Below are 144,179 nucleotides of genomic sequence, written 5' to 3' on the forward strand. Positions count from 1 at the left end.
CAAGACAGTTTAACAATGGGGCACAGGAGTATCATCCCTTTCAGGAAGTAGGACTGTACAAAACATGGCTTCAAGTGTAGGGGCAAAGCAGAATTTCTTCAGTATGGGAAAGGAGGAAGAACAGCCTCCTTGGTCTCACGCTCCATTCTATGGAAATGGAAAGACATATTTTTGGAGGTAGATACGTGAAGGGCAAACTGAAGTTAGAAATAGGCCCTGACATGCAGCACATGAGATCATACAAAGTTCCATTAGTCTGTTTTGGAATTGCAGAAAGAGGAGCTCGTAAACCCTTGTGGAGAAGAAGTATCCTTACAGCTATTGAAACTAGCCCAGAGTAGTTCCACAACCAAGTAATGCTGAAGTACCTTTAGGTAATGTGAGGATCTGCACAGACCCAAAGTCACTGAACAGAGCTTTGGAAGGTACTGCTGGCCATTACTGGCAATGGAGGTCATGTCTACTTAGTGTTACAGGGCAAGAGTATTTACTGATGTCAAGACTGGGTTCTGATATGTTGAGCTATAGATGAGCTATCTAGCCACCCAACAGCCTTTGTCACTCATAAAAGTCAATCAAGCCCCACAATGTTCCACCATAAACTGATGTCAGCACAGAGAAACTTCCAGTCTAGAAGACTTTTGCTTCTGACATCTTCCATGTCGGAGGATGACATGCCAAGGAGTAGGCAGTGTTGGATTATGAAACCACACAGCCACAGCTGCTGGGCTGCATTGAATACAATCAAGTTGAAGCTAAGACCCAAGGTCCCTTGCAATGGACACCCGTACACTTTTGACAGACTCAAGAAACTAGCAGGCACTAAGGAAATGTTCAGATCAAAAGATGTGAAGGAAATCCAGCATATTATAGGGCCAGCCAACTGTCTTCAGATTCTGGTTACTCCTAGCAGAAACCTGTACACCCTCAGGAAAGAACTCTGAGCCAGAAACAGAGGTATGATTTGCAAGGTCTGGCACATACTCTTCAGTTTGCACAGGACATTGCAGTAGCATTCAAACAAATCAGTGGCAAGAGGGAATTTTCAATAAGATTCTTTCCCTGGGTACCCAAAAAAGGAATGGGAGGGCAGAATTAGTGTAGAGACTGGAGGCAAAGGCAAAGTGAACAAGAAAGACCCCTTCCTATTACGGTTGGACCACTGCAATAACCCATCCCAGAGACTAGATAGCAGCGTGAGGACTGATGGTATCAGGGTCTAAGTCTGCTCCCCAGGACAGCTAGTCTGCTACAACCCGGCAGAGGAATGACACACAGGACACAAAGCAGTTAATAAACCAGAAGCCAGGCAGAAAGCAACTACAGTGAAGGAGTTAAGGACCTGAGGTGACTCTGCACAGGTGAGCAGATCAGGGCCGTCACTGGGAGGAAGTCCCAGTGGATTGGTATATCAGCCCTGCAGATTGGTACATCTGTGGATTGGTACATCAGCCTTTAGGGGATTAAATTTCAAGCCAGGAAGAGCCATAACATTTTCCTATGCCAATTGGATTGGATATTTTTTTCCAGTTGATGAGTTTTGCATTTGCTTTTCTGACTGGCTGCCTTGATGTCACTTTGCTAGCTGTCCTTTATTTATCCCTTCAACGCATCTGTTTGCCATGTTGCGTTTGTGAGTTTTTTGGCTTTTCTCACATAAGGTATAACCAAAAGGTTAATGTGTACTTGGGATCTGGGAGCAATGCTTCTTCAAGTAAAGAGGGTTTCGTTTCAGAAATATGCTGAAATATGGTCCAGATTCTGTCCAATTTACATAACTCCCCCGCTGCACATCTGGACAGCATCTGAGCTTTATAAAAAATGGGCCCACAGACAGAAAGATTTTTGACCTTCTTTCACTGGAAAAAATAAAAATACAAAGTGAAATGTCAAGGAGTATGAGAATCTGCAACTGCGAGATAGAAAGTGCAAAGCATTTGTGAATTCACTCAAACAGAGATGCAACAGTCTGCCTCTGTTACCTGGACTGGAAGTTACAGAAGGACAGTAAGACAGTGGAACAAGGATAAATACAAGATACAAAATGCACACAAAAATTACAGCTGGTCAATATTTTTTGACCAAAACATTTCCCCATCACTATAGGCTAAGTGGATGGGCCAGAGGTCTTAGGAAATCCATAGTAGCAAAGATGAAAATTGCAGGGCCTTAGTTTGTCAAACTGAGACTGGTTCTCTTGCTGAAAGAGATTTATTTGTTCAAACATAAGTTATTGGCTTGATATAGTAACAAGCTGGTGGTGTTCTTAGGCCTTTGTTATATAGGAGAGCAGTCAGTAGAATCAGTTCTGTCTGTAAAAGTTTATGAAGAAAGTAAGTAAGAAGAAAGTCTCAAAGAAAGTAATGCCAGAGTTACAGGGAACACGTGGGAGTTACCAGATGAGAGAGTGCTTCCTCCCAGGTACTGGCTTCACACTGTGGACATGAATCCTCCCCTGCCAATCTTGCCCCCATGGATCAGTCTCAGGCTGAGCGTTTAAGTAACTGGGCTATTGCAGGCATTGCTCTGCATGAGGAAGGTTGGCCGAGGTAGAAGTCAGTAAAAATGAGGGACCAGAGGTGTTTATAATGAGGGGTTTCATGCTTTAAATGGCTTGAGTACCAGACTCTGACTAGTAATAACTGTCTTTTGAGTGCCTTGGACTAACACCTCCTGGCAATCCCACTGCATCTGTATGACCTTGTTGGAAGCCAGGAAGTGGGGAGGCAGGGTCCTTGTGCTGATACCATGGCTGTGGAACCTGCAATAGGGTAGAAACTGCTGCTCTTCCATTCATGGGGAAGAGATCAAGATGGCTCCAAGGGGGACAGATTCTGCTGAGGCCTTGGTAATGCACCAAACAGGTCTTCACAGGGATGCAAACTCTGTGAAAGGATGTAGGTAAAGCCCCAACCCCCAGTCCTGGTTTGCAGCTGAAGATGACTCATCAACAGGTCAGAGTCTGTGAATGTGAGATCATGGCCTGTGGTTCATTCTGAAGAAGGAAAGGAGGGAACATTTGGTTTTAATAAGGGATAGTGGACGGTGAGTCTAAGTTGCCTGGCCCCTTATGACATGGGCCTGAGGGGGTGTCAGAATCCTGGGATCGTATTTTACAAGACTCCTTCCCATTAGTAGGAAATAAACTTCAGTTGTCTGGACTGCAGAAAATATAATGGGACAGGAAAGTACGTGGTTTTAAAGAGCTGCTCCTTGCAACCTGGCCTAGCTGCTGTCCTGGGACTTTATCTCAGTCTACAGGTTGTGAACTTTTACTGCAGTTCATTCTGTTGCCTGGCCCCTGGTTGTTACCTGTGCAAATCTCATCTGTATGGCAGCTTATCTAATACGTGAACTATCCATATCCACTGAACTGTAAAAACTCCATGGCTCCGGCCTCCCCTCAGGAGCCTCCTTGGTGACCATCTCCAGGAGGATGTTACTTGAACTGTTGCTTTGCTTCACCTTGTGCAGCAAGGATTGGAGATGGTGCTCTTTGAAGAAGCTGGAGAGGAAAGCTCCCTAGTACAGGCACCTTCATGGTCTCTCCATATGGCTTGACACTGATGCTTTATCAGAGGATGGAGGACCAAGCCTGTGATCACATGGGAGTAGGAGCAGCTGCCCAGTAACATACTTTGAGAACATCCTTTATCAGAGCAGGACCTCCACTGTGTCCAAGAATGGTTGCAAACAGTAGGGCCATTGTCCCCTTCCATGCTTTCTCTCAGCATCAAATAGCCTGCTGGAGTGAACTGGCCAGCAGTGCTGGGATAAATGAAACTAGCAATGACTGTTGTCCCATCTACCACCAAACTGTTGTGGGAGATGGCATCAAAAGCCTTATTAAAAGGCTATTCACCACTATCCACAAGGCCATCATTTGCCATGGAAGAGAATCACCCTTGTTCTTAAGGCAGGAAGAGATGAAACAGGTCTTGTGTGTCCTGGCATTCACTGTTGCCCAGCAAGTAGTTGAGTATCCCAGTGGGCAGTGCATCATCTTTCCCCTTTGTCTAACAGATATTTCCTACAGATAATTACTACCTATACCTGAAAATGCTGCCAGAGTTGCTCTTTGAACTCTAGTGACAGTAGTTCATCTTGTAACTATTAAGGCCAAATTCTGATAAAGACTCAAGAAGGCAATGTTCCACTTCAGTGTGATGAACTACTGTGCTAACTTTGTGCTAAATGGAAATGCCTTATGAACACCTACATTAATAGCATTATTGCAGTCATTGATGGTGCATCCATTGGAGAAATTCTTTAGCCAAAGTTTTCCTCTGAGTGTTATGTTATATTTTAAAGCATTTGTGGGTGCATAGCTTGAGAGCCACTTGTCTTGGGGGGAAAAAGACATAAAACAGTTAGACAAGAGAAACTCTTTTTTGGTAGAGAAAATATCAGACAAACTCAGGCCACATTTTTCAAACATGAAGTTTGAGCATGAGTTTAGATGTCCAGCCTAACATCTAGGTCTCTATATCAAAATGCTCCGATTGCCAGAGGTGCTGAGAACTCTCATTTCCCATTACAGCCAAACCTAGCATTGGGTATTGCTACAACAAAGAGGCTCAAACATGAGAGCTGCAGTAGTGCTGGTAGCAGCAACATTACCTACATCAAGATGATAGACCCAGCATCAATTTGTGTGTCCTTTTCCTATGATTTGCTTTGAAGGTGGAGAAGTGGGAAAAGGAAGATCTAATAAGGGAATATTTTACAGCGGTCTTAGCATCCAAGATGCATCAATGGGGGGAGGGATTTATTTTGCCTGCTTGCTTGTTTGAAGATAATAGGGAATAGGTTAGAGGTTTTAAAATTGGACAAAGAAATGTAGTTCTAGCCTTTCTACTCCCCCCTTCTCTGTTCAGGTTTCCTGACTGTTGATATCAGGTTCTAACTGGACACGTGGCCTTTATGTCTCTGCATTCCCATTTGTAAAAAAGGTCTAATGCCCTTCCCTAATATTTGAGGGGCATCTTGTAAAGATAAAGTCAACTGTGTTTGTGAACCACTCAGTATTCTATAGTAATACGCACTGAAGAAAAGCCTGTGGGGAAATGAATGTGTATCTTTAAAGCAGGGTTTGAAGTGTAGGAAATGAGCAAGGTCAGACTGGACATAGTAGTCAGGGACAGCCATTATGCATAAACCGGTTTAAGTAATCAGAAACTGGTTTAAACCTGTAACAGAACAGATGTTCAGTGCACATAAACCAGTTTGAAAATGGCTGAAACCAGTTTGTGATAAACCTGGTTGAAGGTAGTATCAGACTTAACTAATTTGGGTTAAGCTGGTTTATGCAATGTCTGTCCCAGACCCCTTGCTGGTTTAAGATAAAGCAGACTCCTCCAGCATCCCAGCATCCTCTCTGGGCTGGGAGTGGCTCGCTGCTCCGCAGCAGGGCTGGTCCGTCCCCTCTGCTCTCTGGCTGCAGCTCCAGCAGAGACATGCAGGCTGCTAAGCAGGAATTCCTCCCTCCCTTCTGCCTTGCTGAAAGGTGTCTGTGTATTAGCTAGCAGGCCACATACTGGCTCTGGTCCCTGCTATGACAAAGGCAGGGACCAGAGGTACCTTCAACAGGTAGCTGGTAATTTCCTTCTGTTGTTTTCTTAATGGGGTGCTAACCACTGAGTTATGGTTGATAAACACTGTTATCAATTCCCTGCTGGGCTAATCAGTGTCCTGCCTACACATGCCCTCCCCAGCTCAGACCTGTTAAAGGGAAGGGAAGGCTGGTCTAGTATCCCCTAGCCTAGCCTGAGCCTAGACTGCAGGCATGTGCCTATTGATGCATGTGCTTGCATTTCTGGAATGAAAAGGGAATGTCCATTCACCTCCAAATTGGTTCAAGTTTTGCAGGTTAGACTAACCAAAGATTGAATCAATTCAGGCTTCTTTAATATCTGTCTCTAGCCAGTGAGGAGGGAGGAGAAAGTATTGAATGTCTGCTAATTTAGTCAGTACCATCTATCTGTGCACTGAATGAAACAGGGTCCTGTAGAAAAAAACAGTGGGGGAATCATATCATTAAAGACCATCTGGCCACTGAATTTGCTTTTACTAGGCCCCCGTCTCTGCCCTTCCTGGGTGCTGAGCCCCCTGGTCCCCAGCTTTGTCTTGCTCTGGGCTTTGAGCCCCCTGGCCCCACAAGCTCTGCTTTGAGCTTGACCCCTGTTGGGGCTCAAGGCAGTAACATGTCCCTCAGGCACTAATGGGATCACCAAACCATCCTTCAGTCCCTTCAACAAACCACCAGGTAACACAAACCAAAACAGCCCACAAGCTATAACTTAATACTCTAGTGCACTGGCTATCCAAAATCCCCCATCCATACTCCCTGCCAGTTTCATTCCCTGCCAGCCATCAGCTCATCACTGGCCTCTATCCAGAATAGCAGGATCTTTATTAGGCTTTCTTCAGCAAGCAACTTACTGCAGGGCTCCTTCTCCTTCAGCCTCTGGGGCCAGCCAACCCCTCTTGGCCCAGGGCCTGTTTTTATGTATCTCCCTGCGCCTGCCCCGTGCCTCTCTGAACTGCTGCAAGCATTTCCTGATTCAGCTTGCTGGCTCAGCCTCAGGATGACTTACTGCTGCTGGACTCTGTAGTGGTCCTGTGCAAGATTCTAGTCCCTGATGTTGCTGCCACCACTACCTCCGTGGTGAGTGCTTATTTAGGTCCCTTCCATCATCAACTCTGTTCACAGGGCTTGCTCCCCCATCTCAGTAATGGGGCACGGGCCCCATCACAAGGAGGCCAAAGTAAAGTTGTACAAGTCACCTGAATTCTGGCAGATCCTAACCTGAGTGCTAGATGTTGAATATGTCATAATCTTTTAACATCAGTGTGTGTGTACAATAATAAATCTGTGGATCAATATATTTCTCAAATACACAATTTGTTGAATTTCTAAATCTAAGAAATTAATCAGTGTCCATTTCATGAACAATAAGCAATGGTTCCTTTCTCTGTTATTCATATAGAAAGTTCATGTTGAAAGTTCCTGTGCATATCTACAGATAATCCTAGGTCTCACAAGATCCTAAAGGATGTCTTGTGAGTTAGCCACATTTTCCACTGAGCAACTCTTAGCACAAGTTCTGAAACTGCTGGGCTTGCCCATCTCCTGGGCTAAGTACAGACAGTCAAAAAGCCAAGGCTGAATCAATTCAGTCTTTGTAGGTTAGTCTAAACTGCACAGATTAAATTGAAAGAGAAGTGAACAGACATTTACCTTTGATTCAGGAAATGCAGCCACATGCCTGCAATGGCTCAGGCCAGAAACTGTGGGGGCAGGAGGGTGCTAGAGCATGGCTCTCTGGCTGTGTGTTCACTTCCTCTTCCTGCTGCCCCTGAGGTCTCTGGGATTTGCAGTCCAGAATTACAGCTACAGGACTCTTCAGGGCTGCTCATCACTTACTCCTCCTACTTCCAGGTAACTCCAGAACTCACAGTTCACAGTTGCAGCCAGCAATAAATTAGAGCAGGTGAAGGGGTATTTACCCCCCTCCCTGGCCCAGACCCAAGCCGGGGTTTTTTTGGGGGGGAGGGCAGTTCCCCCCCGAGTCTAAACTGCATCTGCAGCTGGGCTTGCCCCCCAGCCAGTCCTCACTGCCCAAGCAGAGGGGCAGGTCCATCCCTGCTCTCTGGAGCAGACAGCCCAGCCTAGGCCTGCAAAGCATGCTGGGGGACTGTGATTTAACTTGAACCATGAAGGGGTCTGGGATAGAAGTTTCTTAAACCAGTTTGACCCAAAATTGGTTAAGTCTGATACTATATTCAACCAGGTTTATCTTAAACCAATTTCAGCCATTTTTAAACTGGCTTATGTGCACTGTTCTGTTACAAGTTTAAACCAGTTTCTGATCACTTAAACCAGTTTATGTGGAAGTTCTGTCCCTAGCCCTGGTGTTAAACTTAGACACAGACAATTTTCCAGCAGGGCTGTGGAAAACAATTTATTTGGACAAACTTTTGAAGTGAACACATTTCAGTAAAACACAGGCATAAAATAAAACTAGCTGGTAAAATGGATCTCGATTACAAAGGACAATGAATAGCAACACTGATGTCATGTAATCAATGCCATTTCTTTTAGAAGCACATAATTTCATAGCAAGAGCACCATTGGAAACACTGAATGAAACCTCACCATATCTTCAGCATGGTCTTAGAAATAACTGTGTAAACATAAAGGGCAGACATCACCCTGGTAGGGATAGCACCTTTGCTTGCCAGTATATCTTAGAGCCTGATCCAAAGCCCCCTGCAAATAAAGTGGATCTCTCCATAGACTTCAGTGGTCCCTGGATTAGGCTCTAAATCAGTATATACTGTAATGAGTGGGACTTTTTAAAAAAGTCTAGGCTCTTAGGTGCCTACAGAGTTCAATGGAAGCCAGCTCTTATAGAGTTAAGCATCTCTCTGCTCCTTCTCTAGGGTTAAGAGGTAAGTGCTTAAGCACTTCTGAAAGTCCTGTTAAATGGGCCTTGGCAGATTTTCTGAAGAATAATTTTCACCGGATCATTTGTGGCGTCACTTTTTTTGTTGTGTAAATGAGAAGTCAGAAGAAGTGTCTTTAAGATGTTTCTTCACTATTGTCCCCTATTGTTATTCTCCAGTTTTTGTTCAAATGTGGTTGGCCAATTTAATTGGATTTCTATCCACCCAGTTCCAAAGGGGTGGATGGAAGCCCAGCCAGTGCCAAAATGCACTCCATTACCTCCATTCCTGCCCTGGGAAATATGCATGGGCCATGTTGTACTGAATCCCATGGCACTGGAAGCCATTTACTCTTTGCATCTGACTCTGGCACCCAGCTGCTGAGGGCATTTTTGAAGGTCCTTCTTCCCTGCACCAGTTGGAGATGTGAAGCAAACCTCCTAGTTGTGACAAAAATCCCCTTCCTCTTCCCTCCTGCACAATGCTTACCAAAGACATGGTGGCTTGCTTTGGAAAGTTTCACTCTCAACATGATGTTGGGTTAAAAACATTGTGTCCTGATCAGCTTTAATTTGGAGAAGAAAAAATTTAATAATATACAGAAAAAGGTTGATCAACCTTGTGAAGTCAGGTAAATTCATAGTGGTATTAGTCTTATCAGTCTAATTTGCACCTAAAAACAGAGAAATGCAAAAACAGTATATGTTCTGAGGCTCGTAGCTGGGATGAACCCTATGCGTGTCTGCTGTGGGTGGTGGAGGGAGGAAGTTGCAAGGTGCGTGGGAACTTCCATATCCAGGGGGATGAACATACAAGGGATAAAATTAAAGCTCCAAAGCAAGGGAAAAGGGGTAGTGCACAGACAGACCCTGGTATTATGGCTTTTCCTGGAAACACAAGTCCATCAGGTTGATCAAGAGTATTGCTAACTTTTTCATTCTTAAGAGAAACAAAGCATATGTAGCCTGACACTTTCAGACCGGTGGAGGGCCATTCTGCAATTCAGTCAACAGCTATCTTCCTGGAGACTGTTTGGTAGAAGACACCACGCAGCAGGGAATGGTAGTCAGGCAGTCTGAAGAGATGGCGCTCCCCATAGCTCACGTCATAAACTCTGCTCTTCCCAGTGACAAGGGCGCGGATGTTTGGCTCATTGACTTGGTTGCCCACCGCTAGCACATAGATCTCAAGGCCTTGATTCAGAGCATCTTGCACTGCCTTCTCTATGTCTGTTTCTTTGATCCCTTGGGAGTTACCATCTGAGAAGATCAGGACACTCTTCTTGACACCAGACGGGGAAGTCTGCCGATACACATTGGTGACATACCTGATGGCTGCATTGACATCTGTGGCGTCATTCATGTACTGCATTTTATCAACTGCATCGGCAATCACTGTGTAGTTCTGTGAGAACTCCACCTCATTTTTCTGCTGTCCTTTACCACTGTACTGAACAACTGAGACGCGCACTGAGTCACCCAAACCCTTTTTTGCCGACAGGAACCTCTCTGCCAGCCGCTTCACAAACGACTTGGAGACCTCAAAGTTCCTACTCCCGACACTGGTGGAGCCATCCACCAGGAGTGTGATATCAGCTGACCCTGCAAAAGTGACTGTGCAGAGAAAGGTCCATTGTTATTTACTCTCCTCAGATGATCCTTCTCCCCACCACAGCCCAGTGCATGCAGCGGTTACCTCTCAGGCTTCCTGTTTCTGAATGTCCTAAGAAATTTATTCTCTGATTATTTTACAGTTCTCTGTAAGCCTCCTTTCATAGTTGATCTTGTCCTTTTACCTCTCCATGCTCCCTGGAAGACTGGACTCCTGGACATTTTTTTGGCTTGAAAAATCTATTAGCCCTTATAATTTAACACACCTGGTTGATTTCCTCGACTATGGGCTGTCTTTTGAGCTAAAGATGTGTATGCTTTCTAAGACTGTGTTTTATTTGTTTCAATTATACTTCATAGTTGGCTTAAGAATGCTATCTGCCTAATTTTTGACTTCCAGGTGATTTTGACAAAATTCCACAGGTTTTTTTTTAATGTCCATTTCTAAAGTTTACTGTTGGTGTGCTAAATTTATGTGCCTTTCCCTCTTCAAAGAATTATGAAGTTAATGTTGCTTTGTTCACTGTGATTTAGCGTTGAAATATAATTACTTGTTTGAACCAACTTGTCTGCATCACTAGAAAGTGACCAGCCAATGGTCTGTAGCTATGCTGTAGGCAACCTGTTCTGGCTTGCCTTATTCTGGCCCTCTTATGTTCATTGGCTACTATGTATGCATCATATTGAAGTTCTCCCATTGCTGCTGTCATTCTAAACTTGGTTGCTTCTGTCCAATACCACAACACTGTTCAGTACTATTCAATATTAGAGCCCAGCAAACCTATTAATTAGTCTGAGACTCAGGATTTGTACCCATGCAGGTCCTATTGGGTGGTCTTTTCTCTTCAGAAACACGCTCTCAGATTCCCTGGATTCCAGAAGAGGTAACATTACTCCCCCACCTCTGCAATCCAACCTGCCCACCTGCCTCTGATGCATTTCATTCACAGTAAATACTCACTTGGGCAGGTGTAGTCTGGACATTTCTTTTCTGTAAAAGAAATGGAGCAAAACACATCATATTAAATGCTATCACTCACTCAGAAAATGTCTTATCTTGGTCTGGCTTGCTGGATATGACATAGGTGGCTTGTTGGTGGTACCCCAAGAGCAAAAGGCAGGGAGCCAGATCATAAAAAACAATTCAAAATGGTGCTACTGGGCATTTATCACTAAAACAGATATGTGATACTTCCTGCTGCCCTTTGGTGACCTATAAACACAGTAGTGCTGTCATTGTGGAATGCCAGCACCTTTAACCAGGTCTTATTGCACAATCCCATGTTGCTGTACCATTGAATGACTCAAGGTATATCTCTGAATACCAGTGTTACATGCCTCAGTTCATCTGCTCAAATGTCACCCTTTTAAAAAACGGAGATATCTGAAAAAAGGTGTGTGTGTGGTGGGGAAGGGTGCCAGTCAGTAGAAAAAGTAGGCTTCTACTGACTGGCACCCTTTCCTCCCCCCCAACATACACACACACACACACACACACACACACACCTTTTTTCAGATGTCTCCTGGCTTTACTGCTTCTGACGTTATTTCTAGGTGGCAATAAGTCAGCTTCACAGGCAGCAAAGCCAGGATGGCCTTGGCATGGCCTAGGAAGAGTACCATGCTGCAATGTATATCTCCTTTTGTTCCAAAAGGAATGGGACTGCATTCCAGGCATTGTCCATGCCATCCAATGATGAGGTCTGGACACACACCTGTAGGGCTATGATGTACTAACAGACATTGTCAGTAGACTTCGTTCCTGAAACTTAGACTGGGGCAGCCAACCTAGCTCGTCCTGCCCTGTGTGTGGGAAACCAACTCTCTCCTTTCTCCTCCACAAGGTGGGCTCCATAACACAGGGTAGGCTTGGCCCTTACAGCAATGGCAAGGGAAATGGTAGAATCCCTTCATTCATTCAAATCAGGGCTGAACTTTTATCCTGACTTTAGAGCGCACCACATCTGACATTATGGTACTAACTGAGAACATAAGCATCTGGGATGCCATCAGGGCCACTCCCATGCCAAATCATCAGACAAGCTAGGTCAGCCACTCTCCTGGCTCATGTTTCTTGTTGCCCCTGCTGCGCCCCCAGTTCTGAGGCACCAGCCCAGAGCCAAAGCTTAGCTGACTTCAACTATCCCAGAAAGACACAAGAGGTAACCTACCTTTACAGACATGTGCGGTAATGTTTTGCAGAAAACTGTCTTCTAACAGTTCAGCATAGTTGTCTCTTTGAACAGATAGTCCTGGTTTTTGGGATGTGCCTTGACAAGAAATTACCCCTAACTGCTCAGAGTTAGGGGCCGTGCGGAAAATATCGCCAATCCCAAGAGAAACCACCTGCAAGATGAGCATAACTAATTGTGGTATTCCAACCTGTTGGTTATGCCTGGTTATTTATTCAGATCCTAGTAGTGCCTAAAGAGTGCAGATGAGAACTGGGCTCATATGGTGCTAGGTTCTTTATGAAAACAGATGCAGCCCCTGACTTGAAAATGTTTTGGTCTAAGATGATATGTCTGGAGGGAAAAGAAGAAGGGGAGAATCAGAAGATGGAGATCGTGTGTAGGCCTGAAGCCACAGTCTCTCATTAATGAACAATTGCTCCCCAGTAATACTGACACCAGCTCCTCATGCTCTTTGGTTGTACGTGTACATGAATGTGGGGGAAAGCTCACCCTGCCTCGGGCCAGACTGTTGCTACTGCTCAGAACCAGCCTGCCCCCTTGCACTGTGGAATCTCTCACACTTCACGTTTCCTCACTGATAAGGCAAAAAGGGATGCCTAGGTCCAGGCCCAGACAGTCCTCTTTCTCATTACCTGGGTGACATCACAGAGTGAGGAGAGTGAGGCGGGGTCGCGCAGGGTGTCTGACCGGCCATCTGTGATGACGATGGCAACCCTCTTGTCTGTGGTAAACCGTGACAACAGGTTATCCTTGGTGAACTGCAGGGCTTCTCCGGTGTAGGTCCCACCAGCTATCCACCTCAGGTTCTTCACAGCTCTGCAAACACAACAACAAATAAGGCTCAGACTGGATGGCCCCGGTTCCCAGATGGGCCTCAGCTGCAAATGTCATAGAAGTCAAATGTCTTCATGGCTTGAGCGAGTGCTGTGGCTGAAACATTTGTAGTGTGGGACAGGAAGAGTTACTTCCTGGCCATATCATCAGCAAAGAAAGAATCGTCTTCACAGAGAACAAGGATTGTTCTGGCTTAGTTTGCCAGAAAATCTGAGAGTCACTCTCAGTTAATTTTGTGGGTGAAAGCCACCTCAGGGACTTGGGCATTACATGCATGCACATGCCAGGGACCCATACAGCTTGAATCCTGCTTCCACAACTGGTTCAAATTCAGGTACCCGATTAGTTAAGTTGCAAGAGCTTCTACTGGCATGAGTTGCAGGCTTAGCTTCTACTGGCATAACAAATAACATGTACAATGGTAGAGTAGCTGTGGCAAATGCATGCTGGTGTACTCAATGATACTGTGTCACATATGGTACTTAGTATCACACAACAGTTGAGTATCTATGGGCATGGCTGACACTTGAGACTCAGACAAGCTGTCAAAGAGAACCCTCTTTCTGACTGGATGCAGGGGTAGCAGTGGACGTAGTCTTTCTGGACTTCCAGAAGGCTTTTGACACTGTCTTTCACCCTGTTCTCATTAAGAAACTGGGGGGCTGTGGTGTAGACACCCACACAGTCAAATGGGTCGCCAACTGGCTGGAGGGCCGCACCCAGAGGGTGGTAGCGGATGGGTCCTTCTCAGCCTGGAAGGACGTGGGCAGTGGGGTTCCACAGGGCTCGGTCCTCGGGCCCGCACTGTTCAACATCTTCATCAGTGATTTGGACAAGGGGGTAAAAAGCACCCTGTTCAAATTTGCTGATGACACTAAGATGTGGGGGGATGTGGGCACACTAGAAGGAAGCAACAGCTAAAATCAGACCTAGACAGGTTACAAGGGTGGGTGGATGAGAATAGGATGGGATACAACACAGACAAGTGCAAGGTGATGCACCTCGGGAGGAACAACTGGCACCATACCTACAGGTTTGGGAACTCCCCTCTTGTCAGCACGAAGGCGGAAAAGGATCTTGGAGTCATAATTGACTCCAAGATGAACATGGGCCAGCAGTGTGGGGAGGCAGTCAGGAAGGCCAACCGCACCTTGTCATGCATCCACAGATGCATCTCAAGCAGGTCCAAAGAGGTGATCCTCCCCCTCTATGCAGCACTGGTCAGGCCACAGCTGGAGTACTGCGTCCAGTTCTGGGCGCCGCACTTCAAGAGAGATGTGGACAGCATGGAGAGGGTCCAGAGGAGGGCCACTCGCATGATCAGGGGACAGCAGGGCAGGCCCTATGCGGAGAGGCTATGGGACCTGAACCTGTTCAGCCTCCACAAGAGAAGGCTGAGGGGGGATCTAGTGGCCTGTTATAAACTAGTCAGGGGGGATCAGCAGGCATTGGAGGAGTCACTGTTCCCCCGAGCACTGCCAGGAGTGACCAGGAATAACGGTCACAAGCTGGCAGAGGGTAGGTTTAGGTTAGATATCAGGAGGTGCTACTTCACGGTCAGGGCGGCTAGGGTCTGGAACCAACTTCCAAGAGAAGTGGTGCAGGCTCCTACCCTGGGGGTTTTTAAGAGGAAATTAGATGAACACCTTGCTGGGGTCGTTTGACCCCAGTACTCTTTCCTGCCATGGCAGGGGGTCGGACTAGATGATCTGCTCAGGTCCCTTCCGACCCTAGAAACTATGAAACTTTCCATGATTTCAGCTAGTTTGGTGAAAGCCACCAAACCGGTATCATATGAGCGATTGCACTGCGACTGGCAATCAAGGATGTTTCAAAGGAAGAAGACATGGTAAGATCCCCTCTGATGCCCAGACTACATGGCTGATTGTTAGTCCCATCCCTCACACCTCACCAGCATCTTGAATTGGTTTTGGTGTGGTGCTGGGACTGAGACCGACAATCCGCTGATTTTCAGTCCCACCCCCAGCATGCACAAGAGCTGGTTCAAACCTCTGGTGCAGCGCAGAGGCTGGAACTGGCAATCGGCAAGTTTTTGGTTCCAACCCAGGGTTTACACCAGAGTCTCCAACCTTCTAAGTGTCCTGTGTGATGTGGCCCTTCATAACTGGAACATGACTAGGCCTCCATGAGAGTGAAAATGAAAGGAAACAATGCCAGATTGCTTCCCAAATCAAGATAAAGACACTTGTTTTACCACACGAGGCCTAGCAAAGATATGAGCTGATGAGTATGGGAACCCACGATGCTTCTTTTCATAAGGTGACGCAGGGGTCAACCTGAATCATGCCCCACTGGCCTGTAAGATTACATGTTAATCTCTGGAATCTTCTGTGGGGACTGTGCCTCCCTTATGTACCAATCTTGGGCAATGGCTGCAATGTGCAAACAATAAGATGCAATTTGTAAGTCATTGATATAAGGGCCATGCAAAACGGTGCTGTTCCGTTTTGTCTTCAGTTTTGATCGTTCGAGGGAACAGCGTTCCATTTCGAATTTCATTTTGACTCGAGACAGCTGTTCCTTTCTGTTCCATCGAAACAGAAAGGCTGTTTCGACGCTGTTTTGACATTTTGCTGGGGATGGGAAGGCAGCCCAGCTGGACTGACTTCCCATCTCCAGGGCTATGGTCAAAACGTTTCGACTTTCAAAATGTTTTGACTAGCCTTGTTTTGTTTCGAGGCTATTTCGACGACCTTTGTTTTGTTTTGATTTTGTGGTTTCAACCTCGAAATGTGTGGAAGCAGTATCAAAACAAAACGTCCAGTGAAATTTCGCACAGCCCTAATCAATATGCACTTTTAGAGTGCTCAGCAGTCTCTACATTGTCAGGACTCATCAATCCAGAGGCACAAGCAGCATTATATGCCGATACATAACCACTCAAATAGGGCACATAGCTGACCTCTGATGGACATGCAGCTACTCAGTCTATAGACTTACTGCTTCAAGGCTCCGATGTTGCCAATGTTGTCATCACCCATTTTCACCAGCTCCTGGGTGTTGTCATGGCTGTACTGCACAACGCCCACCTGTGATTCCCCAGCCTCAAACTGTTGAACAATGGTTGGAAACAAAATGGAAGTTCTTGAGCCAAATGTTAGTAAGAAGGCAACATATCCCCTGGGGCTGGCATGGGACCCTGAGAAATCCAGAAAAAATCCATCCTGTAACTCATTTTGTGCCTGTGATGCCTAGATCTGCTTACAAAGTCCTAGAGTTTGTCACTGAATGAGCATGAATGGAGGAAGGGCCTCACAAGCAGGCTCATACCCTTCTGGGAGAACAGAGGGCTTGTTTCTGTAGTTCCAGGTCTATACTTCTGTAAGTATTCAGGGGTAATCCCTTCCAATCCTTCTCCATCTTGGCCAAGTGGGGCTCAGTGCAAGTAAGAGATGAAGGGAGGGAAAAGTATCTTTAAACTACCTCTGTGCTTTCCCTAATTTTAGTCTGCCCTTGTCATACCTTAGAGCAACTTTGGATAGGATTTGGATTACATTGCCAGGGGCGCTGCAGCAGCTAAGACATTTTCAGAGAAACTTATTTTCTGTCAAAGATTAAGTGCTTCTGGGAAACATACCAGTTCTTATAATATATTCTTAGGCCTATAATGGCATTTCCAGAATAGCTAACATCTCAGTGGCTTGGGCATTCACCTATTATGCTAGACACAGGCCTTGTACTGGGGTCCCCTGACTTAGAGCAGAGATATGAACCTGCATTTTCCAGACAAGTCCCCTAATCCATAAGCAATAGAGCGATCATCTGTCTCTGGTTATATTTAGTTACAAGCCTGAATATTTAATTACTGGCACATAGTTGAATAGCTCCAAAAAATGAGAGAAGTGCAGAATGATTCTATTGCCTAGTGGTTCGCATGATCATCTAGGACTCGGTTCCAGCCTATGTTTCAAACCAGGCAGAATGAGAGCTCATACTTGGGTCTCTCACATCCTAGGTGGGGTCTGTATACAGTCTAATATTGGAATCCCTCTGGCATGGATCTCTCTCTCTCTCTGCCTCTTCTCTCCCCCTTTCCCCCATTATTTCAAAGGCCTTGTCTCTGAACCAGCAGAGAATGAAAACAATGGTCATGACCCCCAACATTTTCTAAAAAGTTGAATGATTGTCACCTGGGCAGCCCTACCTGTACAGCCAAGGACTTCCCCATTCTGGACACAGTACACATTGGTGGCATGCAAAAAGCTCACCTTTACACGTTCATCTTTACTCAGCCTGTCAATGACTTTAATGATGAAATCCTTGGCAATCTGGAAGTTTTGCAGGCCGATACTCTCTGAACTGTCCAATACGAAAAGAAGATCGATAGGGCCGCATGTGCACTCTGCAGCAAGGAACAAGGTGAGAGGGGTTAGTTTTATATGCCTTAGCCATTTTAATATAGCATAATACTTTTCAGTATAGATTACACAAGCAAGCAGAGGACTCTGCTGCATCCAGAAGGATATGTTTGCCTTGCTGCTACAGAAGATGCAACACAAAAGAAAGCACTGAAATCACTGAACATATATTTGGAGATTTATTTAGGTGTTTTTCCTATTGATTACTCAAAAGCCTGTTCTGACCCTTCTGTGCTTTACACATTATGTAAAATGGACATAGCATTTTAAAAAAGGACAAGGGTCTACAAAAGTCCTCTAATCAGGTTTAAAAAGAATCTCATCTAAAGGCTCCTCATTTCTTTCCAAAAGAGACAAAAGTAAGGTTGGTATGCTGCAAGCGTAAGTTAATAAGCCAACTCAGCTAGAAAATGGTTGTGCCATCTGGATTTGATGAAGCAGCTCAGTTTTCCCTGGGCAGTACCCCAATGCCTTTGGATTCTTACCCAGTCCATCAAGACTTTATGGGAAGTTAAATTGCAACTCTCCCCTCCCTGCAAGGTTTGGGAGTTGGAGGTAACTCTGGATTTAAAACATGTACAGTACTTGATTCACTTGCAAGTACAGAAAGGGTGGGGAATGATTTCCTAAAGCATTGTTGGCATGGGTCAGTTGGATGCTTATTTTCCTCCAGCCAGCAAATATATGTGCAAGGCCTTGCAGCCTTCCAAATACTGTCCTCGTCCCACCCAGGCTTTTCCCAATTCAGTTCATCCTTGGTTCTTTTTTTTCTGTGTTCTCACAGCTCATTCCATACTACAAGATTTCATTGCCTAGCTAGTGATTGTGGGTAGAGGAAGGAAGGTGGGTTGAAAACAAGAAAAAGAACTAGCAAAACCTTCTTAATACATTTGTAAAATGACACTTACCACAGCAAGCTGGAGGAGAAAGGAAAGAAAGAGAGAGGATGTTTAAACATAGCATACTGCATGTTTTCTCCCACAATAATTCAGACTGTCTGTAGTACAGTATCACAGCATGAGGGATTTGCACAGTTGAAGCATTTCTCCTTCAAGGAGAAATATCTCACATTTGATATATTTAAAAAGGGCTCCAAGGTTCAGACCCTGGATGTTCAGTATCTATCCTCAGTGCAGTCTCATGAAGGAGCCAGACAAAATGAGTTATAACGTATAGGTTGAGAGACTCTGTCATGTATGTATGGAGCATATATTACATGACATAGTAGCACAGCAAAATATCTCTCAGGGAGTATCCAAACATGTGTCTGCAGCTCAGTGGACAATCATTTTCTAAAGGAAAGACATTTTGGAAGAGATGGTGTACCTTTTTGGGCTGAACACAAGTTGGGAAATGCTAGTTCTAACAAAACAATAATATATTGTCAGAACGCACTGAAACCTTTTCTAAATATGATCTCTTTATCACATTCTGCAGTTTAATGTGCATGAGATAGTAGGAGGTTTTAACAATATATGTAGCCACATTCTATTCTTAGACATGTTGATTTATTACTTTTTAAATATAAATATAGGATAAACCCAGAAAGGTTAAGTAAATTACATGGCAAAGACCAGTTTCAGCTCCCCAAATACTGTGAATCCCCTGGCAATTCATTAATGTCTGCTGACCACGGTTTTTTAGCACCATATGCATGGAAAGCAGCATTACCTTTCCTCAATCACAAGTATACAAAATTACACTGGTTGTTAACATAGAGATCATAGAAAATTAGGGTTGGAAGGGACCTTAGGAGGTCATCTAATCCTTTTGTTCAAAGGAGGACTGTCCCCAACTATGTCATCATCCAAGGCTTTGTCTACCTGGGTCTTAAAAACCTCCAAGGACTAAGATTCCACCACCTCTCTGGACAACTTGTTCCAGATGTTAAAATCCTTTTTGCAGTGAAATATATTTAGGGCTTGATTTTCAAAAGTCAGCTGAAAAATTGTACAATTAAAAACTGCATGACCAGCTGTGCATGTAATTGACTGTACAATTACCATGAGTTAACAAATCCGGTATGCATATGCAATTCTGGAATTTATGTACGTCTAACTGGGAGGTGCAAATTAAATTCATGATTTGTGCGTGCAACTGCAGCAATTAAGCATGTTCATTCCCCAGCCTTTGCATGTGTGATATTAAAATTAAGTTCTGAAAGCTGGGGTCCAGAGCTTGGCTTACAGCTGCTTTGCCAGCTGCAGTTTTAGATCTGCAAAGCTGAGCTGCAATGCCTCAATCAGATGGCGTACTGGATGGGAACCACACCTAGTTCTATGCCTCTGAACCATTGGCAGTGACTAGCAGTTCTACATTTCATTGTGGGTTGAAAATAGGCTACAGCAGGGACTTCCAGTTACTTTAGATGACTCATTTAATGAGGAAATGATTTACCACTAGCAAGTAATATTTCCTTCCACCCCAAGAGAAGGAAGTGCATGAAAATTAGGATGCCTTACAGCCTCAAGTGCTATTTCAATATAGTTGATCTGACGCTAGCACAGAGCTGTTCTCTGCAGCATGCTGGCATGAGCCTAAGGGCATCATGACTGTCACAATGCAATAGGACTCTTCTCGCACTCAGGCTTAGAGCACTGAACAACTTTTCCCAAGCCAGAGAGTTTGGACCACCTACACAGAGCCAAGCAAAGCAGCCAGCTTCTGCTCTAGGGGTGCGTCCAGATGAGTATGGTCACGTGGTATGTGGTGCTACAAACACATTTCCAGTGCCACATACCACACAGTTCAGAGTTCTCTGCACTGTAAGGGCATGCAACCTGAGCATGCTCTGATCTGCTTTTTTTCCCCAAAAAAAAGTTCAGAAAAAAACCCTGAAGCAGTGCACGCTTGGGCAGCATGTGCTGCTAAAAAGCAGAGCTGGGACACTCAGAGCCGCATTGCAGCTGGTAGCCAGGCTGTGCCCGGCAGGATCACCATGGTTGCAGGTCCAGGAGGCCCCCAGGACTGCAGGTAAGGCTGCTGGGGCCAGCACAGTGCTGGCCCCAGCTGTCCCTATGCCACCCCGGGCAACTTACCAAGTGCCAAAGTGCATGTGACACAGGTGTTCCCCGGGGACAAGAAGTGGTGGTGCAAGGTATCTTATCCCCACTACTTATCCACAGGGAACCAAATGTCCATGTACATCTGGACATGCCCTAGGAGTCATATTGTAGAAGAATGGCAGGACTTTGTCTGTGAACAATTTAATACCAAAATAGTAAAAAAAAAATTCTCTCATTTCCTTTTCCAGACCTAGCAAAGCCAGGCTCTTTCTGTAGTGCCACCAGTTTTCAAAAGGGCTTTTATTGCATAACCCAAAGGATATTTCTAGCTCAGTCTTTTGGGTGGCTAGGCTGTATGTGCTAACTAGTTTAACAAACTGCCTCTGTTTGACTGGCATAAAACAAAGGAACGCATACTCACAGCACATTTTCATTATGATGTCTAAAATTTCACATTCCTAAAAACAAAGAAAAAAAAGCTGAATGGCCAAGAAAAGACTGCCTCATTCCCTAGGACTAACAAGAGGGGGATTGCTATCCAGTAAGCATCGGTGTCTCCAGAGTTGGGCATTGTTTTCTCAAAGTTCAACCCTAGGAAAGCTGGAAATGGGGATTAGATTTGAATACAAATGTCACAAAGAATAGTACTGAGCCCACAGCAGGTGAGAGCCAGTACTTTGCTGAAAACTGATAAAACCTGTTGCTACGGCCATCCATGGCAGCTTCCATCCTGCTTTGCATGCAGGAGCACTAGGCACGGGTGGTCATTTGTTCTCGTATCCAGTAATTACTAGACTGGAAATTGTGCCTTGATCACAGCACACACTGCAAGCTTATCAGTGTATGAAGTCATCAATAATCTCCGAAAAATCAGTGCGGGCAGATTCCATGACATTCACGGTAAATGCAAAATTTTGAATTTGCTCTGCCTTTATCAGGAGATGAAACACAAGCCCATAATCCTATCTGAACAAATGGTTTCCAGTTCCACCAGTTCAAAGTGGATTTGTTTCCTTCATTTTGTCAGGGAACTTGGATTGGGACAGTGATCCAGAAGACATCACTAGGCTTTGCCTCCTGAAGGTGTCTAGAGTTTATGTAAACCCTCCTGGGAACTTCTTTTTGTTTGCTGCTATCTGACAGCTTCCTAGAGGAATACATTTTCTGAAGTGCTTTAGCCAAGGGCAGTTGAAAACAGATGGGGGAAATTAAAAAGAAAGTATACAAAATCTCTTTCACTCACATCTGGGCCTGGAGGCCCCCCGGGTCCAGGAGGTCCCTGTCAAAGGAAAACAGTAAAAGGAAGATTAAGAGAGGAACCGGTGCCATTTGCAGTTATCTTTGGACTATCTGTTAAGTAACAGAAAGCAGAGTCTGGAAAAGTAGTTTTCCCTCTAGGCTAGGGTTTCAGCTCATGATGCTCTACTTCAAACAGGTACATCTGTCTTCTGTGCACATCATGGAGCTGTGTGTGGGAAAGGGCTGGGTACAGCCATAAGGTACATTATAGGAAGCAGTCTCATAATACACTCCACCTGGGCAGGGTTGGGGAGGCACCATTCAAGCTATTTGCCAGGGAAGCCACAACTTCTGGGTACTAGTTCAATTGACAAAAGTTTAATCTGAGAGGATGCCAGGAAAGTGTGATTAAGACCAGTAGATTTACACTGGATAAGAAGGCAAATATCTTCTTCACTATTGGCTGATCCAAGAGTGTTCTTCCTCTCTCACATGCTGCTTTCCTGCTATTGCAGCTGGCTTCTGGCTAGATAGGACTCCTGGCCTTTCTTCAGAGTCTGTCACTTCCACTCCTTAAATAGCCCCAAAGATAGGCCACTGAGCAGGACATCTTCACTGACAAAATGTATGCTATTACCACAAGAAAACTAACAAGCGTTAACTATTTTGGTGAACCAAGAGAGCAGCAAGAAGGCTCTGTAGTTTTACTGAGATGCCCAAGGAGGAAAATAAGAACATCTGGTCCCCAAATGGCCATGTGCTAAAGTTGGAGTACTGTCTCCTGGTGAACTGACGTGACATGAAACTTATGGTCCTGAGAGGGCTGGCAAGCTTTGTTTTGATAAAAAATTTTGAAATAAAAATTTTCTACCTTTTCAAATAAAACAGAATATTGTGTCAAACAAAATATAAAACCTGCTGTGTCAGCTTTTTCTCTTGATTTGTGATGGAAGCAGATGTCAAAATAGCAGAACTGTCCATAGGATGGGAAATTCTGAGTTTTTCTTGGCTCCAGTTCAGCATGTCTACACTACATCGCATGGTACTAGAGAACGTTACTGCCCACTCACTTCTGTTCCATACCCATCGTATGCCAAAAAATGTCATGTGGTCACTGTTAGAGGTGTGCTGGCATCCCCTGTGGGGGTACCGGAAAGCAGTTACATGTCAACTTTTTTGGCATATGCCATGTGTTGAGTAGGAGCAAATGGGTGTGGCATGTTTTGCAGTGGTGCTCTCTTGTGCCATCTGGCATACTACGGACATGCCTAGAGTGTCTACTTTGGATTTCATAGAGCTGCATAACTGGGCAAAGCTTTAGCAGTTGATGCCCATGACAACAACCTCTTTCAACCAGGCTTGCGTGCTACAGTCAGCGCGTGTAAAGAATCTAATCAGAAAATTCTCAGTAGTCAGAACTCCTAGAAGCTCCGTCCATTTCAATAAGAAGTGCTTTCCAGTGCAAACTCTTCCACAAAATGTTGATACTTACTGGGGGTCCTTCAGGACCTCTGTGACCTTTTGCTCCTTTGGGACCTCTGTCACCAGGCACTAAGTTCTACAAGAGAAGAACAAGCCATTATTGCATGAGTGGATTGAAACAGCCATGTCAATTCTGCTGAATTATAGAAACATTTCCACTGGATTTTTGGAGAAGGAGTGACTTGGGTCCCCATTCATTAAATGGCCAAAGTTTTGTCAATACATCCCCTCCATCTAAAAGGCCGACTTATTATCTAAAGGGTGCATCCTTTAATCTCACTGACAAGCACTTATGGCAATAGATTGATAGCATATGTATGACAAAGTTTGGGCCCTTCTCAGTTATTAGTATGCTTTTATAATATGTGGAAAAGACAAAGCAAAGAACAAATAGATTAGGAGCCAGTGCCTGTATCTAGGAGCTCTACAAGTTCCTATCCCCAATGAATTCAAGGCAATTACTAGCATGTTTAATGGTAGCTGGGTGGGTCTTTAGTTTTTTCCAACACAGCCACTGATAAAAGTAGTTTGATCTAGCTCTGCCAGTGAAGTTTGCCAAAGAATATTGCTCAAACAGGTCCAAAGTTGATCAAACAGATACCTGGCTATACCAATCCACATTTTTGCACTATACTCTTCTATTATTGGGAACATAAAGTGAACACTCCTGCCATCGTGGCTGCTGATACAAGAGGAACACTTCCACAACTAGTATTACCAGTCATAAAGTTCCTCCTGGGTGAGATAGTACGGTTTCAGCATCTTGCCAGAAGGGCCCTTTCAAAAAAATACTTACTTCACAGGCAACATATATAAACTGTATTCCCTTAAGCTATTGGTAGAGTACATGATGTGCCACAGGTTTAAAAACAATTCTGAGAGCAGTTATGGCACTGCAAACTACACTGCTCAGCTTGAAATGATCCCTTCTAGCATACGTTCCAGGAAGGCCTTTACCTCTCTCTGGCAAGGATACATATAACAGGAAGTTCTAAATGTAACATCCCAATGTAATGCCTTAAGAGAATGTAGCAGAACATAGCTAGCAGTGGCTGCCCTACCTATCTGGTAAGGATACTTAAACAAGGAATTTTTTATTCTTCGCTTACAAAGACAAATGCCTCTTCAGAGTTTAAGCCAGCCATGTGTGCTAGTGCTGGGGAAAGGGGGATAAATTGCTCAGGCTTCTTTACTTCCTTATGCTCTTGAAATGAAAATGAGAAAGAATATTCTTGCTCTCTTCCATATGGTTCCTCCACATGAGAAGCTCGGCAATGGCCACAACCCTATTAGGAGGTACTGGTACTGCTCCATGGTTCTTCACTTACAAGTACTTGAACATGTTCCGTCTTCATTCATTTCTTTTAAGACTTAGACCACGTGACTGATGTTCTTAGCCATTGCTATGTTGAGACAGCTAGTTTCACACTTTGTCAACTATCTGCTTCTCCTGTGATACAGTATACTCAGCTGTTAGCTTGCCAAGCTTCCTGTCTATTCAAACCTACATTCAGGTACATCACCAGTGACATCTGTTTCTGGCACACTTTTAGGGTCCTTGGCTTCAGGATGACGCTATCTGAAGGACAATATTGGCACCAGGTTTCCAGTCTGTCAGTTATGATTTTTTTTTCTTACAGAAAAAAACAGATCTAGATACAGAACCCACCCCAACCCCCAAACTATTTGGCAGCATATAATGTCTGAACAAAATGATGCTACATATTTTTAGAGCATGTCAGGGGCATGGGTGGAAGTTATAGAATAGGAGCAAAACTTCTGGACCATGTTCTTTTCAGGAAATGATTCAGCTTAACATAGGATGTGATATTGATCTCACTCTTTACTCACATCAGTCCCAGGTTCTCCAGCGTCTCCCTCATCACCTCTAGGACCTGGATATCCCTTTGTGCCCTGAAAATTGACAATAACACTTTTCAATAAAAATTCAGATGTTTGAGTAACATGTCCACTCCTTAGCCTATTGTGGGAGAACAGATACTCCTTGGGGAGTCAGAGATTTGTTTTAGTCTCATAATGCCCAGTTACAAAAACAATATCTTGTTGAGATGGGTAGTTTCTATATTATACAGTCAATGCAGAGGTAATGCTAATCAGTACAAAGCACTCTGATTAGCTGCTGCAAAACTAATGGGGCAATATTACTGCTCATCTAGGCATCAGTCTTCCTTTTTCATGGCTACCTCTCCAACTGGCACCAAACAGGACTTCTCACTACCAGTGCAGGCCAGAAAAGTGCATCTGAGAAATGCATACCACAGATCTAGTCTGATGTCTACTAACATTATGACAAGTTACACCAGAAAAAGAATCCTATATAATGGACACACATACATGTCCTGACATAGCATAAGCACAGAGGTGAAAGGAGATATTTCAAACTTTTAGAAAAATGGGATTTCAAATGAGCAAGGCAGGCAGGTCAGACCACTTTGGGAGGCTCATTTCACAGAATGGGAAGCCAACAGGCTCTGCAAGCCAATGGCTAGCTGTGAAAAATCCTACCAGGCATAGCCAGAATGCACATGCAAAGCTCGCTGCTTAGATATAAGAGCCGGAAGCATACTTACATTAATGCCAGGATTTCCTTTGTCCCCTGGATAACCCTGGGAAGGATAGGAAGACAGTGTGTTAAACTAGAGGAACAGCAGAACTGTAAGTGATTGACCAATATTTTCTGGATAGCAAAAGAAACTCACTGGTAAGCCAGGAAAACCAATTGTGCCATTTCCTGGAATGCCATCTTCTCCCTAATAGTAAAGAGAAAAATAAGTGAGATGTCAACACCAAAACAATTCACTTGATTACCAGTAGTATCATACCTTTTCAGCAAGCTGCTGTCTACCAATAGCCTTCCACAGAGTACCCGTTTCAATTTCAGTGGGATATCACACTTTCCACTGGTTTGGATCATGGAAACACAGGCCCTTACTAATTTCCCTATGTGTCTGCTCCATTTAGAGTCTTACCGTCTGGATGGAAAAGATGAAAGTTCTCAATGGCAAGCCAACCGTCATTTAACCATAATTTCTCCTGTGTAACAATTTTCATCAGGGATATGAATCACATATCTTAAGAGCCTCATTTAAGAGGGGGCTCTCAAAGCTTTTCTATACAGCAGGAAACAAATTACAAGCTTCATATTGACAGCAACTTGTTTTTTGTAAAAGGATCTGACATGAAAAGCATAATTTGAACTTGTTCTTCAAAGGCTGATAGAATACAGGCATTGTATGCCCTAAGAGTATCTAAAGATAACATTTTACTCATTTGCATCAATACACATTCTCTTTATTTCTTTGAGATTCCCTTCCAGAATACTAATGCATGATAACGGTCAGAAAAGCAACTCCAACACAGTGACATCTCCTTGATAGGATCTACTCCTTGGTGCACATCCTGTCATACCTACTCACTTCTCTATCTACAATCATTTTGCTGCCATTTGCAATACAGAGGAAATCCTATTCCAAGAGGTCTCGCTAGGTTCTTCTGCAGTTCACATTTCCTAGAAGTGCTAGCTAAGTTCTGATCTCTGTTCTTGCTGGGGGTCTCAGATGGAGTGAACACAGCCTGACTTTTAGATTTCCAGCCTGATTCCCCAGTGTTGGGATTAGAAAAAAATATATTCTTACTTGCAAGCCAAAGGGTTTTGATCTGGAATCACCCAAAGAACAAGCATTGGACCCACCAGTGCTATTTTAACACAATCATTTTAAGAGTGCCATTGTGCTTCATAATTAATTAAAAATAAAACCTACATATATCAGACCTTTGAGTTGTTTATTGGAATGTATATTCAGAGGCAAGACTTGTCTTACTTAGATATGCTGAAGAACACTGAATGATGCAGTTTTTAAAGGCAGTGACACTACAGCTACTATACAATTAATGTTTCTTCCATTGGAAAATACGGGAGTCAGAAGGTTCACTTCTTCATCTGGGTTAGGACAGAACCTTATTATCTAAATGAATAATGTGAAGATGTGCATACTGGAATTCTTCAAAGGCTCCAGACAAAGACTGCAAGCTATCAGATTTCTAATTCTTACATAGTAATTAACAGAAATGCTGGCTGCAGTTATATGTAAACAAAACTCAGAAACAGGATGGGAAAAGTTTAAAAGAAAAGAAAAGAAAAATAAAAGGAGAGAGGGAATGTTGTGGTTGAGCTATAGAAGGGGGTGAGGGAAAAACCCTCTCTGTCTCCTGAAGCAGAGATTGCGTTTCTAATGACTCATTTTCTGTGGAAACTACAGCCGCAGACAAAAACCCCAAGCTAAGTGCTGGCTTATGGACTTTTACTACAAAATATTCAAAGCTTGGAAATTAAGTGGACAGATGGTTGGTAAAGTAACTGATTCTAGTGCACCCTTTCTAGGACATGCATGTGATTTTAAAGAAAAAGCAAACCCAAAGTTGTGTACTGTGTTGGGTGCCGAGTCTCTCTTCTGTCTCTCTCCTACTTTAAATTGGCTCTGTTTAGACTCTTCTCTCCCAAATCCCTACATCCCACAAAGCAAAACTGGTGTCTAGCTTCTAGAGCTGTCTTCACAGGAATAACTAGGCAGCTTCATGCCCGGGCAGCCATTCAATGCCTGGGACAACACCAGCTGCTGTAGTCCCCATTGCAGCAATGCAATCAGCTGCTGCTGTGGTCACAACTCTTGCCCCTCCCTGGTTGCCCCCCCCCACCCTTAGTTATGCTACTGTCTGACTTAAATCCATTAGCTGAGTCTCCCATGGGCCTGATATTTTGCTTGCATATATCATCCATAGATCCACTGGAGTCAATGGACCAGGTCCCCTATCTGGCATGAATTGGTGTCACTCCACTAAGTCAAAGGCTGATATCTTTCAGCTGGTGTAAATCAGCACAGATGCTCCAGAGTCAACAGGCCCAATCCCAGATGATGTAAAAAGAGCATCACTTTACGAATATGATGGGATACACTGCGCCTGTTCAAAGTCAGTGTCACTCCACTGGAGTCAGTGGGCCACCTCAGCTGGTGTAAAGCAGTGTCACTTCACTGGAGTCAATGGGCCAGCTGGCATAAGTCAGTAGACTTCCAGGCGAGTGAACAGAATGATGCTGAAGCACACCAGCTGGGAGGCATGGTCAGTGCGCACCCATCTTACACATTCCCAACATGGAGTCTCCAGCAGGGGTTCCTGCACAGACACCAGCAGTTCTGTTAGGAAGACCAACTGACCATCACAGCCAGCTACAAACTCCTTTTGGCATCTCTGAGTTGGCTAAGAAATACAACTCACCCTTTCACCTATCAAACCAGGTTCTCCACGCAATCCAGGTGCTCCAGGACCTCCTTTAGGGCCCTGAAAGGACAAGGAAGAAATAGTCCTGCTTACAGTAAAGTACATTAATGCATAGAAAGGATTTCTTCAGAAGCCAACAGCTGCCATTCATTTTGTTGCTGTGTTCTGATCCCCCACTTCCTACCTTAGAACAACACGGGTAGTCTGAAGAATATAGATGGGAACAGTGAACTTTTCCAGATGGCGATGGGACTTTATTTAGTCATGGACAGTCAAAAGAATGGACCGCAAGCCTTTTTTGCACTTCTCTTTTCCTCTCAGAGAAATGGCACAAGCCCCATCGCAGAAGTCGTTTCAAGCACCCTAGAGCAGACCAGAACCCAGAGGGTGCCCTACCAGGAGTATGCCTGTGTTGGCTTCTCAGATGAGACTAGATGCTCCAGTAGGGCTCCTCCTTCAGAGACTGGGAATGATTTCACTGTCCCAAAAACTTGTAAAGACCTTGAAGTCATTTACTGTGTACCTAACTGCTATCAGTACCCAAAAAACAGACCAAAGAGATCCAAACACCCTTACAATGAAGAGCCTGGCTGCTTGTCTTGAAAAAAACAGCTTTGGTGTCCTTTCTCATACAGCATCAAGCATTTATTTCAAAATCCACAGGATTGCATAGCCGGTCTCCTGGGAGGCAAGAGACTGAATTCTAAAGGATGGCCTTTTCCAACCATCACTCAGAAGCTTATTTGCCACACAGCCATTTCCTCCTTAAAAACAGACTGATTAACATGCACAGACTAACCTCAGGTCCAACAGTTCCTTCCTCTCCTCGGTACCCCTTGGGTCCAAGTGGCCCAGCCTCACCCTGTGAAAATATAAGAAGAGTAAAAATATGTAATTTCTTCTTTTTGGCACTGATTCTTGTCTTCTGAAGGCATTGAGCAGTGATGTATCTACCCTGCTCCCATTCATCATGCTGCTTGCAGGTGCAGCAATAGGATGATACCAACTAAAGGATAGATTTGACCTTGGATTACCAGCATGCAGCAAGCTAGCATTGCTCTACAATGCATTGTCACTGCTGCCATGGCCCAGACTCTGACGAGATGACAAGAGCTAGGTGACTCAGCCTCAAACCTCAAGGTGGGCCACATACTTAGTTCACATCCAAATTTAGCTCACCAAAGCAGGAAAATATTCCCTCATTTCATAACACACACAGGGTGGGGTGGGAGGCTATGCCTATGGAGTGCAGTAGATAGTAATGAGTCAGACATCCAGTTTGGTCACAGGTTATATTAAGGTAATGCTTACAAATGGAAATAAAAGATGAATAGATATGTCAATAAAAGAATAAAGCAATTTTGTGTGTGTCCAGCAAGGCAACATCATCACTGTTTATAACCGGGATGGTTAAAATACAGTGTGTGGCCTGGATCTGGCCCACCAAGTGATTCCATCCAGTCTTCAGAGGGCAGTGCAGAACATGGCACATGCAGCTGGTCCCCCCTCCCCACAGGTGCAGAGGTACTGCCTGGCAGGGAGTGCAGCCCACCCTATTCCCACACATGGTGCATCTACACAGGAAGCAGCGTACACGGGGCGGCACGGCAGCAGCGTGGGCAGCATGATGGCCAGACTTGGCTACCTGGCTGCCCTGTGGCTACCACTGCCAGTGTCTCTGCCACCACTGCTGGACCCAGTATTGCTGCCTGGGCATCCTGGCTTGTCTACCCAGTACCCGCTGCCAGGGGCAGAGAGGGCAGGATCTCCATTGAAACCAGCTGGGACTCCTGTGGGTAGTGTGTGCATGGGCTGGCAAGTGAGATAGGACTACAGGCAGGAGGGGAGCATGTCCAGGAGTGGGATGAACGGGTAGGACTGGGATCACAGGGTGGTGACAGTGTGGGGCCACAGCCTGGGGCAGAGCTGCGATCTGCTCCTCACACACCTCTGCAATGGGCACCAGTTCCTTGGGCAGGAGCCAACTGCTGCCCATGGAACTGCCCTCATCACAGGGATGTGCAGGGAGCAGATCGCAGCTCTAACCCACGTTCCAGACCTACGAGTCACCACCCCACAATCCTAGTCCTGGACCCGACCTCCTGTCCTGCTCCTGGATGCAGCTCCCACCTGGCTGCAGCCCCATCCCATTCACTTAGCCAAGTATGCCCTGTCCTCAGGCATCCCAGACTGCTTTCTATGGAGACCCCAACCACCCACCTACCCCATCCAGCACCCCAGCAGTGGGCGCAGGGCAAATGGGTCTGAGGCCAGATAGGATCACCTGGCATCTCCCGCTCCCTTACCCTCCACTGCACCAGGCAGCGTAAACATCTGTAACATGGGGGCTGAGGCCAGGTCAGCACCCTCACTCCCCACCCCAGTCCTGAACAGCTCACCAAAACTTCTCAAGTGGCCCTCCAGCCCAAATAATTGCTCAACTCTGGTTTATAACCATTTGTAATATGTACTACCTCTCTCTGTAACAATACTCAGGGTCTTATTTCTGTGGCTGGGCCTTATGCATAAGACCATGAGGATGCTGTTGCCCATCACTCAGCCATTAGAGTGCCTCACTGTAGTCTACCCACTGTCCCAGTAGCAAAGCACAAGGGAACAATCCTTAGGTAAATACAAGGAAGGGAGATTGAGCTTTCATCTCTTGGCCTTTAGATGAAGTCTTATTTCCATCTTGCAGTTTACTGTGCTCTAAGGTTGTGGTTTCCTTTCAAAAGTCTACATTGCCCACTTAAACCACAGGTATTTCCTATTCTCTCTAGAGTGGAAAAATGTGGCATCCTATTGAGCACTGTACAGTAATTCTCAGGAAGTGCTGACTGGCTGATGGTGCCCACTACATCGAAAAGGAGTTGATGGTTTCAGTCCAGTTCATATGGGCAGGGGTCCCCTTGGCAAAACTACTGCAGCAATTGGCACCATGGGTTCAGGAAAGATGCCATATACACTGACCCAGTCTACATGATATGACAAACTACCAAGGAAGTACCAACTGCTGGCACAAATGTGCTGTGGATAAACAGAGAATTTCTGTTTGAAGAGGTTCCATCCTGGTGGTTATTGTAATTCTTACATTCACATTAATAAATAATTTATGTGGTAAAGAAGTTTAATGGCTGTGCCCAGCATGCCTCATGTCTGCCTCAGCTGTAAGCAACATGGTCAACTCTTGAGTAAGCTGTAGGTCATCTCCTCAGCCATTTACATGAGCATAATGGACGTAGCAGTCTGCACACTAGATTTCTCTGCTGCTTTCTGTGAGCCTTACTCTACTTTTTCTTTGGAACGAGCCTTCCATTACCCATAAGAATCCAAACTCCACCCCCCTCCAAACACAGACCAAGCTGCTTTCCAGCTCAGTGTGTCAAAATGCAGGCATAGATCGAACAGAACAAGCTTTCAGCTCTGAGAATTAGCATACTTGCCAGTGTAAAAGCATGCTGTTATAAATAGCCTCTATTAGCTTTGAGACCAACATCCAAGACTAAATTATACTTGGCAGCTATGACGTCTGACCAAGTTCTCCGATTCTCTGGAGGATAATGCCATGGATATAGCCTGTATCTCTGGTTTTCCAGGTTAAAGAGGAATGCCATGCTATGTCACCTGTGTAGAGATTTAATCCCAAGTCCTTTTCAATCTAAAAGGCAACGGACAGAAATGACACATACATTTCTGTGATTGGAAACTGGTTCATATCTGTAACACAACAGAGCTAGGGACAGATATTCAAAAATTCTGAGCCTGAATTGATTCAGTCTTTGAAGGGTAGTCTAACCTGCCTAGATAGAATCAGTTTGCAACTGGGGGTGTGTGTGCAGTGGATGCATCTGTTAATGATACTGAGCTTTTCAGTCTCCCTCTCCCTGCTTCTTTATACAGTCTGCAAAACTGACAGGCAAGGGAGCCAGCAGGGAACTGATAACACAGCACTTATCAGCCCATTAACAAAACAAAAGCCTCTCTCATTAGTTCAAGCTCTTCTTAAATGGCTTTTTCCAAGGAAGGAATGGAAGGACATTACCAGCTGACTTGTTGATTAGCTCCAAAAAGCCCGAAGTGGACACTGTTCTGTCTGCCTATCCCAGTGAAAACTGGAAACACACACACAGAGACACTTTTCAGCATTAGCTAGCATACCACATGCCTATGGTCCATGTGGCTGGGGCCTGTGGGAGATGGGAGGGACAAAGGTGGGGGCAGGGAAGCCACGCAGACCCTGTTATGCCTACAGTCTCCACCAGAGCTCTGGCTAGGTAACAGAGGTATGGGGCCATCCCTGTTCTCTGGAGCAGAGAGCCCAGCCCAGGGCTGCAAAGCATCTGGGATTCGAGAAGACTCTGGTTTAACTTAAACCAGGAAGAGGTCTGGGACAGACATTTCATAGTTTCATTGTTGGTAGGGTCGGAAGGGACCTGAGCAGATCATCGAGTCCGCACCCCTGCCATGGCAGGAAAGAGTACTGGGGTCAAACATCCCCAGCAAGGTGTACATCTAGCATCCTCTTTAAAACCTCCAGGGTAGGGGCCAGCACTACTTCTCTTGGAAGTTGGTTCCAGATCCTAGCTGCCCTGACAGTGAAGTAATGCCTCCTGATGTCTAGTCTGAATCTACCCTCTGCCAGCTTGTGACCATTATTTCTAGTCACTCCTGGTAGTGCTTGGGGGAACAGAGACTCACCCAATGCCTGCTGGTCCCCCCTGACTAGTTTTTAACAGGCCACTAGATCCCCCTCAGTCTTCTCTTGTGGAGGCTGAACAGGTTCAGGTCCCTTAGCCTCTACTTGTAGGGCCTGCCCTGCTGCCCCCTGATCATGTGAGTGGCCTCCTCTGGACCCTCTCCATGTTGTCCACATCCCTCTTGAAGTGCAGTGCCCAGAACTGGACACAGTACTCCAACTGCAGCCTGACCAGTGTTGCATAGAGAGGGAGGATCACCTCCTTGGACCTGCTCGAGATGCATCTGTGGATGCATGACAAGGTACGGCTGGCCTTCCTGATTGCATCCCCACACTGCTGGTCCATGTTCATCTTGGCATCAATGATGACTCCAAGATCCTTTTCTGCCTCTGCACTGATGAGAAGGGAGTTCCCCAGCCTGTAGGTATGCTGCTGGTTCTTTCTCCCCGGGTGCATCGCCTTGCACTTGTCAGTGTTGAAACCCATCCTGTTCTTATCCACCCACCCCTGTAACCTGTCTAGGTCTGATTGCAGCCTATTCCTCCCATCTAGCATGCCCACATCCCCCCACATCTTAGTATCATCAGCAAATTTGAACAGGGTGCTTTTTACCCCCGCATCCAAGTCACTGATGAAGAAGTTGAACAGTGCGGGCCCAAGGACTGAGCCCTGCGAAACTCCACTGCCCACCTCCCTCCAGGTCGAAAATGACCCATCCGCCACCACTCTCTGTGTGCAGCTCTCCAGCCAGTTAGCAACCCATTTGACTGTGTAAGTATCGACACCACAGTCTCCTAGTTTTTTAATGAAAATGGGGTGAGTGACAGTGTCGAAGGCGTTCCTAAAGTCCAGAAAGACTATGTCCACTGCTACCCCTGCATCTAAGGATTTGGTGATCTGGTCATAGAAGGCCACCAGGTTGGTCTGACAGGACCTGCCACTAATGAACCCGTGTTGGTTGCCCCTAAGCATAATCTCCCCCAGTGGCCCCTCGTGGATATGTGTCAAGATAATTCTCTCAAAAAGCTTACCCAGGATCGAGGTAAGACTAACTGGCCTATAGTTTCCTGGGTCCTCCTTCCTCCTTTTTTTGAAGATGGGAACAACATTGGCCCTCTTCCAGTCCTCTGGCACCACACCAGAGCACCATGAGTGCTCGTAAAGCCGTGCCAGGGTCCCGCAATGACCTCAGCTAATTCCCTCAGCACTCTGGGGTGCAGATCGTCTGGACCAGCTGATTTAAATACATCCAGTCCCTCCAGAAATTCCCTGACCAGATCCTCACTGACCCTTGGCCTGGGTGCGCCTCCCCTGGGGCCTGACGGGGTCCCAGTGGAGGGGGCTGATCAGGTCCCAGCTCAGCAAAATGGAGGCAAAGAAGTTGTTAAATAGGTTAGCTTTGTCGTCTAGTGTGATGACCAGATTTCCTAGGGTGTCTTGCAGGGGCCCCACGTTACCTGGTACCTTCTTTTTGCCCCCTATGTATTTAAAAAAGGACTTCTTGTTGTCCTTGATCCGGGTAGCTAGTCCCAGTTCCATTTCTGCCTTGGCCTTCCTGACTGCCCCCTGCAGCCCTGAGCAACCGTAGTATAGTCCTCCCTGGTAATGGCCCCTCCCTTCCATTGGGTGTATGCCTAGGAGACATTCCCAGATGCTTTTGGTGAGCCATGGGGGCTTTTGCATCCTCCTGTCCCCTTTGACACATGTTGGGATTACCTTCCTTTGGGCTTGGAGGATCGTCTCTTTAAGGAGCAACCACTCTTCTTGGACACCTGACTCCCCTCCCCTCCAGGACCTCAGTGCTTCCCTGACTATTGTCCTTAGCTCATTGAAGTCCACCCTCTTGAAATCTAGGGCTGCTGCCTTGCTGCAGGCCTTTGCCACCTTGCGCTGGATGGTGAATTCCAGCAGGCGATGATCGCTGTCGCCCAGGTGGTCAAGCACCCACAGCCCCCTCACCAGGTCGTCGCCCATGGCCAGCACCAGGCATCTCCCCTGGTGGGGCTGTGCACCTCCTGGGTTAGATGGAGGTCCTACATTTTGGCCTGGCTGACTGCTCTTCCCAGCAGATGTCTGGAAAGTTCAGGTCACCCATGATGACCACGTCCTTTGACCTAACTACCTCCGTGAGCTGACTTAAGAATTCCCGGTCTAGCTCTTCCCCTTGGTTGGGTGGTCTGTAGTAGACCCCCACTGTTAAGTTCCTTTCCCCTTGACTGCCTTGTATTCTAACCCAGAGCACTTCAGCGTGCCCCTTCTCTGACCCTGTGCTATTTGATGAGGATGTGTATTCCTCCTTAATGTAGAGTGCCACACCCCTACCTTTCCTCCCTGTCCTGTCCCTCCTGTACAGCCTATAGCCCTTGATATTATATCATAAACCAGTTTGAGTCAAATCAGTTAAGTCTGATACTACATTCAACCAGATTTATCTCAAACTGGTTTCAGAGAAAATCCATGAGGACAATCCATGAGTTTGACAGTGGAGAAGGAAAAGGAGAAGGGTAAGGGTTAAACTTTACTGACTGGAATACAGAACAATGAAACACTGCATAGGCACCCTGACAAGCTTATTAGCTCCAGCTGAGGTTTAAGAAGGCTACCTGCTAACTGACCTGCCCACTTTTAAGCACAACCCAAGTGATTATACTCTGGCTGCACAATGCAACTTTAGATCCTAGCCTGGTTTCTAGTCCCTGTCCTCATGGTTCCTGACTAGTTCCTGGGTTGCAGGTAAACTTTGGCTGCAGGTCTTGGCCTTGTATCTTGTCTTCACCCTCTAGCTCCTGACCCTCAGACTGGTGTCCTGATTACTGACCTCTGCTTGGCATCATGGCTCCTGTCCCAAAATCTTGACCTGTAGATTGTATCCTGGCCACTGATCCCAAGCAAGTACCGAGGCCTGTCATGGACTTCTAACCATCTGCAGTATCCCGTCTTCAGAACATCAATGCCCCTGTCCTAATTGATCCTGCTTGGAAATCAACAGCCCTAACCACTGGACTACCCACACCACAGTCCTCACAGTGTGACATATTAGGTAAGCTTGATACTGGTCTGAAAAATATCTGCTGCCTTGCCCAAAGTACAGATATTTTTGGTTTGGGGCTGGAGCTCATAATTTCTTTTCTTCTCAGATGTTTTACATGTTGCCAGTTCACCTGAATCTTCGTGTTGCTCTGTGGCAAGTAATACAGAGCTGCCTTTTGCTTCATGATCTAGAGATTTAGTTAAGTGTTACCCTTACTACAATAATGCCCAGGAAAACAAAGGATTTCCCCTGCAAGGTTTTAGAAACACTCAGAAGTTTTCTCCAGTTTCATTCTTTAAAGCAGTCTCTGAAAGACCTGCTGTGAAATGACCGTAAGACAGCAGTTGCTGCATCTAGCTCCATTTTAAGTCTTACTCCTTCTACTTGTAATGAAACCCAAACAAGTCGTCTTTTTTCTTCCAGATTAAAGAGATGTAGGAAGGCATTCTCAGTGGACTCATTATCTGTCTACGTGGCACAACACAGTGCTTCAGAAAGAAGGTTGAATGGGCTAGCTCTGCCTGGATAAATATATCCCACTGAGAAATAGTCTATTGTTACTTGGAAGCTGAAGAATATGAAATCCCAGTCTCATCTCTCGTTGTCATATCTTTCCATTTTTACATGACAAAAACAACATTAAAAGAAATCACAGGAGCACAGCTGACTGCCAAATAACCATGTCAACTCTATATACACTGTTTCTGGATAGTTTTCAATTACTTGTAAACCAAGGAGCATGATGAGTATCTATGAGAGCAGGGGGTGGCAAAATACAATCCATGGGCCAGATCCAGCCCATCAAAAAATCCTGTTTGGCCTGTGGGTGCCCCTCTGAAGGAGAATCATCTCTGGCCCACTGCTGTCCCTCTGAAAGACTGCTGTCCCTCTGAAAGCTGGCGCCTTACTGCCCTCTGTGCAGTAGGCGCTGGCCCCAGTTGCTAGGCAGCCAACCCCCACTTCCCAGCCTGCCTGGCTCCTGAGCCCAAAGACAGGGGTGCTGGAGAAAGGAAGCCTCTGTCCAGTGAGGCATCTGCCCTCCGTAAGAGTCAAAGTGCAGCTACGTGCACCAGGGACTCATGTTCAGAGGAAGGGGGCTGGGAGTCATGGGTGATCTGGGCAGGGCCAGGCCCCACTGTGTGCTGCCACATGTGGTTGATACAGAGACCCAGCCACATGCCTGGGACTCAGGCTGGGAGCCAGGTGATTATGGCCAGGCTGGGCTGGGCCCCGTTGTGTCCTGCCATGTGCAGCTAGCAAAGACCCAGCAACATACCCAGGGCTGGGAACAGGAGCTGCGGGTGATCCAGGCCCAGTTGGGCCAGCTGAGCCACCACATGTGGCTGGTGCAGCGACCTGGCTGCACATCCAAGATTCAGGCTGGAAGACATGGGTGATTCAGGCCAGGCTGGGTCCTGCTGCGTGCTGCTATGTGCTGGGTCAGGAGCCATGGGTGATCAATGGACAGGGGCCCTGCTAATGACCATATTGTGACCCCATAAGAGCCACACTGTTCCTGCTGCAGCTGCTGGCCCACATGCACCTGCCCTTGATGTACCGCTTCTACCTGGCCCAGTTCTCTGAGCACCTGGGCAGCGGGTACAGGAACAACATCTACATGACTGGTAAGGCCAGGGGCAAGGGCAGGAGCACCTTGAAATGTACTGAGAGCCTAATGTAGAGTGGGGGATGGGAAGTCAGCCCAGCTGGGCTGACTTCCCATCCCCAGCCTGATAGTAGGGGGTTCTCCCCCGTCTCCTACCACCTGGCTGCTGGCTGATTCAAAACTTGAAACGTTTCAAAACTTTTGAAATGTTTAGACTAACCTCGTTTTGTTTTGAGACTATTTCAAAGCCCCTTGTTTCAATTCGATTTTGCTGTTTCGAACTCAAAATGAGTTGAAACAGTGTTGAATTGAAACAGCAGGTGAAATTCTGCACAGCCCTACTTCACAGATCTCCAAAACTCATTAAGTGGCCCTCCAGCCAAAATAAGTGTCCACCTCTGTACTAGAGTATTAATACATTGTTTAAAGGGACATTGCTGCATTCCTTTACATTACAGTAACATGAATGCAAGGAAAGCTTGGAAACAGCAGCAGAAAACTGTCCCTGTTCTCATTCATGTTTTCTGGAACATTGTCCAGTTCTTGCATTATCTATGTCACCTCTACAGACTTGTTATAGTCAATGGAATGAGTATTGCTAAAGAAAATTGATGAGTTTGTAGAACAGGTTTTGGGGGCCAGGAAGTCTTACTACCTCCCTGTCTACTTCCCTTTTGTGTGCTGTCCAATAGGGAAGTGATATACTACAGCTAGAAGTAACCACCAAAAAGATCAAGGAAAGAATGCTCTGATCTCTAGCTTCTCTCATGAACAGAAAGAAAGTGAAATGGAGTCATGTATTAGCAGCAGCCCTGACATCCAGCCAAAAGAAATACGTTCCATGAGCCAGAACTTGCAGATAACAAGCCTTGAAAAATACTTTTATTTGCCAAACTACTTCCCTTCAAGATTGATTACACTTTTATTTTTAATTTGGCCAAAATGAAGCATTTTTCTTCAGCTTATGGAAAAACTAGGTCTTAAAATGCAATTGCTTATGAAATCTCACTGGAGCTCTGTGTCTATTTTTGCTAGAAATTGCTGGGGAGAAATCGGATCTAATGTTAGAACATATCCTGTTAGGCAACTGATAGAATCAATGGGATCCTGGGGCAGGAAGGAGAACACATGTACTAAAACTTGCATCACAGTAGTGACCGGCTGAGACGGGCTGGCTCCCTGAATTTTACCAAGCAATGCCAAACGGAATTGCTGAAAACAGAATCCACTTTGTCCTGGGTGCTGAATAGGCTTTAGAAATGAACCCATCTAAAAATCTTTGTTTTGAGCCTTGGGTTGAAGCTTAGATTGGATTTTATTTTATTATTTCCCTGAATGTCTATATCTCCAGTTTAAACCATAAACAGGCCTCAAGCACAAATCAAATCTGGTGCTCTCATGAGAGCGTCCTGTGGATATTTTTATCCACAGCATACAGCTGGTGTAACTGGAGAATGATGTGGTTACCATCACTGTCACTTCCTTGACATGCATCCAGTATATACTCAGTACCTTCTCCCCTCCCATACCTATGTACATTTTTAAGAGAACAAAACAGAATGAGAATCTGGAGTGCTGCTGGGTCAACATATTGAAAAAACCAGGCATATATTAGGGCTATAAGCAAATAAAAGGAAGAACAAGAGGGGAAAAAACCAAACTCCAGAAATGCTGTGCTAGTGATGACAAGGTATGCACATGCCTGTGTTCACACTGAAAATTGAATGACCTTGAATGGATAGGTTGTGCTGCAGTTGATAGGGGTGAAGGCTTGCAATGCACCCCCAGTCCTCACAGCAAAAAACAAGAAAAATGTTTTCCTGTGTATGTCTGTGATAACATCTCCACCTCCCCCTAGCACTTGCAGATTTCAGAAGTGAAGCGGTGCTCCAAGCTGTCTTTCAGTTCAAGTGCCTGGGCTTGTCTCCCTTTAACAGCATTAATTAATTAAGGCATTATAACAGGCAGTTTTCTAATAAGGTCTATGCAGATCTGTTGACACAAACCTTTGTTCAGCAGCCAGGTTCAAATAAAGTGAGGATGGGGCAGGTTTATACACGATTGCACCTACCAGATTAAGCAATTAATGACAGCCACACAAAGCTACCTGTAGCCTGCTCTTTGTTTCCCAGGAGCCATTTCTCTCATTTTCTCACTCATTCAGGTCCCTGGTGTCACATTCTTTCCCAGATTCTATGTTCCCATAATTTGGGTCTGTCCTGCTACTTGTTTTTACCTTTTTTCTTCTCCTCAGAAATATTCCTGCCTGCAGCCCTAGGGTTCTGGATGTCCTTTCTCATGGTTAAGACCTTCCCCTAACAACTGGCAGAGATATGTCCCACACCTTCCAAGCCCTGCACTTGCCATCTCCCACTCAGTGTCCTCTCAACACCTTAAACCACATATCCCAGAACCTAAAACAAAGGCCTTCTTCCTCCCTTACTGTACTGGAATTAGACTAGGGACATTCCTGATGAAGCATTACCCTTCTGGCCAAGTTCAGATTTGTATGGCAAAGTTTTGGTGGAGATGGGAGAAGATGCTTGCAAGGGACAAGAAGATGCCTGCAAAGGACAAGATTAGGTCTCCTGCTCCAGGATGGATGGATGCAGGGGAAAGTCTGGGCCAAGACCTGCATTTCAGAGCCCTTTAAAATGACTACTCTTGGAAAGACTTTGGGAAGAGGCCCCCAGTCAGCATAAGGCAAATAGTATGAATGCCCTTGGGAAAGAACTGAGTTTTTTACCACAGAACTGTCCCAAGCAGCCACACTCTTTCTAAACAAATGGCAGAAGAGAAGCAGCCACTCTGGGGCTGAACTGTCAAAGGGCCTCATGTTGCTGCAGAAGCTTTACTCATGCAAAGACAGAAGGGTCTGGCTCAGCACCATCCACTCTGCCAAATGGATTCAGCTGTCAGTCCAAGGTATCTGCATACTGGTCCTGATGAACAGTGGCACCCACAGAGCATTATAAACCAGACCTGGCTCCTTCCCCAGAGCTTCACCTTTCCATGCTGCTGCCCTGGATTAAGCTGCAAGTTGTGTGAAGGCAGATTTGGAGTGCTTAATATCATTGTCTCTGATGTCTGCATTATAGGGCTTTGTACACATACTCTGATGCTGTCCTGACATAGGGGAGAATCAAAGCCACTGCTGTTATGGGCCACTTCCAGCAGCTGGGAATTTTTATAACAATGCTTGTTCTATCTTGGGCCCTATCAAAAGTTACCTCTCCCTATTATTTGGGCAGGAAGACCCTGGTCTCAGGGCTGATGGTCTAGCAGGTTTTTGTTCTAGCGGCTGTTTTGCCTTTGTTCTCGCAGCTCAGCTGACAAGCAAAAACAGTTTATTGCAGCTGTGCTCAATATTACAGCTATAAGAGATTAAAGTTGGAGAGTGTGCTGGGTCTTAAGAGATTTGACAAGGAACCAAAAGCGAGTCACTGCCAACAGCTCCACTCTCAAGTGCAGAGGATTTAATAAAGCAGAGGAGTGATGCTCTATGGTCGGCTGGAAACATTTGGCTTGGAGCTGGGTTCAAGGGACGATGGATGGTGCATGCAAGGACGGTCCTGGTTGGAAGGCAAAGATGGGCAGGGGCAGAGAGGACTCATGGGAAGGTCTGTTTTAATGCTGAGCAGATGATAAAATGATAAAAACACTCAGAGCATCAACAAGACTGTTTGCGCTCTGGCTCGTTTTCCACTGGATTTCACTCAGCCACGAAAGTAGCACTAGAACTTGTGAGCAAAATTCTTACAAAGTGACTTTAGGAAGTCAGGACTATTGGAGGAATGAGACCTTAAGTAGAGCCTGAATTAAAACAGGACATTCATAGATGCAAAAGCTGTCAATGCCAATGCTGGGGAGGTGTGGAGACTTTCCTCAGAAGTGCAGTCCCCCTAACTCACATGACTTGAAGAGCTGGATCTGGCCCAGGCCTTAAAATTCTGTACATTGCTGCAGTTCATATTTGTAGGATTCCAGATCTCTCTGACAGACTTGCTGGCATCTGTTTCTATGGGGGATGAGGAAATGACGTGGAATTTTTTCAGTCCTAAACAGCTAGCCAAGTCTCCATTTTCTAGGTGTGTTCATGTCATGGATTCCTCTATGCACCGTTTCTACTACTCCTAAACTCAGATCTGTCTTTTCAGATCAGAAGGCTGGGAGCCATTTTATCTGTATCCCCACATGTTATTTATCTGACAGACTCCCCATTTGCCCTCCTTCTCAATTCCAGCAAGATTCTGGATCAATTAGCCAAGTTCTTACCGGATCTCCAGATGGTCCAAGAGGTCCTTCTCGCCCTTGGTCACCCTGAGGGCCAGGCTCACCCTGAAAATGAAGACAGCAAAATGTATAAGTTCAAGGAGGCATTTTGGAAACAGAGTCCCACAAAAGCTAGAGGAGAGCAGTAGAAAAGCAGCACAAGCAGCTATGCTGGGAAGAAAAAGGACTCTTCTAAAATCAGAACTTTATTCAGACATGGAGCATACTGAGAGGGGAACTAAGTCACAAAAACCAAATGGATTCATCTAACATCCAGGAGAATTCACATGCAGAGATGTGGCGTCACATAGTAAAGAGGCAGGATCTAACTGGGAAGTCCAGCCTACTAAGGACCCAATGTCTCCCCAAAGAAGGGAGGTGGGGAATAACATTGTGTTTCAAGCTTGGATTAATCTCTGGCAGCTGAAAAGATGGTGGTTTTTTTTCTTTTAAAGGAATCTCATTTCTGCTTCAACAACCCTCACAGAGTCACTTATTGTCATTGCTATCTGTTGAGAGGCTAGTGGCACACACTGGCCCCACTCTGCAAGGGGTTATAAAAATACCTGTAGTGGTAACCCCTTGCCCCAAAGGGTTTACAGACCAAGTCCATGTCTTTTTACAGCCTTTCGCTTCAGCATGCTTTGTTTTTTTTAATATTGCTGCTCCCAATAATATATACTGCCCTGATACTTATACTCATATAAATATGGGATCTCTGCCTGGGTTGAAGGGTCTTTCCCCTCCCCCAGGACAAGAGCATTACAACAGCTGTTTCACAGCTGTTGCATCCTGTCTACTGGCGCAGCAGAGTTGTAGCCAACAAACCTATGTAACAGGGAATGCAATGGCCACATCCGTCCAAACTGGTCTCTAGTGTCCACATTGCCATAGCTACAGATGACTTACAATGCAAATGGATGGGGAGAAATTGGGGATGGGGAGTCCTCCTTGCTGGCTTCCCTAGGCCTTCCCTCTATTTCTTGGCAATCAACCACAGTGGCTCCTGTGTACTTAGAAACTTCCGTGCTCACAGAGCTGGTGGGTAGGGATTTGGCCCTGGTGAGAAATTGAGGGGGAGAGGAGAGCAGATTACTCTAATTCACATTGCTGGGTTAAAAAGGTTTTCAAGGACCAAAGGCCAAGGAAACAATCCTAATGTTAGACAGCAGGACAGCGTATGTATAGTGGGTGCCAAAAGGATGGGGATGAAACTATTCAGCTCTTTCTCATGGAACACTTTCAAAGGGACAGGATATCCCCACTACTTTGCTAGCACTCTCTCCCTCACACCTGTTAAAAACAGAATGTGTGAAGTCCTGCAGGCTGGCTCCTCTGGCAGCAAGGAGGGAGTGAGGGGAGATATAGGACTGAGCTGAATGGACACCGGCTGCTGGATGGAAGCAGTAATTCTCCAATGAATCTGGGATTTTTAAACTTTCATAGGGTTTATATATAATATGAATAACATAATATAATTAACAATGCATACATTATTATTAATTTAATAGTGTATCAAATATTTTATTTGAAATTAATAATTCATTTTATTAATAATGTAATGGTTCGACTATTATATATAGTTGAAACAGATTAAAATTGTCCTTTCTGCTCTGTTTTGGATAGCCTAACTCATTACATTTTAAATGAAAAACCTTATTTCCTTCTGAAATCTCCCATTTAACATTAAACCTCAGCCCCCACTCATGCTGTTTTGTCAAGAAGCTCTGGATTTAGGGCAAAAGATAGGGATTCACACAATGCAAGGTTACTAAATAAATATCTTCCAGTGACTATATCAGGCTGACTACAACCACCAGACAGTATGGAGCATTGTCTAAGTTTAGGGACAGACATTTGAAAATCCAGAGCCTGAATTGATTAAATCTTTGCAGGTTAGTCTAAACTGGCTAGGCTAAATCACTTTGTAACTGCACAGACATCCCAGACATGCAGGCACATGCCTGCAGTGGCTCAGGCTAGAAGTTGGAGGATGCTAGAGCAGCCCTCCCTTTCCTTCCCGTCCTGACCTGGGGGACATGGTCAGGCCCCAGCAGGACACTTTGATTAGTGAAGGGTTCCCCTCTCCCACCTGACCAGCCTAGCAGGGAACTGATAACAGTGTTTATTACCCCCAAATCAGTGTTTATTACCCCATTAAGAAAACAGAGGGACATTACCAGCTACCTGTTGATTTTCCCTTTGTCCTGTCTACCACAGCATGGACCATAGCCAGCATGTGGTCTGTTAGCTAATGCTGAGAGGTGTCTGTAAGGCAGAGGGGATGTGAAGGGGAGTGGTGGGGGAGCAGGCAGATGCCTGCAGTTTCTGCTTGAGCTCCAGCCAGGGAGCAGAGGGGAGTGGACAGCTCTGCTGTGGAACAGAGAGCCCCACCCAGCCCAGAGAGCATGATGGGAGTCAGGTTTAACTTAAACCAGCAAGGGGTCTGGGACAGCCATTGCATAAAGTGGTTTGACCCAAATCAGTTAAGTCTGATACTACATTCAACCAGGTTTATCTCAAACTGGTTTCAGCCTTTTTCAAACTGGTTTATGTGCACTGAACATCTGTTTTGTTACAGGTTTAAACCAGTTTCTGATCACTTAAATTGGTTTATGTGTAATGTCTGCCCCTAACTTAAGAAACAAAAATCTGCAAAGAACTCCCAGATATTTTGCACCATGCCTGCATGCAGGTGGGCACAGTCCATTCCAATATGCATGTCATGTCTCTGAAAGAGATGAATGTACTGTTAAGATTACAAATGGAAAGACAAGAAATCCTCATGCTCTGTCATCCCCAGGACTCAGTGCAAACTCGAAGCCTTTTAGATGAATAGCTAAATCTCAGTAAAGCAAAATGCACTTCACTTATGTGCACAGCATATTGTTTCCCATATGTGCACTTCCACTGTGCATTCTCATATCTACACTTAGATCTGTTGGCAATGCATGGTCTGACCAACTTGGTAAGTATCTAAACATTGTCCAAAAGAACTACTCCTTTCTCTATTTCATAACCTTATTTGAACCAAGCACTTCTTCAGCCTGGCTGTGCTAAGCCAGTCACTGGCGCACTGAAATAAAAAAAATCTTGTTAATACGTCTCTGTTACTTTCCTACCTTATTTAAGACTCTGCCTATGGCGTAGAGCTTGGACAAAATACCAGTTTAGAAGAATTAAATCCATTGTTTGCTAGCTAGAAACTTCCATCAGGGCTGGCCAAGAAGTAAATATAAAACATAACATTCAAAGGGCCCTGAATACTGACGGAGAAATTTCTGGCAATGCAGTCATACCTCATGTCTAAACTGAATCTTGGAAATTAGCCCCTCTCTCTTCCTTAACAATTTCATTCCAAGGCCCTATGGTGGCTTCATTTTCATGCACATCTGCCCACATCTGCCTTGCAAACAACATACAGCAGAGTTGCTGTTCCCAGAACATAGCATGTAAACAGGAAATTACAATTTTGGCATTTTCTAGCAAGCAAGGTTCAAAAACCCCATGGAGCTTCCTCTGTACTGTGCTGTACAGCTTCCCCCCTAGCCTTAAGAACTCCTGCTCAGTTTCTAAGCTGCTAGTGTCTTAGAGTTCCAGCATTCAGTGCTAGAAAAGGGCAGAACATACTGCAAGTATTCCCCTGAGGGTAATCAAGCTCAAGTCAAGTCAGCCCTGAGGCCACTGCAACCACTAGGGCACTTTAGATGCTGTAACAACCCTCCTTCACTCTGCCCTGTGTTTGGCTATTTTTGTACACTCTGCCAGTTGAGGCCCAATCCAGTCCTTAATATTGGTTCCCCAGCTCTTGTTGGATCTGCCTCTTTTTCTCTTTCCCATTGCTGTGTCCTGCATTATGGTGTTGGCAAGGGTGTCCAGTCTTCTTGTGATGTGTCTAAACCACTGCAGCTTCCTGTTGCACAACCTCCAACTATGGTTTGTAGGTTCCAATTTCTTGACTGATTTGGTGCTTGATGGACTCATTAGGCTGGTGCTCTGTTACAAGATGTGAAGCAGCCTCCTAAAGCAGCACATTTCAAATGCCTCAATTCTATTCTCTAACTTCTTATTAAGCATCAATGCCTCACACCCATAAAGCATCATAGAGACAACTACTGCATGCAGCAGATGTAACTTTACCTTCTGTGTAATACTGCTGCTTGTTAAAGATTTTCTTTAACTTTTTTAGTTGGCTGGTGGCAATGGCTATTCTGGTCTTGACTTCCTTTTCAGATGTTAAGTCTTCTCTGATGGTGGCTCCCAAATACTTAAAACTTGTTACTCTTTCTAGTTTTTCATTGCCAATCTTCACATCAACATTGCTGTCAGTGATCTTGGGATTTGTCATGACTGCTTTTCTTAGCGCTTATTTCCATTTTGCAGCTCTTGCAGTTTTGTCTAGCATTTTTGTAAGTTCTTGAAGCTCTTCAGATGTCCCTGCTATCAGTTGGATGTGTTAAGCAAAGCGCAGGCTCTTGATCTTCCACCCTCCAACTGATACAATTCCTATGAAATTCTGTAAGGTATTTGACATGATTGGCTCTAGGAAGAGGTTGAAAAGGCAAGGTAAGAGCAGGCAACCTAGGCACATTTCTATTGAAGTCACAAACCATTCAACAATATTGTTGTTGATCAGCACTCCGCTACTTGCACTGCTGTGAAGTTCTTCTATTAGTGTTATCAGAGATCTGCTGATATTATGCTTCTTCTTAGTGAGCCAAAGTGTTTTGTGTCACACCCTATCAAAAGCTTTCTTGAAGTCTATGAAGTATGGTGACGTTCTTTTTGCGATCACAGTGCTTTTCACACAGTACTTGGATGTTGAGGATTTGCTCTGTGGTATTTCTGTATGCTCTAAACCCAGCTTGCTTTTCTACCAGCATGGTTTCCATTTGAAGCTTTGTGCATTGGTGGAGATTCCCCTATTTAGGAAGGGGAATGATGACTGATTTCATCCATTATGTTGGCCAAGTTTTCTCCCTCCATATCATGTTGCAAATTTTGTGAAGCATGCTTGTTACTTTTGTTAGGGTGACAGTGTCTGGATCCTAAGAAGCACTGGATTTGCAGCTGAATAAAAGGCTATAACCTGTGGTCTAGCAAGCTGCTAACCACAAGGCAAAATAGTATGTTACAAGTAACATTGCGAGATGCTTAGGCAAACATTTTCCTAACAATGTCGTAGTGTTGTAAGATATGTAGCTCACTGTGTAAGAAAAACAGCATGCAGACCACCAGCTATTGTTGGGAGATAAAGGAGAAGCAAGATCTCGAAGACAGTGAAGAAATCAGCAAAAGACTGCAAGAGACTGAAAAAAAATGGGGTCAGGGTCTTAAACATGCGCTCATAGCGAAAAGATGTGTAAATAAGTTAAATGCAAAGGCAATTCCATGCTAATGAAGTAAACAGTAAACAGAGGCAGAGCTTAAGATGGGAAGGACTCAGGGTGAAACAAAGGAGGGGCAAAGGTGTGGCAAATGTTAATAAGCATAAACCAAGGTGTATAAATATGGAAAGAACTATTTTTTGCAGCAGCTCCCTGGTTTGTTGGAGCATTGTCCAAAGCTGTCTCCATTTTGAATAAAGCTGTTGATGAGCAATGTGTGCAGGTGATGTGTGATGGCATCAATTTGTTGTCTCCCTAGTCGTTGGGCGTCACATGGAGTAGAGGTCTAACAATGTTGTCACCTGTCTTCAAGAATTCTGCAGCTATGTTGTCTACCCCAGGTCCTTGCTAAATCTTCAAGCATCTAATGCGTTCTTCTGCTTCTTAAGGTTTCTGCATCTTCCTCTTCAGTGTTTCCAGGTACTCCTTTCTCTAGTTGGTCAAGTACCTCATGCTCCATTTGGATGTTGTCATTATAGAGTTCCTTTGTATACTGTGCCCATATCTTGTGTATCACATTGTTTTCAGTAAGTATTTTTCCATTCTTGTCTTCTACAGCCACTGTTCTTGCTTAGTGTGTTTTTGTTATCTTCAGGCTCTCAAAAGCTTTCTTGCTGTTGTTGTTCTCAAAACCACTTTGAATTACTTCACACCTGTTTAGAATCCAGTCTTCCTTCTCCTTTCTAATTTCATTTCTTACATTCCTGTTTTCTTCTCCGTAATTGAGACTGCCAGATTCTGAATCAAAATGTTTAGCTTTCAGTGCTTGTCATGCATCATACATTTCCATGATTTTGTTGTTTATCCATGGTTTACTCTTTTTCATAGCTGTTCCAAGCAAATCTTCTGCTGTTTCTTTAATTGCTTGAATGAATCCATCTGTAATGTTTTGTAAGTCAGTTACCATTAGGAGTGGTTCAAATTTTCCTCCAATTTTTATGTTGAAGTCAGTCTTTATTGTGGGATCCCTGAGCTTTTCTAGGTCATATTGCACTATTAGTGTATTTTTGTTTGCAATCTTCTTCAGTTTCAGCTTTATTGTCATCGTTACTAAATTGTGGTCACTGCCAACATCAGCTCTAGGAAATTATTTGGTTTTATTCAGGTTGATGCTTGATTGGAAATCAATTAGACGTGAGAATGTAGTTTAATTGATTCTTGCAGGTGCCATCAGGAGACATTTATGTGACTCTTCTTGATGGTTTGTGCATGTAAACTTGTGTAGATAAAGTGAAAAGTGTGATATCAGAAATAAAGTCACCAGATCTAAATGGTGGAGATGAAATGGGGTGTTCCAAGCTTTCACAATCCACCATGAGGGAGAAGGTAGTAAAACATTTCTGGCATATTTTGGGGAAAACCTAGCACTGAATGTATTCATGGGATGGTTTGGTGGCAGCTGGCAAAGCAATGACATGACAACTGCACTGACCTAAAGGATCTGTACGGAAACCCAGACCTAACCTCCTAGATCTTGGTCTTCTCTGCACAGCTGTATTTTCTCCACTGACATGGCCTTCTGTCCATCTAGCAGCAGGCTGGCTTATTGTGAGCCTGTTGGCTCCGTCATCCCACAGCTTTCTTTTTGAGCATGGAGTTGATGCAGAAATAAATGACCAGGAGCAGTTTGATGTGACAGCCACTTGCTGTAGAGGGCATTCTTCTCCCCCTCTCTGGCTGGCCAGACTGTCTGAAACGGGGCATGTTCAGAACCACATGGAATTCCCCAGAGGGCTGCCAGCAGCTTCAAGTTGGAGGAGTGTGTCTGAATGTGCTTAAAAAGCTTCCTCCCCCACCACTTCCAATGCTCATCTCATCCTCAGGCCTTGCTTACTGCCCTGTATGCCAAGTAATAAGTGGGTGAAATGGCTCTGCAAGACCAGCAGGTTTTGGGTGACACTTGAAAGGGAACCTCTTATTTTTGATAGGGCGCCAAGCGAATAGAACAGCTTGCCAGAACCCTTGCTTGTTAACAGCTCTTTGCAGGAGAAAGACCTGCAGGGATGGAAGAACTTTGTGCCCAGTACAGGAAACCACTTTTTATTAACCAGATGCAGCTGTTTGATGTTTAAAATTCACAGCTCTCAAAGAAACTTTTTCTACCTGTCTTACACTGCTGCAAAGCAGACTGAGCAGGTTTTGAATCTACATCTCTGATCTCCAAGGAGAGTGGCCTGACTGCCCTGCTAGGGGGTAGGCAAAGTGTTGAGGGAAGGAATATTCTCTCAGTCTCTTATTCATTGTATATCACTTTGTTTAAATGAATATTCAGTGGATCAGAGAAAGTGAAAAGGACTCCATAGGTTGGTGGTGAGGGCACTCACATGGAACCTGATTTTAAATCCCTGTTCCAAAACTGACAAAAAGAGGATCTCAACCCAGGTCTCACCCATCTCAGGACAGGGGCTAGCAGTGGACTGTACTCAACTTCTCCTTCTGGAGCTGCTCTGCTTCATTAAAAAAAATCAAATATTCATCGACTCCAGGACTTGAACCTGAATGCTCTATATGACTGCTCTGGTCATGGTTTGGAGAGTCTTTCTGGCCTCTCTCTCTGTCCCAGTGAATATATAGTTGAAGAACAGTGTGAACAGTAGGACTAAGAAAGGTCAACACCATAACACACTAATATGGTGGACAGGGCACTTTCCTGGGGATTCAAGTTTTCTTTGGCTGAGGAAGATTTTAAACCCAGGCTTTCTGACTTCCCATATAAGTGAGAATCACTGGCTTCTTGGCTTAAAGTGAGGTGGATGGCAAAGGGGGAGCATTTCCTACAGTGAGCTGGTTCTGCGACTCTCCCCCAAAATAACCAATTTCAGCAAAAACTATTAGCCATTCACTGAATATGTGGAATAAAGAGCATTTCCAAACCTCAAAGGCCTTGCACACAGAGTGACAATTTACACATCACTACTGCTGTGCTGTTTGGACACAGATATGGAAATCTTAGTCAAGATACTTTGCACTGATCCTTACAGTTGCCCGGCTACAAAAGCAAAACATAGGGTGCATGTTCCACTGACTCAGTTCTGAATCTGGCTGGTAAGTAAGCGGTAGCTTCCCAGGTGTTTTCACCATGCATTTTTTAAAACATGGATGAGGAAAAAAGACTCGTTTGTGTTTTGGTTGTAGAGTAAAAAACAGCAATGACAGCAGCCTTACCATATGTAAGAGAGGGACAGGCAGACAGTAATTCATCAGTGACAGGCCAGTACAGTATGCCCTACTTGTTGTTGTTCTTATTCCTCATCACCACCACCTCCCGAAGCAACGGCACATTTTCCATCTCCTTGACACAAAGTGTGGCATTGCCTGGTGTTTTCAGTGTGTTGATTTTGGACAAGTGAGTGCTACTGCCCACCCAACTCCTCCTCATGAGCCTGTTGAATGATTCACCAAGTGGCAGACAGGCAAAATACTTTCCTACTTACTCCCAGCCCATCCTGAAGACCTCAAAACCCTCTTAAAGGGGAACTGAGGGAGAACTCCCCCTTTCTCCACTTTCCTGCTCACCACCCATCAGTGAATGGCATCTGCACACTCCCTAATCAGTCACAGGAACAAGGAGTCTGCTGTGACCCTAAAAACCTGTACAGACCTCTCTGAAAAAGCCCTCATGCAGAGAATTCATGGAGCTGAAATACCAGATTCATGCTGATACCATAAGAAAACTCAGAGCCATTTACTGCCAAGCACTTCTAACATTTTCACTTCATTTCCTCTGCTATCATTTTCTTTCTTCCTTCCCAGTCCCTTGCTTTGCTGCTATCCTCCACAACTGTCTTAACTTTTGAGGTAGAGAAGTTGGAAAATTTCCGCCCAAGTCCCAGATTCCAAAGCAAAAATCATTCCCAATGTGAGCAATCTCCGTGGAGGAAAGGAGTTTTTCCTGGGGCCTCTGAGACAGCAGCTTCCTTTTCACAGACTTCTTGTCACACTTTTAGCTTCTTTTCTACCTTGGAGAACTCAGAACAACAGCAGAGTCTCCCAGGGCATTTTTACACATGCATACACCACAATGCCAGACACTTTGAAAAGCACCTGGCACTACAACACTTACAGTTGTATAAGTGATGAAACGTGCATCAGCACTGAGAAAATGGTGGCAGCGTGCTTTTGAACTAAAACACATAGAAGGTGCTTTAGTTCAAAAGTGCACCACTGCCATTTTCTGCGTGGTGACACGCATTTCACCATTTATACAATTGCACACAGAACCAAACAGAGTCATGGGCAAACCAGGCAGCCCCTCAGGGCCCAAAAATGTGGAAAAAAAATTGCAAAAGAAAGTTTTAATATTGAGCATGTACAAGGGGCCCAATACTAAAAGTTCACCTGGGACTGCCAGGAGTCTAAGTACACCACTGGCTGTACATGATGCAGCGCAGTGAGCATCAGCTTGCATGTAGAGCAGACTTGATTAATCAAGCCTGCTATGAAGTGGCGGATCTCTGGCGCATTGTGGGACCCAAAACTGTGTGTATAAATGCCCCCAATGCCTGAAGAGGGGTGTTTGTGCCCAAAAGCTTGCAAAGAACTTTTCCCCAACTGTTTAGTTGGTCTAATAAAAGATATCATTTCTACCCAAAGACCCTTGCCTGTCAGCTTCCTTTAACACTCTTCTATCCTGGAAGAAGGGTTGGCAGCAGAGTGGAAGGACAAGAGGACATGATGAACTTTTCCTACAGAATAAAGCTGTGCTGCTTCAGCAGGGCCATACCCCATAACTCCCTCCTTGCTGGCTTTGCTCCCAGGACCCCTAGAGAATCAACCAGATGGCTACATTCTCTGCTATACTGTTGACATCTGGGACCCGCATACTACAGACCCAGATACACAAAGTACACAGGCAGGAGGAAGACTCTTTTCCACTGCTACTGTTACCCTCTGGCCCCACTCCCACAGGAACTGCTCAGACATGCACTGTTAGGCTGGGAGCATAACAGCCCTCATGATTAACAGGTCCAAAGCTAACATTTCACGATCCTTTGGAACCCGGATCTGTCCATCCAAGCCCTCAGAAGCAATGGCCACGATGGTATACAGTTTCATTAAAAAAAAAACAACAACTAGTAAATAGTAGAAACCAGGTATAGGAGAGATTTGTTTGAATGCATGAAGGGGCCTGCTCATGCTATCTTCTGACCTAGCTGTGAAAACAATGAGGTGTTGGCCTAGGAAAGAAGTTTGATGGGATCAGATATTGGACCCATATTTGCACTCTCTAATACATGCCCTTTCCTAGGTTATGCTGAGGAAGCACCTGTGCGGAAGCAGACAGAGACAATGCAGTGAGAGAAACAGCATCATGAGTCAGTAGTTACCTTGTCTCCTCTTGGCCCCCGAGGGCCAGACGTGCCCTGCGGACCTCTCTCTCCAGTACCGCCCTGTTAGAAAAGAAGCAAATGCTGGCTCAGAACCTGCTACACAGCACTGCAGGCTCTGGTCACATCGTGCTCTTCATTTGCCCTGGTCACACAGATCTTGGATGATTCTTTGAGGAAGGTCATAGCATTGGACCAGATTGTCCTCCTACCATGTAAACTGTAAAAGGAGGCAGGAGAATCAAAATACCTCAGGTGCACTACCACTTCCAAACCCCACACAGCCTACTGTGGAGTGACTGCTGAGGGCCATGAAAGGAGAAGTAACACATGGCCTCTGTGAGGATGGCCAAGGTCTTCCCTGAATCTGTTATTCCAGTGCCAACATGGAAGCATCCTGCAGCTGAGAATCCAAGACAAAATGGCATGCATAGGTTTCATGTCTTGTTCCCTCATTCAAAGACTTGCACAGGATTTAGCTTCAAAACTCTGACTGAATTATTGGAGTGGACTGAACTAAACCCCAGCACACTGTTGGTAAAGCCTCAGTGCATGATCTGAGGCTCACTGTGTACATCAAGAGAAGAAACCCATTCATTTCTTTCCTGTCAGACTTCTAGTTTTACCATTATGTTCTTGATGCTTAACCCTGAGTTACCCCAGCTCTGTTGAGGACTAGCCAAACACAGCAGTTACAATGCCCTATATCTCATCACTGTAACATATTGCAGGAATCTCTTACCCTTTCTCCAGGAGGGCCATCCTGACCAGGAGCTCCCTGCACAAAAATAAAAGTGGTGTTAAAACACTTGAAGCTGCCAACAAATGTAATCATCCATTCCAGAAAAGTACAGATGACTCACCTCATCCCCCAGCTCCCCTTTCTCTCCAGGGGGACCAACACTCCCAGGTGGACCCTACACAAATAAATCAGACAAAAGCAAACAAGATAAATCCAAGATGAGTTTGAAATAAAGCCTTGTGGCATTGTTTTACAGCTGCAACCTACACAATACAGCTAATCTTCAGAAGAAGAAAGCTGGCCAGAAGGACAGCTTCTGGCTTCAGACAAGAAGGTTGCAGCAAAGGGGGAAAGTCTCTGAAGATCAAACTTTAAGATGTGCACTTGCTTCTTCAGCACTTGCTTCTTCACCTGTAATGGGAGTTCCCACATGAATAGACTGACACACTTGTGTAAGTGTTTTGAGGGTAGGTACTAACAGGGAGCAGGGTCACTGTTCAAACAGTCCATGCATCCCTCTCCATTTGCTTCAAAAGTTTGTGACAAAGCAGCAATGTCTCCTTTTGAGTCTGGATTTTTAGAAGAAATAAGAAACCAAAGGCAGAAAGCTATTCTTGCTGTGACTGACTGGGTGGCAATGTTGCTACCATATAAAGCTAGTCGTAGCCCTGGCACCAAGACATGGAGAAGGAATAACAGTACAAAGATGAAAGGAGGGGCAGCCTTAGGTGAAAGCACTTTACTGACCTTTTCTCCAGAGTTTCCAGTATTTCCTGGCCTACCAGCTTTTCCATTAACTCCAGGCTCTCCCTTGACAAAAAAATCAAACAGTGTTATTAAAAATAAAAATCACTGTTCCCATCTCAAATTGCTTCATCTAAACCAGTACATTTCAGGTATGTTATATCATATTGTGAGCAATCAAAACATTTCCTAGGTTCTTACCCAAATTATTTCCCTTCAAGATTTAGATTTTTTTTTGTAGGCCATAGAGAGATAAATCCAGGGTAAAAGACCATGAGGGTCTTTGTTACCCTCTATATAAGTAACAGTCTGGGGACAAGCAGATCTAACTATATGCTTTTCCAACTTCCAAGAGAATTGCCCACTTTGAGCCTTTTATACTTAAGGATGTGAAGTGGCAGTGTTTATGTTTATCCATCTCAAAGAAAACAGGAGTTTAAAAATGAGAAGCTATGAAACTAAACAGGCTTCTATATCCACCTTGTACTATTCTCTAACCAAGCCGGGATTGCATGCATGTATTCTGTGGATGCTTCTGTGCAATCTAATATTAACTCCAGGTCACTTGGCAAATTTCAGGAAGCGATATGTTATGGTGAGGCATCTATTCTTATGAGAAAGGCTTCAGAGCCTGGGACAGTGTTTTATAAGAACCCTCCACAAAAAAAAAATTCCAGGTTCATGAAGAATTTTACATTGCTGTTGAACAGGACAGGGACACAGCAGGTTGTTGACCTTGTAGGCAGGTTATAATAGGAACTAGAGGGAAAAAGGGAGGGAGGAAGATTTCTGAGGTTACATTAACAGGCTCAGCATAGTTTTATGAAAACTTGCTAAGAGCACTGAAAAGCCTTGGGGTGAATGCAAGTCAGGAAATTGGGCTTCCAAAATTCTAACTCCTTTAGTTGACAAAACCCCAAACCTCCTTGGAAACTTGCCTATTTAAAAAAAAAAAAAAAAAGATGCGATGGTTCTAGATGCCCACAAGCCACAGAACCAGAGCTGCCTTGCTGAATCTCTGCTATAAAGCACAATGTTCAGCAAACTGAAAGAATTGCTGGAGGGTTACAAACTATGCATAGTCTGCATCATGGAGTTTTGTGTAATGGCTGATATTTTTAGAACGTTCAGAAATAATTCTGGCGACAGCCAGAAGTGTAACAAGGCATCTGGGTGCCCAGGGCAACATGATACATAGGGGCCATGATGTGGTGAACGCTCTTATTTTTCCACCCTCTTCCCCCAAGTTGGTGTCTGGGGCTGCTGCCCCTGTTGCCCCACCCTGGTTATGCTACTGGTGACAGTCGTTTCAATCTTCTTTTATGAAACCTGATGTGAGCATTAGCACTTTGACATTTTACATTTCACATCTCTCCAGAAACAGCCCACCTTATTGTTTCACCGTTATTCTGGATTACCCATCTTGAAACAGCAACATTTGTCATGAGCCACTGCAGTGAATTATGCAAACTGAACAAGCATAAGGAGGCTGAGGATGGATGAATTGCTGCACTCCTTGGCTTCACTCCAGAGCCTATTTGACTAATGAATGCCTCGCTTGTTAGTTATCCTAGAAGGATCCCCCACCAGTAGCTGCCATGAAGAAGACTTTTTAACACTACATAACTTTTTAGACAATCACTCATTTTTATACAAGGTGGCGTTCAGTTGTTAGATTCATTTGGAGCTTCAGCTTAATTTTTTCTTCGCCCCAGAAGTCCACCAAGGGAAAGCCTCAGTATATAAATTAATTGGACCATTAAAAGGTCAGTAACAAAATCAAGATAGTTGAACTCCTACACTTCCCTATGCCTAGCCAGAGAAGCATGTTTGACATCACACTGAGAAATGCTGAGCATTTGCAAGTCCCACAAATGTCAACAAGAGTTTTGCCCCGAGCTGGCACTGGAAGCTCAGCTCCATTGGTATTAATTTTGGTCCATGAATTTGCATTCAAGGAAACTTCAGTAACAATAAATGCTGCATCACTCATTGTATTAACCATTAAATACATTTTCTATGAGTGGTTTCCAAGTCTGCTTATCTCACTTGTAAGCTTCATTATGGAATTTTCATTTAGCAAACAATGACCTGCCATCCCTTGTACCATTGACAGAATAAATCTGAAGCTGAGGTGTGGTTGAATGAATACTACCCGAAATTCATGACTCACCTTTGATCCTTTGAGGCCATAAGCACCAGGGTCTCCCTTCGGTCCAGGAGGGCCTTGTGATCCCTATTGCAAATAAGCTAGTATCAATGTACATAGAAAATCAAACAGGCATCAAACATCCCAAATATCCTATTAAGTTTCCACCATTCTGACTGAAGAGGCATATCAGTAAATTAATCGCACATAAAGGGACCAAGGAAATTGACAGCATTTCAGAATTACATGCCTTCATGGGGCTGAGTCACATGCTGTGTCTTATGAAAACTGCTGTAAACTTTTATATGTTTTTGCAATGAAAAAGTAAATTAAAACAAAGCAGCTTGTGATCTCGGTCCTGGGTGGATTCAGGAAAGGAATGAGGGGGGTGCTACCACACCCACTTCAGCTGTGTGGCCCATGCTCAGTGATCTCCTGAGCAACTTGCTGATCAGTACGGGCTCCTGACAGACCTCTGCCTGCCTGATCTTTCTGGGCTCACCAGCTGGTTGGGATGGGTTCTTGCCAGACTCATTTCTTTTGCATGTCTCTGGAGCCTGGGGGAGACCACTGCTGTTGCTCCTCCACCCATAACACCTTCCCTATGCCAAATTCAGGGGCAGGGGAAAAGGAGGAGTCAATGGTGGTGGCCATCACACCTCTTAGGTTCTGGAACTGTATTAAAGCAGTCACTCGAGCAAGAGCCTACACCAACCAGCTGGTAAGTTGAGGGAGCTCACTGCAGCTGGAAGGGGGTTCAACTGCAACAATGCATTGCCTTGGGATTTGGCCCCAATTCCAGTTGTTGGAGCAGAGCAATGGTATTTCTATTTGAATTTTTTCTTAACAGAGATGGACCATTATGTTCTGTACCATAAGCTGACTAATAGGAAGGGATCAAATCACTTCCTCCAAATAACACACCGGAGAAGATGGCACAATTTGACACACAGAAATGAATGACTAAAGGCTACACCCATATTCCTATACAATTTTTAGGAAAAAAGTGCCCCTTAAAAGCCATCTCATGGAATGCAAACACCCAACATTCACATCAATGACTGCAATGTAGCATAGACATTTCCAAACTACCATTAAATGAGCTAGTGTAGGTCCCATCATGCAGGTCAACACAGGTAAATTCACCCAGCTTTTCAGGTAGATTTTGCTGCCCGTGTTGAGCTTTGTATTGCTACAGCTAGCTCACATCAAGTTGGCTTGTGTATCTTAACACTAGACTGTAGTCACTATTCTGGTGGCATCTCCCATATTATCTTTAGGTGACCTATATACAAAACACAGCTGGGAAATTAGTTCCCTATCTGGGAAATTTTCAAGCCTAAAACAGCTTAAGTATTTTTAGTGGAAAAACTATAATTTTAAGATTTATTTTAATTACCTAATCCATGAACTGATAAATTGCCTAATGTACAAACAGATAAAACTACATAAATGCCCAGTGTAAATAACGTTGCATATATATAACCATCTTTCTATCTTGGATTCCTTTAGAGGATTCTCTTGCATGGGTGAATACTTAGTGTCATTTTTTTTCCTCTCTCAAACACTGAAGCTCTCCTTCTAGGACAAAACCAAGCAAGTAGGTTTGTGTGCATTGCATGTTTAATGATAACTTAGCGCTAAAAGCAATGGTTTTCCACATTTGACTATTTGGGCCTTAGGGTTTTGTGTTTGAAAACTGTGCTTCAATAAAATTGCTACTTTTTGACAAATTTCAGGATGTCTGAAGTGTCATGAAATGCATGTCTTTGTTTTTATTTAAAAATGTATTCAACTATGAAAGTAATCATCATGCGTAAGTGTCACAGCTACAATCAATTACCTCTTTTGAAGGCTAAGTTATTAATCAAGAATTTTGCTGAAATGTTTCTATGCAATATACTCAGAATCCTCTATTTTAACCTATGGTCAATTTTGGGGTTTTATATTTTGGGTCTTTAAAGAGAGAAGCCTTAATCCACAAAGGCAGAGTAAAGTCTTATAGACACCTATGCATATGACTGACTTTTGTCACAGACACATGTATTTCATGGCGTTTAAGCCTAAAAGGACTGTTAAATAATCTAATCTGACTTCTTATAATCAGATCATCTAATTTTATTTCCTATAATCCTTACATTTAATCTGTTTCTTCTGTATTGATCTCAATAATTTGTTTTTGGCCAAAGCCATCTTCCAGAAAGTGATGCATTCTTCATGGGAAGGCACCGACAGATGGAAACTCCATTATTTCCCTTGATAACTTGTTCTGATGGCTAATTCTGGCTTTCAGATTCATCATCATCATCATCACAGATCTCCATTTGCTCTACAAAATGAATCCATTCTGATCTAGTGCTCAGAATGTCCTTGAATAAAACAAGTATACAACAACATGTGGCTAATAACAGCAAACCCACAGGTACTCTGGAACAATTTCTACCAGATTTCATCCACCTCCTGAAAACCCCCCTCTTCTATTCTCAGATGACAGGGCTGAGGTGAGGAATTCCATCACATCTCTGCAGTCACAAATATGTTACCTCTCCACTGTGATTTCTCCTGGGCCCCAGGAAATGCCACATATTAAGATTTCAGGTGGCTGGCAGGGTGATTCCCAGTCACAGGCACTGCCATTCTTTCTACCGTGCTTTTAATTAAAGACAATATATGTTAAAGAAATACAAACCACCAAAGTACATACATCAAATCCTGGAGATCCTTTGCAGCCTGGTAACCCAGGATATCCAGCTTCACCCTATTAGCAAAGAAAAAAGGCCTGCAATGACCCTCCTGCTGAAAGAGCCATCATGGTCTATAGGAATGACAGCAGCTGCAGGTGTGAAGCTCTTACTGTATTAAGCTCCAGCATGGGAATTCAACCCTGCCCAAGTGGGTCAGTGAATGGGATTCCCAACTCCTAGTTGGCTCTGGATCTATTGATTAATGCTGGGGTGGAACTGAACAGAGGACATATGCTTAAGCCTGAGCACGTTTTGCTGCTGCATGGACACAGCCAGCCAATGGTCTAAGATCAGTGCTAGGAGAAAAGCCAAGAGCTCAACCAGTCTGCATAGATATGATGAGCCCCTGCAGCATGCAATAATCAGATGGAATCCAGACAGAAGAAGGTCCCCGACTGAAGACAGAGGAGTGACACTAGGGCTGATTTTTCAGCTGTCTGAGATGACCATTGTTAATTAATATGGCTGATGTCTCAATAATGAGATTATCAGTGATTTCTGAGTGAATTCCTTCTTCCCCAAAGGCAGTAGGTCTCCAGCCTGAGTAAGAGCTTGGGACTGACTACCAATAATGGGAGCTATCCCACAGAGCTCATGTATTCTTCACAGTGTTCCCAGACACTGCTGCAATGGGTTGGCTACAGTGTAGATTCACTGTGGGCTGAATCCTTCCCTCACCAAAGAGGTGAGAGGAATAGCAGAATGAGGAAGCTCTGCATGATCCATGGAGAGGCAAGCCCTCAGCACACAGGATCCCAAGCTGGACCTAGGGGGCTGTGCTGCCAGCTGGAGGGTTGGGTGTGGGCCAGAGCTGCACTGTTCTTCTTTCCTTGACCTCCCATTGCAGTGGCTTCACAGTCCCCAGATCATGGCCTACTCCTGCACCAAACCCTGATCACTCTCTGGCCTGAGGAGATGGAGAGCAGAAAGCCTCCTGAGCTTCCTAGCCCAGTGGCAGTTTTTTCTTGTATGAACACCCTGTGGTTTTGTGGGTGGCAATACTTGTGTACAGCCTTGCCTCCCTGCATGCCCCAAAGGCAAATCTTACCTTCATGCCATCAATACCATCAATACCACGCCTGCCTTTCTCTCCCTAAAACAGAGAACAAGGGAAAAATGGTTACTGCATCTTCACAGCATCAACAGAAAAAAAGAATGATCGGGGGGGAGGGGAAAAAAGCTGCTACTGACCTTGCCTCCCTTGGATCCTCTGAAACCCTGTGGAGGGGAAGGAAAGAGAAGTTAATGCCTATATGCAGAGCATATTCATGTCTCCGCTACACTGATATCTGTGATCAGTCCAGTGCAGACCAGCAGGGGAGGGCTGGAAATAAGGGGTGCAGTGTCCCCTTTTGAAGTTTGCCATTTGTTCTCTAGTAAAAGAAAAGGGGCTTTGACCCATTCCTAGCTAAAGGAGAACAAATTCAAACCAAAGGGCATTTTGCATTTGCAAATAGCATCTCTCTTTGGTGCATGTACTCACTTCTGCCCATAGCACTTTATCTCCATCCTGAACAGGATGTTACTTCTACCACAGCCCTGGAGCAGTAGACAGAGATCAGAGACGGGCACATGAGGAATGCTAGCTTTCACAGTTAAAGAAAAGGATAGCTGATCTTGACTATTGCTCCCTGAAACCTAATTCCTCCTCATTCCATAGAACAGGCTCCTTCACTGCAGGTGCCCTCTGATCACACCTCACTGCAACACAAGGTCATAGCATGCAGCTTTGTAGTGATGCTGGGCCAACAGTACTCAGTTTGGTGATGCTCTGCATTGAACAGGCGTACACCACAGGAGTTCATCAGACAACTTCAGAATCCTTGACAGGCCTTGAAAAGCCCTACTTCTTTTCAGATTCCTGAAGCAAACCATACTTGGTGCAAGTGTGATGGGTGGGGTTGCCAATAACCAGTCATATAGAGGGTGTGTGTAAGTGTGTATCAGACTCACTAAGATGACAACAGAGTGAAGTATGCTTAAACAACAGTGGTGTTCCTCCCACTATGTGTTTTGACAATGGCAATGGGGGAGATTGTGCTTTACCTAGGGAGAAAAGCTGTGAAGACCACTGTCATTCAGCAGCATGGGGAGGAGAGGTTTCTCACAGAACACAGGGAGGGTAGATAGTTGTTGCAGTAAGACTGTAGGGCTGAACAGAGACAAGGAAGGTGCATCGCATGCTATACTCACCTTCTCTCCTCGACTACCTTTGTCTCCCTAAACACCAAAGACAAGAAAAATAAATTAATTAATTGCACATAGGCATCAAAATACAAGTCTAGGAAACAACACAAGTAAAATTCTACCTCAGGCTGTAAAGGACACTTGACGTACCTTCATCCCCTGGTAGCCAACAGGTCCAAGGTCTCCTGGTGGTCCCTAGGGGACAAAATGAAACAAGTTATAGACTTTATGGAAAGAACTAGCCAACACAGGCAGCTACTTCTCTTGCTTTTCTGCAGCATCCTGGGAATATGCAGTCACCAAGGGAATCTGGTGACTCCAACTCTCTCCTTGATGAATCGCTACTTTTTAACTACATTTTTAAAAAGCCCACATGCCTCAAAACATCACATTCCTGGAATATCTGTCTCCTGATTCATTTTATTCTTCTAATTCTACATTGACTTGTTCTCCACTTTTCATCATCTGCATAATACCCAGTTTCCTTCATCTGGCCTCCAATCAGCAAACACAAAGGAAAATTACAGATTTATTTCAGCCGGAGATACAAAGGACATTTTAACACAATTTTTGCTCCTGGACTTGGAATGCAAACTTCATTGGTAAATCATATTGAGCAACTCCTCTTTATATACAAGCAGACAGAGAGTAATGCATCAGCTTCCATGTTGCAAACATCTGATCTGTTTAATTAGCTGAAGGAAACCTAATTACTTCTTCAGGCAAGCAGGGAAGCCATTCATGCCCTCTGATCCTTTCACTGTAAAAATGTGGCCCATCTCAAGGGATGTGGAAATTGCACATGTTAAGAGGTAGTGTTGTTTGGGATGAATATTAAGTCTATGGAAGAATCTCTCTCTAAGGGATTTCAAAGTTGAAAATACACACAAGCTGACTAACTGCAGTAATGTGTGTGGGGAAAATACACCTCTAAAAATAAATGTACCTTATAAAAATGGAAGGAGAAATGGGAAGATGTTTTCCTCATCCTATTTGAAGATCATTTGCTAAAATATGAGACTCTAACACTGCCCTGTTTTTAGCATGAAAGGGGCATCAGAGCATAAAATACACAGTAATGCGGGGTGGAGGATGGGACATTTGAGTCAGAGAAATACCCTCTAGAAAAAGTGGCTATTTTGGGTGTGGAACAAGCATGCCTTGTGGCCAGAGGTTTACAGAGAGGAGGAAGGCCTGCCCATCTGAGCCAGCCTCAGCATCATCACTGTCCACACCACTTGTGTGGTGTTCCACAGAAACCTGGGCACCCTGCCTGGATGTGGAGAGGGGGATGAGAGCCCTTGTTTCCAAGACTATAGTTACCTTGGCAGCTACATCTATTTGGCTACAACTACCTCTTTCCGCTTCTCTGAACTGTTCTTGTAAGACTGGGATGGGAGCCAAGCCCAAATCTTGCCTATGAAAATGCTGCTAAGCCTCTAAGAAGAGCTAAAAAGAGGGCAATTTTAGGGTCAGCAACAACTGAAAACATTGAGTTCTCAGGGCAGCTGACCACGTTTCAAACTCAGAATGATCAGGGAAGTTTTTACCCTTGTGGATTTTACTTGCTACCTGATCCACCGAAAATTGAAAGGCCTGTTTTTGCCAATGGCTCTGGTAACCATTGTTACTTAATGTACTACTTTGGTTGGCTTCCTAATTGGTCCTGCACAGATGGCACTGAACCCAGTCCATCATCCTTTGCAACACGGGAACACAGAGCACAGGACAGGAAGAGACTTCTTAGGCCATCAAATCCAGTCTCCTGCTATTGCAGGCACTTATCTCAAAAAACTGCTTTCATAAACCTAACAAGCTCCACTTTAAAACCACTTAGGTTTCTTGCCCCCTTACTGTTCCTAGTGACAGGCTGTTTCAGAACCTGACAGCCATAATGGTTAGGAACCTCCTGCTAATCTCCAGCCTAGCTTCATTTGTGGCCATTTCATATGCCTTTGTTCATGTGCCCCTATTTCCCTTTAACCTTAGAGAGCTCTTTCCCCTTACTTGTGTTTATCCTCCCAATGCATTTATGAAGAGTGACTCTAGCACAGTGCAGGGTTGCTCAGAAGAAGGTGAATACACAGAGCCAAGGTGTTTGGGCACGGGCAAAAGCAGGCTGAGTGGAAGCTGAAGCTCTACCAGGTTTCACAAGAACCATTAAAGAAACTTTCAGTCAAACTGTGGCTTCTCTTGCAGCCTCCCATTCAAAGTGACACCAGTAATTCCCCTACTTACAGGCACTCCCGGGTCTCCTTTCTCACCAGGAAGACCTGGCTTTCCTCTCTCCCCCTAGAAGACAAAATATTAATGAAGTTAAGACATGATTGCTTCCTATTTTTTTTATACGAAACAAGAGTGGTCCAAATCATCCACCTCAGGTAAATTTGGCCCAAAGAATTTGCATTTTATTAGCTTACTTTTAGACTCTACTGGATGTGTTTCCAGTTTCAACATCTAAGAATGTGACATTTCATATATCTGATGTCTGTGACAAGGACCTTTCTGATTCATAGAAGATATACATTTCTAGAACTACCATAAGAAAAAGGAGTAAACTCTGTATATTGGAAATTGTAACAATGGGTTCACAAAGTCTTGTTCTCATGTTCTCCCCATCTCTACTTAATGAACATCAGAGAAAAGCAAACATGGTCCTGAAAGTGATCCTGACAGTTCCTAAAAAGTGGGCTACTGTTATACTCCATGTGAAAGAGGTTGGGGAAGGGTGGGGGGAAATCATTGAAGGTAAGTTAGTGCAGGAGAAGGGGGTACTTTGCATAGCCAGTATGGATGGAAGCTTTTTGGTTACAGGCATCATAAGGCCTCCCAGTACCAGGGGAGCCTGTAGAGTACAGGGCCTTGCCTCATGGGAAAGGAATATATAACCTTCTCTTGCTGTGCCCTTCACCACATACCTGGTGGAGATGAAGGCATGGTTCTGAACCCATCCCTGCTCCTCCCATTCATATTGCTTTGCATTTGGTTAGCATCAGCCACCTTGTTCTCCCTGCTGATAGTAACTCACTCAAAGGTGAGGTCCCAGCAGCAGTGCTTCTTTTGTCATTTGGGAGTGGAGTGGGAAATATCATAGACCTACTTTTGGCATCTCCAAGGAGAGAAGTACTTGATATTGCCCAGCGCTGGCCAGATAGGACTGTGAGCAGCATCCATATAGGACCCTTATTCATGTCTTTCTAGCTAGACTTTAAAGGATACAGCTGGGGTGTAGGCAAAGTGAGGGTACTTTTGTAAGCTATCAGGGAGCAGCAATATCGGCAGAAGGTGGCAAGCTTTAGTGGAGGACAAGTGGCTTAACAAAGTTAAAACCACTGCCGCTGTTCTCTCCTTAAACCATTAACATTATTGTCTTGATAAAATAAGCTTTGCTTGGGACAGCTACAGGATAGATAACCACCCACATAGAACTAGATGGCAAATATATAGGTTTGGGAAACCAGGAGCATCCCATCTAGTGTCCTGCCCATGTCTTTCCAGCACAAACAGCTTCTGTTCTTGTGATATACCCTTATTACCTGGTATGGTAGCTAATGTTGATGTTTGCTTACTAACCTCATATCCTGGGTCCCCAGGTGGCCCTGGAGGCCCTCTAGCAGGCTGTAAGAGACCAAGAAGATATAACTGTTAGAGTGGCCACACATAATCAAACATGGAGAAAAATGTATTCAATAGGAGTTAACAGAAGGCTGAGAAAGCTACTCACCTGGCACTCATAGGAGCAGCACTGTTGAAAAAAGGAAAAAGTAAAGCATTAGAGGCATGGAGGGGCAGGATGATGGATACATCTCAGTAACAAACCCTCACTCCCAGGGAAGAACTGAAACATTCAATTACCACGCACCCACACCTAAACTCAGCCCCCCTGGATAGTGATGGGCAAGTTGGACTGGGACATGTTTACAGATAGACAGCCTTGGACAGCAAGTCTTGCTGTAAAATGTCACTAGGCATCAAAGGGACGTGGTATGACATAAGACCATAGTCTACAAACTAACCATTTGCCTTACACAGGGAGGTTAAGTTTTCCCTAAGGGAGAAGATACCAGCACATATCCCCCTATCCACTCTGGACCTGAGGAGAATTAGTACTCTCGGCAACACTGATTGGTCTGGTTGATCCAAAGCACTGTAAGCTTTGTGTCTAGCTAGGCTCCACTGGGCACCTTCTATCAGCTGGTAGCAACTGCTACGGGACTGCAGGCTGTACTTTTGCCAGCCAATGTCAGAAGAGCTATCCAAGAAGACTTCCAAGCATGGATTCAGCAAGACAGGAACAACCTCTCTCAGCCACCTCAGCTCATTCTTTTGGAGTGCAGAGTAGTCTCAGGTTAGCTCTCCAGGGCCTGTGAGCAGCCACACTGCTCCTGCTTACTGCTCTTTATAGCACAGGCTGTTAAAGCAGGGCCTTCAAGATACTGGGCTCGCTGTTACATTGTACTCCCAGAAGTGCCATTTCAGATGGTGAAGGCAGTAGGTTTAGAGGGGAACCCAAGCATGTGGAGAAACATAACTGGAAGACTCACCACTTGTTCCACATTATTTTTCTGAAAAAGAAAAGAAAAAAGAGCGTTTGATGAGGTCACATGGAGCACCATGACCAGTAGGTTAGAAAGAAGAGCAAACAGGAAGGCAAAAGGAAGAGAATACTCACAATCATATCAATGATGGTGTCAATTGTGTTTTCAGTGTCAGCCGGGGCCTGTATAAGGCTCGTTGCTGTAAAATTGCGACGATAGTTGTTGTCTGTAGCAATTACACTCAGCCTTGGCTCCTGTGGTACAACAAGACAGAGCAAAGTCAGACTCACAGGGATACAGGTACCTAAGTGCCTTCCCAAGCACCCTCCCATCCAAGGCTGGCTCAGATGACAATCCAGCCCAGTCCATGCCGTTATAGGTGACCAGGTATTTGATATTAAGTCCAAAAAAAATCCACTTTTACACCACACATCTGAAGCCACAAAGCACCCCAGCTATCACCCTACAACCAACTTAGGATCTTCAGTGCAAAGCACCAAAGGTCTCAGCAACTATAACATGCCACAAGGAGAGAGTAGCAGAAACCAAGGATGCTACTAATGCCATATGCCCCTGCAATAGAAGGGAATTTGTTAAGTGAAAGATGCCCAAATATTCCTAGCAGTAGAGCTGGAGTGCAGTTATAGCCCTGATGGTCCAGGAAATGTACAAGGGGCATTTGCGATGTCTTTTATTGGATGGACTGCATAGGTCTGAGACCTGAAGACAGGCACCTAATGCTTAAAAGCTCATCCAACAGCTCTCCCAACTATAGAGCAGGTCCAATAAAAAATATCACACAAAATCCTTGTCTCTCCTGCAAATGATCCTAGGAAGAAAACCATATCCTATATTACAGAGAAAGGCAGAAAACATCCAACGTTCCCAGCCAGTCTGACCATAGTGGGGATTCCTTCCTGTCTCCAAATCTGCCAGTTGGTTTAAACCTGAACTTGTAAGCAAAATGGAGAGGTTTTCCACTTCAACAAATACAACCCTCTAATTTCTAATTGTAGCGGTGGCCAATTTCTGATGCAGGAGAAGGAAAACCCTCCTGCCCTCCACCCATCCCCATCACCAAATTATGCTTTCAAGGTGAAAAAATTCTTCCTGGGCCTTACTGCCTTTATAAATCATATCTCTAAGTCATCTTGACCCTCTGTACATGGCAGCACTGCTGTTAAGAACACTGTTTCTGTTCACACACTAGAAAAATGCTGAAAATTTTTTAGCTCCTATATGCCTTTACTACTGTCACATTAATCATCCTGAACTTATTATTTTGCCTTACAGTCACCAAAATCCTTCACTTAGGTACATGACTTGTTTTACTAATGCAAACTGGACTAGATATTTGTCTGCTTGTCTCATCAAGCTGCCACCGGCAATCATTTTGAATCCAACTGAGTCAGGAATAGACTTAAAGAAAATTTCACCACAGTGTGCAAGCAATGCTAATCTGCATACAGAAACAGAGCAGCACAATATTTAGAGCTGGAAACTTCCTGAAAGATGGAGTGTGGGGGTGGGTGTTAGACTGAGAAATCTAGTTTGGGATCACCTTCCATATTTGTCAAAGGTATAGTATCAAACTCCTGGTGTAAACTTACATGAATCCATCAGTCCGGCATTTCAGATAGAAAATCTTAAGCTAAGACAAAAAGACCATATAGTGCCTGCCTTTTCTGCAATCATACAAAGGCTTTGAAGCCTTATAGGAAATGGGTTATTCTGAAGCAAAAAAAGGATTAACTGAATGCACTAAATAATATCCTGTTTCTGCTTTCATCCCCTGCAGCTCTGCCTACAAAAGGATAATACCAGAATAAGGGCTTCAATTGAGATTCATACCAGATGGTCAGGCGAAATGGCCACAGAGAACACTTTAATCCCCAGATGTTTGGCTTCATTAGCAGCATCCTCTAGTCCTCCACAAGGCTCCTTGTACCCCTCCAGGGGATGACCATCCGTCACCACAATCAGGTATTTATTCTCCTTGTGATTAGAACCACTGTGACAAGTCAAGATATTTGATTAACATGAGCAGTTTTGAGGAAAGCATTCAGTTTCTATTTGACACCAACTCACAATGTTATGTTGAATTAAGGTGGTGCCTGCAAAGACACTTATCTGAGTGGCACTGCTGCATTTGTGCCAGACAGATTCTAGGCCATGAGGAACATGGCTCTGGAAGAACAAACTTGGGAGATCAACATGAATGCAGATTACAGCTGTTGGAGAAGCAGCGAAGGGTATCTTTTGGAGGGGAGGGGAGAAATGTCTTTCTTTTTTACAGGCTGTGGGTCATTTTTAAGTCAGCAACACAGTATCAATATTTAAAACTGATGTCTTTAAATCATAAAAATTGGGCTCACTGAAGTTGTACATGTTCTGGAATGAGCCTGTTTAATCACAGGGACCAGCAGCACTATACAAAGGCCAAATGAAGGGTCATGACATGACTTATCTTGCAAAACAAATGTAATACAAAGGGGGTTTAGCATAGGATTATAATTTTATGGGCCAGGATTTAATACTATTTCTAAGTCTATTTATAGAGAACTTGAAGTATTAAATATGCAAGAGTCCCACAGATCTTCTCTTCTCAGTATCACTTTGCAGTTGGAGGCAGAAGCAAAAGAGAAAGTAAATGCTACCTAAGTACAGTTAAGCTTAGCTCCACAGATAATGTCTATGTACTGAACAGCTTAACTTTCTACAGGAAAAACTTAGACTTAATAGATGCAGAGTGGAAACTACAATTCTACAACAACTTCAGCAGCTAACTTCTGAATGAATCAGGGAGACATAGGTTTGGGGATAGCTGTATGTTTGATATGGGAGTTTACTCTTTCCCACAGAGAATAGAAAGCCTTTCACATATGGAATTTAACAACATAACTGTGCAGTTTCAGTTCAGGTTTCAAAAGTATCACAATAGATCCAACTAACTTGTTGGGGAGGAGGCATAGCCCAATAAATCAAATGAATATTAATCTTTAGACACAAAAATTAGTAATGTAATACCCCCCGTTACATTATAATGACATAATACCAAGCTTTTCTTGCCAAAGACAAGGGGAGCTGCTTTGGTTGCCAGTGATTTCTATAAGAATGAGGATTATGGACCACTGTGATGTGTTCAGTTGTAGGCTACAAAGCACACAGAACCAGGAATATGTTGTGTATGAGCTATTGGACAAACAGATGATCTCTAACTTTATTTCTAACAGTATGTGTGCAGTATAGAGTTCATCTATATGGCGGCACTCAGAAAAACATAATCTAAATTGAGTTTTAAAGCTAATCAGTTACACTGCATTAAACCACTGTATGGAAACACTTATTCAGAATGAATGTGGCTGAGAGTCTCAAGCTAAACTGAATTAAGGCCGTTTCTGTTCAGAATAAAAGTATCCACACATGAGTTTAAAACAGTTTAAACAATCTTTCTGTTCATACGTTTTTGTTAATTTTCACTTCCTTGTTACACATTAATTTTAGGCAGCCCCTGGAGTTCTTAACCCCGTGTATTAACATAAACACCTGAAAAATTTTATGCACTCCTTAAGCAGCTTAAAGTTACACCACTCAGGGCAGACTCATCTCTGATCTGTGTTACCCAGCTTATGGTCCATTAATGCAGGGGTGGGCAAAATATGGCCCGTGGGCCAGATACAGCTCACCAGGCAATTTGATCTGGCCCACTGGCATGCACCAAATAATTGTACCCCACTCAGCCCACATGCCTTGCTCCCTTGTTCATGGAAGAGCCCAGCCAGCATGCAGCTTCCAGGCAGGGCTGCTGCTACCACTGCTGAAGCCACTGGGGGACCAGCTTGGCTCCCCCAGCATCCAGCGGCTCCTCATCTCCTTACTGCAGCGTTTACTCAGGACAACAGGTGGGGAAATAGCAGGGGTTGGGAGGAGAGCTGCAGCTGGGCAGGAGCGCAGAGCGTGGGGTTGGCAGGAATGTGGAGCCTGTGCTCAGGGGGGCAGCAGGAATGCAGTGCCCATGTCCAGAGGGGCAGCGGGAGCATAGAGGTCAGGTCGGTAGGGTGTGGGTGTGAGGGAGGGTGGGAGGCAGGTCCCACACACTCCCCCCCCCATGAGGTACAGCCCCCACTGCTGGTAGCAGCAGCAGTAGGAGGTGGGTGCTGAGAGTGCTGATGGCCCATGCAGGCATTGCTGCCTGGTGGCACTTGGCTCTGGCCAGCTCTGCACGTGGTGGCAAGCAGCATAGCCAAGCCGGCCCATCTCTATCATGTGGGGCTCCCTGCAGTGCACATGCAGCTCCTAGAACTCGCACAACACCAGGGGGAAGCCCCACGCAATGGAGCCAGCTGTCTTCCCTGCCCCCAGCCATGCAGGTCCTAGGAGTCCACTGGGAAGCAGAGGGTAGGGCTCCTCTCCACTTCCAGTGGAGTCCTGGGACATGCATGGCTGGGGGCGGGGAAGGCAGCTGGCTCCATTGTGTAGGGCTTCCCCTCGATGGTGCATGAGTGCCAGGAGCTGTGCAACATGGGGGGAAAAGTGTTGGGAGAGCCTCACACCGCCATCCTTCCTCACACCCTACAACCCCCATGCACCCACAACGTGTTCCCACAACCCCCCAAATATACACCCTCCAGCATGCCCTATGAGTTATTATGCAGTCCCCGCTATATACAGTATGCAAACACAAATTATGACAAAAATATTTTTTGTAATAAAATTAAAATGTGTATTGAAAATGTTTGACTTTTATTATATGATTTGGGTTTTTTATGGTTCCAAGATGGCATCCCTCCCATCCCAAAAGGCATACTTCCGGGGACAAGAGGAGGGGCTTCTATTGGCAAAAGTCAAGGGTTAGGGTGGGACTCCTGGTCCCAGGGTGGTGAGGCACCTGTCGAGGGGTGGGGCTGCCCTTGCAGCTCTCATCACCAAAACTCATTGTGGCCACCCCTGCATTAATGTGTGGCCACTTCTCAGAGATAAGCTGCTCAAATTGCAGTCCTCCAGCATCCCAGGATGAAGCACCTCCTCCCCCAACTTCCTATTCTGTGTGGACAAACTTTCTACCCCCTGAAATCTATTGCCCAGAGGGTGGTTCTGGCACCAAGCCAACTCCCCTTCCCTTCCATGGGAGTGGAAACTTTCCACCTCCAGGGGTGCAAACCTGTATAAACAGTATGCAGAGCACATACCAACTAGTCAAGTTGCAGGGCATGGACAGGTCCAAGAGTGGGGTCTAGGGGAGTTAGTGGGGGTGAACAAGTTAGGTGGCTAGAGCTTCTTTCCTCAGTAACTCCCCCAGAAGTGCCTTCCCTCATTGCTCCCATCCCCCAGCTACCCCAAGAAGCACAACCAGTACCCCATATCCCAATCCCAAATCCCAATTTATTAAAACACAAGACCTTCTTTAATTTACTTCCTCTTTATTTATTCTTCAATTCTTTCTTATTTTTATTTCTTTCTATTTTATCCTTCAGCAGCTCACTTCCTGCATTTCACCACCTTTCCCTCACCCCCATTTCATCTCCCACTTCATTATCAGCCCCCAACCCATTAACTTTCTGTCTCCCAGCTTCACGTTCCTCCTTTTCCGCCAAACCCATTTCTCACATACTCCCACCTACATAATAGATAGAAGGGATAGAAGGCTGTCCTGGCTCACCAGCCCTATAATGGCAACTCACAGCTGTAGCTCCTAGTCACACCCTTGCTCCCCAGCCCTCTAGGGGCTCTGGTTCCAAACTCAAGCTAGCACCGACACCAATCAACATTTGCGCAGCTCAAAGTGCAGCATATAACAAGGCCCTGAGTGTTCCCCTGTAGACAAGCCCATACAAATGGATTCTCAGAAAGCTAGAATCTCTATTAGCTTTGTGCTCTACTTCTGTCAGTTCATAAATAAATCATTTGAGGAGCAGCAGCAAAGATGAAGTGGGAAGCCCTTAGATTTGGTTGGAAGCATTGCTGGGAAATCATTCTCCACCTGGTTAGGATTTTTTTCAGCAAAATAAATGTAATGGGAAGTGACATTTTCACTGGCATGTACCAATTTTACTAAACTTTCATTGAAAAAATTCTTAGATTCAAGCTAGAATTTTTGGTCAAAGCCAGAGTGAAGACTCTAATATTGAATAGCCTGGGATATAGGAGTCCCAGATTATAATATCTTCTCTGTCCAATTCAGACCAGACACTTGAACTGAGTCTTCTGTGTATCAACAGAGTTTCCTGACCACCAGACTATTGGATTTTCTGAGGAGTCTCTCTTGAGGGAGCAGTTATAATTTGTATTAGGAACTCTTCACTGGGCAAGAAAGAGAGAGAGAGAGAGACAGTAGCTGGTGGCTAATGTATCAGGCAGAAGAAGGACTTGAACCTGTGCCATGCACAGTCCTAAGATTCTCAGGTAATCACATGACCCTAGGAGCTGGGTCCTAACATGCCAAACATTACAAGATTCATTGGCAGACAAAGTTCTTTGGGTATGTGTGATATCTTTTATTAGACCAACTAAATAGTTGGAAAAAATGTTCTTTACAAACTTTTGGGCACAAACACCCAAAGAACCTTATCTGCTTATGTTCTTAGACCAGGGGTGGAAAAAATGCAGCCCACATGCGGCCCGCCAGGCCATTCTATCTGGCCCGTGGGGCCCCTAAAAAATTTAGCAAATTAATAATTATCTGCCCCTGGCTGCCTGTCATGCAGTCCTCGATGGCTTGCCAAAACTCAGTAAGCGGCCCTCCACGCGAAATAATTGCCTGTCCCTCGCTTAGACCAACACAGCAGTAACCAACCCCCCTAAAACAAGATTCAGTATAACAATTGCTGGAGGCAATAACACCAGGCCAGCAGTCTGAATGCAGAGGCATTTCCCTTCCTTTGACTTTGATCTTATCAATGAGCAAGTCAAGAGCCAGGATTGTCTCATTGCAGCCCTTCTCTAGAAAGCCACATGCAAGAAATGGTAAAAGAATGGTTTCTAGGTTCATGCAACCTTTACTTTATCTTATCCAACAGTTTCCTTGTAACAGCAACTCACAGTTCCATACTCTCAGGTCCTTCATTACTGTACATCCCTCTCTGAAGGGATTTCTTTCTGGCTTTGCTACTGCTTACAAGCATAGAACGCAGTAGCAAAGCAACATACCTCAAAGTTAAATTAATTTCTGGACAGAGCACCAGAGCAAGGCCTATGTACTGCCTCAGCCCTCAAAGTATCAAGCAGTCCTTATTCTATTGGGTGTCTGCAGATGTGCAGGAAAGCTGCTCTGACATGCTGTGATTACAGTAAGCATGCTAATTAATATGTTCCATCAGCCTCAGCATCTTGTGTATTCAGTGTCCCAGCACTTCAAAATGCTGGTAAGGATGTTTTAACTAAATCTCATCAAACAAACTTTAGTTAAAGTGCCCTGCCACCATTTTCAAGTGCAGGATGCTGAATATATGAGACCTTGCAGGCACTTTAATTAGAGTGGCTTTCAGAACCACTCTAATTAAAACAGCCCCCCTTCCCCACCTCGGGAGCATATGTAAAGATGCCTATTATACCTAGTGACTTAAAGGCAATGGACTGGTTACATGGGTTTTAAAGCCTTGTGCATCCTACAGCCTAGCTGGGAGATGCCTGTGCATGGAGATGGAATGTCTGCTCCTGTCATGGTAGGTGAGTACATTAACTCTGCTGGCTCCTGTAGTGCTTTTCTTGTGCACCATACTTCAGGTTCAAGGATCAGTATCCTCTCTGCTCTCACTACCATTAGAAATGCTTAGCTCTGTCAGCTTCTGGATGGCACCCTACACATTTATGAATAACACCACATTTTGTACCCAACTCATACTTTGGACTCTTTAATATTAATCAAAATTATATAACCTGTGGTTACTTCAAGGGGTTTGTCTTTTGGCAGCCACAGTAGATATTACTGGACTGAGGTTTCCCATGACACCCATATGAGATGGATTGATATAACCACTTTATTTGCATGTCAAAGTAAAACAGCATGCCTGGGACCTAACAAGGAGAAGAAGGACTAAAAGATCAGCATACCTAATACCTGGAAAGAGACCAAAAGTAGCCTAGTAATGCCGAATAGTAAGAGGGCCACAGAAATAGAGAGACATCTTCCCCATGATAGTACACGAAGCACATATTGCACTAATATTTAATTCACCTGCTACATATTTGCATTTGTGAGTATCTCCTTTTCTGTATTGAGCCCACCCATACTTTCATTTGGGGATTTCCTTTTTTGGTAAGTAATTATCCATTTACTCTACCACCATTAATGTTTGCACCAACTGGCTCCTATGGAATCATTGTGCTTTCTTTTTGCAGTTGTAACTTTTTTAAGTTTCTAAATTTCCAACTTCAAATATCTCAAATGATTCTCTCATTCCTGCCTACAGTTACTTAGCCTATTCTATAGGCTACAGCCTTTACGGGATGTCTTACTGTTCTGCTCTGTCTCGAGTTCCTCAGTGGGTTGGACCTGGGCATTAGTACATCCAGTCAAAAAGCCTGAGTCTTTGCTGATTAGTCTAAACTTCAGAGATTAAACTGAGAAACAACTGGACACACATTTACTTTTGATTCAGGAAATCCAGACCCATGCCTGCAGTGTCTATGGCCAGAAGCTGGGAGATGCTAGAACAAGGCTCTCTGGCCATAGCCAGCATGGGCTGTGTGCTTGTTTCCTCTTCCTGCTGCCCCAGAGGTCTCTGGGATTTGCAGTCCAGACTCACAACAGTAGGACTGTACAGGGCTGCTCATCATTTCCTCTTCCTGCTTCCAGGTGCCTTTGGGATTTGTAGTCCACAGTCATAACCAGCAGTAAGTTTGAGCAGGGGAAGTGGTAGTTAACCCCTTTCCCTGGCCCCAGCCCCCAGCCGGGGTTTACGGTGGGGGCGGGGAGTGGAGAGTGGGAAGGGGGAGAAATTCCCTGCCTCTCCTCCCCCACCCCCAACCCTTCTCTGCTGGAGGAGAAAACACAGTCCAGGGCTGGAAATCATACTCAGATGCTGGAAGACTAATTTAACTTGAACCAGGAAGGGATCTGGAACAGAAGTTTCATAAACCGGTTTGACCCATATCAGTTAAGTCTGATACTACATTCAGCCAGATTTATTTTAAATGAGTTTCAGCCATTTTGAAACTAGTTTATGTGCACTGAACTTACATTCTGTTACATGTTTAAACCAGTTTCTGATCACTTAAACGGGTTATGTGTAATGTCTATCCTTAGCCAAAAGATCTTATTATAAAAGTGTTTGTTTTTTTGGAAGGCCAAAAAGAACAAGTAGGACCTGAATTCTACGTGCACATTGCTTTGAGTAATATTCCCGTTTCCAGGCCCACCCCAACCACCTATTTAACTATTTACTTGGCACTGAGCATTGATTGACAATATTCTATTAAAAAAACAGCAGTCAAATGCCTGAATTTCCTGATGGGTTCAACACAATGCTGATGGGAATCTAGTCACCTCACACAATCAATTCTGCCAATTTTGTTAATAATGGCCTCACAGCCTATAACATACACCTTCTAGTTGGAGAGGTTGCTTCCTGCTGGGATTCCAGCCAAGTCCTAGCAGCAAAGGCTGCCAAGCTGCACTATAATGAGGGTTGGCGAATCCCCATCTTGAGAGAGCCAAAAATAACACTTTTTGCCTCCCTTCCTCCTCCCCATTTTGATCTAGAAAACATAGCAAACCTGCAAAGAAGCTGAAGAGCATCTCCTCCTTCAACAGCAGTAGAACCTACCAAATGCAAGTTTTGTGACATCTTGGTCAGACTTGCAATGGTGGGAATCACTCTAGATCATCACGGCAATTCTGTATTCTTTCTGCTGATACCTTCAGCCCAGCTACTGCTAAAGCAACGAGTTTCAGCTTCTAATTTCTCTCTCTTGGGTGACAAGGCTCTAGGCAGCCAATACTGGCTCAGAGTCTCTCACACCTTTCCTATAGTTTCATAGTTGGAAGGGTCAGAAGGGACCTAAGCAGATCATCTAGTCTGACCCCCTGCCATGGGCAGGAAAGGATGCTGGGGTCAGCTAGGTGGCTGTCTAGCCTCCTTTTGAAGACCCCCAGGGTAGGGGCAAGCACCACTTTCTTTGGAAGTTGGTTCCAGCTCCTAGCTGCCCTGACAGTGAAGTAGTGCCTCATGATATCTAGCCTGATTGGGCAGCCTGAGGCACCACCAGAGAAGTTGGTTCAGGTGGTTGGAGGAATTCTGTCACACTATCATTTAAGCTGTAGCCAGTGGTGGGCTCTCATGTGTACACCTATGTGCAAATTGGATGTTCTGTTGCTAAGAGCTGTCCTTAAGACCAGTTCAAATTCAATCTCCTCTAGAGAATGAGGCTTGTGTCTTAGATACGTGGTTATCCCCTATCTATGTTTAGGTATCACCTGCTCACTCCCTGAACCACATGATGAAACAATCCCACCTTGCACCTCAATAATTCAGTAAGTTAGTGACAAAGTTTAAAGGTATTCTTATCCCTTTCTAGAACAAAGCAATTGTACAATAACTGTTAGCTCTGATCTGAGCTACTATTTCAGCCACAGGAAATACATCAGCCCAGATTTGGACTTGTTGCAAGAAAAACAGCCCGAAATGTGGTATTTGTTACTGATGTTGATTCCCTCTTAAATTGGTTTGTGCCGGTGATTGCCTATCCCCCCTCCCAATCCTCATCCCTGTGAGCCCCTCCCTCCCAGAGTCCAGGAGAACACAGAAAAGCACAAAAAATGAGGAGGGAAGTTAGGGAAACTGACCTTTTGGAAAGAAAATGTGAAAAGTTGTAACCATTTCTAAAAACAGACATTTGAAAAGTTTCAAATAAACATATGTTGACTTAGTTTAAATTACTGCTTTGTCATCTTAAACCTTGCACATTGTAGGGCTATAGAAGTCCATGTTCTCAGTACTGACATAGCAAATCTCCTTCTCCTACTGTTTGCTACTTTCACTTAGGTCTTATCTGCACCTCAGTCCCCAAACTGGAGGTGGAGCTCCAGAAGTGAACCTTTCTATTTTGGAGAACCATGTAAAACCAGGCCTTGGATTGCAAGCTGTCTAGGGAAAGGACCGCCACTTTCTGTAGGTTCATATGGTAAGTAGCACAATGGATCCCAGTTAGAGTTTCAGGGAACTACAGTAAATTCAGCAATGAAAATGAAGGATTTTAAGAGGAGGAATTTTCCACCCAGAAATGGAAATTTGAGACTCAACCCTATGAGAAGTGCCAAGAGCCATGAGCTCAGTTACATCTGCTGAAGATATAAAAGCAGCCTGAACAATTTCTCATTACAATTAAATGCAGGCTCAATTTATTTTATCTGATGGCACATTCAACTGATGGCACCCACAATGGATACACTCATAAAATTTTGCTCCAGGTGCTGGAAACCAGTTTAAGCGAATTGAGATGAAGGAGAAAATATTTAGCTAGTGTAAAGTGCCACTGCAGCAATAAAACTTACCAGCTGAGGATCACCCAGGGCTTTAAAGGAATGTTTTTGGCACAGGAGCAAAAACATAAAACAAACAAAACAAGAGCTGAGAGAAATGAAAAGGAAAGCACACGGGGGGCTATTACTGCTGAAATGAGACTACCAGAACCCTCTGGGAACATTTTCAAACTTGCCTAGTGACACGGCGCTAACACAAGACAGCCATATTGAGTACTCTGCCAGCAGATTAGCCAAGAATGACTGTGAAGCAGAAAAAGACCAAACCCTTCCCTTTTCTACCCATCTGCAATATCTTCAAACATCATGCATAAGTGCATTCTTCTCACATACCTGATCAGCACCTCCTCAATCCCTCTTTTGATGGCACAGTCTGTGTAGGTACCCTTCCCAATATACTTCACTTCAGACACTCTCCTCTTCAGGTCATCCTTGTCATTGGGCATACGGGTGAGCCCCTTTATTAGCTGCACTTCATCACTGTAATGCAGAGCTCCAGCATTCCACACCAGGTTCCGGTCACATCGGTAATACCTGGAAAGATGAAGAGGGACATGTCATTCTCTGTGCCTATTTCTTCCATTACTCCAGCCAGGTCTCTCTCCCAGCCCCCTTTCCCAAGTACTACCACAGATCTCCTGCTTTTTTTTCCTCTACAGGCCAGTACCTGAAGAGTCTGTGTAGACCTGCAGCTAAACATTTCGGCAACTGCAAAATCCTGCTGACTTACAGAGACTGCTTTTAATAATAACGCAGGTACTGAATCAGATTTTACTTGTCTTCCCTTTGTAGGCCCTTGTTTGGAGCCTGTATCCCATCTAATGGCAAGTGGCAAAGTATTAACAAACTGAGCCTTTGTGCCTTTGATTATGTAAGATAGGTTTCCCAATTCTGTTTAACTTAACAGAAAAAGATAAAGGGGTGAATTAATCACTGTCTACAAGTAACACTGGGAAGGGAACAAGACTCCATCAGTCTAGCAGATAAAAGGTACAACAAGAGACAATGACTAGAAGCTGAAGCTAGTAGGGCTGTGCAAAACAGTACCATTTCGTTTCGACTTCTGTTTCGCCATTTCAACAGGACAGTATTTCATTTTGAGTTTTGTTTTGTTTTGAAAGCACCGTTACATTTTGTTTCGTCAAAGCTTTTGCTGTTTCAATGCTTCGCCCATAGGCTATAATGGGGAAGCACAAAACTGCCTATAACTTTGTGATTTTTTGCCCTCTCCCTTACCGGTAACACGTTGCTCTGCTTGGAGGAGGCCCCATAGGGGATTCTTAGTGACATGGGGACCCCAGTGCCAGGGAGGGTGGAGCATTTTGGGGTGCACTGGCCCCAGCGCCAGAGTGAGGGGGGCAGCGGGAAGCCCCAGAGCGAGGGGGTAGTAGAGCGCCACAAAGGCATGGAACGAGACAGGACAGTGGAAAGCCAGGGAGGACAAGGGAAGGGCCAAATCACAACAGGGCCCAGATCAAACCACGTCAGTGTCATCTGCAAGGCTTGGGCTGCAATGTAGGGGAGGAAAAGGAGCCGCAGATAGCACTCCCTAGCACTGGGGCAGATGAAATGGGCAGCCTCCTGCTAATTAACATCCATTAATTAATCAAGATCAAGGCATGGCAGGTGAGTAGGCAGGCAGTTGTCCATAACAGGAGGGCGGAGTCGCTGATAGAAAGACCTAGTAGAGGTACTCCTGTCACACATGGGCACTTCATACTTACTGGCACTCTGGATGAGTGGGCTACAGAATCCTAGGAGACCACCACAATCGTGCCATGCATGTGAGGATAGACTGTTTTTAAAAGACACAGTGAGAGGTCTCTGAACATCCTGCTGTGAGCCCATCTTTGTTGACACAGTTTAGAGCATGTGAAAAAAGCCCTGGCTCACTGATACAGAGACTGATATCTGCCAATGAATTGGCCACAGGGACCAGGGTTGCTAGAAATCTCAGCACAGGGCGGGCCAGATCATCCCCAGGTCTTTCAGGTATTCTGCTTGTGCGCTAAACTAGAGAGCTTAAGCTGCCATTTAAGAACATGTTCATTTAGCAGAGGGAATCCAGGAAGAGATGGACATCATCCCCTACCACACAGGAACAAAATCCTGAATCTCTTCTCCTGCTGCCCTACAAGCCAAGTTCTCCCAAACCTCAGGTCATGCTGCAGCAACCCCTCCCCTGTGCCATCAAGCAGCTGACTTCCCTTTTTTCCAGGACCCCTCTCTTCCCCTCTGTGTTAACTGGAACTCCATCCTACCATCCACCAACATCTGCTTGCTCTATGCCTATTTTTGTGTCTGGTTCCCATGCAGACCTTCTGCTTTATACATGGTCTCTACTGCTTCAGCTCTACCCTGTGCCTTCCCAAACAGAGCCATTTTTTCACCCACTTTGTTTTGTATCCCTGCAGGACAAAACACAATCTCACTGATTTTGTCACAAGGGAGACCAACAGATTTTGCCATGACACTGTCTGCCTGGCTCCTCCCTACACCTTCTGCCAGGCCTAAGATCTCTGCTGGAACGGCTTTAACTGGTTGGTGGGGGGCCTGGCAGAGGTCTCCTCATGGTCCCCCAGCTCCCCACCGACCTCCACCCACTCCCCCATGGCTGCCCGCCCGCCCTAGCGGTACTTTAAGGAAAAGCCCCAGTGCTCACTGGGTCCTGCCAAGCAGGGGCAATCCCTGCTGCCCCATGCTGCAAAGGGGGCTCTGCACAAGTCCCCTGACCTCCCTCACTCCCCCCACAGGTGCCCCACCCAGGCCAGCTCCCGCCCTTTAAGAAATAAAAAAAAGCTGAGAAAAGCCCCAGGACACACCACTCCTGCAGCGGCCTCAGGGCTTTGGAGGCTCATGCAGAGCCCCCCACATGGCACAGGGCAGTGGGGGGCAGCAGGGATCACCCCCCATTGCCAGGAGTGGGGTGTGTGGGGGGGGTTCAGGGTTTTTTTTTCTTAAAGGGCTGGAGTTGGCCCGGGCAAGGCACCCATGGGGCGGCTGGGGGAGCGAGGGGAGCAGAGGGCTCATGCAGAGCCCCCCATGCACTGGGGGGGCAGGAGGGATCACCCCCTGCCTAGCAGCACCTGGTGACCACCAGGGCTTTTTTTTTTTAAACAAGAGCTGGGGCGGGCAGAGCAGCCATTGTTGGGCTGGGAGAGCAGGCTGGGGTTGGGCCTGGCCTGGCTGATCACTGAATCAAATCTCTGTCCCCCGAATTGGCCGAATCTGAATCTGAAGCGAATGCTAGCTGCTTTGCACAGGCCTAACTCACTCCAAAAACAAGCTTCCCCTCCACCTTTTAGCGCTAAGCATGGCTAGAGGGTTACGGTGTGAGGTTCTTGCAGGGCTGACAGCGGGGTTTCTGTCAATCCAAGTGAACTCTAACATGCAGCTTATGAACTTTTTCAACAGTCTTCTGTCAGTGTCCTGCAGAGCTGCCTGCAAGGAACTTGGGAGAAGAATGCAGATTGCAGATGGAAAGAGATTGGAAGAGGTACTAGATGTCAGCCTGTGTATGCATGGCTGAAATGTTAGCTGCAGGTGCAGCACCTCTATGAATAACCCTCCTAAAAAAGGGCCAGGTTACAAGCATGGAGCCCTCCTGTGTTTTACTCAACATGTGGTACACAACATGTACACAAAACTCCATAAGGCCTAATTCCCCAGCCTGTATTTTGTGCAATCACTCATGCTTTGGTAAAATCTAAAAGGTTTCATGCTACAGCTTCTCCACACTCACTCTGCACAGGAGAAAAAGCCTACTTATATCAGTCAGCTGCTTATGCCTCCAGGGATGCTTGGCAAGTGTATGGCCCCAAAGAGCCAAAACCTAACTGGGAAATCCCTGTAGGAATCCCACAGATTTTAACTAAAATCTCTGATGAGAGTCATGGGGGTTGTAAAGCAATCTGCCAGGATCCCTTGATGCTTTTCAGTGTTCCCACTGATTGGGCTGTGCAGCTCCAGTCATCAGGGAAGAAGACCAAGTCAGGCTGGGCAAGAGGTGACAGGGGCAAGTTCTTGCAGGGCTGCCAAGGAGGAGTTTGGGAGGCTGTGGCAAAATGAATAAAGCTGGAAGTCAGAATAAGAAGAAGGCTGATGAAGGGAAAAGATAGCCAGGGGATGACAAAACATGGGAAGGGAAACGTTAGAAGTGGCAGGAGCAAAAAAGGAGGAGACTCTTATCACCTCTGCTCTAAATAGGGAGCATCTGAGAAAAGCCTCCATAAAAGAGCAGCTCTTTGTGTGGGGAGTGTAGGGGCAAGAAAACCTCTGAGAAAGACAGGTAAAGTACTGGTAAGATGCAGTGATGCTGCACAGAATGACCCCGCAGATCTGGAGCGCAGGTTCCAGCTGCAGCAAAAGCACGTGGGATGGAAGGGAGGTTTGCTGCGTGTCTTGAAAGGATGCAACAGTTGAGACACATATGATGACAGGAGGGGAGACTGGTAGGGGGAGAAACAGGAAAGGCTGTTGGGATCTATACAGAGGGAACTGGGGAAGCAAAGGGAAAACAGGGAGTATGACAAAATATAGCGGTGTGGGGAGAACTATGAGTGAATGGCATCTTGACACAATCATTAAGCAGCTCTGCAGTGAATCAATTACATAATCTGCTGGGCAAAGCAAGCCCATCGATACCAGTGAATCACCAGCACAACTGGAAAGGTATCAGGCCAGTCTGTGAGTAAAGAGGGCATCCATTATTTCTAGGCTTGGCAAAATTCAATTTTTATGTTTTAATAATTTTGACAGCTAAAATCAATGTTTATTTTAAAGCATTTATTTCAGTTTTTAATGTTTAAAATGTTCCAGGGTTACACAAAACTAGGTTTATAGGGGCAGACAATTGAATAATGACAGTATACTGTTAAAAGCTTTATAAAAATCACATGTCAAAATATAAAAAGTATATACCCATAAAGCAATAAATCATACTTGCTTTAAATAATTCTGTTCATTCATTAGGAAAGAGCTGGGGAAGCAGGGACCAGAAGAGGAGGGCAGCCGCACTCCCAGAGCTCTGGGAACCTGGGCAGAGGCAGGGGCCACCCTGCCTGGATACTCTTCCTTTCCTCTCCTCTCCTCCCCTCTCCTTCCCCCTACCCTACCCCACCCCACCCTGGTTTCTGGTAGGGGTTTGTTTAAGTAGCCTTTCTCTCTCCAGCTAGCTTCCTACCCCTGCCAAGGAGCGGCTAATTGCTTAATTAATATTAGGCCACTCATTGTTTTCTTCTTTAATCCCTCTGCCCTGTCCCGCCCTCACACTCTTTCTCTACTGCCCAGTAATAGGGGTAAGGTTTCTTGTTACACTCCCCTTTCTATAAATGTCATTTATTACCAAGGGGAATATTTTTCCATCAGGCTGTTAGTGTGATAGACTTGATGTTAATCAATAAAGATTGAACCACACCAAACCTAAGGATTTTCATAGACACTCATGGGTTCTTTGGTGGCTCAAGTGGCAAGATGAGGGGGCAAGCCAGTGTGAAGCCTGAATAGTTAGCAGGGCATTTTCCTTACGTTACTTTGGATAAATATTTCTATATTCCCCATGCTATATCAGGGAAATCAGACTGCCACACACGCACTATGGTCCCCAGAGAGGTCAACGACCAAATAGCAGAACTTTTGGCTCAGGTAGAGTTCTAGTACCAGAGCAAGCCCCATCACAAGCCCCCCAGGTCACCCTGAACCTAAACCTCAGCCTTTTGCACAGTCTAGAGATGAGCTGCCCCTTTGTCTCTGCAGTGCAGGAGTGTCTCTGGCTGCACATCTGGGCACCATCATAAGCTTCCTGCTGACCCACATGGAAAGAATGCAGATTGTACGGGCTGCCGACAGAGACGGAGCACAGCTACAGCCTGTCCTGGCTGTGTGTTCCTCAGGATCTTCCCTGCCCTTCTCCCTCTTCCTATGAAACAGGGGCTTGTGGGCATTCAGCAAAACTACTGGGAAAATGTGGGAGTGGGGGGGCACCTTCCCCAACACCCAGACCTGAAAGCTGGACATTTTGAGTGGTGATAGGAGAGGAGGAACGAACACCCTCGGCAGCCCCTGGCCTGTCTACTTTAGGGAGGAAAGTGCTGCCACCATTTTAAGAAAGGTCCCTCTAACCTACTGTCTAGCAGTCATCAATTCCTGTGATAGCCTTCACCCCCCAAATGTCTTCCCCGCCATTCCTAAATTTACCCAGACACTACTGTTCCCCCTACTCACCCTAACACATCCAGCTTTCTTGCCCCAATACGTCATGGAGGCCCAGCAGCAGAACATCTGCATAACACCATGGCAAGTGCCCCTGGGGGAACACATGCTCAACTGCCACCAGTTTGATAAGGGTTGACAGGGGCTGTCTCTCTATGCTCAGCATGTGGTAGCAGATTAACTTGGGAGGAGAGCTAACATACTTCATTTCCAGGCAGAAGCCTCTATCCCCAGCAGGACAGCCTATGGTGATACTAGCAAATCAGGAACAGGACCTTGTCAGCAGATGGCTTACTAGGTAGCTGGGGAAATGGGTCCCTTTTAGATCTGGTGCTACCACCCAAGGTTTCCCTGTGCAGAGGCCTTGCTGAAGCAATCACAGAATACATTATGACTCCCTTATCAGTAGCAGCCGTGTCAACTTGGCATTCGAGGGGGTTTCAATAACTAATTGTAGCTACCTTTAAGCCCCATAGGGCTGGCCTATTGAGCCAGTCAGCAGCCTGAGGGTTCTCTTAATTCCTCCTTAAAAGTCACTATGCAGAGGAGGAGGATACCCCAGGATCCTGCTGAAAGCTGTGTGTTCCTGGTCACCAGGCTGCATTCATTCATGGTTTTCAATGTGAATGTATTGCAAGGGAAAGGGCTTAAAAGTAAATTAGGAAAGGCTAAGATCATCCAACGGCCAGCTTGGTAAAAAGCCCCATTCAGCAATCCAGTATCTGTGAGCTAAGCTCTGCATCTCCCATTGCTCCCTGCCAACAACACCAGACTTGTGCATACTGTGGGTGCTTCCCTGGAGTCCTGCACCCTTAGGGGCATAATCACCTAGCACTGCAGTTATCTGTGTGGACACAAACTACAGAGGGGTTCTTGCGGACAGCAACATCACTGCATGATACAAGCAATACAAGAGAAACGTGCTGCCACAATTTAAGAAGGGCCAGGGAGTTGCTTTGTGTTTACCAGCTAGTAGGGCTGTGTGAAATATCACCGGGTGTTTTGTTTCACTGTTGTTTCGACTCGTTTCAAGCTCAAAACAGTTAGATCAAAATGAAACAAAAGGCTTCGAAATAGCCGTGAAACAAAATGAGGGCACTCGAAATGTTTCAAAAGTTTCAAAATGTTTTGAGTGTGGTTTGCTTGCAGGGAAACAGAAACTAAGGAGAGGGAGGGGGAAGAGCAGGGAAGGGCTGCTCTGATATTGACTGTGTAGTTGGCCAGTGACTGTGATCCTTCCCTGAGGTCCCTTCCAATCCCAGTGCTCTGGGGGAGGGACGGAAAAACAGCTGGGCCTTAACACACACACACACACACACACACACACACACACACACACACACACACACACGAATTTTGCTTGTCAGCAGCTTGAGGTCCAGTTTCCCAGAAACCCCTGCACCTATCTCCTTGAAACTTGGCAGACTTCATGCCCTCAGAAGGGGTTACCATCCCTGCAAGTCTCATCTGAATCAGGCAAGAAATGACAAAGTTACAGGCAGTTTCATGCTTCCCCATTATAGCTTATGGGCAAAACGTCGAAACAGCATGGAGGCAGTGAAACAGTTTCGACAAAACGAAAAGGAACAGTGCTTTCAAAATGAAATGAAACTTGAAATGAAACACTGTCCTGGTGAAATGGAAGTCAAAACGAAACGGTGCTGTTTCACACAGCTCAACCAGCTAGTCCTGAACTCCTTTAGCCAGTCAGATTTAACACTGACCTGATAAAGAAAATCTCAAGGAGAAATCTGTACATAAAACATGGTAATAACTTTAATCCCCTACAACAAGCACCTAAGAAGACATAAAATAAAATTAAGTAGACCAGGAAACTCGTTCTATGGTAAGTATTATTAAGCTTTGCAGGATTCAATTTTTAATTGGTAAACATTGGTTTAGCCTGACACTCAAAAGACTGATAGAAAAATATTTCTGTTGGCAATCAAAATGTACATAAAGAAAATGTAAATATATATAGATATCCATGAGGGAGGTAAGGAAATTCAGAGCAGGGGGTGCTGTCCTCACACACACATACAGACCAGTCTCTGCAGGGGCTGGGCAGCCATACTGGTAAGGCAGTGCTGGGAGGGGTGGGTGGAGGGTCAGGGTGCTGGCAGCAAGGAGCCCAGTGCCATCAGCCTCTCACTCTAAGTCCCAGCCTGGCCTCTGCGGGAGTTTGGCCCCTGCCTCAATCATGCAAAGGCTCAGCTGGGCCAAGCCAGCTGCATGGGAATTTGGCCCTGACCTGTCTGGGATCTGGGCAGAGCAAGGGGCCAGAGGCACCAGGCTCCTAGGTGCTACCAGCTCTCCCCTCAAATCCCCACTCCCAGCATAGCCTTACTGGCACAAACCCTAGCTCGTGTAGTGGCCAGTGTGTGCATGTGTTAAATTGATAAAAAGTGGAAAACACCCCTAATTGCAGGCAATCCTGAAGATCTGAATTGATAAAAATCAAAATAAATGGTTAAAAAAAACCACTGATTTTTGCTGTCAACATAATAAATAAGTCTCATTCTGCCAAGCCTAAATATTGTTAAAGGAATGCCGCCACCTGCAGTTTGGAGTGGAGATGTGCAGAACAACTCCACTTTTGTTGGGGAAACACAAGACAACCAACTTTAAAAAAAAAGAGCATCAAGCTTGGGTGTACAAAGTCTGTGGGGCCACAGATATTCTCTTTTCATTTTTGAGACAGATATACATTTCCCTGAGGCATACATATACAATCACCAGAAAGCCTAATACAAATTTGCAAGTACATGATCCCTTTAGTACTGCCATATTTTTTTTTACACTATTACATACAGATTGCACAGAATATCAGCAGAAAATTAGAGTGATGTAAGAAGCATAGGGGGGAAGGGGAAGAAAATGATATCCATGTATATTTACCTGTCTGTTAACTTATCAATGAACCGGTTGGTAAAGTCTTTCACTTGGTCAACCAAATCTCCAATTGGCTTCACCCTTAAAGCAACACTTTCTGAGGTATCCAGAACAAAAAACAGATCCACAGGGCAATCTGCAAAAAAGAAGAAAAAAAGAAAGAAAGAGAGAGAGCACAACAAAGTTAAAATACTGTGATGCTATACATTTCAGTTATTCTACAAGATATAACAGGGTAGACTTGGTTTTCCATGGGTCATGGTGAAGCCTATGTGCAAGAGACAGAACCAGTGCGTTTTGTTAAAGAACATCTGAAATCTAAAGCCCTTTCTAATATGCTCTCAAATCTTAATAATGCCATGTGCCAGAACACAAAATATGTATATAAACTCTAAGCCTTCTATGACATTTCTGCTTTGTGATTTGTGGTAAGTTGCTTTGAATGTGAAGTCATATTCAAAAGAATTTTTCTTCATTGGCTTTAACATCTTTCTCCCCAAACTTGGTATTTTTTTTCACATTGACTGTTGCAGTTTTTAAAGTGAAAGTCTGTTTCTCCAGGTTTCTCTGTTCTAAATAGGATCTAATTTCATCCTTATAAAATGCTTCATGAAACAAGTGTTATTATTTAAAACAACATCCAGACATAGCATTAAAGTTTCATCTTGTATGCCTTTCCCCATTACAGAATAAAAATAATTACAACTAAGAGAGGAATCATGTTCTGCAACAGGAACCCATAAAATTGTTACAAGTAAAGGAACAAACCTAAAATATATATATATATATTTATAGATTGTGATAAAATGTTAAAAAAAATTTACAACACGTCAGAATGTTAAACACTTTGCTAGTTGCTTCTTTTATATTTCTTTACTAATCACCAGCCCCAGCTAATAACACACATGGCAGGTATAAGACAGCAGAAGATAACTGGAAAATAAAAAACTCCTGGCTGCACAGAGAGGTGAGGGAAGCAACTCGATCTTAGACAGGCCCTTTAAAATAATTGATTTAAAATAATCAATCTAAAATTGATTTCTTTTAAAAATCCAGGCAAATCTAAAGCTGCATTGTAAACACCATGAGAAGCCTTTTCCTTAGTGCAAAAAATAAGTTAACACAGTAATATGTCCATTTGAAGTCAGATACAAGTTTTCACATTGTAGGAAACTATTAGGAATATGAGAACAGAATAAAGTACAGCAGAAAGTGACATCCTTACCTTCAAATTTCACAACTGTAGTGGATAGTTCTGTTTGCTGAGCCAGTGCCCCTTTCCATAGGAAACAGACTTCAAGTAGGAAAGTGAACAAAAACGTTCTTAACCTCATCTTGACAGTTTCAGATTACCATTTAGGGATATTTAAGAAAATGAAGGGAAGGAGAAACTAATGAAGCCAGAGGGGAAGGAGTTTTTACCCAACTTGAGGATTTTTTCTAACTTTCTACTGTATTTCTGCAGGAGGAGGAGTTCGAGAGGGAGTTGAGATGAGAAGGAGATGAATTTAGAAGCTTGTTTCTCAGCTCTGGAGGGAGGGATTTTCTCTGTCCGTTTCAGCTCAGCCAGCTGTGAGTCACTGACACACACACACACACAGAGTCCTATCTTGGGAGCCTTTTTCTTTAATCAAAGTGTCTTTTTCCTTCTTCAAATATTGTTGCACCTTCAAATCATCTTGATCTTCATCAGATCATAATTTCAAAAATATTTTGCACTCTCTCCCTCTTTACCAAACTTATCTTGCAGTGCTTTATGATTTAATGATTAATGGCTTGGCTACATGGATCTCAGTCTCAGAAGAAGAATCCAGATGGCATAAGCCTAAATACTATATCCCTTCAGTTACAAAAAAATCTGCACATCATTTTTTGACTCAGTTGTTAACTTCTGTGTGGTCCAGTCCTAGCATCATTGATCAAATTGCCTATTGAAGTCAAAGGTTGTTGTGTCAGATGGCATTCAAGACTCATTTCAAATTCTGGCAGGCCTGGTCCACTCTCAAAATAAAGACTCCCAGTCTGATTTTCTCACAGCTTCTACTTTATGGAGACAGGCACTCCCTACCCCTGTACCTCTCCCAAACCAAAGCATGGGCAAAACAAATGTTGCCCCGTTGATTTGCAGATGTGAAGATAACTCTGCATAGTGAGAAGCAGTAAGGCTTTCTAGCTTCTTATTCCAGAGATGGTATTTCCCTCCCCAGCTCATACAGTTCTTCATACAATGAATGAGCATCTCAAGTCGTCTTACACCATCTATACACCCAATACCACTATCATGCTTGACTATGTGTGAATCCCAACAACAGTAGGCTCGTGCACTAGGCTGACTTCCTTTGATGATTTACTATACAGCTACTACAGCAAAATCTATACTGCTGTACATTCACAAGGAGATTTAGGAGCCCAACTCAGCTACTTAGATTTAAAAGTGTTGACTATAAAGTATAAGTATTTATAAATCAATGCGAGAAGCTCAACAAAAAGAAAAAAATCAAAGGACAGGTAATCCAAAGTATCTGCCAAATGCCCTCAAACCCTTCAATATAACAGAAATCCCTGAAGTATAGTGGAATGATAGAAACCAAGGCAATAATGTAATATTTAGATGTGGCCTGTGGCGAAGGAAAAGATTAATCAGTAGTGATTGGAGAGTAATACCAAACCTAAAAGTTTCCATAGTGTCTCTTGGATACAGTTTCTGAATGAAAAGTACTACATAGCAATTTGCTATTATTTTGCACAAATAGTCTTAATTGTAGGAAATAAATATTTTAATGGGCTTATGTTACTGGGTTCCACCTCTGGAAAAGAACCTTGAGTGAATAATGCTGTGGGAGATCAATGAGACAATTAAGAGTTAAATGGCAATAATTAATAAACAGCTTTGATTTTCTGCATATAAAAAGTCAATAATTGCCATATGACAAGGTTAAAAGAAGCAGTTTCATTAGGTTTCATAACCTAAACCTTACCTCTTGGAACTGCTAGTACTAGAGCACAGAAGTCTAGAGGAGGAGGCTATTGATGTAGTTGTAATACACACAGTTGTTAGCTGAAAAAGTAACTATAGCTGAATTGCTTAGTATTCATGACCATAGTAATCATCATCCAGCTGAAAGATCCTAGCAACCACTAGCCTGGTGACAATGAACTTTAGAAAGGATGATTTAAAAATCAGGATGCTATTTTAAAGTCAAAAGAGAAAAAAAGTCAAGTGTTTAGATGCATGGAAACTATATAATCTTATCCCCAAAAACCATGCACATCCCTAGAAAAAAGAGGAGGCAACAGAAGTTTAGTTAAATGGAAGTTCAACAGGCTATTTCAGTCAAACAGGCAGTCTTCAAACACTGGAAATCCAGCCTAAGTGAATACAACAGAGAGGGGCCTTAACAGCTGTAACTAAAATGGAAATTTGGATGCTCAGATGAAATTTGAATGAAATAGATATACTTTCTGCATGTAAATTAAGTAGAAATCCTGCAAGATCACCAACAAGTCCACTGAGGAGTGCTTAGAAGGTATAAGAACAGTAGAGAAAAATTACTGCTTTGAATTAATCTTCTGTAAGAGAGGGTACAGGAGAGACATGCCCCAGCTGACTCTATTCAGCTAATAAAAACAGGGCACTGAGGCACTGTAGTGTCAAAAATCAGAGCTAGATAAAGCAAATAATAAATTCTTCACCTGTCACAAAAAGCTTTACATCAGTACTACTCTGTTTAAAACTATGTAAAAGTAGAATTATGAGACTCCTAGTGGAAAATGATAGGATAAGTGTTCACCTGTAGGGCTTTGGCAAAAGAAAATCTCTCCTATCCCCAAGAACCATTTCAGCATAGTAACAAAATACTACTACTATTACTTTTAAATCATATTGCCACCTGTCTAGGAGCCGTGTTTAATCAGGATTAACTAAGGGCTACGCATTTCTGTGGATAATGAAAACATCCAGAATTCTGGTAGGAAAGATAAGACCCTTCTGTCTGTAAGAAATGTGAATGTTCATGCAAAAGAAACAAAGCAACAAAACCAGCCCACTATGCTCCTATTTGGACACCAGAACTCCATTGCCAAACAAAACCTAGCTGCTGCTTCCGTGCACCTATCCCACTAGCACTGCTCACCACCTCCTGACAGCCCTTCATTATCCCTCTTCCTCATCCCACAGGACACTGAAAGCAAAGTGAAAAGGAAAGAGGAAGGGACAGAAAAGCTCCAGCTAACTCATCAGCTTCCTCAGAGCCCCAGCCTGAAAATGAAGAACAGAAACTTCTAAGAGGAGAACCGGAAGAACAAGCATAAGTCAAGAGACTATTCTGCTGTGCTAGGTGACTTGTTTCTTCCTTCAAGAAAAGGAATCATCAGTGCCTGTTATAACCTTTCTACCTGGCCCTTACTCCAGGAAGTAGAGAAAAAATGTCTAGAGTCCAGATCTGAAGTGTACTACTTAGGCACCCTAAACCTGACTTTAGGTTCCTGACCCCATAAGGGGCATCTAGAACCCAGATTTAAGTGTCTGGATTATACAGTACATGGTCAGAATTAGGAACCTCAGAATGGGATCCTGAGCAGGGATCCACATGGGACTAGCCAAAAAGAAACACTCAGCCAGAGGTAGGTCTGAAAATGCCCCTCTGAAGGTTAGATGCCAGAGTAAGGGCTGCTTGGAGGCACCTCCATTCACACAAGACCCAGAGCCAGAACCCCTTCAAAAAACTGAACAGAGTCGACTAGTCTTTATTTAAATGTGAGGATGTGATGCAGCCAGCCACCATATTATATAACAGCTTAGTGGCCAAAGCAGTCACCTAGGAAGTGGGAGAATTGAATTCTAGGTCCTTTTCAATCTCAGTGGGCGCGTCTACATGTGCATTTACTGTGCATTAAAATTTACTGTACAGTAAGCAGGTTTAGGGTGGTGTCTACACGTGCAGGCATTAAAACACAGTAATGCTGTGTGTGGACCAACTTGGGACTAAAGTTAGTCCCAAGTCAATCCACACACACAGTATTACTGTACAGTAAAGCATCTATATGTGCATTACTGCATAGTAACTAATCGGGTGTAAGTTTGGCACTTGCATGATGCAAGTGTCAAATTTATGCTCAAGTCAGTGTAAGTCGCCATATTTACTGTGCAGTATGGGAGTTCACATGTAAATGCTATCCATACTATGCAGTAATTTTTGGTTACTGTGCAGTAAATGTGCACGTGTATGTGCCCAGGGAGTTCTACCCATACCCCCTGCCTGCCAGGAGAGCACCCTAACCATTAAGCTGTAGGCAAGACAGAGGTGGAAAAAGGTGACCTCCTGCTTCAAATTACTAGGTAGTAAAGAATGCAAGATTCAAGAGGCCAGAGACCATAGGCACAAGAAGGAACATGACTATGTTGCCCAATGGGAGAGGAGAGAAAAGGCTTATCAGTTCATATAAATAAAGAAACCCAGAAGAGAACTGAGACCTCTAAGATGTGGTGGAGACTAAAGACAAACTAGATATGACCCAAGTACTGAATCAAGCCTTTGCCTTAGCCTTTAGTAAGATGAAGATACAATTGTGTGGTACCAGATATGAACAAAAACTTAGAACCCTCACTCTAAAAGACTGGAGAGGAAATTAGAAGAGCTTGGATTGTTCACCTTAGCAAAATGAAGTTGAGAGGGGATATTATAACTTTTAAAAATACTGGTTTATTTGTGGAGTGAATATCAGAGGCAGAAGATGTATTATGTTAAAGAACAATCAGCAGAAAATCAAATGGCTACAAATTAATTGCAAATACATTTAGACTGGAAATGAAAAGAAGGTTTTGAACTATGGAAGGAGTAAAGATTTAGAATTGATGCAAAAAAGGGGTACAAAGAAGCCAAAACATTTCAACATGGAGATTAGCAAGATTATGAAAGGGAAAACATGAGAGGACAGGGTGTTTTAGGCTCAGTAGTCAGCTCAGGTGCTATATAAAACCCATGGTTGGGTTGAAAGTTAACTCCCTCTGCCTGTGGAAGATGTCTGGCCATCCTACGATGATTCATAAATCTAAATCCAATTTTCAAAATTAACTGAGGGCCAAGTCTGTAAGGGTGTTTATGTATCTGACCATCTATCTGCTATAAGGTGTCTGAATGTATTTGAGGATCCAGGACTTCACAGGCAAAGTAAGCTCCCAGACTACTGCACCGGGCAGCAGAGTTTCAGGAAAAGGTGAATACCCCTCAGTGGTGAAAGAACAGGTTAGGGACTATTTAGAAAAGCCGGGTGTGATAAATCCATGGGGCCAAATGCAATGCATCCAAGGGTACTGGGGGAGTTAGCTGATGTGACTGCAGAGCCACTGGCCATTATCTTTAAAAATTTATGGCAATTGGGGGAGGTCCCTGATGGTTGGAAAAGGGTAAATATAGTGGCCATCTTTAAGGAAGAGAAGGAGATCAAGGAAACTACAGATTAGTCAGCCTCACCTCAGTACCTATAAAGAGCATGGAGCAGGTCCTCAAGAAATCCATTTCTAAGTACTTGGAGGAAAAGAATGTGATCAGGAAGAGTCAGCATGGATTAACCAAGTGCAAATCATACCTAACCAATCTGATTGCCTTTTATGATGAGATACCTGGCTCTGTGGATGCAGGAAAGCAGTGGATGTGATATACCTTGACTTTAGCAAGGCTTTTGATATGGTCTCCCACAGCATTCTTGCAAGCAAGCTGAGGAAGGATGGGTTGGATGAATGGACTGTAAGGTAGATAGAAAGTTGGCTGGATCATTCAGCTCAATGGGTAGCGATCAATGGCTTGACGTCTAGTTGGCTGCTGGTATCAAGAGGAGTGCCTCAGGTTTTAGTCTTGGGACTGGTTTTGTTTAATGTCTTCATTAACAATCTGGAAGATAGGATGGATTGCACCCCAAGCAAGTTCGCAGGTGAGATCAAGCTGGGGGGAGTAGTAGATAAGCTGGAGGGTAGGGCTGGGATTCACAGTGACCTAGACAATTTGGAGGATTGAGCCAAAAGAAATCTCATGAGCTTCAACAAGGATAAGTGCAAACTCCTGCACTTAGGACAGAACAATCCCATGTACCCTTGCAAGCTGAGAACCAACTGGCTAAGCAGCAGCTCTGCAGAAAAGGACCTGGGGATTACAGTGGACAATAAATTGGATATAAGTCAACAGTGTGCTCTTCTTGCCAAGAAGGCTAACAGCATACTGGGCTGCATTAGTGGGAGGTGAATCGAATAGGGCCCACTTCACACACCTCTATTATTTAGTCTACAGAAGAGAAAAGACTGAGGGAGGATTAGATAGCAGCCTTTAACTACCTAAAGGGTGGTTCCAGAGAGGATGGAGCTAGACTGTTTTCAGTGGTGGCGGATGACAGAACAAGGAGCAATGGTCTCACATCACAACAAGAGAGGTTTAGGTTGGATATTAGGAAAAACTCTCAATAGTATGGTGGTGAAGCACTGGAATGGGCTACCTAAAAAGATGGTAGAATCTCCATCCCTGGAGGTTTTTAAGGTCCAGCTCCAACAAAACCCTGGCCTGAATGATCTAATTGAGGATGGTCCTGCTTTGAGCATGGAGTTAGACTAGATGACCTCCTGGGGTCCCTTCCAACCCTAATTTTCTATTATTCTGAGAGTTACTTGAGGAACTTAAAATCCAGTGGTTTCTAACTCGCTCACACCTTTTTTAACATGATTCCTAACTTAGAACCCCCCACCCCCAAGCATGATCATTCAGCCTACTCCCAAGAGAAGAGGAAGTATGTGCAGCATCATCAGATTTAAATATATGGAGCTGTTTAATACTTCACCAAGCTGGACAGTGAGAGTGGCCTGGAATCAAGCAGAAAATGGAGTTTCCACCGAGAGCTGGCCTTAGGGATGGGCAATGTGGGTGGCCGCCCAGGGTGCCCTGGTCAGGGTGGTGCTGGCAGTGTCATGCAGCTCTGCAGGCAGAGAGTTGGGGGCGGGGTGGCTGGTGCAGCTCTGGTATCACTACTCAAGCAGCTAAGGGAGCTAAGGGAGATGATTGTTAACATCTGTGAAGTAAAGAACAATTAATGGGCCGTTTACTTCCTCAGCTGCCTGAATAGTAATATATATCAGAGCTGTACCACCTGGGGGAGGAAGACAGCTACTCAGCAGTGGCAGGAGCAGGGTCAGAGTCAGGACACTCATTTTAATTTTCACCAGCCATGACCTTTGCAATTGTGTGCTAGCATTTGCCACGGTGTGCTGAGATGCACATTTCATTTTTCACCAGCAGTGAAACTTAGAAGGAAACAAAATGTCACAAGTACCTAAGAAGAGGATGTTAGGGGCACAGAACAGGAAACAAAAAGTTCATTTAATGACTGCAATGAAAAAAGATGCAGATGCTATGAAAAGAATACCTGAAATCTATTAACAAGATCCCATACAGTAGTAGTGAGAAGGTCAAAGCTGAAACATCAGATGAAAAATGAATAGGTGATCCACAATTCAATTTCCAAGAATCATGGCAAGAGAAACAAAGAGACTCAAACAAAACAAATTCTTCATCCAGACCAGAATAATGACAATTCCACTAGTGACAGAAATGGAACAATTCCCATTACAGGTGTTGGCAATGCTATTTCTGATGCTGCTTTATTACCCAATCTAACACCCAAAATTTGAGATCTGCTAGTGACCAACCATCCAACAAAAGGATATGGATTTTCCTCTGATGAGCAGAATCGCTATTTTCCTATGACATTTTTATACAGAAATCTTGAAAACGGCCAAATTCTGAAATGATGCCGGCTGCTTTACTAAGAGCCCACTAACAAGATTTTCTATTTCTGCTGCAAATTCATTCACCTGAATTAAAAAACCATCCCTAGTGTATGAGGGGCCGAATGACTGGAAGCATATCTCAGATTCGCACATATCATAAAAAGTCACCTAATAATTTCAAGTCAGTATGCAAAACATGCTGGGAGTGCAAAATTGAAAGTGTTAAAGCTGTTTGATAGCAAACTTCTGAAGTCTATGATGTCCTCACTGCATTGGCTGAATCAGAGCAAGCAGATGCTGGTATCCATTATGAAGCACTTACCCTGGCATGCCAACTGTTCGAATTCAAGTTTCTTGTCTCCATTGTGATGTGGAGTACAATATCCTTTTTGAAGTCAATGTGGTGAGCAAAAGCATGCAAAGCAAGAATGTCAACCAGAAGCTTGATAAATGCCTACCATCACTATATCGTAAACTACAGGGAAGTCTGTGAATTACAGAACCACTACTCAATGATGTCAAGAATGAGCAAGGCCAAAGGTCTTAAGTTCAGAATATCAACTAGTATAAATTTTCATAGTTGATTTCAAAAGGGCTATATACTGGGTTTTTAACTTCAAGTACTTGGCTATCTCCCATTCAATAAATTATACGTTACAAATGACATGCTTCAGTTGAAACCTCTTTACAACATTTAAGAAAATGGAAAATCTAACTGTATCTTGGAGTAGAAACAGCTCCTACATTTGTCTTAGATACATGGATTCATAAGGCCAGAGAGGTCCTTTTGACCATTTAGGCAACATCTTGCATAACACACACTGGAGAAAGACTCCCACCTCTCCCTGACTTCTCAGACCACCCCCAGAAAATCCTCCCAAGAAGAAATGGTCTCATTTGCTCTCATTCTTGCCAAACAGAAGATATTCTTTAAGCCTGACAGTTGTGTAAGCCATTATAAATTTTATGTTGGGTAATAAGACCTGTAGGGGTCGTTAATAAAATGTACATAGAACAGTTATTGGAGGCAAAGCTAACAGCCCCAGACCTTAGGGACAGTATTGATGAAAATAAATATAGGCTTTGACAGCCCAACTGAATAACATTAAAAATGAACACTGATAAAGCTGGAGCAGAAAGTGCTCACAATCCCCAGAGAGGCAATAGCTGTAGTGTTTTACCAAAACACCTGAGACCTATTCAGAAGCATTTTAATATAAGTAACAAATTCACTGGCAAAATGTAAGGGGTGCGCATGTCCCACCCCCCCCTCCGAGAAGCACTGGTGGCACTCCTGGCCACAGGCTGCTGCAGCAGGGGTAAGGGGTGCTCCGGGCTCACAGCCGGCCCAGCACAGCAGGCAGGTAGGTAAGGTTTCTTTCTTTAGTTTCTGGCCTTGGGGGGGTAGGGTGGGAGATCAAGACCCCCATGGTGCAGGAGGGGGCAGGGGTGAATCATTCACCCCTGCCCCTCCCAGTCCCGCCCCGCCCTGCCCCACCCGCTCCCTCCTGCACTGTGGGGCTTGTCCCATGACACAACTGGGGCCCCATTCACAGTGAATAGAGCCCTGGCCAGGCTGGGTCATGGAACAAGCGGGGCCTGGTGACTCCTACAGAGTCATGGCACCAGGCAGCCAAGGGGAGCACTGCTCTCTCCCTCCCCAGATCTTTGCATGAGGCAAGGGCAAGCTCCAGCCACAAGGTGAGATGGGCTCTGCCTGCTCTGTGCCTTGCTGCAGCCTTTGAAAGTGGTGCAGCACAGTACCATGAGCCTCTGCCTGGCCTGCGCAGCGGCGGGAAACACATGGCTGTGTGCCATGGCGCCAGCCAGTTCCAGGACCTGCATGTGGTATCAAGGAGCAGAGCCAAGCCAGCCCACCTCTATCATGTGGGGCTCTCTACAACTCTCATGCAGCTCCCAGCACTTGTGCACCACTGGGGGAAGCCCACATGATGGAGCCAGCTGCCTTCCCCGCTCCCTGCCACCAAATGCAGGTCCTCTGCTGGGAAGTAAGGGGCAGGGCTCCCCTCCACTTCCAGTGGAGTCCCAAGACCTGCACATTGCACTCAGAAGCAGGGAAGGCAGCTGGCTTCATCATGTGGGGCTTCCCCCAGTGGCATGCAACAGCCGAGGGCTGCATGGATGCTGTCGGGAGCCCTGCTTGATAGACGCAGGCTGGCCTGGATCCATTTTTTGCCTCCACATGTAGCTCCTGGAAATGGGTGGAGCTATGCACTACCAGACAGCAGTTCCTGTGAGGGCCACAAGCACCCTGAGGGCCCACCTCCTGCTGCTGTTGCCACCAGTGGAAAGGGCTGTGCACCATGGGGTGGGGGATGTCAGGGGCTCCCCACCCCCCAACCCTCCCTCACACTTCACAAACCCACACCCAACCCCCACAATCCCCCACATATATACCTCCCCCCACAACATACCCTACAGCTCCCTACACACAGCCACACCCCCTGACAACCCCCCACCATACATACATGTCCACCCCCCAACCACACCCCACCCTCTCCCCCACACTCAATATACAGGAGTAAGATTTCATTTTTGAGGTATTGGGCAATCACTTCTATATACACTAAGCAAACAAATAAATCAGGACAAAAATATTCTTTGAAATAAAATTAAAACATCTTATAATAGATGTTTGACTTTTAGTATATGATTTCATTTCTTATCTGGTTCCAAGACGGCAACCCCCGGCTCTCAAAAGGAATACTGCCGGAGGCCAAAGGGAGAGACATCAAGTGGAACAGGTCAGGGGTTAGGGGGTTCCAAAAATGGCGACTGGGGCAAAGCATCTGTCAGGGGCCAGGGCTACCACTGTGGCCCTCAACAGCTCACCAAAACTCATTAAGTGGCCCTCCAGACAAATAATCGCACACCCCTGGATTAAAGACCGCTGCATCTACATTTCAGAAAGATCTGATTCTCTGCGGGGGAAAGATTAACAATGAGACTGATATTGGGAATCTAGATTGATGCTACATGTAGGATTTCATAGACATTACGGCTGGAAGGGACCTCAGGAGATCATTGAGTCCAGCCCCCTGCCCCAGGGGCAGGAAGTCAGCAGGGGTCATAGGATCTCAGCAAGGAGACCAGAATAGGCGCACCACCTATGGAGGGAGCCTATTCCAGGCCTTGGGGCCTCAGACAGTAAAGAAGTTTTTCCTTATGTCCAGCCTAAAACAGTCTTGGAGGAGTCTGTGACCATTGGTCCTTGTCATCCCTTGGTGCACTCCGGCAAACAGAGGTTTCCCCAGATCCTGATGCATACCCCGATGTACTTATAGGCTGCCACCAGGTCACCCCTGAGCCTGCGCTTTTCCAGGATGCTACTAACATTCTGTGGAGGGGACTACAAGGCTTGTCCTGCTCCTTCCTCCATGGCTGAAAAAGCTCCCTTGGTACCTAACCTGAGGCATCATCACCACGTAAGAGGGGAAACCACATCCCACCTGCATCATGGGGGCTGTGTGGGGCAACAAGCAGAGGTTGGGTGGAGTTGAGGCATGAGAATGCCAGAGAGGAGTGACCTCGTGGGTGCTATAAAAAAAATCTGTATTGTATCTCCTGGAGGCAGGACGCCTCTCTATAGCCCAGCACCTCTACTTGGACTGGGTACTTGGCAGTCTCCCTCTCTTTTCAAAAGGGGCCTGGAAGTTTGAGGCTCGGGGTAAGAGGCTTATTGGGAAGCAATGTGTACATCTAATGAGACTGTGAATACCCAAGGCGAAAGGGTGTTTCCTTCAGACATCCTGGGATTCATACTCTTTGCAGTAGGGGTGTGCGAAACGAGCCCTTTTCGATTTGGCCTAAATTAGGAACAGCGATTCAATTTGTTGATTCGGATCACTGTTCCTGATTCAATTTGGCCAAATCCAAATCCGAAGATTCGATGCTGATTTGGAGAATCAGTGATTTGGCCATAGATACAGCTTTAAATGTTTTTTTCTACATACCTTGAGGTACCAGGTGTGGCTCATGAATGCTGCGATGCTGGGGTGGATGGAGTGTCCCACAGGAGCATGGGTGGGGGGTCCCCACATGCTCAGGGATGAACCTGGAAGTGGACCAGAAGTACTCAAGGGAGTGCACTGCTGGGGGCTCCCGCACCACCCCTGCTTGGCGATCAGCTGCAGGGGGACCCCGGGTGCCCCCCCCGACTCAGGAGGCACCAGTCACCAAGCCATGCGAGTGTGGGGGGCGCCACCGCATGCTCTCCAGTGGACCCAGAAGTGGACCAGAAGTGCTTCTGATCCATTTCCGGGTCAGCTTCCAGGTGTGCTGGGGAGCCCCCCCTGCTTGTGTGGGACACTCCATGTGCCTCAGCATCGCAGCATTCACAAGCCACCTGGTACCTAGAGTTATGTAGAAAAAACATTTAAAGCTGCCTCTATGTCCAAATCACCAAATCTTTCTGAATTGATTTGGAGGGTTCCAATTCAATTCAGAGAGGTTAAAGGGAGCTCTGATTCAATTCAGATTTGGCGATTAGGTCACTCAATTGGGCTGAATCTCTGCTGAATTGAATCAGAGACCAAAGCTTCACACAGCCCTAATTTGCAGAACCAGTTAGTAAAAGAGAACTGATTTCCTTTCTGTCTCATCCTTCCATGTGTTCTTAGCAAAACACTGGTGCAGAGCAAAAGACTGTTGCACTCAGCCTCACTGCTATTGTAGATTTTATTCATTTCATTTTTACAGTAAAAAGCATTCTAGAGAAACTGTCTCTAACTTAAAATGTTCCTCACTGCTTTGTAGAGCAGCAAACTGGAAGGGAGCCTGCAAGTCCCAGTAAAAGATCTAATGATAATGGTATGGTTTTGCAATGCATCTTTTACCATATTTGGGAAGTGGTGCACATCTACAGTTGATCAAGAACACATGCTTTTCTAGCAGGCACACAGCTGCACCCAATCCCTGCAGTGCTCAGCAAAGGCAGCCTTTCCAACCAAAGAGCAACAGCGCCATCAGGGCTGCCGAGCAAAGACTGCAGCTAGTTTGCTAATTCCATAAGCTCTCAGCAGCTCTGGCCACAGAGATCCTGTCCATTTTAAAATTTGTTTTTTGTCAGAGTTGCTTTCTGTGTCAAATCAGAGCTAAGAATTTTTTTTTTCATTTTAAATTTATGCTTTCCTAGGTTTTGTTATTTTGAGATACAGTCCACATATTTGATCCTCACCATGTTCATAAAACAGCACCAATGTACGTGTGGATAGGAACGTGTGGGAAACCGGAATTCATGTTCCGAACAATTTGTGAGCTAAACGCTACACTGTGCTGGCTCTGCCACTGGAGTGCAAGGTGGGGCCGGGGGTGAGGAGCCAGCTGCTGCTGTATAATGCTCCTCTGTACACAGGGACTGCTCCCTGTCAATGCCTCCAGGGTACATGCCATTCTTCAAGGGCAGTTCAGTTAGCCTATGGGGAACTTCAAGTGTGGGAGGTTACACTTGCCTGAGGGGGCACTCTTTCTTGGTACCCTGCCCCAACTGGATCTGCCTGGCCCCTCTCCTCATAGGTAGAGCTGTCCAAAGAGAAATGATTCACATTACGTGGCAGATGCAGAAAACTCAGCCAGTCTGGGCTTGAGTTGTGGAGCGTGAAGATTCTACATATACCGTGTGAATGCACAAATCCCATTGCAGAATAGGCAAGGAAAATAAGGTAGGATCAGAGTGCCTAGATCACCTAGTCTATTCCTCCCTACAGTCAATTCATGTCTATTTATTAGCTATTTATACAGCCTTGTAAATGCTTTAGAGAGTACAGAAAACAAGAGTTCCTGCTCTATGGATGTTTGCAGTCTTAAGAAAAGGTGTGGTATTATAGATACCCCCAGTTAAACATCTAGAATATATTAAACTGAGCAAGTAGTTGCTATTAACCCAAGAAGTCTTTACAACTTGTTGGAGTTTAAAAATGTATGGCTGTGTCTTCTCAGATGTCCAATGACTGCATTATTGATTTTAAACATAGCTGTGAATTTGTAAAAGAATGTGTCATCTAGGCTTTTTGGTGCCCTAAGGTCACTAAACACAACTGAGTCCCAGATCAGTAGTATTAAACTATCACTTCACAGGAGCTCACATTAAAACATCAGAAAACTCCAGGCTAGCTTTACAGAATTCCACCCAAATTTTGCAGCATGGAGTGCCAGTGCTTAATGTCAGCCATGTGAGGCTTGGCAGTGTGACCAACAGTGTCACAATCCTGCTGCTTCGCAATTTCAAGCAAGTGTCTTGGGACACAAGTTAGCTTTGAAAGATATAAAAATTATTTCCTGATTTTCATCTTGTCTCTCTACCAGTCAGACTCTGATGAAAATTAACCAGGCAGCAGGAGAACTTCAGGAGTGAATTCTAGTATCCAAGGAAGTGTCCAACTGCTTTGCCACCTCACACTTCAACTGGAGAGTCCCCGAGGGGCCACAATGGGGTTACAAGAAATAGTGGCCACAAGCTAGAAGAGAGCAGATTTAGATTGGATATTAGGAGGAACTTCTTCACAGTTCGAGTGGCCAAGGTCTGGAATGGGCTCCCAAGGGAGGTGGTGCTCTCCCCTACCCTGGGGGTCTTCAAGTGAAGGCTAGATGTGTATCTAGCTGGGGTAATGTAGGCCCAGCACTCTTTCCTGCTTATGCAGGGGGTCGGACTCGATGATCTATTGAGGTCCCTTCCGACCCTAGCATCTATGAATCTATGAATCTATGAATGGAAGTCTATGGTGGAAGTTAATGGATAGAGGTGAAGGAGGGAGCCTTGGAATACTTTCTTTGAGGTCAAAGATTCTCTGCATCTTTTAGCCCATCCATTTTTTTAAAATCCCCCAACACCCTGGGAGTGACAAGGACATGTGGGACAAATGCATCCTCATACAAAAGCAAAATGTACATACACAAGTGCAGGCCTTTGTCCTCTGTGTCCTCTGCCCTCCTTCCACTTGAGCTCTCTCTAGCTCCCCAGTGCAGCACCCACCCACCCACCCACCCACCCACAGCCTCACAACTCAGGACACTAGTTCAAGTCATAGTAAATTGGTAGAAATAGCTGGGTCCCTCCTGCTTCCCCTGGGGCTCCTCAGCTGGGAGGGTGAACTAGGGTATTTATCTATAATTACAAAGGCTAGGAAATTCCTTCTCTTTTCAAATGAAAGCTGAGTAAGTCATGGGCCTGGAGTTTGGCCTTCACATAAAATTTGGACTATTGTACAACTTTTGGCAGAATGGTAAGAGCCAGCAATACCATCAACAGCAGGTTCCCAATCCCTCTCCACACACACTTTCCAAATCCCCCATACGCATACTGCTTTCCTCTCCAACTCCAGCCCTCTCCAGCACCCACAGCTGGCTCTCACCACTACCATCTGGATCCAGCCAACAGGCAAAGTAGATGCCTGGGGTCCTACCTCCATTGTCTCCCTTTCTGAGACCATGGTGAGGTATTGATACTAGTGTCATAGGTGGTGGAAGGCCGGGGCCAAGGGGACTTAGCCCCCCAAACTGATTTCATGGAGGTCAGTGACAGCAGCAGCACCATGAGACCGCCGTCCCACAGCACCCATTGCCACTTGGCACCACTGCCATTCTCCGCCGCTGCAGTGCTGCACCCAACACCCCTGCTGCATATTCCTCCACCGCTGGCATACGCCAGCTCCACAACAGCTCTCAGCACCCCCCAAATAATATTTTCTCCCACCACTACCAGCTTGTGTCCTTACTTCAGGGGTACCTGTCCTACTCAAGACGGGGGATGCCAGCAGCCATCTCCCCTTCCAGCAGCAGCAAAGCAGCAGACTGTAGCTGCAGGCAACATGGGGGTAATCCACAAGGTGCTACGAGCACTGGCAGGAAGAGCCCTCCTCACCCAGCACTGTCAGTCTCTTCTCCCTTGCTGTCTAGTACTTCATACTGCCTGAAATCAGCTAAAGTAGCAGACATGAGTCCAGAACTGCAGTGGTCCATGAAAGTCAAGAGGGGTTAGAGCAGGAGACATCTTATAGACTGGGAGTACACCTATAGACTGGGAAGTACCATTCTAAGTAGCACAGCAGTGGAAAGGAATCTCAGAGTCATACTATAATAAATTATATCAGGAAACTAGGAGTCAGTCACATATGGTTACACACATCCATCCTGTTAAGTGAGAGACTGAAAGATCTGCTGGTTATAAGGGGCAGCTACACCCATGCAGGCAACTGGGGTTGGTGGAAAGCAGCTTGGCTGTTAGCAGCTAGGACTACTCAGGTAACCAGGGCCAGCTGGAGGCTATTTAGCCTGCCTGTGGCTCTGGCTCCTGACAAGAACCTTTTATCCTTGAGTTTTAATGAAGTCGATGTTGAGAACAAGTGGTCCTAGAAGCTTTAGTAAGCATAAGCTGTTTCTTGGACACGAGAGGGAAACTGAATGTCACTTGGCTAAAATAAGCTTGGTGGAGAATTCTCTTGGACATTGTAGTGCTTTTCCAAGAGACATAGACCCAGTACTACACCAAAGGGTTAGGTTTGTTAACAGATGTTAATCTAATTTATTAGAAGAAATAGTCCCTCATAGCTAAGGCTATTATTTTGTCATAGGCAGACAAGGCTCTTTGGATAAATATGGTATCTTTTATTAGACCAACTTAAATATTTGGAAAAATTCTTCTTAGCAAGCTTTTGTGCACAAACACCCTTTGTCAGACTGAGGAAGCATCTGCAGATGGTCTGTGCTCTTCCTGGATGAAGTGGTAAAGCAACCAGAATCCATTTCCCGGCAGCCCCAGTGGTGGCGGCTCCTTCCAGCTGCCACATCTTCCAGACCCAGCCCTGCTGCCTGGACACCCTGGCCCATCTGCTCTATACCCATCAGCGGGTACAGGACCTACACAGGCAGTGTGTGAGGCTGGGCCTCATCCATCACAGAGGCATGCGAGCAGCAGATCTCGGCCTGCCCTGGGCCCCAGCCCTGTGCTGTCACCACTCCAAACCCTGGGGTCTCCCTGGTCCTCCCTAACCACCCCACTCCCAACACTGCTCCCCACCCACCTGCGGCCCCATCCCATATAAGGAGTTTTGGTGAGCTGGTGCTTGGGGGGATGGGGAGGAGGTACTGACCTGGCTCACGACAGCTCAGAAAAATTCCCATGGGCCTAAATAATTTCCCACCCCTGCCTTAGCTGATTTGCACAACCAGAAAGTACCCTATACGCATTATAGGACCAGTGTCCAGGAAGGCTGGAGAAGTTATGGATGCCATCCATGCTGCATGTGGCAATTTTACTGAGATTCTGACTGCACATTCATGTTTTATTTTGTGGACAGTGAAATATCATAGCACAAGCTGCACTGATGCATCACAAGTATAGCCCAGGTACACCCAAGTGTGTGCCCTGATCCCAATCACAAGGGAGTGGTGAGAGGTGAGGGTGCTGTGGAAGGGGTCACCACCACTGACTCGTGGTTCCCTCCTACCTCTGTAGAGTTAGACTCGAGACACGCTCTTAACTATTTACAGTATTTATTAACATATAATATACATGAATATAAAACTAAATATTATATACATATATTTACACAGAGGACATTAGCCAATAACCAAAGTCAAACCCTAAATAACACTGTGGGAGAATCACTCCCAACCACAACCCCCAGGGAAAACAATATATATCCACAATGAACCCACAGCTTCCCCACCCCATAGTGGGGAACCTGGACTTAATGAAAGGGTCATGCAAAATTTAACAGTGGAAATGTGATTTTATCCCTATAGAGAAATAGTTCCCTCCTTCCTTAATGCAAAATGATAGGCATTAAATGGGCCCCTACCCAGTTAGGGTACCTAACATTAAAAAAAACCCAACAGGGTGTTTTTCAGAAATTACTCTGTCCTATGATAGCACTATTTACCCATCACAAATAAACAGTTTCAGCAGCATCACACAATACAACATCACAATAGCACATTTCAATGTAAGGCGCAATCATAAACAATCTTAATAACATCTACTCCTTAATATAGTCCATGACCCAGGCTTGAGCCGCCATTTGCAACTCCCAGAGTCCGAGCTCTGCACCCCGAAATGCGCACCATGATGCCTGGCCACCAGCTGGGGTTGCAGGCTTAAGCTGCCATTCATGGCTCCCAGGGCCCAAGTTCCATGTGCCGAAATGCGTGCCATTTGAGCCCAAGGGTATCACACCCTCCCAGGGACTTTCAGGAGTTCGGGGCTATTCCCCATGGGGGCAGCTTGTCCCCAGATTTTCTCACTCCAATCTTCCATCTTCAGCTCCCCTGTTGCAACTCCCCCCATACTGGGCATGCTGCTCTTTATATACTCTCTAGGGCTCTGCGCCTGAAGTTTTCCAGACCTGATAGCATTGCAGTCTACAATTAGGTCTGTGGCGCTCCCATCCCCCTCCCCTCAGGAAAAGGGCGTGGCTTCACACCTTCGGCTGCCTCCTGATTGGTGGATGGGCTCCACCAATCAAAGCAGCAGAATCCCAAGCCTGGGACTCAACCCAAGCTCCGAAATTTAAGCCTGCTGCACAAGGTTTGAAAATGCCTGGAATGATTATTTTTTCAGTCTCTTGGCTTGAGGGGGTTACTAATCAGAATGGGGTACATTGTGCCAGATTAATTTAATGGATTACAATGGGGAAACGTTGATTTCTTGGATCTACAGTATAATACTTAGATTGTAACTTTCTGTCCTAACTGGTTTGGGGACATGGTGTGCCATTTAATTGGCTTGTATACATTGCATGCTGGCTTCCTGTAAAGCTTTTGGCAGAAATGCAGCTCCTGACAAGTAAGAGGGCAACAAGTCCTTAAACACAGAACTTTATTAAATTTACAAATGAATGCAAAGAAAAAGTGAAGCACTTTGTACTCAGATCTGCCAACCACTACCAAGAAGTAACTGTGTTTTATTAGCTAACAAACTGCAATCTGGAAAACTCTTAATTGCTTTAAAAAAAAAATTAAAAATGCAGGCAGCTGCAGTTGCAGGGAGAGCAGCTGCCTGCTTTTAATTAATGCAAAAACACCTCCCAGATTCTGAGCAGCAGAGCATAGGTGAGGTGTGCCGAAGAGCCAGAAGACATAGAAACAGCGAACTATGTGATTGCCCAAACAGGATAGTCTGCATTCAAGGCTGGTAACTCATGGGTATACTGCAACCAAAGGACCTTCAGGCAGAGGCTATACTTGCTCCAGGAAAGGAGTGTAGGGACTGTTAGTATGGATGAGAGGGTGGTATGGGCACGGATGCAAACCCAAATACACATCAAATCATAGGAAATGCATATTACCAGGCTTTCTAGTATAATATGGTGTCTCTCACAGTGGCAGAAAGCAGATCCTAAGGAAGAGAACATTTATGAAGGGCCCGCCCAAAATGATCCACCCCCTGCTCCTCTTCCTCTAATCTTCTACCATTTAGTCATAATTTGGAATCTGCACCCCTAAGAATCATATTTAGTATGCGCTGATGGACCTATCCTACGTGAATTTCTCCAATCCTTTTTTTTACCTGGTTAAATCCCCAGCCTCTACAATATCCTGTGGCAATCAGTTCCACAGTTAAGTATATGCTGTATGAAAAAGAACTTCCTTTTGTTTGTTTTAAATCTGTTTCCTAATAATTTAATTGTATGTTCTTTAGCTGTTATAGTCCGAAAGACAGTAAATACTAATTACCTATTTATTTTTCCACATCATTTTTTATTTCATAGACCTTTATCATATCTGTCCTCAGCCATCTTTCTGAGAGCTTTCTTAAATCCTATTTAGTTTCTTTTCATACAGAGGCCTGTCCATACCCTTTGAGCATCTATACTGCCCTTCTCTGTACCTTTCTCTGTCTACTATATCTTTTTGGAGGTGGGGAATGCCTTGCACTATAAACACATCCTTTGACATGACCTTAAAGCTAAAGATTTTACTCCTGTTTAGGCACTTAGCTAAAGGGCCATGGGAGCCAGTAGATTTGATCTGTCATCTACCCATAGGCCCAGGGGTATCTGTAAGTGTGTGGGCACACGGTGGACTCTAAATACTTTACCCTGGAGAAGGTACTTTTGAAGTGAGTAGACATAGCGGTCATATCTATGTAAATAGACACAACAGTACATTTCTTAATTCTAGGCTGAGAATTTTCTTTGAGATATTGTGACCAAGTCCTTGTAAGTCTGACTGGCATGTAAATTTGACTGACACATTAAGAAAGATCTGCACTGAAAGATACTAGTACAAAATGCACATGCCCAGAATCAGGCTGGACTAAAATCAGACTGCATGATAAGGCTCTGAGTTATAGTGATTTGATTAATTATTATTTGACTCCTATAAATTCCTATAATAAAATCACCTTTCATATTACATTATTCTTAACTAGAATTTATATTTTCTGCAGTTGTTTGTGTTGTGATCACTATGTTTGTTAAGTGGCCATGTTCGCCAATCAGGAAAAGTTACACAGAGTTCTGTAACAGTTGCGAGGCAGACCATAGTTGTTTTTCTGCCATCAATGTAAGAGATAAGCGGTAGCTAGAACTTTCCACAAGGCAGAGTCCAGCGCCAGTCAGTCAGTGCCATGGGCCTATCGAAAGGTGCCTCACACAATCACACCACTGCACGTCACCTAAGCTATAAAAGGAACCTGCACCTCATCGTCAGGGTCCTTTCTGCGTCCAATGGACTCGGAACGATTCACAGCAGATTAATACGGACACGGCTCGGCCTTCGGAGTGGCCAACCGAAGGAGGACGCAGAAACCCGCTTGATCCCGGCGACCTGAAACCCCAGAAACTACTCACCAGCCAGGTTCATCGGTCTCACGCACCATTAGGGCGCGTGAGGTGTGGTGAGTTCTAGCCGCTGCGCGGCTACGTTAATAGTCACTAATAAAAGCTACCAAGCCTGTTCACTGTTCTCCCACCTATTCGTGATCTGTGGTAAGCCTGACCAGGGAAAGATCCTGCAACAGTTTGGTTTTTACATTCTGATTTTAGCAACAAAATTGAAACAGTTAAAAAAATTCTCAAGTCTGTTCTTAAGCCAAAGAACTGAGATCCAAAGAACCATAAGAGATGTGGTATTAAAATGACCAAACAGTTTTGTATTTAATACCATATTTAGTTCACCACACTCACAGTGTTCTCAAGTTGCATCAGCACCGACATACATTCTAAATCACTAGAGATGTAGGATTTAGAATAGAGTAAATAAAATACAATTAACAATGTATCCCATTAAACAATAAAAAAAACTATCCGGGAAACTTTGTATCTTAGAAGGCAATAAATTAAAAAAATGTTTACTGAGGTTAAACACACCATTTTCATAGTTCTCCTGTATGGCTGCTGGAATGACTACTGCATAAAGTCTTAAATAGTTCAATTATTGCCCATCACTGTGTTTGACATAAGAAAAAAGCAAATGCTTGTTACTTTCCCTCGCGTTATAATGAATGCTGTCCACACAAGGTACAGGGCATTGGGAGATGAAGAAAATTTCCCTTGTAGCCTCTTCAGATCAAAGCCCAGGTAAGACCTCACACAAAGCTACAATCTACAAAGTTTCTAATGACATGCAGTCATCTAAGGCTATGCCCGGGTCTGGGGAAATTCTCTGCAATAAATCATTCCTCCTCTGGGGTTACATGATACCAAGCTCTCTATCCAGGCTGAGCAGCAATGTAAGCACTGGGGCAAGGTAAACCATCACCCACCCATCCCCTACCTCTTCAGGAAGAGACCAAAGAGAAAGAAGGACAGTGGCATGAGGAAGCAGGTCCTGGCCTGGCTGATCCCACCTATCACCTGTATCACTAAGTCAAACAGGCAGGGGGCAGTTAACCATGTCCTGAGACGTGCTGAGCTTGACCTTTTGTGCGGGCAACAAAGCTGCTGGGAATAGGACAGGGATATCACGGTCTGGTACTAGCCAAAGAAATAATAGACTCAGGAATTTTCAAGGCAAGAAACTTTCTAATACTATTAATTAGGCACATCTACACATGCGGTTAAGTCAAAGCAACAGACTTCAGCATTTATCATGCCAGACTTCATTGCTTCACCGGGGGTTCCTTTACTCATGTGCCCAGGAGCACAGCAGGTTGAGCTAAGTCAGAGCAACCCCAGCTAGCAGGGGGCCGGCGGGGTTAGCCTGCCAGCTTAGGGGTGCTCTGGCCCTGCTCATGTTGCAGAGGGACTGGCTGGGGCATGAGGGTGCTCCAGCCCCGTATAAAATTACACTTAGGGCACCTATTCACGTGACATACCTCTGCTCCAATATGTGCTAATTAGCGAGTCTGTTAGAATATGCTAATCAGCATGCTCCAGGAGCCTCTGTGTCATCCCTGTGCTTCAATATGGTAGCGGGGACACTTTAAAGCTGCTCAAATCAGCTTTAGTTAAAGCACCTCCACTGCCATTTTGAAGTGCTGGATGCTGAATACATGTGATGCTGCAGGTACTTTAGTTAGAGTGGCTCTGAGTGTCTCAAGCCACATTCTAACTTGTGGGTGCATCTCCATGTGCACTTTACTGAGCAGTAGACTAATTTACTGCACAGTAAAGTGTCACCATTTACATGCACGTGGCATTTGGGCCAGTGTAGACTAATTTACAGTGTTGTCAGATAATCCTGTCAAACAGGTATTACTTGGCAATGGAGTAAATTACTGCACTTAAACACGTGTAGACAGTGATGTTGGGATTTGTTTACTCCAGCTCAGATTGTGCCAGATTTTATTCAGTCACATTAGTTCAATGTGTAGATGTGCCCACTCTGCCTGCGTGTCCTAAAAGGGTTCCAGCCTCTACTCCCTGAGTCCAGCATCTTTAGTCACATAAAATGGCACCTTCTTCTTAAGGCATCTCACTGAGGGAAAATGTGAGGAAGGGTGGCAGAACCTGGGTCATTACTTCCACAAGAAATGCAATCACTGATTTTCAGTTTAAGAAGTTAGTGCTGCCCCTCCCATCCATACTTTCCTTAGAGAAGCCAGATTTTAGCAGACACCTGAATTTCCCTGGTCATATCCATATAAAAGAGAAGCCTCTGCCTGTCAGTCTAGCCCATCTGCAACAAGCTTCTCTTTTTTCTAGTGAAACAAATGCCCAAGACTGACTAAGCATTCAGAGTGACTAACACACAGGCTGGAAGAAACAGCATTATACTTCTATTTTTATGGAGTTACCTTGGCTCCTTTATTAATAGGCCTAGAACACAGAGCCTCAGAAGTTGCAGAATGACATCTTGTCCCAAAGTCAGAAATGTTCGTTTTAGGTGTTTTTCGGATTTTTTAAAACTCTACCATCCTGTATTTATTTGGTGCCAGTTATATGTTAGCATCTATCATCCAAAGAGTGGGAGTGGCTATGTTTTTAGATGGAGCATTTATTTATGGTTTCAGCCATGCCAATTAAAAACTCTGTTAAAAAAAAGTAGTTTTCTGGTCTCAGTAAACATGCTAGTTAAACTTCCCATGACATTACCTCAACGGTAGGGGGAGATAATCAAGAAATCCTTTAAAGCAGTGAGCTAGCAATGAACCAAGCCATGGACAGGACTGTGTGTGGCTGGTAACAACTGAGTGCCAAATTGAACAACTCTGCATTCGATTCCACGTAAGACTGAAAACTGCACATTATGGGATTTGTGTGACATTTGCTTGGAAGGAGCAATGGCCCATTTAAGATGAGTGCTGGACAGTAAAGTATGTCACTGTTAAACAAGATCCTTTACCCAGAGCTACAAATGAGCATCTCTTTGGACCACACATGATGTTCTATCAAAGCCAAAATGGCAAACACCATAAAGAAACATGAGAAACTCCTTAATGAGCACTTGCATTGTGTGTGTGCACACAACACACGCCAAACCCTGAACGAAGCTGCAAACTGCCTAATGAAATCTGTCACCACAAAGGTTTACATTCCTAATTTCCTCTGTCACTAAAGGGAGTCAGTAATTGTCTGTGTTGGTTTCTTTTCTTCTGAGAAAATGAGCTGAGTCATACCAGAGGGCTCTCTTCATCAGGAAGAGAGGATGATTTAATATGGGATAAGGGGGGCAAAGGATCTCTGTTCAACTCAAGTTACAGGCCTGTGTGCAATGTTAGGCAATCAGTCAGTCCTACTGTACTGCAGGTCTCAACTGCTAAAATAGACATGATGGCAACAATTAGACTGCTCTGCACTATGTGCAGTGTAACAAGCATCACAAGAATTTCAGTGCCATTGTGAAATATATAAGGCTGAGCAAATTTTGTTGGCTAAACATACAAATTCAAGGATACTGAGATGTTTTGCATATTGGTCTTGGTTTTTCTAAATTGTTTGTTTTGAAAACAAACAAAACCTCAATATAAAATGAAAAAAATAAACATATTGCAACATTTTTAAATATTAATTTTTATATATACTGTACAAGATGATTTTCAACACTTCTTTCACATTTATTTCTGATAAAATTTAAAATTCTTAAAAAGAAAACAACCCTGCCCAAATCCAAAAGGAAATATTTAATTTGGTGGCAGATAAAATAGTTCATCTGATGTAAAATAAATTTTGTTTTCAACATTAGAATTAACGAACCAATATCAAAATACATGTCAGACAAGGTTCTTTGGGTAAATCTGATATCTTTTATTAAACCAACTTGGTCTACAACCGGCACCCCTGAAAGATACATGTCAGATGTCTTTAGATATAATGTTAATCCAGACAGTGGTAATCTCATCTGTCTATTATAAATTGTTGGGGGGGGGAGGTTATGCCAGACTTCAGAAATAACAAGCCTTACAGCCCTTGCCAGTTCTGACAGACATTTGATTCCAAAAACATCGAAAATTAATTTTTTTGTTAGCATGTGGATGAGAGCAAAGCAGCTGTGGCTTCCACTGAAAAATGGGGAAAAATGTTAAAAAGTTTGTAGTTAAGGGAGCCACTTCCTCAGAGCAGTGGCTGCAGAGGTGGTGCATTTGTTTTGGGTCTACTGAGAGTGCTTGAGGAGTAGTAGGGCAGAGAGAAAGACGGCACCTGAACAGGGTTCAGCAGGGAGGCAGCGCACAGAACGTGTAGCTGAAGGGCTCGAGGGGCTTCCTCTATACAAGGCACTAACTGCTCAGGGGCTTCCTCTATATGAGGCAATAATTGCCTCGGAGGACCTCTGTCAGCAGAGTTTATGGAGCAGGAATTTGGTTCCAAAGGGTGTCGCCAATCCACAGCTGAAGTCACAGCCAGACAGCAGCTGTAGCTCAGGGGCCCACTGATGTTTCCCATTCAGGAGGATTAGTTGGACCTCTGAGAGGTTCTAGCAAAACCGAGAGAGCTAGGCTGATAAGCAGCTGCCATAGGATCTTTTGAAGATTAAATTAGCAGTCATTCACAAGCAGCATGAGTTCAGGGGCCTTGGGAGTTTGACTTGGCTCAAAGATTTTCAAATGAATCCCAGCAATGCTGGCTTCCTCTGGCCAGGACAAGCAGGAGTGGTCTCTAAATCATGGTACGCTGAAGGACTCTCATCTGTTTGTGATGGCTGCAAAGCAGTCCCTCTTTCCAGACATGCTGACCCCTACCACACTTAGTATGAAGTGTTACACATTCACTGGCTCTCACTCACAGTCAGCCTTGGGCCGGCCAACACCAAGCCAACCCCGCGACCGAACTGTGGGCTGCATGTGTGCTCTGACGCACTATTGGTTTTGGATGGGTTAATATTTTTCCAGTTACCTCATGCTGGCCTCTGTTTCTATGGAAATAAAATAAAACATCTGGTAATAATATTTCTTTAATAGCTGTCTGAGTCTGTGGGAAAGTTTGGCCTGATTTCGTAAAAAGTAAGAACAGATTTAGTTGGAAAAGGAATTTTAGAGGCAGAGCAGAATGCTCCAACGCCATTGAGTATCAGAGTGAGGGGAGAGGAGGGCAGTAGACATAAGTTTTATTTTTTTCCCCTTTTTCTAGATCTGGTCATTTAAGGAAAGAATTAGGGTGAGGAGGAGAGGAAGAGGGAAGAATCAGGAAGCCCCCTTCTACATGAGTCTAGCTTGTAAAGTAGTCTGCTTTGGACCCTGCACTGAAGACAGACTTATGCACAGACTCATGATGGCTCTGTAGTGCCATTTTGCTTTTGATTGGGATCTGATTAAGAAGATTTTGTGCTGCCTATTCCTTGGTAGTTGGGGGGACTGGGGTGGGAAGAGAAGCCTTGATTCAAATACCTTCTTAGGACATTGAGATGCACTAAGCGGTCTCATAGCAGGTTGCCAAACCTGTCCAGGACTCAGTAAGAAAATACCAACAATTAGTACATCCGGAAAAGGTTTTGAACACATCTCATGGGATGAAAATGAAGTGAATGCACCTGTTAGTTAGGGTGACCATACATCCAGGTCTGGCCAGGACACTCACAGATTCTGTAGGCGGGTCCCGGATGGTTGGTTAAAAGTCCTGGGCCAGAGGCATGGTGCACCAAGCAGATGGCCAGGCAGGCACTGCTGCTGCCATGTGGAAGGAGGGACATACCATGGGCAGGTGGGGTGGCACTTGCTCCACTCTGCCTGTCTTACTCCTGCACAACAGGATCAGTGCCTGCCCAGCTGCCTTCCTGGTGCACCATACCTCTCCACCTCCCCTCCGGACTCCAGCCTGGACTTTTGGCCAGTCCCTCCTGGACTTTTGACCAACCAGCAGGCACCAGTCTTTGCATTCCAGGAGTGTCCCAGCCAAACTGGGAGGTATGGTCACCCTACCATTAGTGGAACTGAAATTTAGGACAGTGTTACAGCACTCTTGACAGTTAGTTCAAACTAGGGAAAAAGAACAGTAGCTGTCAAACTTCTCTGTGTCATCAGCAGGGATCTGAGTTTCCCGTTTCCCATGGAAAAATGGAGTAAAACACAGATTTCCCCCTTTTCCACAGGAAAATGTGGATTTCTCATTTTAAACAGAGAAACCCGCAGTGTTGGCAGTTCTGCAAAATGCTATCTGCAGGCTGACTGAGCTCCAGTGAAAAAAATGAAAAAAACATTCAAGTCAAACAAAATAACAAAGTATTTGATTTGGGTGTTGAGTTTTGGGGTTGTTTTGTTTTTAACTTTTTGATCTTTTTTTTTAAACTCCATGCAACTGTGTGAGCAACATATGCATCTGTGTTAGGGGCATAGAGCCTTCACTCTGCTACAACTAGCAATCAATGGAATATCTGGATAAAAATTGATAAAAGATCTCTGATTCTTCACCCCAAATTCAATAATCCCAACTTAAATTTTTAAGGTTGAAAAGTTGATGGCTTGTTTCTCCCAATACATTTGATTTCCCTGATTCACTTGCTAGTTCTGGCCAGGAGCAGTAGTAGTACCAAAACACCACAGATAGGTAAGCATGCCATATGTTCAGCCCAGCTAAGAAGAACAGGCAAGCCCTGAAACCAAAGGTTAGTTACTAATTGCTGGAACAAGACTCTGAAGTTGAGCAGTTATGCAGGTGCTTCTTTGAAACAGCGAAGGGCTAAGCATTATCATCTTCACTGCAAGGAGGATACAGATCTGTTTTGGGGAAATCTGTTCTTACGGTCAAGGCATTTTTACTACACTTACAGCATCTGATGAAGTGAACTTCAGCTCACAGAAGCTTGTGCCACACCCACCTCTACCTACCTACCTATCTACTTTGGTTAGTCTATAAAAGGTGCATCTCTACCCTGTCGTCTGCTTAGGGAACCACACTTGGACTTAGGCCTCCAAATGGAACAATTACTCCATTATAGACAAGCAAGAAGTGGCGAGCAGACCAGTCCTAATTAACCACCTGCTGTTCCTATCCAATCTCTTTTCAAAATGCTTTCAAAGTCAACTGAAGTTTAAATTCCCAGATTCATAACAAGGTCTTCTAGTTCTGTGCTTGTACAGTCATTGGCAAAGTGAAGTTCTCAGGAACAGAGGCTCTTCCATGTTAATGCTAAGCAAATGAACAATAAACAGTGATGAAAGATTGAGAAAGAATATAAACAAGGGCTTGAGTTAAGCCTACTGGGGCAGAGTCACACACTCCCATTCCACACACATTGCTGGGCAACTTGGGGGTAAAAGGCAACAATTCCTTCCAAATTACATTGAATTGGAAAATTAGGCTCTAACTCATTTCAGTCTTCAGAAAGCACATGGCTTGTTTCCCAAGCAGTCCAAGAGACAAATGAAATGTTCCTTTGAGGAGAAAGGTGTGTGTGGGAGGATTAAATAAAATACATTTCCACTGAAAATCTGACTGAGAAAATTATACCTAACTAAGAAAAAAACGCCCCGAAATGGGATGTAGGCAGGTTTGGGGGGGGAGGTGTTGTTGGTTTGGGGGTAAAAATAGATAAAAACAAAAAGTTAAAACCTGCTTATGTATTTATTTATTTGTTTGATAAAATCAAAAAGGGCTTCTGACTTATGGTTTTATAACAAAATTTAAAACTTTTGAAAGGATATAAATATTTCATTTTTTGGTTAGTCAAAAATCCAGTTTTCCATCAAAAATTAACTTCCCTATTATTTTAGATGTTTTCAATCTGAATTAGAGCTTGTTAAATAAATAACTGTTGGTTTTTTTCCCCAGGAGGGATCACTTCTGAATTTTAAATGAACTCTCATTAGTACAGTTCAAAACCCAATATCTTTCAAAAACTGTCTTAAAACTCCACACCCTGAACAAAAAAATGTTCATTTTGTCTTCTATTCTATCCAAGAAGAATGTACAATGTTTTTTTCCTCACCTTCATCAGCAATGAAATTGAGACCTGCTCCTTTCAGGGTCAAGTTATGGTGATTTAGCTCACTTGTATGGCTACAGGCTCATGCAAATATAACATTTTAATCATAACAGCAACTGTATGCTCCAGAGTGGCAGCTCTCCCTCCCATTTTAAAACTGCAATAAATGTATGTTTGTACATAACCTGAGTGACAACACCTCCTAGGGCTGCCTCTAGAGTGATGTAGTGTATGCATTTAACATGGAGTGTTTTTTCTCCCCATACAGAGAATGGCACACCAAGGATCTACTGACCATCATTTCCTGGTTGCCGGCATACAAGTCTAGGCTACAAAAGGCCACACCCAATTAAGATGCACAGAAGTCAAGAGCTACCTTCAGACTGTAAATCTATTGTATTATGTATCCAAAATCAGCTGCTAGCGTGGTCTCTTAACTGACAAGCAAGAGCCAACCAGATGAGCTGACTAGAAACCAGGTTAACCCACCTGAGTCAGTAGCTTATTAAGATGTGGCACAAGGACTTACCCCTCACACTATGGGGCATCTTTACATGTGCTCTGGAGATGGGGGAGGATGCTGTAATTAAAACACCCACAGCATCTCATGTGTTCAGCATCCTGCACTTCAACATGGTGTTCAATGAGCTTTAGTTAAAGCACCCCACTGCCATTTTGAAGCATGGTGACACTGTATATACAAGACACAGAGGCTGCTGGAGTGTGCTAATGAGCACACTCTAGCAAACTCAATTAATCGAGTCTGCACCAACACTGGAATTACAGTGCACTGGAACAACCATCCCGCACATCTACAGGCACCCTTGTTCCTATAGGGTGCCTATAGACATGCTTGTTCGTGTTCGAATTAGATTGCATCAAAGCAGACTCAATTAATCGAGTCTGCTCCATGCTCCAATTACAACGCTCCAATGTTGACTCACTGGCACATGTATTAAGCCCCTGCACATTTCAAAATGACTCGGGGTGTATTTTATCTAAACTGCATTGAATGAGCTTTAGATAAAGCATCCAGCAGCCATTCTGAAATGTTCAGGGGCTTAATACACATGACCAGAAACCAGTCTAATTAAAATGTGCCCCCCACCCTTAACCAGCCATAGAGACTGGGCAGTGCTTGCAGAGACAGCACATTCAGCATTTAGCAGTGAGGGTTATGGGGCTGAAGCCATATGATCTGTGCTATGATCTGTTGGACAGTCGCCACCTGACTTCAGGTTCCACATGTTAATAGAAATCCCATTGTTTCCAAACTCTTCCTACATGTGTTCCATATACTTTTTGAGTAATACTGCGCAAAGGAAATTTACAGGGATTGGGGGATGCGTAGACCACCCACCCACCTACACATCCACCCACACACCAAATCCTCAGCATGGCTTGGCATGTCACTGGGCTACCAAAAGCTAGTTTTGATGGCCCACTTTTAAATGTTGATGCTAGCTGCTTTCACTCTGTAGGGTCTGTTCTTGTTTCCCATTTTCCTTGCCCTGCACACCCCCTGTATTCTTGGAGCACAAGGACTATTGGCTTCAGCCCCATAACTCTCACTGCTGAAATTGGGAGTGTGGCAGTAATAATTTCCTTGCTGCCATAATCAAACTGTTAAGACTGGGCATTCTGTCATGTGGCTGGCCACTCATGGCAAATTTCCAGCAGTTATAGCATGAAAACCTCTTGGAAAAAAATATACTCTCAGTGCTGAAGGTTGGGCAGAGAAGATTTTCCAGTTCTCCACATAAAAATCAAAGCCTGGGCTATTCCTGTGCAGTGGAATGCGTTCCCTTGGGTTAGGTACACCTTCATCGGGATGGGAAGGCTGTGGTAAGAAGGGTGAGGTCTACTAGGAGCAGGGAAAGGCCATCCAGAACAACTTTGTCCCTGTTAAACACATCTCTCTTCCTTTCCTTGGCTCTTTACACTTCATAGTTTTCTTTTCTAGAAGATAACTGAGGTGTACTGTGAACCATGAGCACCCTCCATTCAGCAGCAACAAGGGCTGGGTTCAATTTGGGGGTACTAAATATATTTCACCTTGGCTTCAGCCCCCACCCATACTACTTGGGAAACACTAGATGAATCACTAGGGTGTCCAGTAAAACCAACAACCCTTCCCTCACAAGCAGTGTAAACACAAATTCCAAATTTACTACAAAGCACACAGAAAAACAAAAGTAAACACTAAGTATAATTTTAAAACACCGTAAACTACAAACCAAGGTGTATAGGTGGCACCCTTTTGGGAAGGCTTTACCCATACCCAGGCAGTCTGGGACTTGGGGTTCCCCAGCAGGTAGTTTTGGGGCCTGCACCCCTATACCTGCCCTTCAGCAATGGGCTGGAGAGGGGAGCCCACACCAGAGGGTCCTATGAGTGCTCCATGGATTCACTGCACCACAGGGAGCTGCTACAAAGCGTAGGCCCTTCTGCATTGCAAGGGGCCACTTGTTGCTTCCTGTGAAGCTGTAGCACTGATCTCCACTTCCATGTGGTGACTTTGAGGGGTTAACTACAGTTTTTGTCAGCATATCGCACCCCAAAGTTTTTAGTCTGAATTACAGCTCTGCTGGGGAAGGAAACTGGAAGAGAACTCAAAGAAAAGGCAGGCAAACAGCAAACAAGCCTGAAATGCAACCAGCACCAACCACACTGCGTGGTCAGGACACAGAGCTATGAAAGCAACAACGTCCCAGGCCCAGACATGCAGCAAATGCACACTAGGGCTCAGCAATACAGCTTTGCTAAGACACAACAGCTGTAAAACAATAAAAGCGGGACTCAGACCCGTCCTGCACCAGGGCCTGAACATAACAACAAAAGAGCACCAGGCCTATTTGACTGCGGCCTGGACATTTACAGCTATACTGCTACGCTGCGACCTAACAGCTATGAAACAACGAATGGGCCAGGCCTACCTTGGCTTGGGCCTGAACTACAACTAGCACCCAACCACACTGCTTGGTTGTGATATAAACTGCAAAAGGAACAAAAGAAGTCCCAGGCTTATTTTTCTGGGCCTGGACTGGGTAGCCAAAAGTTGGCCAGGCCTATACAGCACTGAGGTCTGGATAAATAACAAAAAGTGCCAGGGCTTCACCCTGGTCCAAATCTGCCAGCCAGACATATGGCTGGGCTTCTGCTCCACATAGGTGAGCTGAAATTCAATAGCTGTGAAACAGCAAAAAGAGCCCAGGCTATAGATACAGCCTATACCACCATGACGAGACACTACAACCCCCAGCACAGGGGCCAGTAGCTGCCAGGCCTCCGTTCCTGGCCAGCCTGCTCTAGGGAAGAATACACTCATGGCATCATCCCACTCAAGGCCTGTGTGGCCAAAACTGCCAGACAGACATGCACCTGGGGGTCAGCGACACAGCTAATGATGAACCCAACGGGTTCAAAACACGCCAGGCTCTCAGCCCTGGCCCAGGGAGTGCCAGTGAAGCTACCAAGCTCCTACCTTGGCTAGTGTGCTGCAGGGATTAGCCCCCCCCCAGTGGCATCATCCCACTTAAAACCCAGAAAAAGAAAAGGGAGAGAACAGAGGTTTTTAGCCCTGAGACAGACTTTCTCTCCCTGTACCTGAGGCTTTCCCTTCACATAGCTTCAGTTTGTTTCTCTGGTGAAGGACAGAGGGAGGACCCCCTATGGGGAGCAGGCTTTTCTGGCTCCTTATTTCATTTTCAGCCTTTAGCAGCCCCAGGAGGAAAAAGAGACCCAGCCCAGGTGGCCTGACCCTTAAATCACTTTTATGACATCAGCCCCTGGTCCCAACCAGAAGCAGCATCATTTGAACACTGCTAATGCAGACTAATCAATCAATTCAAAGATGCTCAGCACTCCCAGTGAAGAGGCCAGAACCACCAAACTGGTCCTACAGATCCCTCAGAGGGAATCTTAAAACAATAATCTGGACACAATGAGAGGGAGGGGATGTGATCCTCTTCCAGTCCCAGAAAAGGCACAATATACAGCACAAACAAGATACACAGCAACATGAAACCAGAACACACTTTGCCACACACAACCCAACATGTGCATGGGTGATACACATGCCTGTCAGTGCTGGAGCTCAAATCATTCCCATGATTTACAGTGAAGTGCTGAGAAAGGGATGCATTCCTCTTCCCTGTCCATCTTAGATTCACAGACCCATCAGTGCAGGGAGCTAGGCAGTGCTGCGTCTAAAGTGGCAAGTAGGGTCACAGTAACTCTGTATGTGGAAGATGTCTTGCACTACTTCAGAGCTGGGTGACTGGTTCAGAAGCCTCTAAAATTCCCTCTTACTCATGACTTCCATGCAATCACCACAGATCCCCTGGGAGTTTGTGAGGGTCCTTGACGTTCTGCTTTCTTTCAGCTTGTGGACAGCAGCACAGGGTATGGACATACATTCACATAGGCTAGGGACAAACATCCAAAAAGCCTGAGCCTGAATTGCTTCAATCATTGCAGGTTAGTCTAACCTGGCTAGGCTGAATCAGTTTGTAACTGCACCGACATCCCAGAAATGCAGGCATATGCCTGCATTGGCTCAGGCTAGAAGCCGGGAGCGGGGAGAGGGCATGCTAGAGCAGACCTCCCTTCCCTTCCATAGGGCTGAGCTGAGGAAGGCGTAGCCAGGCCCCAGAAGGATGCTCTGATTAGGGAGCCCTCCCCCACCCCGCCCCTTCCCAGCCCAGCAAGGATTTGATAACAGTGTTTATAACCCCTAACTCAATGTTTATCACCACATTAAGAAAACAACAGAGGGACATTACAAGCTACCTATTGATGCTGCCTTTGTCCTGTCTGCCACAGCATGGACCATAGCCAGCATGTGGTCTGCTAGCTAATGCTGAGAGGTGTCTGTGTAAGGCAGAAGGGATGGGGAGGGGAGGGGAAGGAGAGGGAGGAGCAGGGGGAAGCCAGGCAGATGCCTGCAATCTCTGCTGAGTTCCAGCCAGGGAGCAGGGGGGAAAGAAGAGTTCTGCTGTGGAGCAGAGACTACTGCCCAGCCAAAAGAGTATGCCAGGATGCTAGGGAGTCTGGTTTAACTTAAAACAGCAAGGGGTCTGGGACAGACACTGCATAAATTTGTCTGACCCAAATCAGTTAAGTCTGATACTACATTCAACAAGGTTTATCACAAACCAGTTTCAGCCATTTTCAAACTAGTTTATGTGCACTGGACATCTGTTCTGTTACAGGTTTAAACCAGTTTCTGGTCACTTAAACTGGTTTATGCATAATGTCCTTAGCCATAGTCAGAAGTAAATTATATCAGGTCTGCGTACCGATGAAAGTTATATGATGATTAGGAAAGAAAAGACATGCAGCTACCCTGGTCAGTAGGCACCATTACAGCATTCCACCTCCAGGTGGTGGAAGAAAGGGAAACAGCTCTCCTTAAACCAATGCAACTTTTCTGAGCTTCTTTTAGTGACCACTGATGAAAAGGCTAAGTTTCAAATGTATCCCCTTCCCTCCCCCTCTCGCCCCTCCCCATTTGCCCACATGCATTTCCTGAATCAGTGTTTCCAACTGGTCCTGTCCATCAAGCCATTAGAATTATTCTCCCTTCATTGGTGGGATGACACCAGAGCTGTAAGAAAGAGAGAGCTGGTGGCCACCAGCCACAAGCTTCAAATGGGGAGCTCAAACCCAGAAGCATAACAAGATGTACCTGAACCCCTTATTAGTTGTTTCTCTAACTATTCAGTTATATCTTGAGTTATTTCACCCTCTGCCAGTTCTACTGCACCATTTTTATAGATCCCTTTCATTTTTCTGAAGACCTTTATTAGGTATTGCAGTCCCTACATTTCTAACAAAATTAAGTCAGTCTTTTAATTGGCTTTATAATATACATTAATCAGGTTCTTTGCTTTACTACAGTTATATCTACGTTGCTTTCTACTACTGTAATAACTGCCTTCCAGTGGCCTAGCCACACTTGATATTATGGACAGGAAAGAATACTTCCTTTTAACATGATAGTAATGGGTCTTGTGTGCAGGATTCTGTCATTAGATTTCTGGCCTGGTCCAGATTGCCTACGTCAGTGCAGTTAATGGCAGAACTAACCAAATCAGTGATGCTTCCATCTCTTTCTAATCCGTACAAGATCTTTCTTTGCTTGCCTTCAGGATAAATCACATCTTTTTACATTTAGTTTTCTTTCCTACCTCCTGGTCAACTTCTTTAAGGAATCTTGGTCCTTTTAAATATGGTTTCATGTTCAGTAGGTCTCTGGTTTATCTTTCTGGTCTCTGGAGATATCTGGGTCATGCAGCAGCTGTTCAGAAAATGTACTCAGTGCAAAGCCATTTATTTAAAATCTCAGTGGTTTTCTGAGCCTTTAGGTTATCCAGGGATCAGCAGATGAGAGCCTATGGGGCTCTGCACTTAGAATATCTGAGTTACGATTTAAGGCCCTGGTTCTGCACCATTAAAGTCAATGTAAGTTTAACTGCTGATTCTAGTGAGTGTAGAATCAGGCCCTGAAAGTCTAGGAAGTGCCAAACAGACTTCCAAAGACCAACCAACATTAACGGGGATAATGGCCAGGGGCTTTGGGGAAGACGAAGGGAGGGGTGGCAGAGAAAGAGCAAGTAGACCCAGTAGCATAACAAGTCATAGGCAACTGAAGCACAAGCCCCAGGTGTGCACTGCTGCTGGTGGTCCAGCCACCACAGCTGGCCTGTCTGCTGCTTCGTCAGTTTTATTGAACTGGTCTGTGTTGTATACACAATGACCATCATTGCGGTCAACACCAGGGTCTGAACCAGCAGCACAACTTTGTATAGGTGGAGCTAGAGCTAGGATCTGTAACCACAACTGCAAGAGTCTAAATATCTGTGACTTATGCATAGATGGGATGCATGACACATTACACAGCGGATCACACACGCTCTATGAACAGCAGCAGGCCTGTGATTGCCCTAATTAGATTACCTTACAATTAGATTTCTTGGCAGTCCTCTACCTAACAACCTTAACTTTGTCATAACTATTCTCCCTGGTATATGCTACTAAGAACACACATGATTTGCATCTGAACGCCGATCAAACTAAATTAAATTCCAGTGATTAGTTCTTTCCTGGAAGTAGTAAGTGAATTAAAATCCTTGTCTGGAAATGGTATATTCCCAATCCAGTCTGAGAGGTGCCAAGCCATGTCCTTGGCTCTTTAGCAGAATCTGGATAGCAGATGGAACAAATTCTTCCATTTTGTTGCCCTTCTGTTGAAAACAACCATTTGGAGTGAACGTCTCTCCCCCCACGTGTTTTAATGCTTTTTGGAAGAGCAGCAACGCATTGAGCTGGAAGGTAAGCAAATAGGAGCTGTAGCACTTCAAGAAGGCTCCTGAGAAGCTTAACTTTGCTTTTACAGCAGGTGTTCATTAGATAGATAACCCAGGGTTCTTAGTACGCTAATATATCGATCAATGAGTGAAGGAATTTCCAGGCCTGGCTTGACACTAAATTCCACTAATAATGATGGTGTATACGGTCTAAAATGACAAGATTAAATTCTTGCCATTAAAGATTTTTATAAATAACAGCAGAAACCTGGAGTGAGTTCCTGGGAGACTACAGCAGCCATCTGCTGTGTTTGTGTTGAGGCAAGAGCTCCTCCTAGTGATGAAAATGTTGAATTGTTATGAGTTGGTTCAGCAAGGCGTTTGCGAAAGAGCAGGACTGAATACAACATGGTTGTCAGATAGGATTAAACACAGAATAAAATGGGGAAGTTGACACGTTTTGCATTCTTCCATACATTTCATTCTTTAGGGCTCAGCTTCATGCTATTCCCCATGCTGCTTGCTACTTTTTATCATGGCCTGCAATCCAGACATCTGTCCCATCAAAATCCTCTTAAAAACAATTGGTTAAAGCATTTCTATGTTCCATTTTCCCACTGTTAATTACTACACCAAGGTAACTCCTTGCATTGCTTTCCTAACTGTTTAGAGGTTATATTTAGACTGTGAATTCCTTGGGTTGGCAATGTATTTTTGCTCAGACATTGCCTTTAGTAGGTCTGCATGAATAACTGGTTTATTTGTTGTTTGCTTGTTTTCTCCCTGCAGTAGTGGAAAAAAAGGGAAAAAAAAGATTCAAGCCAAACAAAGTAACACAGTGTTTCATTTGGATTTTGAGTTGTGGGGTTGTTCAGTTTTTAACTTTTTAAATCTTTTTAAAAATTGCGTGTATGCAGCTGTGACAGCAACATTTTCAAAACAAAAAGGTGTTTTATTTTAAAACAAACAAAATGGTTCAGTTTGTAAAAATATATATTTTCAAGTTATCTGCAACAGAAACAAATAGATGAATTCATATGTAGCCATAAATAGTTTCAGTAGACGTGAATCTGCATTTTTCTGGAACTATCCAACTTCTAAAAATTCAAGTTGTAGCATGGCATGATTCTTCTAGAGGTTTACATATCAATTTTTTGCAAAGCAAAACCAGTATTAGTCCTGGTATAATATCTATTTATCTCCTTGATAGAATGAAGTAAGAGCATTCTGTTTTGTGGCCAAACACACAATACTCAGGGTAGGAGTTTAGTAGTCAAAAACAATATGAATCTGATTTCATGTTTCCTGCGAGGAAACCAGTAAACTGAGAGCAGTTCATGCAAATCCTCTTTCTGAGAGCCCAAAGGGCTTGCACTGAGTTAGCACACATCACATTTCCAGGGTGCTCGTGCACTGTCTATTCTTTTTCACAAAGCTCTGCCATCGGTATTACCACATGCAGAGAAGCAAAGCTGCCATTCAGTATTAAACCTTGCTGGCTGAGCAGGTAAGTAGTCAATTATTTTGTTCAAGTTTCTTTGCTGATAAGAAAAAAAATCATTTTTTTTCCAAAACCCCAAACTTTTCAAAACTTTTTTGGTTTTATTTTGTTAAAAACAGAAGCATCAATGTGTTGCTTATTTGAAATGTCAGATTCTGCAACAGTGTTATAAAGAAAATGAGGCCTTGGAATTTTTTTTTCTTTCCTCCTCCACCTCTATTTTCCTCCCTTTCCCATTTTTCCTTTAGGCTCTCTGTAACTTTTCAGAATTTTCTCAGATTGAAATAGATTTTAGGATGGCAAAAGAAAGCATGGAAAAAATGGAAAAGCACACACTTACACACAAACACACATGCAAACCCTGCAGCATTGTTCATTCTGTTGTAGGAGTTGGTGAAAGAGGGAGAAAAGTAGGAAAAAAAGAAAACACAACCCTCAAAATTTCAAAATATTCAAATTTGCTTTTTACTTTCCCCCAGTTTTTGTTCTTCTGCCCTGATTTGCTGTGCTCTGCTCTGCTGAGATCACTGCCCACATCCTCTGTTTGCCCTGGTCTAAGTCCAGGCTACTCCCACCAGCGCATTTCTGTGTATGCAGTCCACGATGAGACAAGCAGTGCCAACCTGGCCTGAGTGGGAGATACTGGTGAGCAGATTGCTGGTGTTGCTTTCTGCCAGTTCCCATAACACTAGTTATGTATCTAGGAGACTGTGATGCACAGGAGTCAGTAAATACTTCTAGATGAATTGGCCTGGTTCATGTCCTCCCAATCAATGCAAGGAGGAGACACTTCTATGCAAGTCTGTTATCTCACTCTTGAATTGGTTTATTCACCTTCATTGCAGGGGAAGAGTCTGACCTGTGGGAAAAGTGGGTTCTGGGCAACCTACAGCTGGTGCTAAAGAGAATACATACTGTCCCCTCTCCACCACCATGAAGATTGATTGCCTGGCACAACCTCAGACTGTCTTTTACGGGGAGCTTTGCCAGGGTAGCAGCAACCAAGGGAAGTCTTTGGTAAAGCCATTTTACCAGGAGCTACAACAGACCTGAGAGGTCCTGGCTTTTCAGGGGCTCACATATTTTTGTCAGGCAACAACAAAAAGTTTTGCTCCTTTCTGTATGGGAGCAAATTTCTTTTTCCACAAAGGGAACTTTGCAGATTACTGCTTCTCACACTGTAAGGCAGATGCATCCTGCTGCCAGCCATCCTAGCTAGCCCCTAGATCTGTCTGTGTACTGGGGGTGCTGGAGCGAGGGCATTGAGCAATGGCTAGAGATATCAGCTTGCCCACAGGAGGACACCATTAAGCATTTGCCCTTACTCTGTTCATTGTCTCAGAGCATTGTCACAGAAAGCAGGGTGAGCCCTGAGTTAGGAGAGCAAGGCATCGTGTTTTTTCCAAGGCAAACATCTGGCTCATTGATTTGCAGTCTTGTGCAATTGTCCCCTAGGATGAACGTGAAGCTGCCTAGCTGGCAGATGCTGTACATTAGTGCCTGCCTTGCTCTAGCCCAGAGCAGTCACTCTGCAGGGCTTTCTGAAGCCCGTTTTAGAGTCCTCACTGTCCTGCAAAGCAAGGGCCTTTGGGCAATGCGGACATTTCTTCCAAGCGCCTGCTTAAAATATCCTGTTCATGCTAAAAGTGCTTGCTAGGCAAAGGCCTCAGGATATAGCACACAATTGTGACAAATGGCTTATTTTTACTTAACAAAGCTTGTTGCTAAGCAGATTTGTTGCTCATGGATCTCTCTCCAAACTTACTCTCCTTCTGCCAGGTTTTGCCTTAGTCCAAGGATGTTAACAGTAGCACTGAGCCAGGCAGGATTGGAATGCATCAGAAACCATCCTCCTGCAAATGATTTTCTCTATAAAATGCACTCTCACTCCTTTTGCCATTTTCTCTTTACACAACCAGTGCAATAGGAAGGGATCACATAGACATAGTAGGCTGCCCAACAGCTGTTGACATACAAAACACACATGGCATTGCTGATACACACTTCTGGATGGCAGAACACAGAACACCAGTAAGGCGGGTTGCGCAAGATAGTTAAAGGAATATTACAAAATTCTTATATAACTAGACTTGTAAGAAAAAAGTGGAACTTTCTACCGTGGATTAGCTATTGTTATTACTGATTACCTTCAGGGGTTGCTACCAGAAGCATCCTTTCCTCAGATACTTGAAAACGGGACAGAGGATAGTAAAGGTCGGGAGGAGGAGAGAGGCACTGCCAGAGTGGTAAAATATTTGCCTGGCTTGCTCCCACTGTGTTGGTTTATGTCAGGGGTGGGCCACATACAGCCCACCAGGCCATTCTATGCAGCCTGCAGGCCCCCCCCCCCCAAATTTAGAAAATTAATATTTATCTGCCCCAGCTGCCTGTCATGCAGCCCTCGATGGCTTGCCAAAACTCAGTAAGCAGCCCTCCGCCCGAAATATTTGCCCGCCCCTGGTTTATGTGCTGTGGATATATTTTTAAAGTATGCCAAGGGTGCCTAGATCGCACAGTTAGGCTCTTGTTTTAGTGTATCTATAAATATAATGAAATAGAGCACCTGAAAATTTGTGGAGTTTGCTCTGGTGACTACACATTGGTCTAGATGTTGAGAATACTGATGCCTTTTGGCATGTTTTCGAAAGAGGAATTTTGCACTCCTTTGCCAAGAGGTACTTAGCATGGAACTGGATTTGTACTACATCTTTCAAATACCACACTGACGTGCATTCCCATCACCTTGCACTGCTCAAAGAGTGGCAGAAACAGAACGATAACTGATGGTGATGAGCAGAGGTCTCCACAGAAAGCACAGGATTCAGCTGATGCTGAGGGATATAGCAGCAGTTCCTCTGCAGATTTTTTTACAGAAGAACATCTGTAGGTAAAACTGGCCATTTGTGACTTCTGAGAGCTGTAAGTCCATTTGATTTTCACCCACATCTCATCTCTAACAATAGGGGGGCAGGTGATAACTTGATTACTTGGCTTTGCAGGGAGTAGATACAATCTTCCCCACTCTGTACCCATGGAAACCAGGCAGAAGGCCCCAGGGTCTGGGACTGAACCTATGAATAAAGTTACCCATGTACTTAAGCTTTTATACTATCAGAGCCTTGATTTGTACATTTCAGGAAACTGTAGATGCAAGGAAGCATTTCCTGAGTATGGCAGTAAAATAGATTTTTATTCCTCATCATCTGAGCAAGGAGAGTTTATTAACATTGTGTTACTGAGCTATCCCCCCTCCCAACAATAAATGGATTTTTGTAAAAAATCTAACATTTTCACTTCTGAGCTTTTCTATTTGAAGTTTCAAGTGTGTTGAAGAAAATAAAATACATTTTTCCTCCAGCTCTGGCTCTTGATATCCTGAAAAGGGGCTGATGCCATTCTGCCTTAATCCCAGGTCAGTGCTGCCTTTCCCTTACTGCACCTGTAAAAAGTAGAAATTTCTTGAAGCTTAAAAGTGGAAAGTAATATCTGTCAAAAGATGCCTGAAAACTCTCATCCTTGAGGTTAGGTCAGCCTAGGTGTAAGACAAGAGGGTTTTTTGGTTGTTTGTTTTTATAAATGTCCAAAAATAAACCTAAATTCTTACATAAGAGCAAATGAAGCTCCAAACTGCAACTGGTATGGAAACATATCCAGGGCTGTCAGTGGGCACATCTACACATGCCTCTTAAGCAGGTTTAGCCTAAAATCGTCATTTTTAAGGTGCATTAAGGGGGCAATATAAAGGTATGTGAGCCTAACTAAATCTGATACCTGCTTTATGCGAATAACTAAGCTGTATTAGCACACGTATAGTTGGGCTAATGTGCATTAACATGGTGTGTGCCAATCAATACACACTGCATTAATATGCATTAGCACATTCGCACATGCGCTAATGCGACTTAACTATTTGCGCCTACATTTAAAACGACTTAATGTGCATTAGCACATCCATATCTGGACGCACACCTAAATTGCCTTAATGCACTGTAAGCAAAGGCGTGCATAAATACACATGTAGACATGGCCGGTGAGGTAGTCTTGTTTTTCAGGTGTTCAAGACTTTATCAAATCAGGAAGAACTGTGGATAGTGTGATATGGGATATATGCTGCAAAGGGCTCTGAAAGAGGTTATGATACCAGATCAGTTTCAAATAGCTACTGTAATGAGACAATACCCTCGGTGATCCATGGAGAGGTTGCAAGTGATTCACATGGACTACTAGTCACGTACATATGGCTCACGGGAGGATTACCGTCAGACCGGATAGCCATTGCCCAAGAATGCCTACGCTGGCTTTAAGGTTCTTTCAATGGTCATTGCAGCACAAGGCAGCCTTTTTAGCTCAAAATCAGAGATGAGGCAAGAGAGCATGGAAAACCAGGGCTCAGGAATGATGACAATTCGACCCGTCTGATCTAACCACAGAGTGACTCATGGAAAACACCTCTGCATCGACGGGCCCGGGTACCCACACAGAACACTGACCTCAGCCCACTCAGGACATACTGACACTCCCTGGGGTTCTCCTCTTAGCTTTCTCACAGAGCCACAAAAGGAAACATACTCTGTGGCTGCTGAACGCACTCCTGTGGCTCGGAAGGAAGAGGGGGACTGTCAATTATGATTACCCAGTGAGGAAGCTTCCAGCTACTATGGCAATATGATACTCAGCCAGACAGTGGTGACTCAACAGCAAAGCCAGTCAGGACCATGCAAATTGAAACTTAGCCTCAAACTCTTCTCTGTTGGGATCAACACCCCCCAAGTGAGAATGATCCAGTTTCTTTCCATACGGTATTCGATGCTGTATTTGCTGTGGCTCCCTGCATGCCGGCCTCCTCCAGCCTGTCGTGCTTTGCAGTGTTATTTAGACCACTGTTTTGTTCAACACGGGGTGGCATGTCAGCTGCAGCAGCTGTTTGCATACTAGAGCTCAACACCATAAGAAACAATATCAGCTCCAACTGGCGCACAGGCTAAGAAGGCTCAAGATAGATTGCCTCACAGCTTTCCCTGGTGCAACAAGCTACTCGAGCCCTGGGTTTTGACATCACATGCCTTCCAGTTGACATCCAAGGGGTCAGGCCCCAGGACCTGCTAAAAAGCTTTCCCAGCTGGCCTCTACCAGTGAGTTGGGCTTCCTCATTCTTCTGCCATGTGTTGTTTCTGGCACATGCTCTCTCATCCCAGAACTAGAACCATAGGATTTGATTTCCTATGATCCTGTAATTGTTTTCATCCTCAAGTGAGAATGCTAAAGACAGAAGATGCAGAAAAATCCTGAAGACAAGCCCTGGGGGCCTTTCAGTGGCCAAGGCTTCTGTCCCCTCAGCCTCCTAAGCACTGTGGTGGGTATACCCTTCTTCAAAGGAACACTCCTGCTGAAATTCATAAAATGGCACCTTGCTTCCCTCCTTGTGCTTCCTAACACTGCCCATCTGCAGCAGACCAGTGCAGTCCTGCCTGTGGGCGATCACCATGTAGGTGGGGAGCTGAGTTTGTTGCCTGCAAAGGCTGTGTCCTCATTTTTTTGTTAACCATTTCTTCCTTGCTTCATGTGCCCGTGTTCAAGCCATGGTCTCAAACATCAGGATAAGCCCAGGTTCCTGTGCTCTCCAAGGCCTGGTCTGTAGGCCATCGTGCTCTGTGGCATTTCCCCCACACTGCACACTGGTGGCCTAGGCTGTTCTCTGTGTCCACAAAGGACAGCACAAGAAGTAATGAATGATCTCGAATGGCAAGACAAGAAATGGAGTTTGGTTATTAGGAAGAACTTTCTCGCTATAAGGGTGGTTATGCCTTGGAATAGGTTACCTAGGGAGGTTGTAGAACCTGCAGCCCCAGAAATTTTGAAGAGCAGGATAGACAGATGCAGTACAACCTGAAATGGTTTAGACAGGGATGATCCTACCTTGATCAGGGCGTTGAACCAGGTGATTCCTCTCCTCCCTGCTTTTCCATGAGCGTAGGCTGCATCCCCACCCCACCATGCCCCCTCCAACTTGTGTGATGGCCTTGGAAAATAACTTTACAGCTGGGGGAAACCTCCTCCCTGGCTGGATACTGGGGTCTTAGGGCCCCTTTATCTGGTCAACTGGGGTTAAACTGGGGGGGGGAGGGGGGCTTTTATTCCAAGACTGTGAACTCCTGTGCAGGGATTTTCTTCTTACTGCTCTTGTGTATCTTGCTCAGCCCAGTGGGGTCATGCTTCCTCACTGAGGCTTCCAAAATTAAACACAAACAAGCACCCCAAGAGAATGCTCCTTGCACTAGCCACTTTTTTCTACTTAGCACACCACGTTCTTGGTCTCTGCTGACTTGGAGCTTACAAATGCAGCTGCTGAGGCTTACCAGCTGTTTTGGACATTTCCGCTTGTATCCCCTGCTCTGCTGACCTGGGGGGACTCTGACGTGGCAGCAACCAGATGCTGGTCTGGCAGCAAGAAGCGGCATTGCCCGGAAAGAGGCTGTTGCAATGTCCTGTGGAGCAGAGCTGAGGTGGGGCTCTGATGTGAAGGGGTAAGTCCCCAGTGAGCCTTTGCATTCCTAGGAAACTGCCATAGCTGGGCATGCATTAGCTGCTGCAGTCCCTGAAGGACAGCAAGATTGACTGTCCTTTGCAACCAGTTCCCTATGAAGCAGGCTAGGCATCACATCATGGTGACCTCAGACAGTACTTCACCACATGGTGAAGTACTATTGACTTCAGGGAAGCTCTGCTGATTTACACCAGCTAAAGGCTTGGTCCCATGTTCTAATATAGACACCAGAGGATGGGAGCACTGCCTGTGTAAGCACCAAGACATAGGTTGCCAGGTCTGGGAGAAGATCAGGAAATAATGTTTGGAGGGCTGCACAATCAGAACTGGAGTCACAGAGCTATGGAGTCGAAGCCAAAGTCAGAGCTGACAAGTGGAGCCTAAGAGTGAACTGGGTCTGGAACCAGAGTGAAGACACAAGCAAAATCACAGAAGCAGAAAGAGCCCCATTCCCTGGAAACTTCCTTTCCCCGATCTTAAATAGTCGCAGACCAGCCAGCCAGGTGCTGGGGAGGGGCATGGAGGGGTGAGTTTTGGGCATTGATGGAGGTCTTAGGCAGGCTCTATCCATCCCCTATGAACTGCAGTGAAGGTGGTAGGCTGGGGTAAGCAGTTGTATGGGGGAAAAAAATCAAGGTCAGGTTTGGGGCTGCAGACTTGACAGCCTGTGCTTTAAACCTTCTGGTTTAAGAAGCACTTAAACCTTCAAGATGCTCACAAGACCTCCTCCCAGCCTGGAGGAAGCAACAGGGTCTGTAACAGTGAAGGGCAGGAACTCTGAACTCTAGGGCTGTGAAGTCCAACTAACAGCGGGCAGGGAAAACATCAGGTCTTGCAAGGTTTCTGGGAAGGGATGGTTTCCAGAGGCACAGGGCATACATGAGGTCTCTTTATTTCAACCAACCCTGAGTAAGAATCCTGATAAGTTCATCTCCACTAACAAGAAGAAAATGGCACCTCCCTCTGTCCAGCTGTGAAAGCCTTGTTCACTGGATACTTCTCTTTGCATCTCTGACACCTTCTGAGGCAAACCTTGAGACCATCACATATTAGGCTGTCCCAAGTCATCTGGTCCCTCCAAACTGCAAATCTATTACAAGAGCAGCAAATGGACATAGGGCAGATCCCCATGCTCCACACTACAGCTCCTCACACAGCCCCCCTCTCCAGCTCTACAGACCTTCCCCCAGGCTGGCGACATTCCCCGAGGAAGCAGCCATTTGGGACTTGGATGCCCCAGAGCAGTGTGAGAGAAAGTCCGATAGATCAGCACGGGTGAACCCACCCTCCTTTCCCCAACCCCCTTGGAGCACTTGGGGAGCATGGCCCCTAGCATGGCTGGCCCCTGCCTTGTCGCAATGGATGTCAAAGTTCTCCCTACTGTCAAATTTCAAGCATATGCTCCCAACAGATCGTGTTCGTCTCAGAGAGCACAGGCCAGGTTCCTATGCAAGGCAGCTTTTCCCTTCTCTCCTTCCTCAGCTCTGTAATAGGATGTTGAGCACTGCCAAGGCCCACAGCGGATGTGTTGTCCCACATCCTGCCACACTTGGGTTCTGTTTTCCACATTTGGGGTCTCTACTGTGCCCAAGGCACCAAAAGTGTTCACTAGAACCACAGGGAACAGAGTTACTCGAAATACCTTCTGCCCTCCCCTGCAAAGGAGCTAGAGGGTTTGATATTCAGGTTTTCCACAGGGCTTGAGGAGGTACGTGAAGGACAGCCTGGCCTTGGATTACTGCCAGGAGGACTTTCCAAGCATGTTTCTGAAAACAGGCCTTTCCCTGGAAGCAAAGAGAAAGATCCACAGCCACAGCCAAACAAAAGAAGTTATTACTTTGAAAAGATACTCCACAGGCTAGCAGGACCTGCCTCACTGCCCCTTTGAGTGCTGTATGAGGGAATACAAAGAGGATGTGTAAACCAGATTTCCTATTTCAGCTGGCTCCTTGAGCCAAGTACAGATAGCGCTGTCTCATGAGTTAGTGAGGAAGGCACTGAGCCAGCTTCCTACACATGGCCCCATTGATGCATTTCAGTCCCAACCACAGCTGGGCCTCTCCAATCATGAGGCAACTAAGCTAATCATACTGAACTGCATAATTGCAAGGTATGAGCAAGGCAGCTAGAAACAGCTAGGAACAAGTCTGAGGAGCAGCCATGAAGCTGCTCTTGCTTCTGCCCTTCTAGAATCCAGCTGGAAGTCCAGTTACTTGAGATTAAATAGTCCATGTTGGTGCCTGGAGCTTTTTCCAGCTTATTAGCATCAGAGTTACCCATGTCAGCTGTTGTACACAGTAGAAAATTAGAAAATATTCCCCAGAGGTGTAAGTGCTCTCTCTGAAGCCACATTACATAGTTTCATAGTAGTGTCATAGTACCTAGGGTCAGGAGGGACCTGAACAGATCATCTAGCCTGATCCCCTGCCATGGGCAGGAATGAATGAATGCTGGGTTTACAAGACCCCAGACAGGTGATCATCTAACCTCTTTTTGAATTTGCCCAAGGTAGGGGTGAGGACCACTTCCCTGGGAAGTTGGTTCCAGATTCTGACCCCCCTAGCCATAAAATATTGCCTCTTGATCTCTAACCTAAGCCTATTCTCAATCAGCTTATTACCATTGTTCCTCATCACCCCAGGTGGTGCTGGGGAGAAAAGGGCTCTTCCTACTTGCTGTTGATCTCCCCTGATGAGTTTCTAGGCAGCCACCAGGTCCCCCCCTCAGCCTCCTCTTGCTGAGGCTGAGCAGGTTCAGGTTCCTCAGTCTCTCCTCATATGGCTTGTCCTGCTGCCCTCTCACCAGATGGGTGGTCCTCCTCTGAACCCTCTCCAGGCTGGCCACATCCTCTTTAAAGTGCAGCACCCAGTACTGGACTCAGTACTCCAATTACGGCTTGACCAATGTCACATAGAGGGGGAGTGTCACCTCTCTGGACCAGCTTGAGATGCATCTTTGGATGCATGACAAGGTATGGCTGGCCTTGCTGGCTGCGGTCTGGCATTGGCAGCTCATGTTCATCTTGGAGTCAGTAATGACTCCAAGATCCCTTTCTGCCTGTGTGCTTTCAAGAAAAGAACTCCCCGGCCTGTATGTATGCTGTGGATTCCTTCTCCCAAGATGCAGCACCCTGCATTTGTCTACATTGAACCCCATCCTATTCTCATCCGGCCACTTTTGTAGTCTGTCTAAACCTAGTTGCAGCCTCTCTCTCCCTTCAAGTGTGTCCACCTCATCCCACATCTTAGTGTCATCAGCAAACTTGGACAATGTTCTTTCAACCCCCTCATCCAAGTCGCTGATGAAGATGTTAAACAGTGTGGGCCCAAGGACTGAGCCCTGGCGTACCCCACTGCTCACATCTCGCCAGCTTAAGTACAACCACTACTCTCTGGGTGCGCCCCATCAGCCAGTTTTTACCCATCCAACTGTGTAGGCATCAATGCCATAGTCGCTTAATTTATTAATGAGAATCGGGTGAGAGACAGTATCAAAGGCCTTCTTAAAGTCTACAAAGACTATGTCCATGGCAACACCATCATCCAAGGATTAGTTACCTGGTCATAAAAGGCAATCAGGTTGGTCAGGCAGGACCTGCCTTTGATAAACCCATGCTGGTTGCCCCTGAGCATGATCTCCCCTGCTGGCCCCCCACAGATGTGCTCCTTGATGATTCTCTCCAAGACCTATAGTTGCTTGGGTCTGCCTTCCTCTCTTTCTTAAAAATCGGGACCACATTAGCTAGTTTCCAATCCCCCAGCACCTGGCCAGATGACCACAAATGCTCATACAGCTGGGCCAAGGGCTCCGCGATGAGCCCTGCCAGCTCCCTCAACACCCTTGGGTGGAGGGTATCTGGACCTGCAGATTTAAAAATGTCCAGCCCTTCCAGAAGATCCCAACTACATCTGTGCTGACCCAAGACCTGACAGAGCTATCCCCAAAATTGTTCCTACCTCTAGTGGTTCCTCCCGGTCCCTGTTCAAGAAAACAGAGGCAAAGAAACTGTTAAAAATACCAGCTTTCTTGTCTGGCATAGCCACAAGATTACCATTTGAGTCTTGTAGGGGCCCTACATTGCCTGGTGCCCTCTTCTTGCTCCCAATGTACTTGAAAAAGGACTTTTTGTTGTCCTTAATCCTGGACGCTAGCCTGAGCTCCATCTCTGCTTTGGCCTTCGTAATAGCCCTCCTATGCTCACAGGCCGAGGAGGATTACTCCTCCTTGGTGATAGCTCCTCCCTTCCAGCGCCTTCCCCAGTAATCTCCGAAGCTCATTGAAGTTGGCCCTTCTAAAGTCAAGGGCTTTAGTCTTGCTATAAGCCCTTGACACCCTGCACTGGATAGTGAATTCCAGCAGATGATGATCGCTATTGCCCAGGTGGTCAAGGACCTGCAGTCCCCTCACCAGATCATCCCCAGTGGCCAGGACCAGGTCCAGCAAGGCGTTACCCCTAGTGGGGCTGTGCACCTCCTGGATATGGTTAAGTTCCTGTAATACAGCCAGGAACTTATGCGAGCGGTCAGGCTGTCTGCTCCTCCCAGCAAAGTTTGGGTAGTTTAGGTCACCCATGACAATAACATCCCTTTACCTAACCACCTCCATAAGCTGACTGGAGAAGTCCCAGTCCAGCTCTTCCCCCTGGTTGGGTGGTCTGTAGTAGACACCCACCATAAGGTCCCTTTCACCATGCCTCCTTTGTAGTTTGACCCACAGTGTCTCCACCTGACCATCCTCTAAAGGAGTTCAGAGTAGGTGCTTGCACCACCTGTCTCTTTCAGGCCTTGGGGGCTCGGACTGTAAAGAAGTTCTTCCTTATGTCCAGCCTGACATGGTCTTGGATGAATTTGTGACCGTTTGACTTTGTTATCCATTGGGGCACTCTGGTGAACAGGCATTCCCCCAGGTCCAGATGTACACCCCTTATATACTTATATAGGTAGCCACCAGGTCCCCCTGAGCCTGTGCTTTTCCAGGCTGAAAAGTCCCATAGCTCTCAGTCTCTCGTCATAAGGTTTGTTTTCCTGCCCTCTGATCATGTACATGGCTCTCCTCTGGACACTGTCAAGCTTCTCCACATCCTGTTTAAATCGTGGAGCCCAGAATTGGATGCAGCACTTCAGCTGCGGCCTCACTAAGGCTGAGTACAGCAGGAGGATGATATCCTGGGATTTGCTTGGGAAGCATCTATGGATGCAAGCCAGATTTTTGCTTGCTTTACCAGCTGTGACATTGCATTGGTGGCTCATATTCATCTTGGGATCAGTCATGACCCCCAAGTCCCTTTCAGCCGTGGTGCTTGCAAGCATAGCACTGCTGAGGCTATAAGTGTGCTGGGGGGGTGGGTTCCTTCAACGTGGAGCACTTTGCATTTTTTGTTGTTGAATGACATCAGATTTTCATCTGCCCATTTTCTGAGCCTGTCCAGGTCGGCCTGGATCACCATCCTGTCCTCAGATGCAGACACTTTACCCCAAAGTTTGGTGTCATCGGCAAACTTGGCCAGTCCACTTCTAATACCAATGTCCACATCATTAATAAAGATGATAAAGAGTAGGCCCAAGAATGGAGCCTTGGGGGTTTCCACTGGTCACGGCGCACCACGATAACTTACTTCCATTGACTACCACTCTCTGGGTCTGACCTTGGAGCCAATTCCCCAGCCATCAACTGTGATGTAGCCAAGGCTGCAGCTGGTCAATTTTTCCATGAGATGATCATGGGACACCCGACCGAAGGCATTCTTAAAATCAAGATATATGACATCAATCTCTTCTCCCTTGTCGGGGTGATATGTCTCCAAATGGGGACAGTGATTTGAATCTCCAAATCAAATCACTGTCCCCTGAATCAGCTGAATCCGAAGTGAATAGCAGCTGCTTCACACAGGCCTAGTAATTAATACTTCCCTTGCACCATTACTGCCACTGTCACCCCAGATTTGGAGAGCTTTGATGATTTGGACATTCCCTGGTGGCTGCAGCAGGGAGTTGCAGCTGGACTTGGAGCTAGTAAGTGGGGGGTGGGGCTGGACGAAGCAAGAAGGGACCATGGGGGGGAACCCTGCCAGCTCCCATCCCCAGCCCAGTGCCCCAGCTCCCCCATGGCTAACCTGCCCACCTAGCTCCCAGTGCTTTAAAAAAAAGTCCTAACTCACTGGGTGCTGCCAGGTGAAGGGCAATCCCCACTGCCCCATGCTGCTTGGGGGGCTCTGCATGAGCCCCCCACAATCCCCCTGCTGTCCCAGCCCCCTCCACCCCCATGGCTGCTCCACCTGCCCCAACGGCAGCCCTTTAAGAAAAAAAACAAACAAGAAAACCCCCAGAACTCACCAGCTCCTGCAGCGGCCTCGGGGCTTCAGGGGCATGCAGAGCCCCCCATGTGGCACAGGGCAGCAGGGATCACCCTCTACCAGCAGAAACTGGTGAGTCTGGGGTTTTTCTGGCTTTTTTTCCTTAAAGGGCTGGAGCCGCAGTGGGTGGGGCAGCCACAGGAATTATGCAGAGCCTCCCATGCAGTGTGGGGCAGTGGGGGGAAGCAGGGATTGCCCCCCTCCCCCCCCAGCAGCACCCAGTGAGTTGGGGCTTTTTTTTTCAAAGTGCCGGGAGCTGGGGTGGGCAGGGCAGCCATTGCCTGAGCTGGGAGAGCAGGTGAGGGATGGGCCTGGGTGATTTGGAGATTCGGAGATTTGGCAGCAGCCAAATCTCCAAATCAGGGCAGTGATTCAAATCTCCAGATTGAATCAATGTCCCCTGAATCGGCCAAATCCGAAACGAATAGTAGCTTCTTCGCACAGGCCTAGTAATTCCCTTGCACCATGACTGCCACTGCCACCCGAGATCGGTGCTTTGCAGATGCTGGCAAGGTCCCCAAGAACCACCATGCTGCTGTATCCTCTAAACGAGTGGTTGGTGTTGGTGCCCCACTCCCCCACCTTAGTTACACTACAACTGTCTGCTCTGTCTGGAGGACTTTGAATTTAGATTTTAGCAACAATGAGACAGCAGCCTGGTCAGGTTTCCTTCAGGGAGCATCATGTGCACTGTCCGCCTCTGTGACAGACTATGGGGACTCAGGCAACAAAACATCTCCTCTCTCTGGGCCTATACAGACAACTTTGTACTATCTTGTAAGTATGGGCAGATCGAGGCTTTTGAAGGGTGGGGGGTAGATGGTGTGGTGCAGCATCAATTATAAACATGGCACACATTCTTCTCCAGTTAAAGAGAAACTAGAAGCTCTACTAATATGCCAGAGGCCTACCACTATATTATTCATTTTAAGATCAAAGCAAATACAAATACAACGTTATTGGCATGATCACTAATTTGCTCAATGATATATTAAGTTTAAAAAAGAAAGTTTAACAAGAAATTAAGTTAAAATGGTCCAAAAAGGCAAAAGATAGTGTTTCATTAGTCCTGCAGTCATTCTAATTAAATGTACACCTCTTATTCAAATTCATAAAATAAAATCTAGTCTTCTTGAGTTATTTAACAGTGCCTCCAATACTTCACCATGAGGAATTTCTACACCTGTGTTAATAGACCACACCTAAGTAAAGGTTTCTAGCTAGAGCTAAAAACAAGTCTGCAGTGTTGTGAAATAGAAGAGAGACATTACCAGGAATGGCTAGCAGACAGTAACATTGCAGAAGAAAAGATAGTTTGAAGAGTGGAACAACAAGACCATTAACAAGGAGAAAGGGTTGTTAACAGTTAAGAGACTTTAGCAGGAATCAGGTAGATTGCAATGAGCCATGAAGTCAATTGAATCCCTCAGTGCTGTCTGAATAGAAATGTGGCTGCCCCTCGCAGGCAGTTGGTTTTAAAGTTTGGGTAGAGCAGGAATCAAAGGAGCAGGAACTTTCCCCCGGATCAGCTCCTGCTCATAGGCCAGGTGGGCAAAATGCAGCCCAGGGGCCAGATGCAGCCAGCCATACCATTCTATCCAGCCCACGGGGCCCTTAAAAAATTAATATTGATCTGCCCCTAGCTACTTGACATGTGGCCCTCAATGGCTTGCCAAAACTCAGTAAGTGGCCCTCCACCCAAAATAATTGCCCACCCCTGTCATAGGCAGAAGCCCCTTCTCATAACAACGTACCCCACTAGCCACCAGGAGTTTGCTTTCTCACACAAGAAGTTCATGCTAAGCTTGCAAGCATTTAGCCAGTGATTGACCCAGGAAAGGCTGACAGTTTATACTGCTGCTAATTCAATTATTTACTCTTATATTTGTTAATTGTTTACACTAGTGTTAGCTCACTGGGTTCAGGCCAAATAGACTTGTGAGTTCCCTGAGAGGCTTAAGAGCAATAATGCAGACATTTAAAGAACTCTCAGAAAGTAATTTTAGTGTCAAGTTGGAACTTCTATATAGTTACAAAAAATCAGAAGATAAATCATTGAAGCGATACATCATCTTGATAGTTAAATTAATCAGATAGTTCAGGCAACGATGGGGGGACTGAAAGACTAAGAAGATCCACTTCAAGCAGACGATTCCAACCAGAAAATAACACTGCTTTTATACTATTCTTTTCTTGTTACTTAAACATCGGCCTACCGTATCCAACTAGCTAATATATGCCATCAACTTGCCAAAAGTTTTAATTACTTTTAACAACAGGAAAAACAGTTTTATATTATGATCATACCTTAAACCAGGGGTGCTCAACCCCCAGCCAATGAGACAAATCCAGCCTGAAGAGTCATGGCATCTGGCCCATGGGGCTTCCCATGGGTCTGAAAAATTTGGTAGCAGGGAGCAGTGACACTTAATACTATCGCCACTTCCCCCTGCCAAATTCCCAAACCCCTCATGGCCAGATCAGGGCCTGGCCAGGTTTCTCAATGCATGGCTAGATTTGGACTGGGTCCTCCCTGCAAGGGTAGATTGGGGCCTGGCCATGCCCTGCCACTAACCAGCAAGATCCAGCCTCTGGATCCAGCCCATGGGGCAAAAAGGTCAGGCACCGCTGCATTAATCCAAAATACTGTGTGTCCCACTCCACTTCTGCATTGCATTTCTTGTTTCTTATGGCCATATATTTGTTCTTCTCACACTTGTTTTTTCCTTAACACAGACAGGTCCAATTAATATTACCCTTTCCTATATCTCCTATTTACAATTTCAAGCCTAATCTGACTCATTTTGTCTACATTTTCAGCTTCACTTTACATTTTATATTCTATTAGCAATTTTTTCTTAAAATCTTGGGCAACAATGCATAGATGGAAGCTGTTTATCCTTCAGCTCCAGAATTTGTTCTCCTCTAGAATGAGTTCCAAGTGTTTGTATTCAAGGATCCAGCTGCAATAAAGCTTATAAATAGACTGTATTCCTAATTAATCCATTTCCTGTCTCTGAAGCAAGAGGATTCCTTTAGAACGAATCTTATCAGTGTCTTGGATTCTACTGCATACAGACTTGCTTCTCTGGAAAAGAGCAGCCTTTAGTGCTAACAGATGTTTTCAAGAAAAGAGCATCACAGCTGACACTGTGGTGTGGTACTCAGAATAGCTGAGTTCTGTCATTGGCTCTTTGGGTTCCAGTGTAGGGTAATGTTTCTTCCCTCCCACACTAAGGGGCTATGCCAATGCATTCAATAAATTATAGGACATGTCAGATTACCAGGATGGTTCACAACCTTGAAGGCTAAGGACAGGCATTACAAAAGCTTGAGCCTAAATTGATTAAACCTTTGCAGGTTAGTCTAACCTACCTAGGTTGAACCAGTTTGCAAAAGTACAGACATTCCCTCTGGACTGAAGAAATGCAGGCACATGCCTGCAGTAGCTCAGGCTAGAAGCTGGGGGGCACTAGAGCAGCTTTCCCTTTCCTTCTTCAGTGCTGAGCTGGGGGGTGGGGGTCGGGTGGCTAGGCCCAGGTAGGATGTTCTGGTTAGGCTCACCCTGGCCTGCACCGTCCCAGGCTTTTCCCTGCTCACAGCTCAAGAGGCAAGAGTGTTGCCAGACCCCAGCAAGGAGCTGATAACAGTGTTTATCAGCCCATCAGCAAAACAAAAGTCTCTCTCATTAGTTCGAGCTCTTCTTAAATAGCATTTTCTAAGGAAGGAACATTACCAGCTGACTTGCTGATTAGCTCCAAAAAGCCCTAAGATGCCTGTCCCAGTGAAACTGGAGTCACACACAGACACCTCTCAGCATTAGCTAGCATACCATATGCATAGGGTCTGTGGGGCTCAGGTCTGTGCTGTGGGAGATGGAGGGAGGTAGGAAACCCTGCCTGAGTACTGAGCAGTAAGGGGCTGGTGGGGCAGGAGGAAGCCAGGCAGACGCTGCTGTACCCACAGTCTCCACCAGAGCTCCAGCTAGGAAGCAGAGAGGCAAAGCCAGTTCTGCTTTCTGGAGCAGACAGCCCCACCCAGGGCTACAAAGCATCTGGGATGCAAGGGGATTCTGGTTTAACTCAAACAAGGAAGGGGTCTGAGACAAACATTGCATAAACCGGTTTGACCCAAATCTGTTAAATCTGATATAACATTCAACCAGGTTTATCTTAAACCAGTTTCGGCCATTTTGAAACTGGTTTATGTGCACTGAACTTATGTTCTGTTACAGGTTTAAACCAGTTTCTTATCACTTAAACCAGTTTATGTGTAATGTCTGTACCTAGCTAAAAGGCCTAGAGATAAAAAAAATCACATTTCCTCCATTCTTCAGAATACACCCAAATACTCAGCTGCCAGGACTGAAAGAAAAATTAGAGGAGCTCATTGTCAAATGAAAAGTGGTGGTTCTTTGAACCTGGGAAATCTAGTGTGACACCACAAAATAGGAAATGCCATTTGTACTTAACAATTATTATATTGACTTAGACTGTAAGCTGTTCAGGACAAGCGCTTCCTCTCCCTACATCAGTGAAGTGGCCAATGTTATCAGGAGCATGACTGGGACATGTGTGATTAGAGTTCAGTGTTAGGGAGCTACAAGCCCAGGAGTCAGGAACAGGGAAGATCAGGAAACAAAGGGAAAGGAAAACATTTAACTGCATCCTTCTAGAAGAGAAAAACTGAGGACCCAGAGGGTGAGAAACAAGGAGAATGGAGACACAGCTACAGAGACCCAAGAGACAGGGGATATGATGTGCTGGTAAAGACAAGAGGCAGATCTTTCACTTCCCTAGGTAAGCATGAGGAGAGGGCAACATAGGGCCAGCCTGCCCCTTATAGATTCATAGATTCATAGATGCTAGGGTCGGAAGGGACCTCAATAGATCATCGAGTCCGACCCCCTGCATAAGCAGGAAAGAGTGCTGGGCCTACATTACCCCAGCTAGATACACATCCAACCTTCTCTTGAATACCCCCAGGGTAGGGGAGAGCACCACCTCCCTTGGGAGCCCGTTCCAGAGCTTGGCCACTCGAACTGTGAAGAAGTTCCTCCTAATATCTAATCTAAATCTGCTCTCCTCCAGCTTGTGGCCATTATTTCTTGTAACCCCCGGGGGCGCCTTGGTGAATAAATACTCACCAATTCCCTTCTGTGCCCCCCTGACGAACTTATAGGCAGCCACCAGGTCGCCTCTCAACCTTCTCTTGCGGAGGCTGAAAAGGTCCAGTTTCTCTAATCTCTCCTCATAGGGCTTGGCCTGCAGGCCCTTAACCATACGAGTGGCCCTTCTCTGGACCCTCTCCAGGTTATCCGCATCTTTCTTGAAGTGCGGCGCCCAGAATTGCACGCAGTACTCCAGCTGCGGTCTGACCAGCGCCCGATAGAGGGGAAGTATCACCTCCTCGGACTTATTTGTCATGCATCTGCTGATGCACGATAAAGTGCCATTGGCTTTTCTGATGGTTTCATCACACTGCCGACTCATGTTCATCTTGGAGTCTACTAGGACTCCAAGATCCCTTTCCACTTCCGTGCCACCCAGCAGGTCATTTCCTAGGCTGTAGGTGTGCTGGACATTTTTCCTCCCTAGATGCAGCACTTTGCATTTCTCCTTGTTGAACTGCATTCTGTTGTTTTCTGCCCACTTGTCTAACCTGTCCAGGTCTGCTTGCAGCTGTTCCCTGCCCTCCGGCGTGTCCACTTCGCCCCATAGCTTAGTGTCATCTGCAAACTTGGACAGAGTACATTTCACCCCCTCGTCCAAGTCGCTGATGAAGACATTAAAGAGTATCGGTCCAAGCACCGAGCCCTGCGGGACCCCACTGCCCACACTCTTCCAGGTCGAAACCGACCCATCCACCACAACTCTCTGGGTGCGACCCTCCAGCCAATTCTCCACCCACCGGACTGTGCAGTCATCCAAGTCACAGCCCCTTAACTTGTTCACCAGTATGGGGTGGGATACCGTGTCAAAGGCCTTCCTGAAGTCCAAGTATACGACATCCACCCCTCCTCCTGCGTCGAGGCGTTTTGTGACCTGGTCATAAAAAGAGACTATTATGCAGACAGGCTCTTCCATGCCTAATCACAACAAATCTTTGCTTAAGCCTGCACAGTCATGCAGAAAGGAGGAAGGAAACCTGTTAGCTTGCTTGACTATATTTTCTGGAGAGCAGAACCATCATGGGGGGAATGGTTTAGGAAAGTAACTTCTGTGCAGATGGACATGGCCAGTGCTGGCACAGAGACAATGGCCATTTATACCCAAAAGGCCACATGGAGGAAGAGGACAGTGACAACCAAACAGTGAGTTTGAGTCCTGAATTGATGCTAGCCTTGCTCTGGAAGCAGTGCAGCAGATTAGGGATGGACACAGCCCAGCATGACAGTTAACTGGGAAAAGGAGCAGTAATGGTTTCAACAGGTAGGACTGCTTCACACTT

General features: G+C 45.1%; 1 protein-coding gene across 1 annotated transcript; it reads right to left on the reverse strand.

Moving 5' to 3' along the window:
* Nucleotides 1-7,951: 7,951 nt before the first annotated feature.
* Nucleotides 7,952-88,033, reverse strand: COL6A1 (collagen type VI alpha 1 chain). Its single transcript, XM_090045102.1, has 35 exons — nt 87,721-88,033; nt 86,502-86,631; nt 77,727-77,927; nt 67,766-67,925; nt 66,049-66,168; nt 65,921-65,941; nt 65,101-65,121; nt 64,950-64,994; nt 63,615-63,668; nt 61,527-61,571; nt 61,383-61,409; nt 60,381-60,407; nt 60,238-60,282; nt 59,150-59,203; nt 56,470-56,532; nt 54,300-54,362; nt 53,674-53,727; nt 53,553-53,588; nt 52,811-52,873; nt 42,100-42,162; nt 29,290-29,352; nt 28,488-28,550; nt 25,913-25,963; nt 25,784-25,819; nt 25,044-25,106; nt 23,203-23,268; nt 21,715-21,750; nt 20,893-20,929; nt 18,375-18,383; nt 17,317-17,450; nt 16,049-16,158; nt 12,886-13,069; nt 12,230-12,404; nt 11,020-11,049; nt 7,952-10,061 (listed from the first exon to the last, which is right to left on the reverse strand). The coding sequence occupies exons 1-35, from the start codon at nt 87,827-87,829 to the stop codon at nt 9,451-9,453; spliced, it is 3,069 nt and encodes a 1,022-aa protein (XP_089901228.1). The 5' UTR covers nt 87,830-88,033; the 3' UTR covers nt 7,952-9,450.
* Nucleotides 88,034-144,179: the final 56,146 nt, after the last annotated feature.

Source organism: Crocodylus siamensis, chromosome 4, assembly GCF_052110815.1.
Source record: "Crocodylus siamensis isolate JL-2025a chromosome 4, ASM5211081v1, whole genome shotgun sequence".
Taxonomy (NCBI): domain Eukaryota; kingdom Metazoa; phylum Chordata; order Crocodylia; family Crocodylidae; genus Crocodylus; species Crocodylus siamensis.

Excerpts from the sequence above, each read along its gene's own strand:
- COL6A1 (XM_090045102.1), bottom strand. The coding sequence starts at position 87,829 with ATGAGGTTAAGAACGTTTTTGTTCACTTTCCTACTTGAAGTCTGTTTC. Across the intron at positions 52,874-53,552 it reads ATGGCCCTCCTGGAGAAAGG|GGCGGTACTGGAGAGAGAGG; the intron begins GTAAGAGATTCC and ends CTTTTCTAACAG. Across the intron at positions 25,964-28,487 it reads CTGGTTTGATAGGTGAAAGG|GGAGAAGATGGCATTCCAGG; the intron begins GTGAGTTGTATT and ends CTTTACTATTAG.